This window comes from Myotis myotis, unplaced genomic scaffold, assembly GCF_014108235.1.
Source record: "Myotis myotis isolate mMyoMyo1 unplaced genomic scaffold, mMyoMyo1.p scaffold_m19_p_3, whole genome shotgun sequence".
NCBI classification, from domain to species: domain Eukaryota; kingdom Metazoa; phylum Chordata; class Mammalia; order Chiroptera; family Vespertilionidae; genus Myotis; species Myotis myotis.
Window position 1 is genome coordinate 164,226,118 of NW_023416335.1, and position 121,896 is coordinate 164,348,013.

At 48.6% G+C, this 121,896-nt stretch overlaps 3 protein-coding genes and 1 pseudogene across 16 annotated transcripts; 2 read left to right on the plus strand and 2 right to left on the minus strand.

Annotated features, from left to right (window-relative positions):
- The first annotated feature begins 5,303 nt into the window (after positions 1-5,303).
- FMNL3 (formin like 3) lies at positions 5,304-84,336 on the plus strand. 6 transcript variants are annotated; one of them, XM_036298152.1, is made up of 28 exons: positions 5,304-5,482; positions 41,732-41,815; positions 43,832-43,912; positions 44,173-44,249; positions 47,278-47,361; positions 49,726-49,878; positions 51,057-51,165; positions 51,338-51,414; positions 51,720-51,813; positions 53,139-53,213; positions 53,807-53,917; positions 54,245-54,394; positions 54,751-54,852; positions 56,964-57,243; positions 58,142-58,210; positions 58,309-58,433; positions 58,633-58,835; positions 59,543-59,777; positions 59,929-59,997; positions 60,105-60,185; positions 60,289-60,418; positions 61,025-61,185; positions 61,488-61,589; positions 61,921-62,013; positions 62,267-62,390; positions 62,515-62,631; positions 63,173-70,107; positions 83,374-84,336. In XM_036298152.1, exons 1-26 carry the CDS (start codon positions 5,429-5,431, stop codon positions 62,604-62,606), a joined length of 3,015 nt encoding a protein of 1,004 aa, XP_036154045.1. In that variant the 5' UTR covers positions 5,304-5,428; the 3' UTR covers positions 62,607-62,631; positions 63,173-70,107; positions 83,374-84,336. The 6 variants fall into 6 exon arrangements, with proteins under 6 accessions (XP_036154045.1, XP_036154042.1, XP_036154043.1 ...); XM_036298149.1 differs by lacking the exon at positions 5,304-5,482 and adding an exon at positions 5,953-6,359; XM_036298150.1 differs by lacking the exon at positions 5,304-5,482 and adding an exon at positions 5,953-6,359 and having other exon boundaries at positions 54,248-54,394.
- Positions 64,735-85,863, minus strand: PRPF40B (pre-mRNA processing factor 40 homolog B). Of its 8 annotated transcripts, none has more exons than XM_036298157.1 (25): positions 78,328-80,049; positions 77,442-77,585; positions 77,066-77,131; positions 76,380-76,407; positions 76,130-76,155; positions 75,888-75,998; positions 75,499-75,619; positions 75,394-75,418; positions 74,959-75,162; positions 74,597-74,726; positions 74,449-74,513; positions 73,768-73,932; positions 73,558-73,666; positions 73,049-73,199; positions 72,222-72,355; positions 71,501-71,615; positions 71,268-71,359; positions 66,836-66,952; positions 66,472-66,609; positions 66,169-66,264; positions 65,902-65,988; positions 65,533-65,710; positions 65,231-65,292; positions 64,976-65,119; positions 64,735-64,875 (listed from the first exon to the last, which is right to left on the minus strand). In XM_036298157.1, the coding sequence occupies exons 1-25, from the start codon at positions 78,643-78,645 to the stop codon at positions 64,783-64,785; spliced, it is 2,919 nt and encodes a 972-aa protein (XP_036154050.1). In that variant the 5' UTR covers positions 78,646-80,049; the 3' UTR covers positions 64,735-64,782. The 8 variants fall into 8 exon arrangements, with proteins under 8 accessions (XP_036154050.1, XP_036154053.1, XP_036154054.1 ...); XM_036298161.1 differs by adding an exon at positions 85,686-85,863 and having other exon boundaries at positions 64,823-65,119; positions 78,328-78,408; XM_036298163.1 differs by adding an exon at positions 83,053-83,072 and having other exon boundaries at positions 64,823-65,119; positions 78,328-78,408.
- Positions 85,864-101,256: 15,393 nt separating this feature from the next.
- Positions 101,257-121,605, plus strand: FAM186B (family with sequence similarity 186 member B). 2 transcript variants are annotated; one of them, XM_036299131.1, is made up of 8 exons: positions 101,257-101,616; positions 102,519-102,744; positions 110,143-110,325; positions 112,682-114,320; positions 114,799-114,991; positions 116,781-116,959; positions 117,696-117,881; positions 121,317-121,605. In XM_036299131.1, the coding sequence occupies exons 1-8, from the start codon at positions 101,521-101,523 to the stop codon at positions 121,459-121,461; spliced, it is 2,847 nt and encodes a 948-aa protein (XP_036155024.1). In that variant the 5' UTR covers positions 101,257-101,520; the 3' UTR covers positions 121,462-121,605. The 2 variants fall into 2 exon arrangements, with proteins under 2 accessions (XP_036155024.1, XP_036155023.1); XM_036299130.1 differs by lacking the exon at positions 121,317-121,605 and having other exon boundaries at positions 117,696-120,267.
- On the minus strand, positions 107,275-108,073 carry LOC118650792 (annotated as a pseudogene).
- Positions 121,606-121,896: the final 291 nt, after the last annotated feature.

Sequence of the window (121,896 nt, forward strand, 5' to 3'; positions counted from 1 at the left end):
GCATTTTAGCCGCAGTCTAAGGCCATCTCAGTTCCTCCTCTCACCCAGGCTCACAGCATGTGCGCTGCTTGACCCCTGGACTCCCTGAGGCCCTCACCTGTTCCATTCACAACTCTGGCCAGTCCGGTTTGTCCATGAGTCTCCCTGTGGCCTGCACCAGCTCCAGCTTCCAGCCAGCCTGGTAAGGCAGTACAGGGGTGACTTGTCCCTAGGATTCCCCTTGGCTCCATCCCACCCTAGCTATAGCTCCTTCCCAGGTGTGGCTTGTCCCTGGGGCTGCAGGCAGACTTAGCCAGGGGAATCCCTGGAGCTTGCAACTGCTCCAGTGTAGGTTCCAGGCCCGGTGTGGCTTGCCCCTGGGACTTCCCTCGGCCTGTGTCCGCTGCAGCTTCAGTTCCAACCTGCCTGCAAAGACACCTAGACCCAGAGTCTACAAAGGGGAAGCTCCTACACAAGGACCACTTGTGTTGTTTTTAAAAATATGTTTTTATTGATTTCATAGAGGAAGGGAGAGGGAGAGAGAGAGAGAAACATCAATGATGAGAGAGAATCATTGATCGGTTGCCTCCTGCATGACCCCTACTGGGGATGCATGCCCCCTACTGGGAACTGAGCCCACAACCTGGGCACGTGCCCTTGGCCGGAATTGAACCTGGGACCCTTCAGTCCACAGGCTGACACTCTACCCACTGAACCAAAACAGCTAGGGCCACAAGGCCACTTCTTCAAGACAAGGAGAGGTTGTTGTTTTGCTTAATTCGTGGAAACAAACACAGAGAGATGCCAAAATGAGGAGACAGAGGAGTATCTTCCAAAGAAAAGACCAGGACAACAATCCAGAAACGAAACTAAATGAAAAGGTAGAGAGTTCAAAACACGGGTTATAAGGTTGCTCAATGAGCTTAGGGGAAGAATAGATAAGCTCAGTGAGAAGTTCAACAAAGAGATAGGAAATATAAAGAAGAACCTATCAGCCTTGGCCAGTGTAGCTCAGTTGGCAGAGCATCATTCAGTTCATAAAAGGGTGGTGGGTTTGATTCCTGGTCAGGGTATATACCTAGCTTACAGGTGGAGTCCCTGGTTGGGGTGTGTATGAGGAACAACTGATCGATGTTTCTCTCACCTCTCTCTCAAATCAGTAAACATATCCTTGGGTGAGGATGAAGAAAAACAGCCTATCAGAACTGAAGAATACAATAACTGAACAAACAAATAAAAAATACACTAAAGGGAATCAATAACAGATCAGTTGATACAGAAGGAGTTAGCAAGCTAGAAAACAAAGAAGTGGAAATCACCCAATCAGGACAGCAAAAAGAGAAAAAGAATTTTTAAAAATGAGGATAGTTTAAGGGACCTCTGGGACAACATCTAGTGTACCAACATTTGAATCATAGAGGTCCCAGAAGGCAAAGGGAAAGAGAAAGGGTCAGAAAACCTATTTAGAGAAACAATGAATAGCCCTAGCCGGTTTTGCTCAGTGGATAGATCATTGGCCCGCTGACACAAGGGTCCCAGGTTTGATTCCAGCCAAGGGCACGTACCTTGGTTGCAGGTTCCCCAGCCCTGGTTTGGGTGCATGCAGGAGACAAACAATCTGTCACTTCTCTCTGTCTCTCCCTCTCCCTTTCACTCTCTAAAAATCAATGGAAAAATACCTTTGGGTGAAGATTAACAAAACAAAACAAACAAAATAATGACTGAACACTTTCCCAGTAAGATATCCAGGTGTAAGACGCTCAGAAAGTCTCACATAAAATGAGCCCAAAGAGGCCCACACCAAAACATGTCATCAGTAAAATGCCAAAAGTTAAGTCAACTAGGATTTTCTTTTCTTTTTTTTTAAGGATTTTCTTTTTAACTTCAAATTTGGAAACAAAAATAAATAAAATTAACAATATATCAAATGATTAACAACTGTATTAAAGAAAAATGGAAAAGAAAGAGCTCAAGTAATTTTTATCTATAGTACTTTCATTATCCTCAGTCTGAAAATAAAAGGACAAAAGAAGTGCAAAGAAAACTTAAGTTTGACTTCATAGGTTAGGTTTATTGTATTTTTAAAAATATATATATATATTTTTTAGAAATATATTTTATTGATTTTTTACAGAGAGGAAGGGAGAGAGATAGAGAGTTAGAAACATCGATGAGAGAGAAACATCGATCAGCTGCCTCCTGCACATCTCCTACTGGGGATGTGCCCGCAACCCTGGTACATGCCCTTGACCAGAATCGAACCTGGGACCCTTCAGTCTGCAGGCCAACGCTCCATCCACTGAGCCAAACCGGTTTCGGCTAAAATATATTTTTATTGATTTCAGAGAGGAAGGGAGAGGGAGAGAGAAAGAAACATCAATGATGAGAGAGAATCATTGATCAGCTGCCTCCTGCATGTCCCCTACTGGGGATTGAGCCCACACCCAGGCATGTGCCCTTGGCAGAAATCGAACCTGGGACCCTTCAGTCCGCAGGCTGACACTCTATCCACCGAGTCAAACCAGCTAGGGCAGTAGGTTTATTGTCAATAGTAATTTTGAAGGAAATTTATGTGCACTGTAGAATTGAGCAAAGGAATAAATATACTGAGCTTCTTGGGGAGCCAGGTTTCTCATGGTGAGAGAAAGGAGCTATAAATATAAAATGGTGAAAGGCAAGAAAGATACAAAATGGCTATTTTTCTCACTCTGTCCATTGACAGGACATAAGCAATGACACCTTCGTGGCAATGAGCACAGCTCGTTTCCGGATCTTGAGTTCTATTATCACTCCCCATTAACAGGGGTCCTCAGTAAAATGACTGCGTTCAGGCCTAGGGCTGGGAGAATAAGCCTAGACCATGTTGTGCCAGAAGTAAGAATGTGCTCAAAGAATGACAGGCACAGAAGCCAGCTTGAAGGAGCTCCCACTGGCCAAATCTAGGATAATCTGAACATCAAAATAAGTGATGATAGTAATGGATTATAGTCCATTGAATAAAATCAGAATCATTGATCCATTTTGACAGAAGTAAATAAATAAACAAGGGAGAAGGGAAGACCCAATGGTAAAGTGTTAATTAATAAATGCAGAAGGAATGATACCAGTATGGCTCAATTGGTTGGAGCGTCATCTGGTACACCAGAAGGTGGTGGTTCAATTACCAGTCAGGGGACATACTCAGGTTGTGGGTTTGATCTTCAGTCGGGTTATGTTTGGGATGTTTCTATCTCAAATCTCTCTCTCTCTCTCTCTCTCTCTCTCTCTCTCTCTCTCTCTCTCTCTCTCCTCCCCAACCCCCTTCATCTCGCTGAGATCTTCTTTAAAGAAAAACACACCACTATTTGACAATCATAATAATTTGATTCAGGTAGAAGCCATCAATGTACTATAAGGAACAGGATATTCACATAGCTTCAGATAATCTCCCCACAGGTTTGTCATTAATTACAAAGTAACTAAGTAAAGAAATTTGGAAGACATGTCCAGGACTTGGTTATCAAAGTTAACATCATCAATATGGGAACAAGTCACAATTGCCTGTCAACCGATAGGATCAATGAGAAGAAATAGCATCACTTCTGGGGTATTCCTGCTACCTATGCATAACCTGAATCTAATGAAGTATCAGATGAATACAAATTGAGGGACATTCTACAAAATAATTGGCTCTTTCTCTTCAAAGTGTCAAAATTGAGGAGAACAAAGAAAGGAGGATTAAGACTTATACACCAATATTCATTTATTAGTTTTGACAAATATATAATGTATGATGTAACTATTAAAGGAAGCCAGGTGAAGGATATACTGGGACTCTGTATCTTTGCATCTTTTCTGTAAATCTCGATACCAAAATAAAAAGATTAATTTTTTTTAAAGTAAAAAAAAAAAAGACTGATACAGATGAAGGAAGGCTGAAGAGACATGACCACTGAAATGCAGCAGCTGATCCTGGACCTGAAAAATCCTTACTACAGAAGACAAATAGGACAACGGGTAAAATCTGAATGAAGTCTGTGGGTTGGATAATAGTGTTTTATCAATGGTAACTTCCTGATTTTGAAACATTTGCATTGTGGTTATGTAGAGAATGTTCTCAATTTTAAGAAATACAGAAGTATTTAGAGGTTAAAAAAAAGAATCTGAGCATTTCTCTCTGCCTGTACAGTTACTATCCTGCTCCAAACCACCACCATCTTTCACCTGTATCATTTTAATAGTCTTCTAACTGGTCTCCCTGCCCATGCCTCTATTCAGTTTGTTTTCAATGCAAGAGCCATAATGATTGTTTAAAATGTAAGTTAGAGCATGTGACTTCTCTGCTTAAAATCCTCCAATGGCTACCTAACCTACTTAGAGAAAAGCCAAAGTCCTTAAAACATCTTCCAATGCCCTGCACAATCTGGCTTCTGGTTACCTTTCTGACTTCATCGGTTTCTACTCTTTTCCTTGCTCATTACACTCCAGCCACACTGGCCTCCTTGCTGTTCCTAACACACCAGGCACAGTGTACCCTCAGCCATCCCCTGTCCGGGTCATTCTTCCCCAGGTAGCCACATGGCTTACACCTTCACTTCAGATTTTTATGCAAATGTTTTCTTATTAGTGAGGCTTTCTCTGATGGTCCTATTTAAAATTTCAACCCCCTCCCACCTCTATCCCCTTTGTTTTATTGTTATTAACACTGATCACTAGCATCTGTATATTTTATTACTTATTTATTGTCCACCTCCCTCCTACCCAGAATGTAAATTCCAAGAGGGCACGATGTATGCCTTTTTTGTTCCCAATGTATCTTCACTGCCTAGAACAGTATTTGACATATAATTAGCTTTTCAGTAAGTGTTTCTTGAATAAATGAATAAAAAGTCCAGGTGTTAACTTCATGGTTTGATGTGGATCCTCAGCATGCGACTAGGACTTTGTCTTCACGTCTTAGCTTTGCTTTCCTCCGCATTGGCCTCATGCTCAGGCTTGAGGAGCGATGGGTGGTGGCCTGGTGGCCACCAGCAGCTCCAGATTTACCTGCTAACCAGCCAGCAACCCCATTGGAAAGAGAGTGCCTCTGTCTTGATGGCTCCAGTGAAAGCCTTAGAAATGAGTCATATTCTGGGTGTGGGTCAAGTGTCAATTCCTAAAACAATCTCTGAAGGTAGAGGAAGAAAATCCCGTGACTGGCCAGGCCTGAGTCATGGGGGCCCCTGGGGTCAGGGTGAAGTTCCGTTCTAATGCACTGAGCACGGGGAAGAGGTGGTTCCCTGAAAGGAAATGGAGCGCTCTCGCTGGAGGAAGAGGGACGGAGGCCCGGCTGGCAGGAAAAACAGAGGTCCATCCCGTCACCGGGAATGACCCACCGTCAGTCTTAGCCCAGAACAGCGTTCCTCTCTTGCCCCTCCAGCTTCACATCCAGCCATATCGACCTCTGCACTGTGCTGCGGTTCTCTCCGAAATGCCTTTCCACCTGTTTCTGTCGGTCAGCGTCTTCCTCATTATCCAGCGTCAGGTTCGGATATGATCTCCCTTATGAAGACTCCTGACAGATGTACTCTCTCCCCCTAGTTATTTCTACTTCTCTTGTAGTTACCTTTTCATACTTTGCCCTGTATTTTACTGATTTGTATACCTTATGAGCTCCTGGGGGGGGGGGGGAGTGTCCATTTCCAACGGTCCCAGCCGACACCCCACACGCTCCGCAACTGCAGTGATTAGATGCGCACCGGGGCCGCCAGGGCGCGCTGGGTGCCAGGCGCGAGGCCGCCGGGGGGCGGGAGGCGCGGTGATTGGCAGGAGCGGCCGTCAATCAGGCGCAGGCGGGAGCGGGGCGGGAGGCGGGGCCTGCATGAATGGGGCGCGCGGCGAGCGGGCTCCAGTCGGCGCTCGCGGGGGGAAGCCAGAGTCCCGGCAGGGAGTGGGTGGGAGGAAGCGAAGGGGGGGCGGGTGGGGGAGGAAGGGAAAGAGCGCGGGGGGCGGGGAGGGGCAGCGCCGGGTTGGTGCGCCGAGAGAGGCGAGGCGCGGTGTGAGCGAGAGTCGTGGCCCCCGTGCCGGTAGCTTCTGAGCCGCTGTCCGCTGCGCGGCCTCCGCCCTCGCTGCGGGCGGCCGCCTGCGAAACCCCGAGAAGCCCCCGGCGTCCCCGACCGGGCCGAGGAGTGAGGACGGGGAGTCGGCGCTGAGAGAAGAGCCGGACCGAGCGGCCGAGCCCAAGGCCCCCGGGAGTGGAGGTGGGGGGCTGAGGCCCCCAAGGGGGCCCCGCCGCGATGGGCAACCTGGAGAGCGCCGATGGGGGTCCGGGCGAACCGCCCTCGGTCTCGCTGCTGCCGCCGCCCGGCAAGATGCCGATGCCTGAGCCCTGTGAGCTGGAAGAGAGGTTCGCCCTGGTGCTGGTGAGAGCGGAGCCCCGTCCCTTCCCCCTCCTACCGCCCCCCAGGTCGCAGCGCCGGGGTGGGATTTGGCCGCGGTTCCCCCGCTGGCCCACCCTTTCAGCCAGGGCTTCCGACAGACCCCGTCCCCCAGCGCCTTCCTGGAAGCCTCTGAGCAGCGCCGGCCGGCTGGCCCGTCAGCCCTCGGGGACCGAGGTCTCAGCCACTGGACACTTAGGAGGGGAGTCCCCAGCCCGGGACCATCCCAGGATCCGGACTTCCTCCTCCTGCCCCCCACCCGCCTCCGGCTGCCCTCCCCACTTCCCCGACGTGGTCCCCAGGCCCCTGAATTCTCATTCCTTCGCCTCTGGCTGGTGCGGGGAAAGTCAGAAGCTCGGGCCGGGCCACTCTTCAGCCTCAGTCAGGGCTCTCCGCTTGGGGAGATTGCCTCTCGTGTTAATATGGAGGCTTTCCAGGGAGTGGGTCCCACTCCCAGCCCGGACCAGATGTTTGGGGGAGGTTACGGGGAACGGGGAGGGGACTGGCAGATCTTGAAGGAGGTGGAATAAAGAGTGATGCCATTCTACTCATTTTCAGAACGGCCTGCAGGCATCCTGCAAAGTTAGAGCGGATTTGCCTAAAAGCGCTGAACATGTGGATAAGCCATTTCACTAGTGTATTTTTCCAATTGAAACAATACACAAACCTTCCTGCCTCCCCTCCACCTCCCCCTTGCTTTTTATGTTAAGCCCTAGTAGGCTGATTTGTGTTCTTTGCCTGTTCCTTTTTAGTCTTTCTGTAAGGTTCTCAGATGATCTGTACAGATGAGTTTTTAGAGCTGACTTTGGGGTTCTCCTTTGGTATGGGAGTTGGACATTGATTCCGGTGGCTCGGTGGATAGAGAGGATTGGAGCTGGTATCACTGGGATGGAGCCAGAAATATGATGGAGCTAAAAATGAAGTTTTGGAGAAAGAAAGTGAACTAGGTGATGGAATATTTACTAACAGAGGTAAAATAAAGGACCCGGGGAAATAGTTCCCAGTTCCTCAAAGAACTCTCTAAGAGGCAGTGTTAATGCTGCTGTTACTGTTGGTATGACCTGAAGGGCTGACTTTGCCTTTGCCTATGAGAAGGGATAAGTTGTGGACTTAGCAGCCTTATTGGGTTTCATCTGCCTTGGAATGGTGAGATTAGATCTGTTGGCATCAGTGGAGCAGTCTGGAGATCCTGGTCTCTCTGATGGTGCAGAGCCTGACATCAGCCCACTGGCACCACAGCCAGATCAGAGAGCATCCATGGGGTGCCGAGGGGAAGCAGTGTTACTGGCACCTCTCTGCCCACAGCTTTGCAGAGGGCCAAAGGGACCTGGGCCATACATCCTGCGGCCCTCTGCATTTCCCCATGCCTCCTAAGGGGGTTGGGGTGAGTCAGTGATTACTAATGTGCTGTGGCCATCTCTGGGACTTGGTGCCCTTGAGAACAAGAGCTCAACTGTTGGGAAAAACAGTGGGAGGGAATCTACACGCCAGTGGGGGTGTGAAAACCCCCAGTGAGCTGACATGATGTAGCCTCTGAAATAGTAGAGAAAGAAAGAGAAAGAGGTGGACTGGGTAGGGGGCTGCCTTAGGTAGGGGCTGCCAGGCCGTTTGTTGTGAGAGCTCAGAACCAGAATCAATCATGTCCTCATTGGAGCTTGGTTGATAAATTTGTTTAGTTGGCAAGTTGATGGCTTAATATCCACAAAATGCATGTGATTACTAGCCAGAGCACCCAGAAAACCCAGGTTAATCAGGGAACTGGACCACCCACTTGCAAGCCTTCCTTGCGGTATAAAGTTTTGATTTGTTTCCTTGTGGCTTTTGTTTTGGTCTTGTTTCTGTGTGCCTGAGCTGCTGCTGATGGGGGTTGGAACAGGGCAGGCCAGGGCTAGTTAGCTGTCTTAAGAGAGAAGGGGGTTTTACATCACTTTTCCAACACAGGGAAATCGTGCTTTCTTGTGGACTTGAGTTCTCTAGGGGCTCTTAAATATCTTTTCCTCTGCTACTGAAACATGCCCTATATAACTATCCTTCAGGAACAATACTAGCTGTTGGCTCTTTGACCCTGGAATAGTTTCAGGTGTGTATTTCTTGAAGTCAGGAGAAACAGAGTGTAGTAGAAAAAAACAGGGCTCATCTTAGCAATTGTCTTAACCAGTCTGAGCCGCACCTATACATTTTATAGATTTACTTATCTGTAATTTGGAGCTAATAATACCCATACTATGGTATTGTGGAAAAAAAGATGAGCCGTATGTAAGGAGCTTGACACCTAGTAGATACTCAATATAGATTAGCTACTTTTTAAAAAACAAAACATTTTTAATATGTTTTTTAAAAATTGATTTTAGAGAGAGAGGAAGGGGGAAAGAGAGAGAGAGAGAGAGAGAGAGAGAGAGAGAGAGAGAGAGGGAGAGAAACATTGCTACATCCTGCCTGCCCTCTGCTGGGGATCAAGCCCGCAACTCTGGCATGTGCCCTGACTGGGAATCCAACTGACGGCCTCTAGGTGCATGGAATGATGCTCACCCAACTGAGCCACACCAGCCAGGGCAGCTGCTTTTCTTGCTTATGTCAGACAATCAAGACAAGAGTCAGACAAGCTGCTCCTTTTTCATCCTTTTCCCCCCAAGGTTGTCAGTTTTACTATAATTGATTTGCTTTCAGAAAAAGCCAAATAGTATTTGGGGGATTTGTTGAGGTGACATGCTGGTGTCGTGATGAAGCATCTGGATTTTCAAGTCAAAGTGGGCTCAAATACTGGCTCTCTAGTCTATAGTTAGAAAAGTGTTTGACCTCAAGCAGGTTATTTAACCTCTTTGAGTCCCAGTTTCCTCTTATAAATAGGGATAATAATAGTATTTGCCACATGAGATTGTTATGTGGATTTAATGAAACTGGAAGTCAAGTACTTAGCAAAGTCTGCATCTACTATATGCTCACTAAGTAGTAATTTTAAATATGTAGTTCTTAGCAATGACTTAGATCTGAGACCACTTGTATTCCCAAATTGGGATTTTAAGTTTAGAAATCTGATGAAGCCAGTCTCAGGATATGTCTGCTCTGTTAGATGGAGGGCTTCCCCAGTCCCAGTGTATCTATGGAAACCCCCCTGAAAAGCACCCTGGTTGAGGAAGTTGCATCATTGCTGAGTCAAGACCACAGGCTCCCAGCTTTCTGATACAGACACATGATCTGAGCCATAGCCTGCAGCTGAGGTTGGAGAGCTCGAAGTCTGAGGTCATGAGGTGATTTGTTCAGGACATTGATCCCAGGAGTCCTAACCCAGCCCAGGACTTCCCTACTGACCCCCTTCATCCCTGGGTGTAGCTGAGGCCCCTTATTGGTTCCATCTGGCTTCCACCATACCCTGTGTACTGTACAAATAGTATTGTTTTCTAGGTGCCTTGATATGAAAAAGGTTGCAAGGCTGCTGTTATGCTGTTTCTTTTGGATTCTTTCTTACCACCACCACCCCCACCCCCCCGAAGTCTGAGCAGCAGCTTCCATTCTGTTAAGTATTGAGAAGTCTAAGGATGGGTAGTTATTGGGGCTCCTCTTTATTAACACCGGGATGAGAGCTGATCTCTGGTCTGATAAAGCACCAGTCTGTGTTTTGGTACCGACTAGATTCTAGTCCACCCTTTACTACTCAGAAGCTAGCATTCTGGCCAGTACCAGCATTTCCTTAGAAAGGGGAGGTAGAGGACTGTAAGGGCATTGAAAGGATAACAGTTTTTCTCTTTGCTGACTTACTTAGGCTTGAAACAGAGTCTAAAGATTCTGACACCAGAAAAAGCCCTGAATATCCCTCAGGAGGAGGTTCTCGGCATCAGGGTGGGGTCGTGTGACAGGCTGTTCCTGCCGCGGCTCCTCCTCTCACATTTCCTTGGTGACTTGGGGTTTTGCTGTAAGTGTGGCATTGATGTGGATGCTAAGCTGGTCTGGGTGCTAGTTGTCTAAGAGGCCTTGACGGACCTTCATTGAAACAGAAAGGGACTAGGGAAAAGTTGGGACTAAATATCAAGTTCCAAATTGCCATGGTGGAAATTTTTCCTCCAGCCCTGGAGATTTTGGTGAATTAGTTCAGGCTGGAATAGAACTCGGGGGAGGGAAAGTGCCCTTGACAGCAGCAGCAGGGGAGAGACATCAGTGAGAAGACCCTAGGCCACATAGAGGAGCTTGACCTTCCCATGTGACCCTGCCTTAGACTAGGGGAGGAGTGTGTATGTATGTGTGAGGATGGTTTGGTGGAATGGATTCCCTGTCATTTGGAAATGTTTCCATTGTTCAGAAGGAGATTCAGATTAGATTTGTTTCCTATTTCTCTTAAAGTAATATTCTCTAAAAAAAAGTATGGGCAATTAGAAGAAAAGATTGAAGAAAATCATCCATATTTTTTTTTTAGTTCCTTTGCCAAATGCAGCCAAATGTTTTATTTTTTTTCTCTGCGTAAGGTTTTATATAATCTCCAGTTTGGGGTGTTTTTGTTGTTATTTTATTAGTTTTCCCAGGCTAATCATTGTAAACATTTTAAAATGCTTGTACAGTGGTCCATCAAATGAATGGACCATTGTTTACTTAAGTTTCACCCTATTGTTGGACATTTAGGTTATTTGCCATCATAAACAAGTTGTGATGAACATCTTGGTGTACAGAGACTTTTCATTATTTAGAGTTTTCCTTAGGATAGAAACCCGAAATTGGACATGCCAGGTTGTAGGATATGTTTTTAAGTACCTAAATACATATTTCTAAATGGTTTTCTAAAAAGAGAATAATGTATAAGAGTATCCTCAAAGAGAGGGAGGAGGATTCTTCTGATTATGAAAATAATACACATTTATTAAGCAAATTTGGAAGTTCAAAATATAAAAAAGTACAAAGTATATCGAAGAGTATAAAGAAGAGAATTAAGCCCTAGCTGGTTTTGCTCAGTGGATAGAGCATCAGGCTGCGGACTGAAGGGTTCTGGGTTCGATTCGGGTCAAGGGCATGTACCTAGGTTGCAGGTTTGATCCCTGGCCCTGGTCAGGGTACATGTGGGAGACAACCAACGATGTTTCTCTCTCCCCTTCCCTTCCACTCTAAAAATAAGTGGAAAAATATCCTCTGGTGAGGATTAACAATAGCAACAAAAATCACCTGTAATCTCACTATCTTCTATTAACATGTTGATGTACTTATATGTATTCTAACAAATAGGATCATACTATGCATATTGTTTTATAAGCTGACTTTTTATTTTACTGTTTTAAAAAAATATTTTTATTGATTTTAGAGAGAAGAAGGGAGAGGGAGAAAGAGATAGAACATCAATGAGAGAGAATCATTGATCAGCTGCCTCCTACACACACCCTACTGGGGATCAAGCCCACAACCCAAAAATGTTCCCTGACCAGGAATTGAATCGTGACCTCCTGGTTCATAGTTTGATGCTCAACCACTGAGCTATACCAGCCAGGCTTATTTTACTATTTTAAGCATTTTCTCATTTGTTTAAATATTCTTCAGTATCATAATTTTATGGCTGCATAGTACTCTATAATATCATATTTTATTAATGCCTTATATTTTTCTCTCTCTTTTTGCTACTGTTATTAACACTGTGATGAATATCCTGTGTATAAACATTTGTGTACATCTATGATTATTTTCTTAGGATAAATTATGAGAAGTCAAGTTATGGGTTATGAGGGTATATGCTTTTTAAAGGCTTTTGATAAATATGCCTTCTAAAAAAGTTGTACCAGTTTGCTTTTTCACTCATAATGTCAGTATCTTCCTTTCTCTATAAACTAACAATTACTAGATGATTTAATTTTTAAAAATCTTTGCCAATTTCATTAATGAGAAATGATATCTTGTTTTACTTTGCATTTCTATCAACATTTCATCATAGGTGTTTTGGCCATTGTTTGTGTCCTTTGCTCTCTATTGGGATTTTATTATATATATATATTTCTATATAATAAATGTATACATTTTTTACACTTTTCCATTATAAAATATTTCTTTCATATAACTATGTAAGATTAAAAAATAATAAAATGACCAACAGTGTATTCACTGTGTGTTCTTGAAACTGCTTCCTGTCCCTTAAAATTTATTCTCCTTGCTGGCTTATCTGGGATGAAAAAGCTCTTTTAACTCAGGATTTGTTGGGTCTCTTTCTGTAGCTAGGACAGTCCAGGTGGCAGCCACACCAGCGTTTCATAGCTCTCTCTGTGGGGAAACAACTGCTACAGCTGGTGAGAGCAGGACCTGGGGGCGGTGGAAATAGAGCTAATCTTCACTGAAGTGAAAAAAGAAGCCAAGGTGGAGAGGAAACGAGACCACAGATCCTTCCCTGCCCCTGAGGTTGCCTGGGACGGCTAGTTAGAGCCAGGGCCCTGTTCTGTGGTCAAGACCACACTATCCTCCCTGGAACTGACTGTAGTGGTCGAGCGGACCGCAGTGCTGCTTCCTGAAGTTCATGTGTTATCTGGTCGGCCAGGCTGGTCACCTCCATTCTAGGGATACATTCTACCAAGTCTGAGCTGAACTGAAGCAGTGCCAGGGAAAGGCCGGGGGTTCATTCCATTTCGGAAGTGCACTTTAGAGAAGAGGAAGGACCTTTTTCTTTGAAGATAAGATAGGGTGCTATCTCTACACAGCTTCCCCCCACCCTCGCTTCTCTCTGGATATTTTAGGGGCGTTTCTTAGAACAGCCCCAGATGGGAACTTGAGGATTTTAAGATTGTCATCCATGATGAAGAAAAGTGGATTCCAGAAAAGAGGTGAACTGGGCAGCTAGAATTCCTGAGTTCCCGTTTCTAGTCTCTCTCTTGCCTTCCTCAGCAGAGCCACATCTTGGTATTTTGTTTTCCTTTCATGGGGGAGATTGAGCCCCCAAGAAAGATGTGGAGCTATAAGGCTGCCTCTCTGTCCCTGAGATACTTGGGTTGTCTTTGCCTCCCACCCTCCATTCTGCTTCTCTTTTCAAAAATCTTTCAGAATCTGCTTTTCAGATTTTCTTATCCTTTCTGTATTCTATCACCTCACAACTTTACTAATATGCATATTCTTTTCAGTTTATAAAGTACTTTGAGTTTCTTGAAAGGTGTTCTAAGTAATGTTCAGAACTGCAAGGAGCTAACAGATTTATTTATGTGACAAATTTTGCCAGAAAGGAACAGTTTAGGCTATTGTATACCCGTGATGGTTCAATTCTTGTCCTCATCTCTTCCCCTTGTCCCCTCCCCATCTCTTTTACCACCACTTTAACTTAGCATTATCATCAGGGCTGGAGTTGGGTTGGTAGTTTTGCCTCTGGGTGCCTACAAATATTAACAGGGAAGGCATGTATGTATTCTCTTCCCCTGCTTGCTCGTTTCTATTCAGATCTAGACTAGAGAATGTCATAGCCCTCCTCCAATTGCTCATCCCTCTCTAAGTAAGCTGGTATTTGGGTACTTTATCCTGTTACCTTGTTTCAAGAACTGCCTACAGCTTAAAGTAGTTAGTTTCTGCTCAGTTTTTCCCAGCTTCCATGTAGGGAGCTGGGGAGCCAATCCCTAAATCTTCCCACGGTTTCCCATGTAACCTGAAAAAAAAAAAATCCATTCTGGGTGGAAGTAGTTAGTGTGAGACTCTTGCTGGCTCAGGATGGTTTGAAAGAAAGAGTATCAGTTTGGAGTCAGAAGACTTGGGTTCTGATCCAGCTTTATAGCCTCCCCCTTCCCCCCTCTCCCTACTGAATGATTGGGCAAAACCTAGAACTTTCCTAAGCCAATTTCATCCTTTATGAAATGGGTGATGATAATACCTACCTTACAGTGTCTAGAGGAAGCTTAAAGTAGGAAAAAACATAGTGAAGAAACTTTGTAATCTATAAAGGTTATACAAGTAAATGTTTGAGCCCTATACAGTACCCACTATAGCACCTCTGTTTCTTTAAGTTAAAGTGGTTCTCAAGTGGGGCGGGAGGGTGGGGCGGGTGGGGGGAGGTATTGTCCCAGCAGGGAGTATTGGGAAACAAGTGAGGATTTGTTTATCACATTGAAGGGAGGGGGGATATTAACCACCCTAAGGTGTTTGGGCCATCCTCACACAATAAAGAATAATCCTATAGCCCTAGCCGGTTTGGCTCAGTGGATAGAGCATTGGCCTGCAGACTGAAGGGTTTCGGGTTCGATTCTGGTCAAAGGCACATACCTGGGTTGTGGGCTCGATCCCCAGTGTGGGGCATTAAAAAAAAGAAAAAGAAAGAAGAATGATCCTATGCACAATGCTGATAAGCACCCCTGCTGAGAATCCTCTTCTACTAATCTTTACCTTCGTTGTCCTGTGTTTCTGTTAGAGATGAAGCTTCAAGAGCAGTAAAAGTGAAGGCAGAGCCATAGTTGTTGGTGTTCTAAGTTCTTTGTTTTCCCATTTCCTATTATTAGAGGCAGATCTCTGTTTTCTTTTTTTACCTCTACCTGTAGGTTTAATGCTTGATTCCCTCTATTCTGTGGGTTCTACTCTGAAACTTATCACGAAGCAGCTTGGGCCTGGCCTGGTGGTCGGCGTGGCCCAATCATTGAACATCGACCTAGGAACCAGGAGGTCATGGTTCGATTCCCAGGCAGGGCATTTGCCCAGGTTGTGGGCTCGGGCTCAGATCCCCAGTGTGGAGCATGCAGGAGGTAGCCAGTCAGTGATTCTCTCTCATTATTGATGTTTCTCTCTCTCTCTCTCCCCCTCGCCCTTCCTCTCTGAAGTCAATAAAAATATATTAAAAAGAAGAATAAGAAGAAGCATGTCTGAGCCAGTGTGGCTCAGTTAGATGGGGCGTCGTCCCATGCACTAAAGGGTCTCAGATTCAATTTCCAGTCAGGGCACATACCCAGGTTATGTGCTCCCATCCCCAGTTGGGGCAGGTGTGGAAGGCAACTGATTGACGTTTCTTTCTCAGATCAATGTTTCTCTCTCCCTCTCCCTTCCTCTCTCTCTAAAGAAAAAGAGAGAGAGAGAAGCCGCTTGGGGTATACATACTTCACTGCTGACCTTTGTCTACCCTCTGGATAGCTTGTCAAACCAGGGTAAAAGTTCTTCTAGTTTGGAAATATATTTGAGAGATCTTTCAACAGTGCTTCTGAATCTTTTGGGTAATGGACCCTTATTTATTTATTTATTTATTTACTTACTTACTTACTTACTTACTTATTTATTTTTATTTATTTTTTTTTAAAATATATTTTATTGATTTTTCACAGAGAGGAAGGGAGAGAGATAGAGAGTTAGAAACATCGATGAGAGAGAAACATCGATCAGCTGCCTCCTGCACATCTCCCACTGGGGATATGCCCGCAACCCAGGCACATGCCCCCGACCGGAATCGAACCCGGGACCCCCCAGTCCGCAGGCCGACGCTCCATCCACTGAGCCAAACTGGCTTCGGCTACTTACTTATTTATTTTTATTGATTTCAGAGAGGAAGAGAGAGATAGAAACATCAATAATGAGAGAGAATCATTGATTGGCTGCCTCCTGCACGCCCCATATTGGGGATTGAGCCCACAACCTGGACATGTGCCCTTGACCAGAATCGAACCCAGGACCCGTCAGTCTACAGGCCAACACTCTATCCACTGAGCCAAACCAGCTAGGGCTAGGGACCCTTTTAAAAATCTGATTAAACCTGTGACCCTCTAATTCTCCCGCCCCCCATGCATATGTGCGGATGTGTGTGTGTGTGTGTGTGTGTGGCGCACACACACACACACACACACACACACACTATTTGGAGGGGGAGGGGTTATAGCCCATTCTTGGATCTGCTAGGGAATCCTCCCTGGCCTTGAGTCAGAAGAATGGGAAGACAATGTTGGGTGAGGAGAAACCACTGCAGTACTTGATACAAACAGTACTCTTAATATTTTGTAAGGAGAAGAGCCCTGGTTATCAGTTCAGATAAAATGCCTCTGTTGGTGGTTCCAAAAAGAGCTTGTTGAAACTTGGCTGACTCCCATTCAGAGAGAGATAGTCTGGCCCCTGGACATTTTGATTTAAACTTTGATTAAGGAAGCTTTGTGGTAGGGTCTGCCCCTTTGAGCTAGATCCTCAGGAACAGTGGTCACCAACCGGTGGTCCGCGGACCACTGGTGGTCTGTGAGGTCCGAAAGGTTGGCGACCGCTGCTCAGGAACATCCAGGTAGGGTTGACAGGATGTACTTTTACAAGCCAGGGAAACCAGCGGTATTCTTGCAGTATGTCCCAAAGGTTAGATTATATCCTGTGTTTGGAGGTATTGCTTGCCTAAAGCTGCAATTCCCTCCTGTAAGCCTAAGGTCTCCGGGACTATCCAGACAGTTGGCTTCCCAGGGTGTGCATGAGAGGGGACTGCGAGCATCCAGTCTCTAGATGTTACTTCTATGCTTAAATCCTCTTGCTTTCTACCTTACAAAAGCAAAATGAAAAACAAAAAAACCTACCCTTTTTCTTACTGCTCAGAATATTTTATACTAAATTTTTTGAAGAAAAATTCAGATCTTTTGGGGGTCCTTACTTATCTGAATAAAAGTGTTTTTTTAGGACAATGTAAGAGCATTTTTTTCTGTGTGGAGTCTCCCATCTCATTCTTTTAGGAATGGCTTAGTTTCTTGTCTCCACCAAATGCCTGGATTTAACTTGTATATATTAAGGAAAGAGAATTAACATTTGTTGAGTATATGCTGCATGCTTTTACATTTAACTTGACAACAACTCTGTGAGACAGTTACTTCTATTTTACAGGTGATGAAATCAGTTAACCCCTCTGAGGTCTTAGCTAAATGTCACTTACTTTTAGCAAAAATTTTTGGCAAGATATTTTGTTCATGTTAAAAGGACTGCTAGAAATGCAACTTATAAAAGATGCTTAACCCTCGATTTTATATATATATATATATATATATATATATATATATATGTATTTAAAAATGCATAGAAAATCTTCTGGAAGGACACAAATAAAACTGATAACAATAGTTACCTCTAGGCTGCAAGGAGGGAACCATAATGGGATAAACAAGAGTCAAAGGGAATTTAGCTTTATCCTGTTTACATTTTTTGCAAGAAGAATGTGCTTATGTGTTCATTATATAATTAAAAGTTAAAGAAAATTTTTTTTACCTCACTATAAATCAAGGAAGTGAACATTTAAATAATATACTTTTAATACTAATTATCTGGGTGAAATTTTAAAGATTGATAATGTCTGTGGTTGTCATTATGATACATTAATGCACTACTAATGGTAGAGTAATTTGGTACAGACATTTTAGAAGGCATTTTATAGGGTTTATCAATTTCAAATATGCATACCCTTTAACTCAGCCATCTCACTTCTAGGAAACTGCCCTATAGAACTGTTTACACATGTGCATGAAGGTGCCTGGAAAGGATCCTCGGAGCTGCATTGTTTAACAGTAAAAAACTAGAAACAACTTGATTGTACATTTCCTGCCCAAATCTATTTCTCTTCCATTCATCTAGTTACTCAAGGCAAATACTGGGAGTTCTCTTTAATATTTCCTTCTCCCTTCCTCCTTTCCAATCTATCAGCAAGCCTTGCCAAGTTTTTTCCCAAAGGAAATCTCAGATTTACCCATTTTCTCTATCTCTACTGCCACCTGCCTCAGTCAAAGCCAATATCGGCTCTTCCTTGTATTACATCCAACTACTAGCCTCCGTTTCCTCTACTGCCCCTTTCTCCATCCTCTTATCCATTCTCCACAAAGCAGTCAAATTTTATTGATTTGAGAGAGAGGGGGGAAGGGAGAGAGAAAGAGAAACATCGATTTGTTGTTCCACTTATTTATGCATTCATTGGTTGCTTCTTACATGTGCCCTGACCAGGGATCAAACCTGCATCCTTGGTGTATCAGGATGACACTCCAACTAACTGAGCCACCTGGCCAGGGCAACAGCCAAGTTTAAACTATAAATCAACTAGCATTATTCCCCTGCTTAGCACTAAAAAAAAAAAAAAAAAAAAAAAAAAAAAAAAAGCAAAGTCCTGGCCTTGGCCCTTAGGGACTGCATAACTTGGCTCCTGCTGACCTCTTTAACCTTACTTGCCTTCCTGTTTACTAAGCTTCACATTAGCCTTCTTTCAGTTCAGGAAAAATTCCTTTCTGTCTCAGGTCCTTTGCACAAGATGTTTCCTCTCCTGGAATGCCCTTTCCCTGGCTCTTCAAATGGCTTGGTCCAGCTTATGTGTCAGGTCTCAGTTTTAAAAATGCCATCTCTCAGAGAGACCTTTCTCCCTTATTATTCTCTGTCTTAGTGTCCTATTCATTTTTTGGGTATTATTTTCCATTTAGAAATTATTTGCTTGATTATTTATTATCTGTCTCTTCAGACTGTTGACTCCATGAAGGTGGAGACTTTATGTATGCTTATCACTATTACAGCCAGGTAGGCACCCAATAAACAGTTGTGGCTGAGGGGAATCTTCAAGATATGTACATATTTGTATAAATATAATAATCTAAAAAAGCAATTGAAAGAAGACTATATATAATCCTATCTAATAAAAGAGAAACATGGTAATTAGCCATACCTCCGCTACCCTTCCCATTGGCTAATCAGGGTGATATGCAAATTAACTGCCAGCCAAGATGGCGGCCGGCAGCTTGAAGCGAACATGAGGCTTGCTTGCTTCAGTGACGGAGGACTCCAATGTTCCCGCCTGCCGCTGCCGGCCTCTAAGCTTGCAGTTTGAAACATTGTTATAAATATACAAGCTAAACAAAACCCCAGAAACCTGCTTTCAGCCAGCCGGGATCTCAGAGCTGGAGTTGAAACAGTGTTTCTATTATAGAACCCAAACAAACCAGATACCTGCTTTCAGCAGCCGAGGCCTAAGAGCTGGAGCCAAGCCTCAGAGCTAAAGCTGGCCCAGAATAAAAAAGAAAAAAGAAAAAAAGGAGCGGTTGGGAGCGTCAGTCACCCGCCAGCCTGAAAACAGCCCTCAGCCCCTCACCCAGACTGGCCAGGCACCCCAGTGGGAACCCCCACCCTGAAGGGTGTGTGACCAGCTGCAAACAGCCATAAGCCCCTCACCCAGGCTGGCCAGGCACCCAAGCGGGACCCCCACCCTGATCCAGGACACCCTTCAGGGCAAACCAGCCGGCCCCCACCCGTGTACCAGGCCTCTATGCTATATAGTAAAAGGGTAATATGCCTCCCAGCACCGGGATCAGCATGACAGGGGGCAGCGCCCAAACCCCCTGATCGCCCTGTGGCTCTGTGTGTGACAGGGTGCGGTGCCCCAACCCCCTGATCAGCCCTGCTCTGTGTGTGACAGGGTGCGCCCCCCCCCCCCCCACGGGCCCTGCTCTGTGTGTGATGGGGTAGAGCCATAACCTCCCCATCGGCCCTGCCCTGAGTGTGACAGTGGCGACGCCCCAACCCCCTGATCGGCTCTGCTCTGTGTGTGACAGGGGGCGGTGCCCCAACTCCCCTATAGGCCCTACTCTGTGAGTGACGGGGGGGGGGGGGCTCCTCAACCCCCTGATTGGCCCTGCTCTGTGCGTGACAGGGGGGAGCTCCCCAACCCCCAATCGACCCTGCTCTGTGCATGACAGGGTACAGAGCCCCAACACCCCTGATGGGCCCTGCTCTGTGAGTGACAGGGAGCAGCACCCCAACCCCCTGATTGGCCCTGCTCTGTGCGTGACGGGGTGGCGCCACAACCTCCCCATAGACCCTGCCTTGAGTGTGACAGGGGGCGGTGCCCCAACCCCCCAATCGGCCCTACCCTGAGCGTGACTGAGGGTGGCATCACAACCTCCCGATCCGCCCTGCTCTGTGCATGACACGGGGCAGCGCCCCAACTCCCCAATCAGCCCTGCTCTGAGCCCGACCAGGGGCTGCACCTAGGGATTGGGCCTGCCCTCTGCCACCCGGGAGCAGGCCTAAGCCAGCAGGTCATTATCTCCCGAGGGGTCCCAGACTGCGAGAGGGCACAGGCCGGGCTGAGGGACCCCCTCTCCCCCCTGAGTGCACAAATTTTTGTGCACCAGGCCTCTAGTGCTTTATAAAGCCACATGTTTGTCTGTTAATGTATAGAAAAAAGGCCTGGAGGAGTCACCACCAAGTTGTTAACTGTGATGACCTAAAGAGCGGGGTGGGTATGGTTGGGGCTGAACAGTGACTCGTTTTTTTATTCTATAAGTTTTTGAGTTGATTGATTTTTTAAAAAATGTACTCATTCCTCCTTTAAGAAAAAAGGAAGAATAAAAATAGGGGAGGAAGACTCAACTTTTATTGCAAAAAAGAAAACTCCTTTCTCTTATTCTCTGCACTGAGCCAAAAGAAGAGAAGAAAAGGGAGACAGGCCACCAGTGGGGTCAGCAACTGGCCAAGCCCTTTCCCTGCCCTGTGCTGAGCTTGGTACTAGTTTTCAGAGTAGAAAGAATCCTAAGAGCTGCTCTTCTGCCCTGAAGCTGTATTTTAAGTTCTTAAATGTAGGCATGGTCTTGGTCCCCCAGACACAGCCAGTCTGGATATTTTTAGCCTCTTTCATTTCCAGGCCAGTGAAAGCTGCACCTTCAGCCTTAGCAGAACTATAGCAGGTGAAGTCAGCGAAGAGAATACACATAAGCTCTGGGCTTCACTGCAGCTGAGCTTCCCAAATTCAGATCAGTTCAGCAGCCCTGACCCCCATGGAAGCCACATTCTCTAGATTCTTGTCTCCCAGGAATATGGATAGTTCATAATCTTAATAACTAACATTTATTGAGTGCTAATTCATGCCAGGCACCATGCAAAGCTCTTTACATACATTATCTCATTTAATCATCACAACTCTATGAAGTAGTTATTATTATCTCCATTTTATAGGTGAAGACACTGAGGTCCACAGAGGTTAAATAGCTCATTTAGGATCATACAGTTAGGTGTTGAAGTCTGGATTTGAATCTAAGCAGTCTGACTCCAAAGCTCATATCCTTAACTACAGTTTCCTCCTCTTTCCAGGGTCAGTCCTCTTTGCCCTCAGTGCTGCTTTGGAGGTGATTGTGTAGATTATGGCGGAATATAGGGGAAGTTCCAGAACAAGTCTTCCTTTGCTAAGAGGTGTGGTGGAAAGGTTTGGGTTTTGGGGTCAGCCATACTTGGATTTGAATCTCAGCTCTCCCACCAGAACATTCATGATTCAACAAGTTTTTGTTGTTTGTTTTTTGTGTTTTTTACTTTCTTTGTGCCAGTGATACCACTGGGTATACAGTGGTGAAAAAACAAATTATCACCTTTGCCTTCATGGGGAAAGACATTAAACAAATAAATATTTAGTTATAAATTATATTTCCCTGGGAGGCAAAGAACAGATTATTAGGAGAGCGCATAACCAAGGCTCCTGTCTAATTGAAGGCCAGCGACAGAGAGCCTTGGAAGTCTATGAGAAACTTTCTACTTTCATTTCATGTTCTTTCCTTTCTTGATTTATTAAGGAAATGTGTCTTAGATGCCTGCTGTATACACAGCACTTTTCTGAGTGCTTTGGAGAATACCAAAGAAATAGAAGACAATGGCCACTAAGTTGGAGAAACAGAATATTTATTTTTTTCAGAATATTTATTTTGAACTGTACTTTGGTCTACGGCCATATTACCCTGAACGTGCCCGATCTCGTCTGAACTGTACTTTGAACTAGAGAATTAAAACAAGTTGTCTATGAGGATCTTTATGTGCCTCAGTTATCTTATCCATAATATGGGAATACTATTTTTTGTTCAATCACATGTATTTTGTTGTTGTTGTTAATTCTCACCCGAGGATATTTTTTTCCATTGATTTTTTTTAGAGAGAGTGGAAGAGAGTGGGGGGAGACAGAGAGAGAAACATTGATGTGAGAGAGAGACATTGATTGGTTGCCTTCTGCACATTCTCCGACCGGGGTTGGGGATCGAGCCTGTAACCGAGGTATGTCCCTTTGACCAGAATAGAACCTGTGACCCTTCAGTCTGTGGGCTGACACTAACCGGCTGGGGCCAAATCATGTGTATTTTGAAAACCAAATGAGATCATAAGGTGATGGGTGTCACACAGCTACAGGCACAGAAGGATTGGAGAGTCAGTGAAGGGGTCAGCACAACATAGGATCCCTAGTCAGGCAATGCTCTAAGGAGGGCATTGACTTTAAGTCAAGTCTTAAAGGTGACAGGTGTGGATCAGGAGAGAGGAGGCTGTTGTAGGCCAGAGCATATGGGAGAGGATTAAAGAGGAAGAATGAACCAGCTGTATGAGGGGGCAGCCCAGAGCCCTGTCTACTAGGATAGAGTCCCATTACAAACAGAGATGAGCTTGGATCAGAACGGATGGTCAGTTCACAGAGAGTTTTGTCTGAAGAGCCCCTGATAGTTAGAAAAGGCCATGGTGGCCTTCCTGCCCACCTTTCAATGAGGAGTAGAGATTAGATGGTATGTGGTTTCTGAATATTCATGGGTTGGTTTGTTTTGTTGAACCATTGCAGTTCATGAGAAATAAATGCTTAATCCTTACAGATTAGAGAATCAGAATAATTTGCTTTAAGTAAAGCTGGATAGAGGATAATCCCACAGGTTACCTCTGAACCGCAAAAGTCCACAAATGTAGACGCTTCCATTTCTAGTTGCCAAGCTTGGGGCTAATTCTTTCCTTTGCCAAGTCTGTCTTACCTTCCTTTAGAGTAAAATGTTTTGCACTAATTAATTTGTGTGATCAACAACACCTTGTTCATGGTAGCTGTTTAGTACATCTCATTGCATAGTATTAGTGTCCAGTGTTTGTGAGCCACTTTCTACCTGCTAGTGTTTTCATGAACACTGTATTAGGGCAGAGTGTAGGGGAATGGCACCCTCTCCCAGCTAGTCATCCAGGCCACACATATGGGAGTCACTCTAGGCTTCTTCTCCTCTCCCTTCTCCATATGTACTGCCACTGCTTTAGTTGGCCCTTATCACTTGCCTAGTCTGTTGTAATAGACACTTTAGTGGTCTCTCCACTCCAATCTTGCAGACCCACCCACCCCAATCCATTGTCATAGCTCCACGGAATGACCTGGTGGGAAGCGTTTTCTAGGAAGAGAGAACAACCTATGCAAGCCCTGAACTTTGCACATTTGAGGAATTGAAGGAATGCCAGAATGGTGGACAAGGATGTTGAAAAGATGTTCGAGAAGGCAGAAGAGAAGGGAGCAGGGCCAGGTCATAGGGACCTTTGTGGCCTTGGAGCTCGGATATTAATTGCAGGGGAGTGATCTGATCTGCTTTATAGTTTTAAGAGTTCACTGTGGCCGCTGTGTGGAAAGCCCTGGAATCTGGCTCTTCTCTGGGCAGCATGTTGGCCTGAGTGAGACTGGGCTTCTCACTCAAGTCTGCCCAGCAAAGCTATCATGCCCTCTGCCCTTTCAGGTTTGACTGGTGCTCAGCCCTCAGCCCGATACCCCGACTCAGGCCAGAAAGGGCAGTGCCTCTGCTAGGCTGGCTCCAGTGTTTGGCGTGCCTCCCGGTGGCCCGAGCCTATAATTTGGTGGATTGACTGGTTACAAAAATAAAAAGTGCGACCTATAACTAAAGCTCAGTGGATTCAGTAAAGAGGGAGCTTTTAATTTGCTGAGGTCCTGGGCTGTATTTAACTGGAGGAGAAATGTGTCTCCTCCCTAGGCTCTGCTCCATTTTCTCCCTTGAGTGCCTGCTCTGGGGTGTGTTAAGTCTTGTGGGCCAGGGGGTACGCTGTGGGGGGCTTTAGAGAGATATTTGGGAAGGACATTAGGGTCCAAGACAGGTTTGAGGGGACTTCCTGGGAAGTCAGCATTGTTTGTCTTGCTTCTTTTGTAGCCCACTGGGATGGAAGTAGAGTTTTTAAATGTTTGATTGTATGATCACTCATTCATTCAACATAATTTATTGAATATTTACTCTGTATTTCAGACATAAAGGGGTACCATAGTGAACAAAAGAGACCTGTCCCATAATGTTCAGATTGTTGTTGGAGAGAACAATAAACAAATGTACAGATATGTAATAAATGTTAAGTAGCAGTGAGTGCCATGAAGAGAAAGAAGTTAAGGGGATAGAGAGTAATGAGGCAATATTTTAGATGAGATGACAAGGCAAATTTTGGGCAAATAGTGAAGGGTAGCTAGATCCTGGCTTCTGAGTGTTTCTCCGAGGAAGGGGCTCCCCATGGAAGCGCAGCCAGTCTGGTCAAGGCTCAGGTCATTGCTCATGTGGGGCCAGCTGGGTCCTAGCCCCAGGTGGGCCCAGTCAGAGCCTGTGGTTGCCTCTTCCCTGCTCCACTTGTCAGAACTGTCTGCAGGGCTGGGCAGGGTGCTGATTAACTGTAAATAGATACTTATTTTTCCAGGGCTCCTCAAGCCTGATTCTCTCAAGATTTCCTGAAGTCACTCTGTGCGTTCCTGGCTAGAGGAAGAATAAATCTGGCCTGGGAAACTGCAAGGAGCTCAGGGATTCCTTGCCTGTGACCAGGTGCTTAGCCAGGTTTTTTGCAAGAGTTTTGTGGCTTAATGAATTTGGATTGGTATCTTGGCTCTGCCATTTATTAGCACTGTGACCGTGGGCCAGTGCCTTAACTTCCTTGAGCCTTAATATCTTTATCTGTATAATCAGGATAATACTACTTAGCTTCCAGGGATTTTGTGAGGATTAAATAACATTAAAGGATCCAGGGCAGTGTCTGGAAGAGTGGGTGCTCAGTAAATTTTAAGTAGAAATATTCTAAGACCACTAACCTCTTGAAGTCAGGAATCTGGTATTAAGGGGTCCAATGAGAATATTCAAGAAATATGAGTAGTTGTTGATGGGTAGGGACTGGTTTTGTGTACCTCAGAGTTGTGAAATCATTAAAATGCACACAACACATTAGTCACCTTGTCATCCTATTCGATGATGTTGGCTTTGTCATGACCTCTCCACAGGCCTTAGGACTTCCAGGAACCTGGGTAGCCCTTGGCCTGTCCTTTAGCACATTTCATCTCTGGTACAGCCATGGGAGGATTGGACTTCTAGAGCCTTCTGCACGGGGATATTTACCAAGGCCAGCACAGCCAGCACAGGCCTGCTGAGGCTGAGTCCTGTGCTCCTGGGACTTCATTGAACTCATGGTGTGGGCCTCTGTTATGTGGGCTCATTTGCAGATTGAAGATCACACACTCTCCTCCCCTCAGTGCCAGCCTTAGAGTGAGGTCCAGACAATATTCTCAAACGGATTGATGAGAGACAGCTAACTGGGAAGAAGCATCTTTATAGGAACCTTCTGTGTCCGGAGTTTGCTTGGGCCCTTTGCTTTGGATAGACTTCTTGTTTGTGGTTGTGGCATTTTGTTTTTACTTGCCTCTCAGCAGAATCAGCATCACACAAGCGCTCATTATCCTCAGGCTCTGGCAGTCAGGGCACTTGGTGAATCCCTTGTAAAGTGCTCACGTCTGCACATTATTTCTGATGCATCTGGCATGAATTCCAGATTGATGGCCCAATAGCAGCTATTAGTTGCTCCTTTTGGGCTTGGTTAATTACTGCTGGCATCGTGAGTGACTAAGGAATTAAGAATCTTGTGCATTTATGGGGCAACAGTTCCCCCCGAGCTCCCAAAGCATTTATCTGCCATTTCCCCAGAATGTCCTCGTTAAAAGTTATGTACATAAACTCAGGATTTGAGGGGTAGTCAGCTACAGAGTGTTTGATGGCATCTGGCTTCTCAGTTGATTCCCTCCAAAAACTGTAAAGAAACTACTTTGGTACTTGTTGCCTATAAATGTCCAAGAAAATGTCAAGATGGTATCATAACATTGTAAAAGCAGTGCTAGCTGCCTCTGATGGTCTTAGAGGCAAGATGGCAGGGAGCTTAACCCCAGTCTTATTCTATGGCAGGGCAGGTGAAGATTCACATCAATTGCCTGGTAGTGTGCAGGGCCTCTGAGGCGGCGAGCTGAGAATGGTTAAGGTGTCATCTTCCTGCCTGGAGATGGAAAGGGACATGATACCAGCCCTCAGACTCACCAAGTGCAGCCAGGTGTTCATTCACTCAACAAGTATTTATTGAACACTTAGAGAATTGTGTTAAATGCCAGATAAATAAAGGTGACTAAGACAATGTCTGCCCAAGGAGTTCAGTCTAGAGGGGGAGACAAACACATTAAACATGTAATTGCAGTATACGGCTTGGGAAGTGCAATGATACAGCTATGCAGGAGCACCAGGGAACACAGGGGAGAGGTGGAGCCAGAGGAATACTGCCTGCAAGGAGGAAATCCCTACTGGCTACAGGGATAATTAGGAGTTGCACAAGTGTGGGCAAGAAAGCATTTCAGGTAGAGGGGCCAGCATGGGCAGGGGGACGGCATGATGTATTCAGAGAATCCTCATGCAGCTGCTCGGGGCTGTTGGCGTGTGAGAAGTAAGGCAGAGAGTGGAGGGAGTGGAGGCTGAAGTGATAAAGAGCGCTTTGAATACCATGTGGAGGGACCCATGCTTTCTGTAGGAGAATGGCATGGTCAGATTTTGAGTTGTGGACAGATTGGTCAGCAGCCGTGGGAGAGAATCAGAATTGGAGATGGGCGGCCAAATAGGAGGCCTGGTAGTGTGGTGACAATGATGGAACCAAAACCAGAGCTGGTTTGCATGGTGGAGATGATGGGACAGAGTCAATAAATACTTTCAAAGATTAAATTTTGAGAACTTGATGACTGATTACATTTGACATTCAGAAGGTATAGATGAGCGAAGAGGGAGGGATTAAGGATAACATCCACATTTCTAGCTTTATGATTAGTTAGATGGAGTTGCCATTGATTAAGAGAATACAGGAGAGCCCTGGCCAGTGTGGCTCAGTTGGTTGGAGCGTTGTCCCGTACACCAAAAGGTCACAGGTTTAATTCCTGGTCAGGGCACACACCCAGGTTGCTGGTTCAATCCCTGGTAGGTGTGGGTATGAAAGGCAACTGGTCGATGTTTCTCTCACACATTGATGTTTTTCTCTCTCTCCCTCTCCCTGCTTTTCTTTCTGAAATAAATAAGAAAATATCCTTGGATAAGGGAGAGAGAGAGAGAGAGAGAGAGAGAGAGAGAGAGAGAGAGAGAGAGAGAGAAATATAGGAAGGAAAGTGATGAGGCCAGTTGGAGTTATGTGAGATTGCAAAGCCTGTGAAAGTCTGGGTAAAAAGTCTATTGGGCAGTTGGATATTTAAAGCTGAAGCTCAAAGAAGTCTGAGATAGAAACACATATTTGAGAATCATCAATGTCTACTGGTCAATTAAAATTTAGGGCTGAAACCTTCTCATGCTTTTCTCTATATTCCCACAGATAGCACAGTCCTTCAAGTGACTGGGAGGGTCAACTTAGAGGACTTATGCAATGTCACAAGGAGAGAAGCAGAGTTGTTGAACAGAGGAGTTAGTTGAGGGAGCTGAAAACAGATCTGTGACAGAATCAGACCTCATGTTTGCAGATCACAGGATGTCAGGAGACAATGAGAGGGATTTGACAGCATAACATGAATGACAACTTAGCAAAACCTCCTCCAAAAGGTCAGGAATTGTCCCAGATCACTCAGTCAGGGCACCTTAGTCAGTGATTCAATTCTGTCTCTCCGAATTTTGGTCCCAACTTTTTTGTGAATTCCCTAGGTGACTGTTGGTATTGAATCTTATCTTTCAAAGGGGTGTGTGCAATTGCTGTAACCTAGAGAAACAAACATGTAAATATATTTAATCTATACTGTTTAGCTATACCTATACACTCTATTGTGTATTTTAAAGAACTGTGAAATTACATTTTGCTTATGTGCTTAGAAGCTAACTCTAGTCGGCTGCAACTCCCGGAACAGCTTCTTCCAGTTATCATTATAGAGCACTGTGCTAGGCACATGTACCGTCCTTCCAGCCATTCATCCCTTTCCTTGATTCCTATAAGAGGTGGATCTTATAATCCACATTTTATAGATGTAGAAACAGGTTCAGAGAAGTTTAATAACTTTCCCACTATCTCATGAAAAGTACCAGGATTCAAATCTAGATCATCCCTGATTCCAAAGCCCATGCTTTTATCTATAGCATTTTGAATGTTTGCATTGCCATTCAGATATGAGGGCATTGTCACCATGTGGTGTCCAAGAGGGCAGTTCCCTTGCCCCTTTGCCCTGCATGATCACCCTCTCACTCTGAGACAAAAGCCTTAAACTTCAGGTGTCTGGCCCACATACTCCGTTGAGCCGGTTCCAACCCAGTTGGGTTGAATAGGGAAGTGCTGTTTAATGATCAGCCAAGGCCAGCCAGACAAATGCAGGTGCACCTTACCAAGTTAGAAATGGAGATTTGTTTTCTTTATAAGGAGATGCCAGGACATTGTATAAAAAGCTATGTCCTGACAAAAATTATGTTGGAGGCCACATATCTGGGTTTGAATCTGAGCTCTGCCTCTTTCTCTGTGACCTTGAGCCAGTTGGTCCAAGTTTCTTAATTCTCTCCTTCGTTAAACAGGAATAATAACATTTTCCGCCAGTGGTTATTGAGAGCAATAAGCGAGATCATTTGAGAAAAGTGCCAGCAAATGTTTTTCTTCTCCTCCATGACCCTGAGTGAACATGGCACATAGGACTCCAGACGTTGTGAGAAGTAGAGAAGATTCAGGGTGTCTTTGGGTCATGAGGTGGGAATTCTCAGAAGTCTGACTCCAAAGAAGTTTTTTTGTTTTGTTTTTTGTTTTCTAGCTGGACAATCAGAGGAAATGTAAAAAAGCTAGGACACTCAAAGAAGGAGTTGGGGTGTGGGCAGATATGACCTCTGTTGTCAAGTTCTGGCCTTAAAGACAGGAGGAGACAGTGTTGGGAGGATGGCGCATGGATCAAGAGCAGCCTGGGGTCATATGATTCCTCCAAGAGAACAGGACCGCTGAGGCTGAGGATGGACCTTCATTTGAGAGCAATTGAAAAGGCAAAGAGAGACAGAGGACTTGTAGTGCCTCTCGCCAGCTGATAGGAATTGTGACAGATATGTGCCCATGCTGGGCCTCAGTTTACCCTTCCATAAAGCAGGAGTCATGCCTCTCCCACATGTAGTCTGGAAGTAGGAAGGGAGTAATTAAATTTCATGGTTTGATAATAAGCTCCTGGACTTATAATGAGACTCCTGGAACACCAGACTAGGTCCGTAGCTGATGCACTGGATGAGATGGAGTGCTCCCCCCCAGCTGGCCTCTGCTGTCTCCTGAACAACCACAGTATCTGTTAGAAAGGTGCCAGTAATCCTTGTCTAGGCACAAGTGTGTTCAAGGCAGAATGCATGCCCTCATGGAGTTTATAGTCTAGTTCGGGAAGTAATATAGAATATGAAAGGTGAATAACAATATGAGAGGGGATTGAATCTTCTATGCAATCTTGTACTTAAAGGATCCATCCAGCACAGTGCCTGACAGAGAGTAGATGTGTATAAGCTGTAGTTTCCCTTTCCTTCGTAAATATACAAGTTACCGCAAACCAAAACAAGTTTTCCAGGTGGCACAATGTGTGATACATCAAAGACACTAGTGTTGGAGCAATGATTGAATACGATTGTCAACAGGAGGAAAGGGCAGTAAACCTCTCTGAAGTTGAGAGGAAGGAGTGTGTGAAGTCTGGGTTGTTTGGGGGAGGTTTCATGAGGAAGGTTGATCGTAATGGTCCTGAAGGATGTGTACAATTTGAAAAAGTGCAGAGGAGGGATAATATAATTTATTGTCTCAGAGGAATCATTGTGTGGGGATACAAGCTCAGGCTTTGGGGTCAGACCTGGGTTCAAATCCCAGCTCCACCCCATACTGGCTATGTGACCCTGGATTAAGTTCCCTGGCCTTTCCAAGCCTTTGGTTTCTCACCTATAAAATGGGAATGATCATGGTGCCAACTTCGTAGGTTGCTGTGAGAATTAAATGATATAATAATTCCTATAGAGCTCTTCTCACAGTTCTGTCAATAAATGTCAGTATTACTGTTTTTGTTTTGATAGTAGCATCATTATTGTCCTACTCATGCCCACCTACTTACCTTAGCTCCTAAGACCCTTTGTCACCTGACTGTTCCCTGCCTGCTGTAATTTCCTCATATACGTTTTCATTCTATTATCCTGAATCACATAGAGACTCCTGAACCTTTTTATGGTGTTTTGTGCCCTTTTTATGGTGTATTTGCAAGTGCTATCTCATTACATAGAATATCACCATATTCCCTTCCTTCATTGTCTTTGCCTGCTTCCCTCCTGCTGATGTTTAAAATTAAATTCTGTAGCATTTCCAGGAAGCCTCGTCCAGTTAGATGTTGCCTCCCCAAGATTCCACAGTGCCATGTGCACCTCTGTCACAGAAGTGATGTCTACACTCAGACTCAATTTGCTTGTCTGCCTTGCCCTCTGGATATAAACTTCCTGGATGTAGAGATCCTGCCCTATTTATGTTTATATCCCCAGCTCCTAGCTTACTAGTAGTGCTTGGCATATAATTGTTTTCCAGCTAAATGTTGAGTTTAAAAAAACACAACAAAAACATATGGCCCTGGCCAGGTGGCTCGGTTGGTTGGAGCGTCATCCTGTACACCCAGTGGTTGCGGGTTCAATCCCTGGTCTGGGCATGTATGGGAGGCAGCCAGGCAATGTTTCTCACATCAGTGCTTTTTTTCTCTTTCTTCCTCCCTCTCTTTCTAGAAATCAATGAAAACATATCCTTGGGTGAGAATTAAAAGAAAAAAAAAATAGCTAGCATTATGTATAGCATTTACTACCTGGGTTCTGATTTAAATGCTTTAATATGTTAACTTATTTAATTATCATAGCAACCCTATGAAGTTGATACTATTTCTACCTCTGTTTTATAAGTAAGGAAACTGAGACTCATAGAGATTAAATAACTCTCCATAGGCCACACAACTAGTAAGTGGTGGCCAGGATTCATACCAGGGCAATGCGGCTCCTCATTCAGTGCTTTAACCACACTGAGATTTGTGGTAGGATATTTTATTGAACATCCAAGAAAAGATAAAGAGACATGAGCTGTAAATGACAACTCCATGAACACATTTTAAAGGCATTAGTCAATGTGTGAAAACACTGGTTTGGGGAAACACACATGAAAAGACACTATATGGGGGTAGATCTTACCACTCTTAACTTATGAAAGATTTGTTAGAGAAGGTGGGATTTCATCTATTTTGAATTGAAGGAGGAGCATGTCCGGCAATTGGGAGGGAGATAATTTCTCTGGGGATGTGATGTAGTAGAAAACTTAGGGACAGGAGGAAGAGGAGTATATTATAGGGGAATTCAACCTGCCCCGTCTTTATTGAACACCTACTACAGTGGTAAACAAGCTGGTGGTGATCTTGGTGCCCAGGAGCATGTAGTCTAGCAGGCTATAAGAAGATGAATTTGGGCCCTAGCTGATTTGGCTCAGTGGATAGAGCGTTGGCCTGCGACTGAAGGGTCCTGGGTTCCGTTCAGGTCAAGGGCACATGCCCGGCGCAGGTCCGGACCCGACTCCCGCAGCGGCCCGCAGGGTGCCTCCTTACATGGCGGGAGGCAGGGTGCCTCCTCATGCGATTTCAATCACGCACTGGGCCTCTAGTATATATATATATATCCTATCTAATAAAAGAGAAACATGGTAATTGGCGTACGACCGCTACCCTTCCCATTGGCTAATCAGCGAGATATGCAAATTAACTGCCAGCCAAGATGGTGGCCGGCAGCCAGGCAGCTTAAAGCGCACATGAGGCTTGCTTGCTTCAGTGACGGCGGACTCCAGCGTTCCCCGCCTGCCTTGCCGGCCTCTGAGCGGGCAGTTTGAAACATAGTTACAAATATAGAAGCTAAACAAAACCCCAGAAACCTGCTTTCAGCGAGCCGGATCTCAGAGCTGGAGTTGATACAGAGTTTCGATTATAGAACCCAATCAAGTCTGGGCCCGATGGTTTCTGCTTTCCCAGCAGCAGAGGCCTCAGAGCTGGAGCCAGAGCTAAAGCTGGCCCAGAATAAAAAAGAAAAAAAGAAAAAAAGGAGCCGTTGGGAGCTTCAGTCACCCGACAGCCTGAAAACAGCCCTCAGCCCCTCACCCAGACTGGCGAGGCACCCCAGTGGGGACCCCCTACCCTGAAGGGTGTGTGACCAGCTGCAAACAGCTATCATCCCCTCACCCAGGCTGGCCAGGCACCCCAATGGGGACCCCCACCCTGATCCAGGACACCCTTCAGGGCAAACCAGCCAGCCCCCACCCATGCACCAGGCCTCTATGCTATATAGTAAAAGGGTAATATGCCTCCCAGCACTGGGATCAGCAGAGCCGCGAGGCCTCCCGGCACCGGGATCAGTGTGACAGGGGGCAGCGCCCAAACCCCCTGATCGGCCCTGCTCTGTGTGTGACAGAGTGCGGCACCCCAACCCCCGCCCCCCCCCCCCCATGGGCCCTGCTCTGTGTGTGACGGGGTAGAGCCATAACCTCCCCATCGGCCCTGCCCTGAGTGTGAGAGTGGTGGCGCCCCAACCCCCTGATTGGCCCTGCTCTGTGGGTGATAGAGGGCGGCGCCCCACCCCCCCACCCCCCCACGGGCCCTGCTCTGTGTGTGATGGGGTAGAGCCATAACCTCCGCATAGGCCCTGCCCTGAGTGTGACAGTGGCGGCGCCCCAACCCCCTCATTGGCCCTGCTCTGTGGGTGATAGAGGGCAGCGCCCCAACCCTCTGATCCGCCCTACTCTGTGTGTGATGGGGTGGTGCCCCAGCTCCCCTATTGGCCCTACTCTGTGCGTGACAGGGGGGAGCTCCCCAACCCCCTGATGGGCCCTGCTCTGTGTGTGACTGGGGGGAGCTCCCCAACCCCCTGATGGGCCCTGCTCTGTGCGTGACAGGGTACGGAGCCCCAACCCCCCTGATGGGCCCTGCTCTGTGCGTGACAGGGGGTGGCGCCGCAACCTCCCCATCGACCCTGCCTTGAGTGTGACGGGGCGGTGCCCCAACCCCCCAATTGGCCCTACCCTGAGGGTGACTGAGGGTGGCATCACAACCTCCCGATCCCTGCTCTGTGCATGACAGGGGGCGGCGCCCCAACTCCCCAATCAGCCCTGCTCTGAGCCTGACCAGGGGCTGCACCTAGGGATTGGGCCTGCCCTCTGCCACCAGGGAGCAGGCCTAAACCAGCAGGGTGTTATCTCCCAAGGGGTCCCAGACTGCGAGAGGGCACAGGCCGGGCTGAGGGACCCCCCCGCTTCCCCCCCGAGTACACAAATTTTTGTGCACCGGGCCTCTAGTATATATATATATGGAGATAAATGTGGTTAAAGAGTAGGACAGGTGAGTGGCTTAGATTTATGGCATGACTGAAGGTCAGAGTTGAAACTCAGAATGAGAAGTCTGGGAGTTTGCTGAGGGAGAAGCAGCATTTAAAGAAAGTGATTTGGGCCCTGGCCGGTTTGGCTCAGTGGATAGAGTGTCGGCCTGCGGACTCAAGGGTCCCAGGTTCGATTCCGGTCAAGGGCACGTACCTTGGTTGCGGGCACATCCCCAGTAGGGTGTGTGCAGGAGGCAGCTGATCGATGTTTCTCTCTCATCGATGTTTCTAGCTCTCTATCCCTCTCCCTTCCTCTCTGTAAAAAATCAATAAAATGTATTTTTTAAAAAATAAAGTGATTTGGGCTATAGAACTTAAGGTAGGGTAAAGGGGAGAGAGCCCAGAAATAGAAAGCAATGATGAGAAGTAGGATAATTCCCTCAAAAAATAACTGGGGGCAGAACAAAGGACTTAGTGGTGGGAGAGATAGTAGTGGGATTAATCAGCTATTCAGTAAGCACTTGCACGTGACGCAAAGAAGGTAAGACATGACCTCTATCTTCAAGGAGTTCATGCTTTAATTGTAAATAGAGGAAACACACACATGAAAAGACACTATATGGGACACATTCAATTTGTGCTAAGGTCCATGGTATCAGTGACCAGTGATTTTCCTGTAGCTTCAGCCATCTGGAATTCCATTTTCAGGATTACCTCATAGTCCAGAATAGCTGCTGAAGTTCCCGCCATTACCTCTGCATTCCAACCAGCTGGAAAAAGAAGGGAGAAAAGAAAGGTATACTCCCTCCCTTTAATGCTACTTCTGAGAACTTGTACATACTGCTTCTGCTTGCATCCTACATGGTCACATAGCCACATGTGAATGTTAGGCAAGATGAGAAATATATTAATTCTGGGCTGCCATGTGCCCATCTGAGTATTGGAGGTTCATTAGTAAGGAAGATGAGAAGGTGTTGGGAGCTAACAAGTAGGTCTCTGCCATATTCTCCACATATGACTATGTTTTGAAGCTCAGAAGAGAGGCTGATTAGTTTAGGTTGGTAGTCACAGAGCTGTTGGATTCTGAGTCAGGTAATAGGTAGGGATTCAGAAGATTACAAGCAAATCCTATGACAAGAGTGGCTATTCCAGAAAAGAGAGTCCAGGAGAAGATAAGGCTGGTCAGAGATGCTGGTCAGAGGAGAATCTCGCCTCTGTAGCTCTTTCTCATTTTAAGATGCTAGGAACAGCAGGCCAAGGCATTTAGGTTTTCTTGTATACATGATAAGAGTCAGAGAAGATTTTAAAAAAATATATTTTTATTGATTTCATAGAGGAAGGGAGAGGGAGAGGGAGAGAGAGATAGAAACATCAATGATGAGAGAATCATTGGTTGGCTGCCTCCTGCAGGTCCCCCCACTGGGAATCAAGCCCGCAACCCGGGCATGTGCCCTGACTGGGAATCGAACTGTGACATCATGGTTCATAGGTCGATGCTCAACCACTGAGCCATGCCGGCTGGGCCGGAGAAGATTTTTGAACTGAGAAGAGACATAATTTATCTTATGTGCTGAGAAGTTTAGAAATTTCATCCAGGTGCAGGTTGGGTGGGGTAGAGGTGCTAGAAGTAGGAATGCCAGCTAGAAGGATCCCAGGGGTCAAGAGTGACTAGTACAGGCCCATTTAGTGGTGACAGTGGGAATGAAGAGAAGGTATGGATGAGAGACCCTGGGAGGGAGATGTACTGGGTCTCTGTGAGTAATGGGGAGAGAGAGGAAAATGCCCTTTGTAGGATGTAACCCCAGAAATGTGTCCTCTAAGAGGTAGTGCGCCTATTAGGGTTCCCTAGGTGGGAGGGCAGAATATCATGAAAAGGGAGGACCTTGATTTGGCTGCGGGAGAATGTGAGGCTCTGCCCAAAGTCTCCTTGGCTTTGCAAAGCCGGCTGCCCCCAGGAGAATAGTTTCCATCCTGCGTAACAAGGGAGTGTGTGGGTCTGGCTAACCACGAGGAGGGGCTGGGGAGCCAGCAGACAGATTAAGTTGCTGTGGCAGTGGCTTTTTAGCTGGGCCCTGGGGTCTCAGTTGGGAAGAGCTAACGAGAGTTCTCCTGAGATAGTGTGCTTCTTGACTAAGTAGGCCAGAAGAGGGTGTCCTCAGCCAGGGTTGGGAGGGGGCAACTACTTGCAGAAGTTACCTGATGTCAGGTGTGAGGCCGATACTGTGGCAGAGGGTAGAACTGGGAATTTTGCTGGCATTGGGACTGTCCAACTTCCTTTGCCTCCTGAGACTCCAGTGGAGGAGTCTTCTGAGGTGAAGAAGGGGCACAGTTGTATTTAGAAAAAGCCACCTTTGTGTTTGATTGATGCCGGCCTTCTAGGACCTCTCCTTCATCTAACTTCCCTGGTGTGAGTTGCAGAGCTCAGCCTGAGACATCTGGTGAATCCATCTCTTTTTCCTCCGGCTGCTCAGGGACTTGGCTCATAACTGCTCAGCAAGTCATTTCTGGTTATAGAGTCATCAGTGACCACAGAAGCACGTTCTCCAGACAGGGCTCTGAGCCTGTGAAAGCTGGCTTTTCCCTGGCAGCTTGTCCCCAGAGTGATAGCTCCAATTAAACAAAAACAGCCGATGTAAGCCACTACAAACACTTAAGTCATGGAGCACCACTTTTTTATGTCTTTTGTCATGAAGTACCCCGGCAACTCCCCTATAAGTCTAATAGGGCAGCTCAGGCCTAGAGCAAAATGTTTGTGTGGCTAGAGTTGTGTTGCACCCATGAGCTCCTATGCATAGGGTGGTATATGGAGGGAGATGAGGAGCAGAGGAGGGGGCGTTTGGGGCCTAGTGTCCAGGGATGTGACTGCTACTGTCCACCCCTTTCTATTCTTGAACTCTCCAACGTATATGGGGCTGGTTGAAGTGTCCACCCCCCTCGTCATGGGGCGTGGTACCTCTCTCCAGCCAAGTGTCATGAACTGTTCCTGTGATTTCCTTTCAGCCACAGGATATGGTTCTTCTCCCAGAATCTTTCAAAGTTGTCTCAGGCTCATTCCAGGCTGTTTGTCTCAAGTTATCTTCTCCAAACCTGAGCTCTGAAAAGAAGGATGGGAGCAAGGCCGGCGAGGAGAGCAGTCTTCAGCTTTGTCCTCTGGTTTGGCAGCAAAGCCAGGCTCGGCCTTGGTCCATGGAGGCTGCAGTGAGATCTGGCCACTGATTCACTCCACTTCCTCCCCTGCGCTGCGCCCGCCAGTCACAGAGCTGGGGAAAGTGTGGGTGTTTGGAGGGGCTGCTGTGCTTCCCATGTCTGGACCTTTTAATTTTAGCTTTTGGACTTTTGATCAAATTCTCTGATTTTTTTTTTTATTTCCTTTGAAAGTATTGTAGTTTTGGGGGGTAGTTAAGAGGAGTTGTGCTGAAACAACGAGATAAACAAACAGTGACGCAGAGTCGGCAGCAGCGTAGGCGATGAGCTGGGCCTGCCTGCCATCTGGGCGGGCTGGGTGGAGGAGGACTCCCGCCCTGCACACTGGCCAGCTGGCTTGTGTTAAAGCACTGGCTGAAAATAACTCTCATTGTCTGGGAGCTGCTACTGCAGCAGTGCTGGCTGTGGCCGCCAAGGGGGCCGAGGCAGCAGGAGCTGGTACCTCCCACCTCCTTGGGCTCTTGCCCTTTGGGAGTAGTGCCCAGCTGGCCACAGCTGTGCCTACTGCCCACCAGTAGAGACACGTGGAGGGCAGGCTGGGCTGCTCCTAAAGCTCTGTCCTTTTGGCTGCTGGGGATGGGCCTTTGTGCCCAGTGTTGCCTTGGCCTCCCAAACTATGTGCCTCCTCACCACATTTACCCCTGCCCATCTGTACAGTGGGCTGATCTGTGGATGCACGAGAAGACTTGGTGGCAGCTATAGCCCAGGGCTCAGCAGCATGTGGTACCCAGGACAGTGCCTCATGTTATCTCTGGGGAAGTTGTAGATTCATCCTCCAGTGCTCCCCACCCCTGTGGGCTGAGCATGTGGGCTAGGGCTACCACATTTGGGAGAAGTGTCCAGCCACAGGGGATTTGGTGAAAGGTGGTTCTGAGAGGGAAAATATTAAAAAACCACCAGCTCACATTCTGTATTTGCTCAAAATAAACATCCCCTGCCTGCCTTCCCTAAAGCCTCCAGAATCCCCTTTTCGGGAAAGTTTCAACCACCTCGCCCCTGCCTCTCAGAGGAGCCATGCCATTCTCGTCTCTGTTCCTAAGATTTATGATTGACTGGGACCAGTAGAAACAACCGGGAATTTTTTATGGTTCCTATTTCTGTGTTGGGTTTTCCCCAGGCCCGGCCTAAGGAGACTGACAAGTCAGGGGCGAGTCCCCAAGGACCTGCAGCTGAAGGAAACCCCAACCCCACCGGCATTTCCCTCCCCGAAATGGGAAGGAAACAAGGAGGGGCTAACTGGCTGGGGGTGCAGAGCAGGAAAGGGAAGGGAACCTCTGCCACCAGAGCTGCCTCCCTCCTGTGTGGGGGGTCGGGGGGAGGACAGAGTCATATGGGGAGTAGAAGCCTTGCTCCCACAGAACGCAGAAAGGGGTTGGCCACTACACAGGGCACTCTGCCTGGCCTCAAACTGGCAGTAAATCAGAGTAGCCTAACTGAAGAAGCATCAGATCCACCCCTTTCTGCTTCTTCCTGGTTTAGGTTTTTATTATTAGACTTCTTGCCGGTTCCTCTGCTTTAGGACTCAGCCCCAGAATTGCTTTCAGTTTGAGCTCATCTTCCCCTTTCCCTACTCCCTGGGGTCTCGCCTCCATCCCCAAGGATGGTGGTTAGAGGAAACAAGAGAGGGATCAAAGGAGAGGTAAAGGATTGCTCTGTCCTCAGTGTTGAGAAGCAGTTGCTGAAGGAGGGGCAGAGGCAGAGAGAGAGAGAGAGAGAGAGAGAGAGAGAGAGAGAGAGAGAGAGAGAGAATGAACCCAGAAGTAAGAGGGTGGGTCCTTGGGATGTCACCACATTACAGAGGCTATTCAGGAGGAAGGGTAAGGGTACTGTGTTGAGCACCCAGAGTGTTCCAGACAAATACAGACATAAAATGTTTATCCCTCATAAAACCGTGGGAAGTAGGGAGATTATCTCCGTTTTATGGATGAGCTCATGGAGGTTCAACAGCTCTGAAGAGCCGAAAGTTGCTTTGCGCTGACTCCACATCCAGTGCCCTCCTCTCTGAGACAGTGCGCCTCCTTCCTGCTCAGCAAGGGTCTTGTGAGAAGGTAGCAAGGACTTAAGCCCGGCCCCTGCCTTCCGAGAGCCCACAGTCCCTGTGGATCCGCTGAATGTCAAGGAAACAAACCTTTGACTGAAACCGGAACCTCATCAGGTTTGCTCCCTGGCTGTCCCCGGAACTCAGGAAGTTGTCCTTCCTCAGGGAAGAGTAACTTCCTCAGGACATTGGAGCCCTGCTAGACTTGCGCACGTTATCAGGTGGATGCAGAAGCCCCATTGCCCTTGTCTGGCAGGGAGAGCATTGCCCTGGCTCCCAGCCCACAGCCAGTGACCATTTTCTTGTGAGAGTGTTGGAGGCTGAGGGACTTTCCCTTACCTACTTTCTTCCCCATCACACTTCAGCTGAAGAAGCAGAGAAGGCTGGCATCAAAGCTCTAGACTGGAGGATGTGGCCTGTGGTCAGAGCTGATGATTTTTGCTTCTGCCACCTGTTTTCATACTGTGGCATTTACGTCTTCTGAGCATCTAAAGTTTAGCCAGGTCCCTGATATGCCTGTTCCGTGTTCTCAGGCTAAGTTTCCCAAAGGGGGCGACTTTGCTCTGCATTTGAAACCCCAGGGCACCGAACGTTTCCTCATCAGTTCATCTGGTAGGGAAGTACAAGGCCACAGCAGCTGGCAGTGGTGGCTGAGAGAGGAAGTTGGTGTAGACAGGATATGATGTCTGCCAGAGTGGTGCCAGGCTCCCCACTCCCTCCCCAGTGCCTTTCTTCTAAGGGAGACAATAGAAAATTATTCATGGCACGAACTTGGGATCAATGGGCAGGTGACAATGATGTGCTTAGGGCGTGCACAGAGCCAGAACCAGGCCTAAGGACAGTTTCTGCTCCGATCTCACTTGGGTTCAGCTGGCCCTGGTTAGACAGAAGACCTTGCTCCAGGCCCACCTTTGACCTTTGGGTCCTTGTTGTGGCCTCTGTCCTTGTCCTGCTATCCACAGATATGCCGAGATTGGCCCTTAGCAAAGTAGTTCTAGAGAGAACATTCAGAGTTGTATTTGCAGCCACCCCCACCCCAGCAATCCCTACAGTGTCAGCAGTGGGGGGATTCTGTTGGCCCTTCTCTCCTGGGGAGGTTCAGCAACCGTGGGGGAGAGGTGTGATGTGGTGGTATCTTCCCCCTTTTCTCTCACTTGCTCCACTTATATATTCCTAAATTCTACCATTTCTAAATGCTGACCAGAGATTCCAACCCTACTTCCTTTTCTGACCCATAGTGAACCCGTTTCCAGCCAGGATCTGGGTCCATAGCTCGAGCTGGGACGTCTTAACCATAGATTTACTATCAACTTACTCTCCACTAGGTGCCTGTCACAGTATTAGATATTATTGGGGTTTGGAGCCATATGAATAGACAGTCCTTTGGGGGTAGATGAGCACAGCTGATTTAATAGTATGTGCATAGATAAATGCATAATAGATACGTGTGATAGAAATAAATGTTTAAGGATTTCCTTTCAGTTTCCTAGGAAATGAAGGGCATACTTTCAGGATATTCCTGCTGCTTCTGGAGTAACCCAGGGCCCGTGTAACTACTCAGTGCACACAGTTCCTGTCCCCAGGGATGAGAATATCAGGGAGTGGGCAGAGGTAAACCAAGCGGTCATGCTTGGGTTACCAGGGAGTTAAAGCTGAACTCGGAGCAGTCGGCAAAGGAGAGAAAGATGAGAGGAAGGCCCTCCAGGTGGCCTGCAGTGTGCTGGGGAAGAGGCTGGATTTGTGGGAAGACAGCTATGATACTTCAGATAGGAGATCGTATTTGATTCAAGAGAATGGGGGGTGGGCAGGTGCAGTGATCTGCCTTTAGAGGCAAGGGCTGTGACCTAAAACAAAGGCAGCCAGACTGGTTAGCGGAGAGACTTGGCTGGACGGGCATACAAGCTGCGGTCAGTCATGCATGGATGCCTTGGGCTTCACTCACTCATTTATTCATTCAGCAAACAGTAGTGAACAAAATAAAATGATGCCTGGTCTCTATCGTCTATATTCTAGATTAGAGTGTCTCAACAAAGGGTCAGGACACTTGACTGTGTCTTAATTAATTGGGAGGTGTGTATGTCATAAGTAATTTGCTACTAATAATTAAAGTACTGAAGTTTTGTAAGTTATTTCCTAAAAATATTCTGAGCAGTTATCTTTGTGCTAATGTCCTTCTTGCATCCTGATGTGGGGCAAGGGGTGGAGTTGTAGCATCTACATGGGCTGTGGTGACTCGGGATTGGCCCCTGGGGGTGCATGGTGCAGGAAGGGCACCCATCTCCAGACCATGGGGGAAAAGCAGATTGAAAGTTTCTGCTTTAAACTGGTAGCTTTTGAACATCTTTAAACTGTTCCATATGAAGAAACACATTTTACAGCATGACCTATATGTGGTGTACACATAACCTGTAAAAGAAACAAAAGCTTCATTATTTATACTTCCTACTTGCAGGGAGTTAGACCTAAACTCGCAGCAGTCGGTAAAGGAGAAAATGATGAGAGGAAGGCCCTCCAGTGGCCTGCGGTGTGCTGGGGAAGAATATCCTATTCTATTTTAATCTGTTCATTTTCATTTAAAATAAAAATACTCTTGACACACTAAATTGATTCCATGACGTATGGTTTGGGAAACATTGTTCAACCAAATGGCTAAATATGAAGGGGAGGCAGAAGGTCTGTCCCGCCTCTCTGAGCCTTCCTTATTAGCATTCGAGTATCAGGGTGAACTGAGGGTCCTGGAGGGAAAGGTATGCATAGTCTAGCTTTTCTTTCCTTCGGGTGGGGGGAGCGTTCAGCCCGATTGACTTGGGTTCTCTCCTCAGAGCTCCATGAACCTGCCCCCTGACAAGGCCCGGCTCCTGCGGCAGTACGACAATGAGAAGAAGTGGGATTTGATCTGTGACCAGGTACCGGGTGTGGGACATGGCTGTGAAGGGGGGATATGTTTTAGGCAGAACAAGGTGGTAGGACCAAAGGAGTTCCTTGAGGAAGCCTGGCCTGGACTTGTCCTCAGTCCATGCTTACTTCCTTTTCCAAGAGGATAGAGGCTCCCACAAAGACCTATCTTGATTTCTCCCCAACACACAGGAGCTGAAGGAGGTTTGTGTAGGACTGGGGTGTGGGGTCGGCTGTGGAGGAGTTTGGTAGTTTCCCAGCAGAACCTGTTTCTGCCTTACCCCAGGGCGAGGGCTATGCCTGGCAGGGAATAATCCAAAGGACCCCTTCTCTCTCGCTCTGCCCTGGAAATGGCAAATAGCAGGGCTTTTCTTATTATTTGCAGGCCTCTGTAAATGAGAAGCCCCGGTCCCCTAGTTTCCTGTTCCCAAATCTCAGAATGTGAGGATTGGAAGCTCTCTCTATATGAATAGTGTTTAGAGATGGAAGAGATTATAGAGATGATTAGCTCAGAACCAAGAACTAACACCTATGGTCTGGCTCTTTACCCTGCAGACATTTGAAGCTCAGTCACGTCCGTGAACTCAGACAGGCCCGTCTGCTAGAAGCGTTGGCTTCTACTGCCTTACCTCTTGGAGGTGTGGAAGCACCTGGCATGGTGTAGCCAGTGTGTTTGCCTAGCGCTTTGCCATGGAGCCTTGCACGAACAAAGTTATTATTTCTTTTTAAGCACTGAACAAAATCAGAATAGCTAACATTTAGTGAATGCTTACATGGACCAAGCACTGTATGCACTGAAATATCTCACAGAAACCCAATGAGGAGGCATTGTTACATTTTATAGATGAAGAACCCTAATAAGTGACAGAGCAAGGGCTCAGGCAGCTGGCTCTGCTAACCGTTAGGCTCCTCTGCTGCCCCAGTCACGCTGCTTGGCCTCAGGTGGGCTTATGCCTCAGACGGCCTCGTCCAGGTCCCTCCGTCCCCAGGGAAGGCCTGTTTCCTCATGTTCTGCATTAAGAGGAGTTGGTGAGCACCCATTTGAGGTTTGGAGAACAGTAGCCCTTTGGTACTAGGTTTCTTTAATTGATCATTTCTCAGTCATTTCTGGGTCACCTAATTTCAGCTCATTCTCAAACCTTTTTTTTCATTTTGTTTTTTTAGGCCCTGGGCCCTTTACCCCCACCCCCACTCTTCAGATCTCTCAGTTGTGAAGGCTCTTACAGGACCAGAATACCTCAGGGTTCTCCCTGAGTTTCCCCTTGGGTCACATAAGGGGGCTGGGCCAAAATGGGAAGGGCATGGTCCTGTGCCCTGTGTGGAAGGAAGGAGATGGGGGGTGACCTTGCTTAAAGCGGCTTCAGTGTGGAGGTTGCTTTGGAGTGTTGGGGCCTGGGGCCTGGCAAGCAGTAGGAAGTGTGTTTGCAGCCCTGACCTTGTTAATGCTGCAGAAACAGTCCATCCCAACCTCGGGCTCAGACCCGAGAAAGTTGGATTCTACAAGGCCAGCTCCCCTGCCCCTGGCCTTCCTACCCCCATCCATCAGTTGGCCAGGCAGCGAACAACATTTCCCAATTGTGTTTGGATGCTGTTCAGAATTCTGTAACCTCCACATTTTTTCAGCAAGCAGCAGGTTCTTAAAATAATCTTTTTTAAAAAGAAGATTTTTAAAAACTTTTTTATTGAATTTATGGGATGACACTGGTTGTTAAATTTATATAGGTTTCAGGTGTACAATTCTATAATACATCATCTGTATCTTGAATTGTGTGTCCAAGTAAAATCATATTGACATAGAAAATATTGTAGGCTCTGGGAGCACTCATTGGAGTTGGGGAAGATGGCAACAGAGGAGAAGCCCCTGAGGACAGATTAGGAGGGGAATGTACGGTTTGGGGTTTGGGCGATGTTAAGAGCCAGGTGACAACTTTAGGAGGCGGGGTCCCCTCCTATCGAGCACGATGAGTGCTCTTCTTCCTCACTCTCCTCGGGACTGAGCTCTGTGCACACACGTGTTTCCCTTACAGGAACGATTCCAGGTGAAGAATCCCCCACACACTTATATCCAGAAACTCCAGAGCTTCTTGGACCCCAGCGTAACTCGGAAGGTGAAGTACAAGGCAGGGAGGGCCCATCTTGCTGCCCTCTATAGTCCTGTGGGGCTTGGGGGCAAACCCTTTGACTTGGGTCATGTGCTTCTGAGCAGTGGGAGTGCGTTTCCGGGTTCTGAGGCCAGGGCCTGGAGTGGCTGGCGAATGATAGAGGGAAGGCCTACAACTGCCCTGTATCCCTCCCTTTTTTTTCCCTACCCCTTTTACTTGTACTGTGGAGTTGCATTGATCAGTGACCGAAAATTCCACGTTTACAGAAGTTCAGGAGGAGAGTGCAGGAGTCGACCAAAGTGCTGAGGGAGCTGGAGATCTCGCTTCGTACCAATCACATTGGGTGAGTAGGGTTTGGCCACCAGAGCCTCTTTGCCTGGTCGCCCAGGATCTGGTCCTTCTGAGGAGAGTTTGCCTGTTCATCCCCTGCCAGGGGCAGAGCTGCCTCCTGAATGGCTTTGGTTCCCCGGAGCTTCAGACGGTTCCTTTCTGGCTTTTCTTCCCCTCATCTCTGCCAGCTACTGACTGGATGCTGCTGGCAAGCTTGGGGCCCTTCCTGGGGTCCTCAGCCTGTAGCTTTGAGTGGGAAACATTCCCATAGCAGCTGAGACTGGAGTCTGCCCGTGGCCTGGGACTGGGCCAAGTAAGGTCCAGAGAAGGCTGGGGATGGGGAGCACTTTGCATTGGGTAGCTGATACCTAGTTCCTGGACTATTTTGTGCCCAGAAGATTATTTGCTTGATTTTAAGACAATCTTAAAATGAGTAGAACTTTCTCGAAGTACCAGCAAAGAAGATCTAAGGCAGTGGAGGCCAGGAGTTGAATGTCTTTTTCATTAACGGACCTTAGTCTTGCCAAGCCACTGAAGGCCCCTAGGAGCTGTGTGAGTCTTTTTCTTCAGTCTCTGATGGGGAACCAGGACTTGCTGAATAGGCAGAGGGCTAATGTGTGAGGTGCAGTGAAAGATGGCTATGGTGTCAGTTTTATAAAACCATAACCAGCCAGAGTATGTCTAGTGAAAGTGAGTGAGAGGTAGGGAGGTGGGTAGAGAAAGAGAGAACACAAAGGACCATAAGAAACACCTGATAGACAACAGCAGGCAGGGCTGCAATCCTGACCAAGGGCGTGCATGAGTGTTGAGAACTTACATGAGTGAGAAATCTAGCTGGGGAGTAGGGGTTGGGGGTCACTGGACAGGTGCCAGCCTCAGGGTCCTGGGTTTCCTGAGAGAAGAGCCAAATGACATCATCTGCCTTCCCTACTGTCCGAGGCAGCTGCCTACTTGTCTACCCCAGGCTGAGCCTGACCAGGGCTCTGGTAGAGGCTCCCTGCATGTAGCCAGCTGCTGCAGCACTCACAGAGGAAATGGCACCGGAGAGAACAGGAAGGGGACAGTTCCTGGCTTCAGTAGCTGTGCTCAAGGGCCCAAGTTGGCTTTCATACTTCATCTGTGAACCAGACATTGAAAGCTAAACCGCAAGAAACATGTAATGAAGCCTCCACCTTTATTTGGTGACTCCTCAGAGAAGGAAAAACTGGCAGAGCCTCCTCAGCTGCCCTGCATGTGAGGGCAAGAGTAAAGCAGATGGCAGCCCGGAACACCACCTACCACTCTGCACTTCAAGGGCCTTCCCTCCCTTCTCCCTTCCCTCCCTCTCAGGCCCTCTGTCTTTTGTATCAAGTCTTGCTGCATGATGATGGGGGTCTGCTTTTCTCCAGAGGGTCACAGAGCAGTGTGTGACCGTCCCTTCTGCCCTCCCCTTCTACCTGGCGCCTGCCCCTCTGGCCACTGGCCAGGAAGTGGGGCCAGAGCAGCATGGTTCCCAGGCCTGGGGCCTCTTGGCAGTTGGCACACAACTTAGAGGTCTGGACCTGGTCTTTGGTTCCCAGGGAACAGCTTAGTGTCTGGCATTTTAGGAGTTCCTGTCATCTGAACTGGCTTCTCCCGGTGGAGCCATATGGAGGGCCAGGATCCTTCCGAGATTTCTGGGCAGGAAGACTGTCTGGCTGCCCAGCTGTGGGTGGATGCTCCTGGGTGGTGGGAGCCCAGGGACAGGTAGGGAGCGGAGGATCCTGCTTTGGTCTGTGGAAGCTGGGTGGGAACCCAGACCTTGGAGCAGGGAGCTGGAAAGTGGGATTCCAGAGCCTCTGCAGCTCCTCCTCTCCCCACTTTGTATTGGTTCTCAGCCTTGCCTACGTGCCCTTTAACCTCTCCTCAAAGTGTCAAGATCCCGAAAATAGCAGTGTAGACTCAGACAGGAAATGAGAAGGGGGTGGGGAGCTGGAGAGCAGACAGACAGGAAACTGGAGGCCTGTCGGCCCCGAGAGAGGAAGCTAACTTCAGGCAGCTCCGGTGTCAGTCAGCCCCAGCCGGAGCCTGCTGCCAGATCTCAGCTGGGCTTGGTGCTCCGGCCCTGCCTCTCTGTAGCTCAGAGTGGGGCTGGAAACATGGCGCTGGTTTCCAGCTGTGGGGGAGGAGTGTCCCTGCAGGCTGTTGGGCACAGCCTTTAAAGACCCCAGGACATTTCGAGGGAACAGAGCTTTCTGTCCTCTGCTCTGAATGAACCTGTAACAGTCTTCCTAGGATATGCTGTACACTTCCCTTTCAGGGCTGTCTCAGCCCCAAAGGCCTAGGGTGGAATGGTGGAACTGTCTGGTCTGCTGTTATCTTTAGGGAGCCTTGTTGTCTACCCTCGTGCCTCCCTGGATGATGGGGCCCAACTCCTCAGTCTGGCTCTGAGTGGTCACAGCCATTCTGTAGTTACTTGAGTTCCTGACTGTTTCCCTGTCCTTTTCCTGTTCTGCCAAACACAGAACTCCCACCTATCCCTCTTGGCTCACTACTTCCTAAAATGCCTTTCCTTGAATTTGGTGGAGAGCCCCTAGGCTCCATGTGCCTCCGTTCCACAGCTCCCTTTGACCCTTCTTGCTGGTCTTTTGACTGAAACTTTGGTCAAGTTGGGGACCTGCTGGTCTCTGCCAGGCACGGCTCTGCACAAGGGCTGCAGTAAATGCTCTTGATAATCCCCCAATTCTTCCAAGAAACATCACGCAAAGACAGCGTGCTCAGCTTTGTGCTAGACACCAGGGTCACAGAAAGTGAATGAGCCGGGGCCCAGGCCTTTGAGGGGCCCCCTGAAAGCTTATTTGGCTGATGTGGTATCAGAAAGCTTGTACCTTTCCCATCCCTGGCTTCCTGGCCTGGGGGAGGTCCAGGCTGGTGACATGGCCATAGGAGGGTCTGCCATGGACTTTGATTTTCAAAATATTCCCAGCCTAGTGCTAAGTTTTGGGGGATCCCAGAGGGTTTTGTTGGATCAGTGGTGCCTCTCTCTCCTTCCCCTCACCCCACTCTGTTTTCTTTATCTGTAGGTGGGTGCGGGAGTTTTTGAATGATGAAAACAAAGGCCTGGATGTGCTGGTGGATTACCTGTCCTTTGCTCAATGTTCTGTCATGTGAGTACCACCCTGGGACTGGGGCTGGCACCAGTGAGGGAGGACAGAGGACACAGTCCCATTCTGATTGAAAGAGGAAGGTGAGATTGCAGTAGTGAAGATGGGAATAGGGATCCCAGGCCAGAAGGGAGAGAGCAGCGGGTGAGGGGATGGGCAGCCAAGTGAAGAATGTCAGGTGGCTGGAGTAGAAGGTGCATTTGGGGGGCAGAAGAGAGACGTGGGAAGGAAACTCAGAATCGGAACCTAGAGGATCCAGACTCCAGGCTAGGAGCACTCCAAGGGAATGTCCTGGCTTCTGGGAGAGATTCCCTGTTGTTCATTTGATGTTGGAAAGCAAGTCTTCAAGAAGCTCCCTTGGGTCTCCAGTTGTGAGAGGGTTACTCTAAGTCACTCCAGGAGCAGTGAGCATGACTTTTGACCCAGACTGAAAATAAGACATTCAGGAGCCTTTTTCAGGCAGGTTGGGAGCTGGGAGGCAGCCAGAAGCGAATTAACACAGACGAGAAGTCAGTGGAAGGAGCGAAGTGCTCTCGGAAGACAGAGATGGGTGTGGATCTCTGTTGTTTTCCATCTGTCTGATCTCAGACAAGTGTATGTCATCTTATATCAGGGGGGATCCACCGTCCGGGGTTCTAGGCCTAGACCAGTGGTTGGCAAACTGCAGCTTGTGAGCCACATGCGGCTCTTTGGCCCCTTGACTGTGGCTCTTCCACAAAATACCACGTGCGGGCGTGGATGTATAGTGCGATTGAAACTTCGTGGCCCATGCGCAGAAGTCGGTATTTTGTGGAAGAGCCACACTCAAGGGGCCAAAGAGCTGCATGTGGCTCGTGAGCCTCAGTTTGCCAACCACTGGCCTAGACGATAATGTGTGTAAAGCACTTTGCAGTATTTGAAGCATAAGTCTACTGTGCAGCCACTTTATTGTTAATTGTTAATATTCAAGGTGGTGTGCTCTACCATAGTGACCTGAATATATGGAAAGGGGTTATGATGATCATTTATCAGAGGACTAACACATTCAAACTTACATTCGAGACTTAAGTCAGCCCTAGGGTGACCAATTGGCCTGGTTTGCCTATGACTTTCCCCAGTTTTAATCCTGAAAGTCCCACGTGCTGAGGAATTTCTCAGTCCCAGAACTCAGCCCTAGCCTCCAATTTCACATTTCTTGCTACTGTCCTTGCCCCCTGGCTGTTCTTTGTCCAGCAGGTCTTATCTCGTCTCCTTAGGGTTTCAAACTAATGCCTTTCCTAGGTTTGGCCTCTGTTGTCTTTTCTAGGTCATCTCTGTTAGAGCCAAGAGTGGCCCACTCCCTATTCCCATCCCTGCAGAAGTGCTTCATGAGCCTCCTCTCCCTTTAAAAACAACTCTTTTTATAGAATGAAATGAAAAACATTTGCTGAAGTGATTTTTTAAAAATTCAGAACTTTAAAAGTAAAAAGATATAGGTCATTTTTCCAAATAAGCCTATCTTGTTTGAAAAGCAAACAAATCCCAGCTAAACCAAAATACACTGGGGCCTCAGGACTACATGGTCCACAGCACTGCCTCTGACTCTGTATTTGAAAGAAAGACTTGGGGTGGGCGTGGGTGTGGAAGGAGCGAGGGGCTTTCAGGGAAGACAGAGAAGGGATCACACCCTGGACGAACTAAGGCCGCCAGGCCACACCCTGGACTGTGTGATTCCTTCCCCCAGGGAAGCTGAGGCCCACGCGCCTCTGTACCTGAAAAGCCTGAAAGCCTCATGTAGAACCACAGAAAGCCAGTCATTCGAATCCAGGATAGTATGGGACCGCGATCTCCTCCTGAAACAAAGGCTGTCCCTCTCTGGGTTTGCTAGGACCCCTGTTTTCTTCCATTCTGACCTGCCCTCAATCCCAGCCCAGAAACAGTGGGGCTCCCTCAGGGCACTCAGGCGCCTTTGGCCGCTGCCATTTGCCAACTAACAAGACCTGCAGTTGGCGTGTTCCTGCAGCTGGCAGGTTCTACGTGGGGAGCCCCAGCTTCTCGGAGATGTCCCATCTGAGACTGAGAGTGCAGCAAGTATCCAGCTCCCCACATCCCTTTGGGCCCATGGTGTGGTCACTCCTTGAATCGCCTGGCCACTGGGCGCAGCACTGGCCTCCGTCAGCATTCCTGTCTCCCCAGACCCCCTCCTGGTTGCTTCCTGTGCCCGCTCTGCCCTTGTCCTATGTTGTTGGCTCTCCCAACCAGGGTGGGTCTCTGTGGCCCAATTCCACTTTCTCTTCTGATGCTCTTGCTTATTGTTGCCCTAGAAGTCTACAGGGCAGGGGTGGGCTTGCCAGGGGTCTTGGCACTGAATTTCTCCTGTGTGTGCGCATATGTCCTTTCCTGCTCCAGGTTTGACTTTGAGGGTCTGGAGAGTGGTGACGATGGTGCATTTGACAAGCTCCGGTCCTGGAGCAGGTCCATCGAGGACCTGCAGCCACCCAGCGCCCTGTCAGCCCCCTTCACCAACAGCCTCGCTCGCTCTGCGCGCCAGTCTGTGCTCCGGTATGTGTGCTCTTGCTCTGCCCGCCTGCCTCCCCCAGCCCCAGTCCAGGTCCTGGGTAACAGCGGTGAGTGCTCATGCGCCTCCCTCCACTCTTGCTTCCAGGCTCAGCTCTCTTGCCTCTGCCTGCCAGTCTGTCTCTGGTCTGTCCTCTTTGTCTCCTTGATTCTGCCCAGCGATCTGTCCTGGGTAAGTACATCACCCTCAGCTATGCCCACCCCATCTGGGGTTCTTCCTCGCCCCTTCTCTGGGCGCCCTTCCATTCCTCACTCTCTCTCTGCCATTCCTCCCAGTCTCTCAGGCAGGGCTGTACTCATCCAGCTCCCTCACCTTCACCGGGTGCTCCAGCTCTGGCCCTCCTGTCTGTTTCCCTCTGGCTCTGCTCTCTGCTCCATCAGCTGCTCGGAGACCAGCTTCCACCCAGCCTGCCCCCTGCTCACCCTCCCTTCACGTCTTCCTTTAGGCCTGTTCTCTCCAACGCTCCCAGGTATTCATTTGTCTGCAGTATCTTAAGAGCTGTCCTGCCTGGAGGCAGTGTATGGACCTGATGACTTGTCCGAGCCCTGCCCACCTAGGGAGGCTTTCCTCTAGGTCCTGTGGACTGTCTCTCATGCCATACTCCTTTCTCCTGTCTCCCTTGGGCTTTGCACTCTGACAGTGCTCATCACTCCAGTCATGCATGAGCAGATACCATTTGTGCTTCCTCTTTCTTCATGAGACATCACTGGGCAGAGGCGGGGATGCAAAGTCAGATGTAGCCCCAGGTACACCTAAAGCCTTTGGGGTCTGTGCTGCCTTTTCTGGGACATAGAAGTGGGATGGGAGCCAAGTGCTCCTGCCCCAGGGAATGTGGGGAAGATACAGTGACTGGAAGGAGGAGGAGGAAAGGCTCAAATGAACATCTCCCTGGGCCCCTCGAGGACTAGGAAGGTGTACACACCTACTGTTGTATTTTGAAGGACCTCTGGGCACTAATTATACAGCAGGGTCCTGGATAGTTCCTGATGAAGGCCTGCTCCAGGGAGGGGACACGGCTGAGCGCCCTGCCCCTGCACTCTCTCTCTGGGCTGGTGGTACAAGGCCCTCTTTCCCCCTCTGCTGCTGCTGCTGGGGGACAGCCTGCCGCCTGGATGTTGGTGAGCACTCCTAGGCCTTTCGCCAACAGCCGCCTCTCCCCCAGGTACAGCACTCTTCCTGGGCGCAGGGCCCTGAAGAACTCCCGCCTGGTGAGCCAGAAGGATGATGTCCATGTCTGCATCCTTTGTCTCAGAGCCATCATGAACTATCAGGTAAGGGGGCAGCACCAGCCACAGGGCTCGGCCTCTCTGCCTCACCTCCCAAACCAGGAGAGCTAGGAGGGCGCCAGCTTTAAAAGAAGTTTGCCGGTGGGCCTACAGTCAAGTCAAGGATCTGCCTTCCCCACCGTCAAGGTCTCTTCTCCTTCTGCTTTTTCCCCCTCAGTACGGCTTCAACCTGGTCATGTCCCACCCCCATGCTGTCAACGAGATTGCGCTCAGTCTCAACAACAAGAATCCAAGGTGAGCTCCTTCCCTCCCCTTTCCTCCTCGCTCTGCACAGGACTCTGGAGTTCTGGGCTCCACCTGTCCCTGGCCGTGGGGTCCTGTAGCCTCTGCTGGAGAGAAGCAGTGTCCCTGGCTTCCCTGTGGTCTGCACAGCTTAGTGAGGGAGCAGCCTGCCTTCCGCCTTCTTTCTTGTACTCAGCCTCTCCCCTTACCGCTGAGGCTGGCTCCACTCTCTGAAAGGACTCGCCAGTTGTGCAGTTGAGTTGTGTGGTGGCCATGGTGGGGAGCTAAGGTGTTAATCTTCCTTCTTTGCCCTTCAGGACCAAAGCCCTTGTCTTGGAGCTCCTAGCAGCCGTGTGTTTGGTGCGGGGAGGTCACGAAATCATTCTTGCTGCCTTTGACAACTTCAAAGAGGTCAGTCTTCTGCCCTAGCCGGTTTGGCTCAGTGGATAGAGTGTTGGCCCACGGACTGAAGGGTCCTGGATTTGATTCCGATCAAGGGCAAGTACCTAGGTTGCAGACTTGATTCCTGGCCCTGGTCAGGGCATGTGCAGGAGGCAACCGATTGATATGTCTCTCACATCAATGTTCCTCTCTGTCTCTCCCCCTTCCTTCCACTCTCTCTAAAAATCAATGGAAAAATATCCTCAGGTGAGGATTAACACAAAAAAACACACAAACAAAAACCAAAGAGGCCAGCCTTGTGTGTGTGTGTGTGTGTGTATCTGGCAGGAGGTGGTGGGAATACGGTAGGTAAGTCGCCTTTCCTGCAGTCTTACACATCCCAATGATTCCATCATTTTAACATCCCAGTGTTTACCTAGGTAGCTTGTCAACCTCTTCCCCTCCCTGCTCTTGTTTTCAACAAAACCAGCATTTCAGTCTTATCAGATTGTGTGTCAGAGAAGTTATGAATCGGCCAGCTAAGGATGCCCTCAGAGAGCTAAGGTCTCTAATCCAGTGGTCCTAGTCTGGCCATGCATCAGAATGCCCGGAGAGCTTGTTAAGCAAACAGACTGCAGGAGGCCTGGCTATCTGTGCTTTAACAGGTTCCCCAGGTGTTCTGAGGCAGCGGACCTACTGATTGAGCCCAAGGCAGATATCTTTGCAGTGAGAGGAAAAGGCAGGCCAGGATCCTCCTGGGTTGGTGGCTGATATTGGTGAGGGGAGAGGGAGCTTCTTCTTGGAATTTCCCCAGCTCTGGGCCTGGCTCTGAAACCCCTGACTGCTTGAACATAGGATTCCTCGACATCCAGCTGCAGCTGCTGGCCCACCCCTCCCCTCTCCTCTGTGCACTGCTTCCCCAGCAGCCATTGTTCAGCCAGGAAATGGCGCTTCCTCCTCGAAGCCAGAGCTCCGTGGAGTCTCGGGACCCTCTCAGCACGGGGGCTTTCCTGCCTCCTGGCCTCTCCTGCATCCCCACTAGGAGCTCAGCCCCTGCTCAGCCAGGCCCTCCAACCTTCCTCCTGCTCCCTCCTTCCTTCAGTAACTTGGCCACAGCAGACCCGTTTCTTGTAGGCCTATGCCCAGAGGCTCCTTATTGAACTCCAGGAGGGAACCGGGGCAGATGCCAGGTCCCAGGCTTTCTTCTGTCATCCCGAATGGCTCAATGCAGAGAAACAGTTGTATTTCAGCTTGGTCTGAATCAGTCCTCTGGCCATGGCGTCCCTGGGAGCCAGGGCTCAGGGTGTGGGCTCTGCCTGGGGCAGGTCCTTTCACTGAGAAGTTCGATTGTTCAGGTGTGCAAGGAGCTGCGCCGCTTTGAGAAGCTGATGGAGTACTTCCGGAATGAGGACAGCAACATCGACTTCATGGTGAGGAGCTGGGTCTGGGCCCAGCAGGGCGGCGTGCCCCTGAGAACGGGCCAGGTGGACAGTGGATTTTGGTCTTCTGTGTAGAACCCAGAATGCTTCTCTCTACCCTGTAAATGCTTCTCGTCCACTGGCCCACCCCAGAGAGCTTTTAGAAACTGTAAGACAATGTCATTGGGGCATCCCGAGTCTGCCTTCTTCCCCCTTTTGATGCCCTTGTCATCCCTGGTTGGGACCCTCTTTGAGCTGCTTTCCCTTTCCTGGGCTCTTCCCCAGCTTCTCTGCTCTTAAGTAGGATTTTCAGCTAAGCAGGGATGCCTCAAGGAGTACCTACTGATGTGCAGAGGAAATCAGCGGTGCTTTAGTGACATCTATTTCTCATGTAATTTACTTACCTTAATACTCTGAAGGCCAAGTTTGATCTTTTTTAAGTTAAAATGCTCTTTTGCTCCCAGAAAGATGTAACTTTTTTATTCACTGCTTTTGATTATCCAGCTGACGATGCTGGTTCTAACAGCCTTCCACCCTCCCTTTCTCTTGGTCTCTCCCCATTGGTCTCTCCCCTGTCTCTTCCCATTGGGGCTGCTTCTCCCCAGGTGGCCTGCATGCAGTTTATCAACATCGTGGTGCACTCGGTGGAGGATATGAACTTCCGGGTCCACCTGCAGTATGAGTTTACTAAGCTGGGGCTGGAGGAGTTCCTGCAGGTGAGCCGGGCTGAATCCTCATAGGGTGAGGAGCTTTGGGTCAAAGGACCAGCTGAGCCATATTACAAAGGTGTTTTTTTTGTTGTTTGTTTTTTATAAAACCCTAGTCATGGATGCTCCTGGTACCTTGCCTGTCTCCTATGGCATGGGACTCAGACCCGCCCTCAGAGGGCGTCCCAGTCAGGCAGCTCCCTGGGGCGAGAATCCGGCATAGCTGCAGTAGGAATTCCCTGGGTCTTGAGCTTTAGGAAGCAGCCATGGAGGGTGGTGAGGACTAAGTCTTTCTCAGGAGACTCCCCCAACCATGATGCCCTCTGCTCTCCCTAGAAGTCAAGGCACACAGAGAGCGAGAAGCTGCAGGTGCAGATCCAGGCGTACCTGGAGAATGTGTTCGACGTGGGGGGTTTGTTGGAGGATGCCGAGACCAAGAATGTGGCCCTGGAGAAGGTGGAGGAGCTGGAGGAGCATGTGTCGCACGTAGGTGGTGGGTCCTCCTCTGCTCCAGAACCACTGTTGGGGGCAAATCCTGAGCTGACCCACCTGCCTCCAGATAGGGCACCACCGGGCCCTTTAAAGCATTCCTCAGACCACCCAGAGATTGGCACACACTGACCTCCCAGACCGGGTGTGAGGTGGTCTCTGTCTCAAGAGACTCTGCTGTGGCCATTTGTCTTGTACTGTTTCACGTGGTCGCAGACCCTGGGCCCACGGGAGCAACGTAGGGAACCTGCCAGGCCAAGCGGCCCTGGGGCCCGGGTCCTGACTGGGATCCAGGCTGTGCTGAGTGCCCAGGCTTCAGGGCCAGCCCCAAACCTGCCCTTCCTGTCCTGCAGCTCACAGAGAAGCTTCTGGACCTAGAGAACGAGAACATGATGCGGGTGGCGGAGCTGGAGAAGCAGCTGCTGCAGCGGGAGAAGGAACTTGAGAGCATCAAGGTGCCAGCAACTGGGGAGGGAGGCCCGACTGCCACTGGGTGCCAGGGCCTGAGGGCTGTTTCTCTTTCCTGAGTCATGTCAAGTCTTTGAGAGTCCAGCTCTTGATTCATGACCTTGAGGCACGCAGATGCGAGTGGGCTGATGATTTCACCCCATATTTTGGTTGGAGAGACAAGCTGAAGCCAGAGTGGGCCAGACACGCACAGAAGAAGGTGGGAGTGTGTGGGGCACCAGCCCTCCCCTATGAGCCGTCCTCCTGCACCTCCCAGCTTCCCCAGCCCTGCGTCATGAGCAGCTCAGAGTAGCCCAGTCCTCGGGGCTGTTACTAGGAGACCCAGCAGCAGGGGTTCCTCATATTTCAGTGTCTTCTCTGTCCCCTGAGCTAACTTTTTGTTAGTTATAAAATCATGCCTCAACCGATCTTTTCTTCCGAAGGAATACAGTTATACTGGCTCTGTTGAGCTCAGTATACACTGAGTGGCCAGATTATTATGACCACCTGACGTTTGTAGGCAAATTAGCTATAATTTCGCGCTGAAGTTGCTAGAGGGCCAGACCATTATAAATAGGGAAGCAGGTTGTTTACCACGACGGTAGAAGTGATTTTTTTTTCTGAAGATATGGGTAAACAATGTGATTTAACAGCCTTTGAACGTGGGATATCTATCTATCTATCTATCTATATATACTGAGTGGCCAGATTATTATGACCACCCATCAGTACTTCGTTGGGCCACCTTTTGCCTTCAAAACTACGGCGATTCTTGGCATTGACTCCATGAGATGTTGAAAGGTGATGCGAGGAATCTGACACCATGCCTGATGAATAGCACTGTCCAGTTCCGTGAGATTTGATGGTTGTGGAACCAGCTGCCTGATGGCTCTTTTAACTTCATCCCACAAATGCTCAATTGGACTGAGATCTGGTGATTGTGGGGGCCACCTAAGCAAGGTAAAGTCTCCCTCATGTTCTTGAAACCACTCCTGCACAATACGGGCACCGTAGCATGGCGCATTGTCTTGTTGGAGGAAGCCATCTCCACTGGGATACGCCATCAACATGATAGGATGAACCTGATCAGAATGATACTTAGGTATGTTGTGCTATTCAGACGTTGTTCCACACGAATGTAAGGGCCCAAATCATGCCAGGAAAACATGCCCCAAACCATAACGCTGCCCCCACCAGCTTGAAGGGTTGTACTCATGCATGTGGGGTGCATGCTTTCATGCTGTTTCTGCCAAATTCTCACTCTGCCATCTGCATGATGCAACTGGAAACGTGATTCATCGGACCACATGACTTTTTTCCAATGCTTGACTGTCCAATCCTTGTGTTCCTGTGCGAATTGGAGACATTTTATCTTGGTAACTGCAAACAGCAAAGTTGTTCAAACAGGCCTTCGGCTTCCATATCCCATACGATGCGTTGTATAGCTAATTTGCCTACAAATATCAGGTGGTCATAATCTGGCCACTTACATTCAAATATATCCCACGTTCAAAGGCTGTTAAATTGCATTGTTTACCCATATCTTCAGAAAAAAAGCACTTCTACTGTCGTGGTAAACAACCTGCTTCCCTATTTATAATGGTCTGGCCCTCTAGCAACTTCAGCGCGAAATTATAGCTAATTTGCCTACAAATGTCAGGTGGTCATAATAATCTGGTCACTCAGTGTATATCTGCTGCACCCCAGCTAGGAGGCTGAAGCACTGCATCAGGAGTATGGAGGATACAGAGAGGGCTCAGGCAGGGTCTTGTCTGTAGGGGCTCCCAATTGAGCGAGTACACGGGTCAAATGAAATGGGAGCAGTGACGCGCACAGAGAGCTGAGAGCCGCATAGCAGGCTGGCAGTGGGTCAGGAAGAGTTGCTCAGGGGCACCTTCTACCTGGGCCTGGAGGGACCATGAGACTAAGGTGGGAGCAGAAAGGAAGGACACAGCAGGACTCTGTGCTCCTCATTCCAGCTTCCCCTGGTCCCCACCCAGGTTTCTAGCAGAAGCAGAGATCCCAGCTGGGAGACCCTTGGACAGGAAGTTTCACTCCTGGGGCAGTGACTGCTGTGCCTTCAGCCCTCTCTTTTCTGAATGGTGCATCTGCCCAACAGGAGACTTATGAGAACACGAGCCACCAGGTGCACACCCTGCGGCGGCTCATTAAAGAGAAGGAGGAGGCCTTCCAGCGCCGATGCCACTTGGAGCCCAATGCCCGGGACTTAGAGTCGGTGGGCAGCGAGGCCCTGGCCCGGGTGGGCTCTGCAGAGCTGAGCATGGGCACGCCGTCCTCTGACCTGGACCTCCTGGCTCCAGCCCCGCCCCCTGAGGAGGCCCTCCCTTTGCCTCCTCCACCTGCTCCTCCCTTGCCCCCTCCACCTCCCCCTTTACCAGGTAAGGAGGACCCTGGGAGCTAGGAGTGGCAGCCTCATTGTGGGGCCAGACCCAAACCCCAGTCAGCAGAGCCTTCCTTAGGGAGAAGCTGGGGACCGGGCTGGAAGGGCGCGGCAGGTGGGAGAGGGCCAAGGGGGTGGTCTAGAATCTGAGGGAGGCTCAAGTTACTAGGGACGGGAAGTCTAAGGGTGGACATGGATCTGCTTTAAGAATCATAAAGGTGCTGCTCCTGATTCCTCTGAACACAGCCAAGGAGGGCTCTGATCAAAGCAAGAGAGTGGGCCAGAGACGACCAAGGCCTGCCCCATCAGAGTTAGGACCCCTGGCAGCCACTTGGGCCGGGAGTTCATGCAGCCTCCTTCCCTGAGTCTTTTTTTTTTTTTTTTTAATATATTTTATTGATTTTTTACAGAGAGGAAGGTAGAGGGATAGAAAGTTAGAAACATCGATGAGAGAGAAACATCGATCAGCTGCTTCCTCACACCCCCTACTGGGGATGTGCCCACAACCAAGGTACATGCCCTTGACCGGAATTGAACCTGGGACCTTTTAGTCCGCAGGCCGACGCTCTATCCACTGAGCCAAACCGGTTAGGGCTTTTTTTTTTTTTTTTTAATACTCACCTGAAAATATGTTTAGAGAGAGGGAGAGGGAAAAGGAGAGAGAGAAAGAGAAACATTGATCGGTTGCCTTCCGTATGCACCCACAACCTAGGTATGTGCCCTGTCTGGGAATTGAACCTGTAACCTTTGGTGCAAGAGACAACGCTCCAACCAACTGAGCCACCTGGCCAGGGCCACTGAGAGTCTTTAAGGCCAAGTGGGATTGGGGAGGAGGGGGCGGGCTCTGAAGAGTCTCTTGGCCCCTGGGCCACTGTACCATTCTTCTCCCCGCCCAGATAAGTGTCCCCCCGCCCCACCTCTCCCTGGTGCTGCTCCCTCTGTGGTGCTGACAGTAGGCCTGTCAGGTGAGTATTCCCAGGGCTCTGGCCAGGGCTAGTGGGACCAAGGGGCTAGTGGGACACACTCCTTGGCCCCTGCCTCACTGGTCCTCCTTTCAAATTAGCCATTCGCATCAAGAAGCCTATCAAGACCAAGTTCCGGCTGCCTGTCTTTAACTGGACAGCGCTGAAACCCAACCAGATCAGTGGCACTGTCTTCAGCGAACTTGATGATGAGAAAATCTTGGAGGTAGCAGGGCCTGGGGCCCTGAGAGGGAAGATGGGGGCTGGGGACCAGGTTGCCCTTTTAGCCAGATCTCCTGGCCTTGAGAAAGCCCTCAGACTCAGCCTTCCGTGATCCAGAGCTGAGCTGATGCCTCTGGGAGGGCTGCTCGGGCTCCTCTAGTAGTAGAGGCCACAGCATTTTCCTTCTCATCAACCTCTGCCAGGACCTGGACCTGGACAAGTTTGAAGAACTGTTCAAGACGAAAGCCCAGGGCCCTGCCCTTGACCTCATCTGCTCTAAGAACAAGACAGCACAAAAGGCCGCCAGCAAGGTGACCCTGTTGGAAGCCAATCGTGCCAAGAACCTGGCCATCACCCTACGCAAGGCTGGCCGCTCAGCTGAGGAGATCTGCAGGGCCATCCACACGTGAGGCTCCCACTGACCTGGCCCTGGTCCCCAGCCAGTTGGAAACCCAGTTCTCCACCTTGGATTCCAGGGCATTGGCAGAATTGCCTCACACCCCTTAATCATCCACTGGCTTGGCCAGAACTTACTGTATCCATGCTGTGTGCCAGGCATGGTATGAGATGCTGGGAATTCAGTCCAGACCTGTACTCAAGGAACTCTCAGTCTAGTGGGAACAGTCCAGTAATACTGGGTAATAACCACCAAGGTGATGGAGGTACAGGCAGCATTGGGAGAATGGAGAGCCGGGTAGCTGAGCTGGGTGATCAGGGAAGACTTCCCAGAGGTGGTGGTGTCTTACCTGCAACCTGAAGGAAGTATATGAAATCTAGTACAGGTCCTGGCAGGAGAAGCTTGGTGCTCTGGGTACTGAAAATTGGCTGTGGCCTTGGTGTAAGGAGGGGAGTAGGAGAGACAGGATGGAAAGGTGGGCAGAAGTCTTGCAGGTTGGGTCTCCTAAGCCATGCTCAGGTACTGAGACTTGAGCAAAGGGAGGATGTTGAAGGGTTTCTAAGCAAGACATCAATGTTTCCTAGGATGGTCCTCTGCTTCTGGCTGTGTCCTGCTCACAAACCTCACCCTCAGTCCTTCTAGGAGCTGGAGAATAAAGGGATGATGCATAATATGGGCAAATGCGAGACCTGAGGGGGTCCCTCCCTCCTACATAGGTACGACCTACAGACACTACCTGTGGACTTCGTGGAGTGCCTGATGCGCTTCCTGCCCACAGAGGCTGAAGTGAAGCTGCTGCGGCAATACGAACGGGAGCGGCAGCCCTTGGAGGAGCTGGCGGCTGAGGACCGCTTCATGCTGCTCTTCAGCAAGGTGGAGCGGCTGACCCAGCGAATGGCAGGCATGGCCTTCCTGGGCAACTTCCAGGACAACCTGCAGATGCTCACGCCGGTAGGGCCCCACCCAGATCACACTCACCTGCAGCCCCATCTCCACCAGCCACCTGCTGGTCACTTCCCTGGCCCTGCCCACCCTCCCAGCCCCTTGCCGACTTTGCCCCATGCCGGCCTGGGATTACTCAGCTCTTCATCTTGCCTTCCAGCAACTCAATGCCATCATTGCAGCCTCTGCCTCTGTCAAGTCCTCACAGAAGCTGAAGCAGATGTTGGAGGTGGGGAGAGCTTGTATATGGGGGCGCTGGTGAGGACCTGGGGCTATATAGACAAGGAAGGAGCCCTCAGGGCTTGGTCTGACCACCTCCCACTCGTCTTTGGACAGATCATACTTGCACTGGGGAACTACATGAACAGCAGCAAGCGGGGTGCTGTGTATGGCTTCAAGCTCCAAAGCCTGGATCTGGTAAGATGGTGGGGGCAACATGGGGCCGGGAAGCCTGAGGGAAGGCGGCTGTGGAGCCAGGATATTCAGTCCTCTTGCATTACCCCTCGCCCCCATCTCCCAGCTGCTGGACACCAAGTCCACTGACAGGAAGATGACATTGCTGCATTTCATCGCCTTGACGGTGAAGGAGAAATACCCAGACCTGGCCAACTTCTGGCACGAGCTGCACTTTGTGGAGAAGGCTGCAGCAGGTGAGGAGAGCCTGCCCTTGTGTTCAGCTCAGGACAATCCCAGGAAGCTATGAGGAGAGGGAACACTTGGGTCCTTTTGTTTCTGGCTCTTGTTGTCTTTCTGACACTTCAAAGCTTTCCGCTGGGGCCATGGGCAGGGGCCACCCCAGCGGCAGCCTTGCAGGCACCAGACCCGTCCATCCCTATTCACCTGGATGGCTGGGAGCTGGCAGAGGAAGGCACAGTGGCTCTTCACTCCCAGCTCCTCAGGCTGGCCCCAGAGACTGCAGACTGTTTCTCTGTGACTTGTGGGAAGAGCTTAGAAAAACCATGAAGCCCCTCAGACATCGGTAGCTGTTATTGCTGCCCCACTCACGAAATGGTGCAGGCCATTTTGAAGACTGGCAGTCTTTTTGGCTTGCCTTCCTTTACTTTGCTCTTTGGGGTTATGAGTTCCCAGCCTCTATTCATTTTTCTTGCCCTGTGAGAGCCCGGCTAGCTTGGTGTGCCCCTCCCTGTGTACCCCGGGTGGCTCAAGCCTCAGGGGCGTGAGAACCTGAGGGAGCCCATGCTGAGGGGAGGTGGGCATGTCCAGCCCTGGACTCAGCCTGGGCTCTGTGACCACAGTGTCCCTGGAGAATGTGCTGCTAGATGTGAAGGAGCTGGGCCGGGGCATGGAACTGATTCGGCGCGAGTGTAGCATGCATGACAACAGCGTCCTTCGGAGCTTCCTCAGCACCAATGAAGGCAAACTGGACAAGCTCCAGCGCGACGCCAAGACAGCGGAGGTGAGCACAGGGTGGAGGCTGGTGGCAGCAACCAGGCTTAAGGCACTGTGCCCTCTAGGTGGGCTGAGTTTTTCCTTCTTGGATCAAAGAAGCTTTACCAAGTGCTGGCGGGCTGAGCGTGGGGTAAGGGACATGGGGGAGGGCAGGCAGCTGCCTCTGGTGAGGTGCGCTCTCGGGAGCTTTGGGAGCCCGGTTCTCCTCTAGCCTACAGGGGCTGGGTGCTGCTTTCTGTGGGCCTACTGTCCCTGGTGGGAGCCGGCTTCCCTGCGCCAGGCTGACCCCACCTGCCCACCCTTCCCCAGGAGGCCTACAATGCAGTGGTGCGCTACTTCGGTGAGAGTCCCAAGACCACACCTCCTTCTGTATTCTTCCCAGTATTTGTCCGATTCATTCGTTCTTACAAGGTGAGCAGGGGAGAGGTTTCTAAGAAAAAAGGCTGAGAGAAAACCGATCGGGGGAGAGAGGGTTGGGCTTCAAGTCTGGCCTTTTCCGTCTCTTCCTCTGGGTCCTGGGAGGGAGCGATGGAAGCTGGCCACAGGCCTTAGCTGTGAACTAGTGGGCAGGGTGGGGGCCCAGGCCCTTCCTGTCATTGTTTGGGGCAGGAAGTGCCCCTCCAGAGGGTGGCCACCTGGGGCTGCTGGTCCCACTGCCACCCACTCTCCACCCTCAGAGTGAGCCCCTCCCCTTAGCCTGTGTGAGCTTCACAACTGCTCCCACCCCCACTATGGTTCTTAGGAAGCAGAACAAGAGAATGAAGCCCGCAAGAAGCAGGAGGAGGTGATGCGGGAGAAGCAGCTGGCTCAGGAAGCCAAGAAGCTGGATGCCAAGGTGGGTGGGACCAGAGCAGAGGCCTGGAGGGAGCGGGGGGAGCAGATGGAGAGGAGATGGAGAGCTGGAGCCCGCAGACCACCCAGAGGGCCTGAGCCGGCATCCCAAGGGATGGAGAGAGGGGCTTTGGGAGGGGATTCCCAGGCAAGACTGCCATACACAATCCAGGACATCTTTGGACTGCATCTTGGGCAGGAACTGTCCCTGTGGTAGGTTAGTAATGACTCCCTTCCCTTCAAATGCTTGGCTCTAGACCCCATCCCAGCGGAACAAGTGGCAACAGCAGGAGCTAATTGCTGAGTTGAGGCGGCGCCAGGCCAAGGAGCACAGGCCTGTGTACGAGGGGAAAGATGGTACCATTGAGGACATCATCACAGGTGGGGCCCTTTCCTCCCTGGGGCCCGAGCACTGCTCCCAAAACCCAGTCATATTCCTTGGGCTCTCCTCCCACCTCACGTGTGCCATGGGGCCTGACCACGGTGTCTCTCTCCTGGGCCACAGTGCTGAAGAGTGTCCCTTTCACGGCCCGTACTGCCAAGCGGGGCTCACGCTTCTTCTGTGATGCAGCCCACCATGATGAGTCAAACTGTTAACCCCCAAGGCTGGGGCCCTTGACAGGTACTGGGCACCACAGCTGCCCTCTGCATGCCCATCTCCCAAGACTTGTGCTGGGATCCACAGGCACCTCCTCCTATGCATGACCTGGCACCATCCTCTGGCTGCCTCATGGTGATGGGGACACATACTTCCCTCCCTGCATGCCCCATGCTCTGAGAAGCATGGCTTATGCCCTGCATGTGCCCTCAGGGAAGTGGTATCTCTCCCACTAATGCTGTCCTAGCTTCTACTAAGACCAAGGGATAGGGACCAGGCCACTGCCTCTGGTGGCTGAGCCCATGGCTCTGTTACTGGGCTTGGGGGTCCTTTGTCCTTTCTCTGCCCCATGGCCTCTAGTCACCCTCCATCTAGTCCTCTGAAAATACAGAGCCCCAGCCATCTCCCCGACCATCCCTTCCAGTGTCTTTAAGCTTCTCTCACCTGACTATGGCTGGCTCTTCTCTGGCCCTGCCTGTAGGCTGCTCCTGAAGGGGCTGTTCCTACAGAGGGTGGGCTTGGCCTGGCTGCCCTGCCTGTTTACAGGCTTCTGTCTCCCCCACAGGTCTCCACCAGCCCATTGTCGTTCGCCACCAAGCCAGGAGTGTGGCCCCACCCAGTGGCCCACCTCGGGCGCCAGGCCCCCACTAAGACCCTCTAAGAGGCAGAAGCACTTCAGCTCCCAGAGTCCTGCAAGTCCAACCCGCAGACCTGGAGCCCTGGAATCGGCCAAGGGCCCAGCGGAAGGCTATGCTGCTCCCGACCAGTGTCCACCCAAGCTCTCAAAGCCTGCATCTTCCCTGCCGCCACTGTGGGCACTAGGTCTTCCAGGGCCTTGCACGGCCCTGGGGCCTCCAGTACTGCACTTTGCCTCCAAGGTCTTCAACTTCATTTACTGAAGGGTCACCAAGGGTCAGCTGGAAAAAACCATTTCGAGCTTTAGCCTACAGAGGGACACCTAGGCCACTCTGTCAGTAGAGCCAGAGGGGCAAGAGGAGTGTCCAGGCTTGGGGGGCCCTGGGACCCTGCCAATCTCAGATCATCTTTTACCAGGAGCAAGGCCTTCCTAAGCCTGGGCCCCACTCAGCTGTGCCCTAGTGATAAGGGTGAGGAAAGAAGCCACACTTACTGCCCTTGGCCCTAGCCCTTTGCATTCCAGGTTCTTGCTGAGGTGGGCAAAAGGGTATTTCTCTGCCCTAGTCCCAAGACAGCTAGAGAAAGGGTATGCCAACAATATCTTCACCTCCTTCAGCTACGTTTTTGTTTTGTTTTGTTTTGTTTTTTTGAAGGGGCCAGGGACATGGTGGTCTTACCTGCTATATTCTCAGTCCCCTGCCAGTTTCTTAGCCCCTGGAAGGGAACACAGGGGTCCATTCCTTTTTGTACATGTATCATCTCCCTTCTCTCTTGTACATAAACCCTGGCCCTTCTTTCAACAAAGGCTTGAAGCACAGGCCTGACTCTGACTCCTCTTTCTGAGTGTGGAGGGCTACAGTGGCCATTTAGTTTGATCTTAGCCCTGCGGATAGAAAGGAGGCTGGGCAGAGCTGCCATCTGCTTGGAGGTGAGCACAGAAACCTGGAGAGGGGAATCAGGTTAGTGAGCTCTAAGCACACAAAGGGAGGCACTACCATTAGGCACTGACGCCCCCTGCTGGCTATGGGTGCACCTGCCCAGTCCCCAGCCCACCCCAGTAGTATATGAAGACAAAAGAGCTACTGGCCATGTTATAAATATTGTTATTTATAAAACAAAACACACATAGACAGGGTCCCAGGGCTGGAGGAAGGAGTGGTGGAGCCCCAGGGCCCCGTGCAGGCAGGAGCAGGCACTGATGCTAAAGGGTAAGGACCCCGCCCTCTGCCACCCAGGCTGTGTCCACCAGCCTGTCACTCTTCCCTGGAGGCCCCTTCTCACATTCTACCTACTGGCACCACCCACCCCACGTGGCATACACCACCAATCTTGTGGGGCTGAGGGCAAGGACTGCACTAGTTGTCCGGGAAGTAGGGGACTGTTGAACACCATGAGCAACCTTGGCAGGTGCTGGCAATGGTGTGTTGGGAGTGGGGTTACTTGAGGAAAAATGGACACAGACCAGACTATGGAAGAAGTCTGGGGCAGACGGTGAGGGTGACCTAGTAGCCACAGACCCAGGCAGAACCGCTGGTCAGTTCACTGGTGGTCATCCAGCTGCTGTAGGAGTGTCCGCCGCCGCCTTTCCAGCTCCCCCTCACTCAGCTCACTTTCTGATGTGTCCCAGCCCGTCTGGGGGAGCAAAGGCACAGCTCACCCACTGCCTCCCCGGAAGGCCGTGGAGGCCTGGACAGAGCGCTGCCTGGGCTGGGACCAGGCACCTGCCTCTCACCTTCTCCTTCTTGATTCCAAAACCTGGGGAGCGATTAGGGAGCTCTGCCAGCCGGAGCTCCCTGTCCTTGTCCTGTTCTGGTTCTTTCTCATCACTCTCCTTGCCAGCTTTCTCCTCCGGGTCTGTCACACTCTCAGGACTGTTCTGTAAGAGTCCAGAGCCGCCCCCTCAGTTCCTGTGAAGGACAGCTGGAGGCGGGTGGAAGAGATCTCACACAAGAGCAGGGCCTTGGGCCGAAGTTCCTTCTCTACGCACCGACTTGTGTCTTCTCTTTTTAGCTTTCTTTTTTGGTTTCTTGGCTCTCCGAAGGCCATGATCTGGAGATAGAAACCCCCCACTAAGTTCCTGGGAGAAGGGAGGGATCACCCTTTCCTCTGCCACAGTCCCTCTGTCTGCTCACTCTTCAGACAGGGACCTGCCAAGGAAGTCTTCAGTCAGGGACAGGAAGTTCTTCCTCTCCGACAGGTGCAGCCCTCCCAACCCGCTCCACCCGCACGGGCTGTGGCTCCCAGGGCCTCCTCAGTCTGGGCTAACTTCTCCAGCTCACAGCTGCTTACCTGATCCAAGGAGAAGGCGAGAGGATGGGGAGCCCCGTCCTCCAAGGGCAGCACCCCCACTTTCAAATGAATCAAGTGAGGAAGAGGGCTCAGAGCCAGATTCGGAGGGGTTCTGCCGCCTCCGCTTGGGGGGCCGGAGAGATGGTGGGGGCAGCTCCTCCTCTTCCGACTCGGAGCCCTGGGCAAACCAGCAGATACATGTCAGGCCGACATCCCAGAAGCCCTTAGTCTGGGAACTGGGGCAGAGAGGAGGATCCAAGGCCAAAAGAATCCTCAAATCTCCCTCCCAGGGAAATAACATCGAGGGGAGTGAGAAAAGTTATTTCCCCAAGACAGTCCAGCCTCACCCATATCCTACCCACCACTTACTGAGGGCGAGTGGGAACGCTTGCGATGGTGCTTCCTGCCCTTTCTGCCGTGCTTCCGGCCTTTCGTGTGGAGGTGCTGGCATTCAGTCTGGAAGAGGCAGGGGTAAGGAAGGCGCCACGGTTAGCCTCAGGACTATCGAGGCTACCGAAGACCTCCCCCTCCTTAATGTCCAGGAAAAGAGCCCGAGAAGGCGGGGGAGGTCTCTGGAGCTGCCCCCGGTGTTCAAGCAACTGGGACAGGTGCGGAGGACCAGAAGCTCTGCCTCACCTCCAGTACCTGCAGGAACTCCCGGAAGAGCCGGATCCGCTCCGACTCCAGGGTTATCTGCTCAAAGGCTGAGTCGCACACAAAGCGCTCACGGACCTTGAACGGGAGAGCACTGCTGATCAGACCAGCCCCGGCACGGCATGGGTGCCGCCATGAGCACAGGGCAGGGCTGGGGCGGAGGAAGGTAGGGAGCCGGAGCTGGCCCCAGCTGTATTATGAGTGGGGTGAGCCCCCACTGGTGGAGAAGCACCGCTGCCCTCAGGACTGAGGGGGTGGCGTGTGGTGGCAGGCTGCAGTCCTGACCTCTTCCCAAGCAGTGCCCAGCTCCAGAGCAGGCACGGCCTGCCTCAGCATGCTTCGAAAGGCAGCTTCCCTGCGCCGCAGCCTTCGTGCCTCCTCCTTCTCCCGCTCTCTCTCCCGTGCCTCTGCTTTCTCCAGTAGCTGAGGGCAAAAAGCACACAGTACAGGGTCACCCAGGGGGGTGGATGCCTGGGCCCCATTCAGGCATACCTTAGGAGGTGGGAAGTTGGGGTCTGGGCTCCTAACATCATCCCCTGAACTGGGGTATAGTTACACTGGGGCAGTGAGCGAGAAGGAATGAAATAATACACAGGGATGAGTTTCAGCAGAAGACTTGGCTACAGCCCCGCCCTGCCCAACCCCTCACACTATTGAAGGTCAGCTTGATGTTGCCTGCGTCCAGCGCAGCAGCCCTCTTGTCAAAGCTTATGACGTGGGCGAAGTCCTCAAAGGCTGTGTTCACTTCCACACAGAAGCCCCGGTCCTGTGGGCACAGCAGCGCATGAAGCAAGGGCACCTCCAGGGCAGGCAGAGGGGTCCAACCACAGGATGCTCAAGAAGTCCCCACCCCAGAGATCCACAGGACTAGGATGCATCCAGAAACCATGTTGCCCAAGTCTTCACCTAATGACTAAGCCCCATGCCTAGCCTTGCTGTGGTTGTCACAGGGAGCTAGAGGGTTGGCTCACATGGGGAAGGTTGACAGGAAGCAGGGTGTGTGTGTGTACCGTGCCTACTGATTAATGCCTGAGTTCCTCATAATTAGTTCTTATTCTTTCTTTTTTTGAAAGTCTATAGACCTGGTATTCCCAGGTGGTCTCCCATTCAAGCACTATCCAGGCTCAACCCTGCTTAACTTCCAATCCAATATCAGATGAGATGGGGCATGTTCATGGCGGTAGACTCACAATTAGTTCTTTGTTCCTTTGGCTTAAAGCTTGGGCCCCCTCCGGGCCCTCCTGCTGCTCAGTAAGTTCCTTGCATTCTCAGTCAACCTCTGCTGGTCCCCCTCCTGGGCTGTATTTACTGAGTGCTTACTAGTACTAGCTACCATGCTGAGTGCTTCATACACCGCTCATTTAATCCTCACCTTCCTAAATTTATGCATTGAATCCTAGTGTCTCAATTTTATGCAGAAGGAGAAACCAAGGTTTAGAGAAACCAGAGCATTTGCCCAAAGGCAAATAGCTAATAAGTATATGTTTGAATGAGAGCTCTACCCCAGGTCTTTCTAACACCAAAGCCCATACTTGTAGGCACTACACCCACATAATCACCTGACCCACAGGAGAAACAGGGGCCATCAAGTGTGCAACTCCCAAACACCTCACATTCTCAAAGCACCATAAGTCAGGCTCTGTGATTCTCATCTAAAATTCACAACACAGAGACTTAGGAAAGTTATCTCACTTGGCCCAAGACAACTTGGTTTGAAGTCTGGCTCTCCAGCTGGGGCACAGGCCCAACTTCCCTTCCTTTCCCTCCACACAGCTCTAACTTGCTGCTGATGGCAAAGGCATACTCTTCTTGCTTCTTCCAAGAGGACTTCTTCAACTCACACTCTCCAGTCCTTCTCAAAGATATCAATCTCTCTCTTAGGAAACTGAACGCTCAATCTCACCTCTTCACTGACTCCTTCCATCACACACACACCTCACTTAATCTGGAACTTCTTTCCACCCTTCCTCAGGCTTAACAACCTGCTTCTTTTCCTTTGTTTCAAAATATTTAAATGTAGCACAATGGAAAATGAAAACATTTATTGAGCCTACCATAAGCAAGACAATACAAATGTTATTAAATTCTCACATCCATGCACATAAAATTATCCCCATTTTACAGACAAGGACACTGAGGTTCAGAGCCATCATATAACTTGCAGAGGTCTCAACCAATAAACAGCCAGGAGCTACCTAACTCTTAAAGCTTGTGCTGCACCCACTCCACCCTTCATGGATACTGCTCTCCCAAAGGTTGAGGGCTCCTTCTCTGTCCTTGCTCATTTGGTCCTCAGCACCTCTGCTGTTCACTTCTTCAATGCTCCCCTCCAAGGTCCCCTCCTGTCTCTCTGACCCCTTTTACTTACTATATCTCTTGCATGCACTTATGCACCTGAGAGCAGCACTTAGTCTTTTCAATTGACACCGTCCCTAGCAATCTCATTCTCCAACTCTCTCATTTTCAGACCCACACTAGATTGGGTATTTCATAGGCACTTCAAATTCAGCAGGTCCTAAGAAAATTCATTTCTCATGAGCACCTCTCCGCTCCTCCCCCCATATCTCCCAGCTGCTCCAAGTTTGGGGCTCTCTGCATTATCCTCTGGGGTGAGGCAGCACCACAGTCTCTCCGACTGGTGAATGGCCACAGGGCCTCCTGGGCTTGTCAACCTTCTGTTGGCAGAATCCCAAAAGGGGAAGAGAAAGTGCCTAAAGCAGCTTCTTTCTCCAGAGGTGTGGAGAGACGGGACTCAGTGATAGGCCTCTGCAGACCTGTCAGTAGTACCAGAGCACTTATACTAAAAGTTAAGCATCCAATAAAATTTAGCTCTCCTGGGACTAGATTTCTACTTTATATGATTACTAGAGGCCCGATGCATGAAATTTGTGCAAGGGTAGGCCTTCCTTCCCCTGGCTGCTGGCACCGGCTTCCCTCTGGCACCCAGGACCCGGGCTTGCCTCGTAGCCCCGGCTTCACGCGGAAGGACACCTGGTCTAATTAGCATATTACACTTTTAATATTATAGATTCTATTTAATATATGGTGCTTAGTTTATTCCTTCTGGCCCCAAGGTTGTTTTTAAGAATAATTTCTCAAATGGAATTCTTATTTTCTCCAGCCCTGTTCTTCCTGCTTAATCCTTACCAATGGTGCCATCATCCCCTCTCGCCTCATTTATTCCTTACCCTTAATTCCACACACACACATCTGTCAATTTTACTTCTGGGTGACTATCCTACTATTTTAAACTTTCATTTTTTTAACAGCAGAAAAGTTTTTTTCAATAAAAATCTTATACAGAACCTCGATGTATAAAAGAGAAGCTGCTGTACATGTAAATAGAGGAAAGAGCATACCATTCCATCCTCCCTTACCCCCATGTTTGTCCCAAGGCACCTCTGAGGTAACCTAGGGAGTCTCAAAGAGCTGGAACACTACCGCTCTCTCACCTGCCACCTCCAGTGCCCTGCCTGAGCTCAATTCCCACCTAGATCCCTATAGTAGCCTCCTGACTGCTCTCCCTGCTCACCTCCCACACCTCTGACACAGCCTTGAGAATCCAGGGCTGCTCACACTTTCGTATCACATGGCTCAGACAGCGGACAGTGGTCTCGGGGGGAGTTAGGAGAAGATGACTCAAGCCCAGATTTTATTTTAATTACTTGCCACTATCACTTTTAGTATCCTGAGGCTTCAGATACTATCCTATTCCTAAGGATACAACACAGTCTGAGAGATACTACGCTACACTCACCAGGGCTTTTCCAAGGTGTCATCTGATCAGATCATTCCTTGGCTCCCCAGTACTTACAAAATAAAAATCCAAATTTTAGTAGTCAAGGAATTTACACAGAAGGCTCTACTTCCAAACTGGGACATGTGGTTCCAGAGAAACAGAGGAAGCCACAGGACAATAAGGTATGTCTTACTTAAGGTCAGTAGTTTTAAAATATTAAGTTTATCTTAATTAGAGAAGTAACACGGTATTAAAATGTAATACCTGCATGAATTTATAAGGCAAAACACATGAAATGTTGAGTGTGCAGTGGGGCATTTCTAGCTTTATTCTCAGATCTTTCTCACCTCAAGTACCAAGTTACTGCCCTTCGTAATTAGGTATGCTTTGGTAGAAAACGCCCATTTTTCAGATGAGGAAGCTGAGGCTCAGAAAGGTTAAATAGTCCGCCCACAGTCACACAACTAGTAAGTGGTTAAGCTGGACTTTTACCCCAGGTAGTCTGCCTTCAGTCATGCTCCTAACCACTATGCCTATTGCCTCCTCAAATGCATCAGAATGTCCTTCACTTCCACTAAGTATGCTTTCTCTGTTTTCTTCATCAGAAACACAAGGCTCTCATAGTCCATCACTCACTTTTCCACCTTTGATAGACATGGATATTCAGAACTATTTCTCCAGTATAAGAAAAGTAAAGTGTATGTGCGATGGTAAATGTCGACTGAACTCGCTGCCATGACAGGGAGTGACGCTAAGGATGCCATACCCCTTCTAAGAGACAGTGGCATCTCAGCTGGAGTCCACTGAATGCCTTGCAAAACCAGTCCAGTGCTACTAAACAATCCAAATTTCCAAAAGAAGCTGAAGATGTGCAACCTGTTGATCTTAAAATGTTAGCAAAAATTCCAAACTTTTCTAAAACACTGGCAGACCAGAAGGAACCTGTCTGTGGGCTTTGATTAACTATGCTTCCTGTTCCTCAAACCCTGTCCACCCCTCGCCTTTGCACCTGCAGTTCCTTATGCCCAGGACCTCCACCCTCTTCCACCTAGTTCTTAAAAGTGCATTTTAAATGCCAATTCTTCTGATTCTTATCTCTGTAATAACACTTGTCCCTCTGTATGACAGCTGTCACATCTATCTTCCTATTAGGCCATGAGCTCCTTATGGGCAGAAATGGTATCTTATTCATTTCTGTGTCCCCAGGCCACATAAGGGATCACAGTAGTTATCTACTGAACTGAGCTACAATGCTCCTGCAAAACAGGACTTATCAGGGAGTCCTGTCTGGAACGTGCCCTGTACCCAGCCTGCATCCATCACAACCCCAGGCCTCCCTCACCTTAAGGATGTCCTTAATGATCTTCTTCTCATCATGGAATCGTGCCTTCAACTCCTCCACATAGAACTTGAACAAGTCCAGAGGGGTGGAGCCTGCGGGGGGAGGGAGGGTGGGGGGCCTGGCGGTGGCAGCTTCCCAAGGCCTGAGGGTCGGGTCAGGACCCGGGAGTGGGGGTGCAGAGAGGCTGGCAGGGCAGGAAGCCAGGCCAGAGAAGGGGAGCCCAGCTGTCTTACCCGGCTGGCCCAGCATGTTGGCAAAGCGGACATCAGTACTGACCGCTGGGTACAGTTCCATCCAGGTGGACATAGAGTGCAGCTGCCCTGTCTCATGCAGCTCATCCAGGAAGGTCTGTGCAGGGAAAGGCCGGTTATAGGGGGAGTGAGACAGGGAGGAAGGTGGAGCCAAAGGAGGAAGATAGGAGATGGCAGGAGAGGCAGGGACAATCCAGATTGAAGAAATGCAGGCCAGGGAGGCAGAGATGAAGAGACACAGATGGGGAGGCAGAAAGCAATGGGAAAGGGAAGAATGTAAATACAGAGAGGGACAGACTAAAACATGGGAGTGAGCCAGGCTGGGAGGCAAAGACACAAAACTGGCCTGCAGCACCATCTTCCTATGACTTGGCTTCAACTTCGCTTTGTGTTACAGCCACTACCACCACATTTGCCACCTCCAACCTGGAGGATAAGCTGTGCCTGTCTGGCTTCCCACCAAAGGCAAACAAGCAGCCTGGCTGCCAAGCTGCCTTTAGGGTACTCTCTGCTGACAGTTTCTAGGTGGTGCATACATCTCATCTCCCTAAAGGAGCAAAGCCAAGTTGAGGGGACACAGCATAGGAAACCTATAGGCATAAAGCGGTCTTGTGGAGATAGAACAGAGCTGGGCAGACAAAATAGTGGGCCTGATATGGCCCGCGGCAGAGTTGAGCTCTGTTCCAGGGGGCGGCAAAGATACCTGGAAGGCCTCCCGGTTCTTGCGTTGCTGGCGCCGCTCCCTAAGCCGGGCCCGCTCCCGCTCCTCCTCCTCCTCCCTCTCCAAAGCTCGGATGTGCTCCTCAAAGCAGATCAGCGCATCTTCCTTGTCCATGTCTAACCACAGAAAGGAGGCTCAGCAGGTGTTACACCAGTGGGATACCTTCTCTGTCCCCCACAGCCCCACTGCTTTGAGGATGCTGCCCCCGTAGGTGCTGGGGACAGCCAGGATGGTGGGGCAATGTGAAAAGAGGGCTCTTGGGAGGGAGTTCTGGAACGGTTGTTCTTGAGGAGGAATCATTAATTGCTTAAGAAAAAAATCAGCAAGAATTCAGCTCTTGTAAATTTAGTTACCAAAGTCGTCATGTTTATGAAATCAGTTCTCTTAGGATCTAAGGCTTCACAGTTTATGGAACTGGGACTCAATCAGGCTGTGATCCAACTTCAGAAAGTGTTATTTCTGATATTGCCAACAGCAGCTTATCCTAACACGTGTGACTAGTTAATGCCCACAGTGCCATGACAATTTAAGACAATTCACATCAGCTATAACAGTCCTCATCTCCAGGTCTTCTGATTTCTATCCCAAGTTCTTCCTCCAAGGACACACATCTCTAGATCAACAGTGGACCCCGGAGGGAGAGGGTAACCTGAGCATTCTGGCATCTCCAGAGTCCAGGGACTGAGTTCTGGGGGCTCCTAGATGTCCGGGAGGACAGGAGGTACAGGTGAGGTGTGTGAAATAGGCTCTGGGGACCAGGTCAATGGTGAAAGGGGAAGGGACAGGTGGGAGTGGAGGCCCAGGCTCACTCTGAAGCTGATGGTCCTGAGCAAAGCTGGGGTTATCCATGAGGTACTGCTGGGCCTGGGACCATGTGGTTTGGAAGTTGACGCTACTCATCCCATCCAGGATGCTCTTCAGGGCCTGGATATTGCGGCGCCGGAGCTGCTTGGCCTGTTCCTGGAGAGGCAGGGCATGCCGAAGTACTTAAGTGGTCCGGGGCAGAGGAGGATTTTGGGGAAAAGAAGGTAGCTGGGGAACCCTAGGAGGGCCAGATGCAAGGTTTTCATGTCCCCACAAAGGGGAAGGAGCACCGGTTACAGATCAACCCCTCAGAGAGTCCTTCCTGTCCTCCCATGCCCCGGGCTGTAGGCCCAGAGCAGAAATGAAGGGATGTGCAAGTGCTACGTCAGCTTCAGAGTAAGGAGCTAGGACCCTGGGGCATCGGAGAAATTAATGACCCTGGTCCATAAGGAGCAAAGACATGAAGACTCTAAGATGAGACTGAGGCTGATGCAAACAGCCCAGTGACTATTACCTTCTCCTTCTTGGCCAGGAAGAAGAGGACATCATCATAAACCTCTTTTCGATCCCTCTCGGGGACCACAGCCCAGACCTCCAGCTCCCCAAAGGTCTGTTCTGCCCGCCTGTGGAGCACATGAGCTGTGGGTAGGCAGGCAGAGACCAGAGGCCCTGGGCACATGTGGTCTCAGGGTCCCCCAGCCCTGCCCCAGCCCAGGCCCCTGACCGGTAGCGGGTGGTGGAGGTCATGCGCTCATGCTGCTCCAGGAAGTGCTGCAAGGTCTGCTTGGCCTCCTTGGCCCTCAGTCGCGCCTCTTCCTTCTCCTCCTTCTCCCGCTGCGCCTTGTAGGCATTAAATGCCTGCTTTTTCTCACTCAATTTGGGCAAGGCACTGGGTGGGAATAGAGGAGTCAGCCTGAGCCACCCTGTGGTTCATGCATGGCACACTGGGAACAGGTCTCCACAGGCTTGTGAGGGGTCTATGCATGGGCACAGCAGGCTGCAGGGGCTCCAGGGTACAGGGAGGCAAGAAAAATGTCTGGGATGTGGGGAAGGGTGAGAGGTAGTGAAGGGAAGAGACGGGTTCCAGGACACTGATAATACCCGGCCCTTATGCTTTGGGGTGCTCAAGTTGCAGTCAGGGATCTGCCCTAACTTCCCCCCTTCCCCCAATTAATTCAAATCACTTCAATTCAACAAGCATTTATTGAATGTCTCATGTCAGACACCTTTCCCTCCTGGAGGTCCTCTATAGCTTCTCTTCCACTTGAACCTTCACTCATCTACCACTCTCCTGACCCTGGCTCCTTGGAGCCCAAGTATCGAGCTGGGGTTTCTCAGGGAGTCCCTGACCTAGCTGCTCTCATGAACAGGATCTGAAGGCCTGGCTCCCTCTGCCCAGGCCTACCTGTAACGGGGGTCGGTGACCACCATCTTCATGGCCTGTTCCCATGAGGCATTGGAGGGGACAGCCTGGAATGGAGCAGGTGGGTGTCACAGAGCCTGGCCCCCTCCAGCCCCCTCCAGGCCTACCCTGGCAGCCCCATCTCCCGTACCTTGTCCCTCAGCAGCTCCTTAAAGGCCTGCTTTGCCTTCTCACGGTTACTCCAACTGAGGCCAGACCTCTCTGGTTCTAGCTTTGATTCCTCTTCCTCCTGTTGTGGTGGCTGATGCTGTGCAGCAGAACTGGGGAAGCAAAGGAGACTCAGCCACCACACCCCCCAGCCCCCGTAGTTTCAGTGCCCTGGTGATCAACAGCAAGCCACCCCCTTCTTGCTCCCTAGGGCGGCCCTTTTCTGCCTTTTAGAGGTCATGCCCAGATCCCCAGATCCTTCCCAAGAGGCCTAGTAGAGGTAAAAGGTTGAACCAGGCTGGCAACCCGAGGCCAGCATCCAGAATGCTGCGGGGACAGCCTCACCTGCTGGGGCCCTCCTCTGGCTGCTGCAGGAACCCCTGCTCCAGGGGCTGGACAGCATCTGACACATCGCAATCTTCATTCCCACCTGGCTCAGGTTCTAGGAGGCTCATAGGCAGTGGGGTGGGGCCAGGAGGCGCAGGTGGGGGCTCAGGCTGTGGCTGAGGAGGCTGTGTCTGTAGTGTCTGGGGCTGCTGCTGCTGTTTCCTGCAGGCGAGCCGGAAGGGCAGAATCCAGAATGGAGCAGGGAGAAGTGGTCAAGGGCTGGCAGGACTCTATTCTGAGAGGGGCTGGGGACAGAGTGAACCACTCCACAAGGAGACTGAGCATTTGCTCTTCCTTCCACAGAGCAGAGATCATGGGGAGAGAGTCCACTCCCACCCCTCAGGTGGCCCCAAGTATGGATGGATAGGGGAGCAAGATGAGCAAGTTACTTACCCTACAGCCTCTTGTTTGACTAGAGCTGCAATGGGAAAAGATACATGGTCACAGGGTAGCAAGGGCCACCCTCCACAGGCCCCTATCCAGGCCCACCATCCTCACCCTCGAGGTCATCCAGGTCCTTCGGCCGGGTCCAGCGGGACTCCTTACTCTGGTTGTTATAGTAGTAAGGTTTGCCTGTGTCCGACTTGTACTCTTTCCAGGGACTCTGGGACAGCAGCAGCTATAAGAAGATGGGTCAGACGACATCAGTGGGCTGATGGAACTAAGGGGATGCAGTGAGTAGAGGGACCCAGGAGTTTTTAGCTACCACCTGGCCTGGCTCAACATGGGGCAAGATGGACTTCCTGAGATCCTAGGGAGGTTGGGGTTGTCAGGGATCTTGGGATCAGAGGAACTATAATGTGTATGGTTTATAGACTCAGGGGAGATCAAGCACTTGGAAGGGTCAGGGCAGCTGAAAGGAAGGGCCAGAAAGCCCAGCTCAGGACCTCCGCCTTGGACTTGAGCACGCTGGGCTTCTCCCACACGGACTGCTTGTCGTCAGCATTGTAGTAGTAGATGCGCCCATCAGGGGCTACATGCTCACTCCATAGGGCCCTCTGGGGGAGGGGGGGCACAGAATGGTGGTCAAGGCCCCTTTCCCAAAGCTTCTCCTCACCCCAAAGACTAAACCATTAGCCCCCCACTTTCAGCCTTTCTACCCAGAGATCCCTGAGCTGGAAAAACTCACCAGAGGGCCTGTCCCAGCCACAGCAGCTAGAAAAGAAGCCAAAGGAAAGATACTAAGTCCTTGCTTCAACCTGCATCTTATCCCCATTTATTCCTCCCTTACTCCATCCCCAATATATATCCCCTGGTCCCATCAACATCCCAGGCTCCCTGGCATCCCAACAGGCATGATCCAGGGTGGACTCTAGTCCCCTCTCCCCTGTACCCCCCGACCTCCGAGCCTGGGGGGAGCAGGCCCCCAGAAGACTCACAGCTGGCGGTGTCCACACCTGGAGCCGTCTGCCGAAGAAAGAGGAGGGGGAAGGGTTGGGGCCAAGCCCAGTGGCCCCCAGGACCCAGGCCATGGGGGATCGAGAAGCAGGCCAGGCCAAGATCCACGTGTCCTGCTACCTAACATGCTTGCCCCAGCCTCCCGGGTGGTGGCTCTAGGATCCCCGGGGGAATCACACAGCGACTCCTTTCTTCGTTTTCCTCACGGGAGAGTATTTTCTTGAGACCCATCCCTTCCAGAGTGGATGCCAAATTCTACATCCTACTCAGACTCTACTACACTGAGCAACAGCACAAGAAGGCACAGCGAGATCCTCAAGTGCTGTTGTTTTCTCCAGAGACTAAAAAGACATGAAGAGGGACTGTATTTAAGCGTCCACAGTGCTAGCTCTGTGAGGTCAAGCAGTGTCTGGTATGAGTGTGTTCCTTAAGGGAGAGGGACACAATGGCGAATAACAACAGAGAATGTATATGCCTTTGGGGAAGAGTGAGAAACAAGAAGAGCTAAGTACATGGCTGGAGAGGACTCAAGTGTGGGGAATGCTGACAGGGACCAGGATGGATCCGATGAGAAGAGAGAAAGAATGGAGGCCATATCCCTGAACTCCCAATCAGACCCCCACAGTGCTGAAATACAGAGCTGCTTCCTGCTGGCCTCAGTGCTTACCGCTGCGGTGACAGGCACTGCAGGCATCAGCATTCCTGGCATCATGGGAGGTACCATTCCTGGTATCTATGGATATAAAGACAAAAACCAGCTACTGAGGTGGGGGCAGGCACAGGCTTGGCAGGGACCTAAGAGATTCTGTTGTGTTCATGATCTCCACACGGGCACCTCCTCGGGCAATCCCCTGAGGGATTATGGGCTTCTAGCCTAGCCTGAGAGTTTTTTCCAGTCATTCAGCAGACAAACCCACATTGGCCTGTCCCAAAGCTCCCTACCTCCCCTCCCCAGTTCCTGAAGTCCAGATCCCCAACTCTCATCTCCATCCCCAGATAAACTGACAGGTTTTCTGAGGTCCTGGTGCAGAGGAGAGGATTACCTGTGTGAGTGGTGGTGGTGACCCCATTGGTGGTAGCATTGGGGGCATGATGCCAGGTGGCATGGGGGGGATGGCTGGTGGTCTCTGACTCATGGGCGGTAGCCCCATCGGAGGGAAGGGCGGAGGGATTCCTGGAGGGGGCATCTGGAAATGAGGAAAAGAAGAGATGCCTTGGTTCTGGCAGAAAACATCCACTTATCTCTCACCTGAACCTTCCACCCTGGCTCTGAGGCAATTCCAAAGTTTAGCTTGCTAAGCACAAAGTATGAAACTGCCACCCCCCTCACCACTGAGAAAGACTGGTAACTGGGGGGTCCTCTGGGTCTAACAGGCAAGCACACAGCTTCTTGAGAGGTAAGGAAGGGAGAAGGAAAAGAAAGTACAACCACCACCAGACTGCAGCTGGAAGGCTCCATTTCTTTAGCAACTCTCCTCAAAGAGGCTTCTCAGATGCAGGGCCAAAAGGCATGTGTCCAGGTACCCAAATCCCTAGTGCCCTGCCTCCCACCCCTTTTTCTCCAATTCAGTGACCATCAGTTGCTACTCCAGCCTGACTTATGTGGCATATTTTTAAAAGACAGATAAGGGGAAGTGAGAGAGACAGTCAGCCCACCCTGCCCTCACACTACCGGGGTCTTTTCACTTCCACCTCTACGCTAGCCCCAGTATGTCCCCAGGACAAAAAGACAGAGAGGAACTGTCAACTTTATGAACGGAGAGCTGAACAGCAGCATCTCCCACCCCAATAACCTAACAAAACCATCCCTCTTCCAAGGTTAGCAGAAAAGAGTTTTTTTACATGAAAACCGTGCAGCAGTGCTAGGGACTGGGGAATTAAAGGGTGCAGGCTGGAAAAGCCAAGCCCAGGGAAAGGCATAAAACTTACGAAGGGTGGTGGCATCATGGGGGGCCCCGGTGGGAAGGGGGCAGGCGCTGCTGGGGGCCGGGGACCAGAATCGGGAACCGACTGTTGAGGGAGAGAAAAGTCATAGGACCCAGGATAGGCAAAGAGATGGGCGTTTGCAAAAGGGAAACAGAGGGGTGAGGATAAAAAAGGAGCATAAACTTCAGAGAAAGAGTCTCCAAGACCAACTTCCTGCCCACTCCCAGCTCTGAGCCCTGGATAGGTCTGCTCTCTCTTCCACCAGCCCAGAGCCAGCTGGCTGAGTCCCTTCAATGTCATCTTTAATTTAGAAATTTCCATTTTGCTAAAGCCACAGAAAGGTTGGAGGCTGTACTACAGGCAGACTGGCTCTGCCCAAGGCATTTCATCCACTCTCCTGTCTGCAGGCAAAGCTGTGCCTCCCTCAGACCAGTTAAACTGTGGCCTCTCATTCATAAAATATCCAGGAAGGAAGTGGCCTCTTTTCCTGTTTCCCCACCTGAATTCAGCCAGGTACAGAGCCCTCTAAACACAAATAATAAAGAGTCCTTCATAAGTACTAGTCTCCCTAACTCTCCTCTACTACCAGACCCCTCCCCTGTCTGGCCTCATCTTTAGTCACTCATTCTTTGATATCTTCCACTCCCAATCACCTCCTTCATCTCTTTAGCTGTACTCCTCCTCCCCTGACTTATATGGCATATTTTTAAAATACAGATAAGGAGTATGAAAGAGACAGCCCACCCTGCCCTCACACTACCGGGGTCTTTTCACTTCCACCTCTACGCTAGCCCCAGTATGATCCCCTACAGATCCTGAACTCCTCGCCTCTGGGTGAGGCTCTGAATAGCCTAGGTTTCCCCATCCTACACCTAATGGTTGGCCATGTCCCATCCTTTAGTTCTCAGCTTAAATATCACTTACTCTAAGAAGTCTTCCTGACTCTATTTAAAGCAGATCCTCCCAATTTATTCTCTTCTGGTCTCCTTTTTTGTTTCCTTTTAATAGAGGGTAATAACCTTCCACAAGGGCAGGGATCATGTCTGACTTGTTGAAAGTTGGATTCCTGGAACCTGCAAGAGTATCTGGCACATAATGGGCACTCAATAAATACTGGATAGATGAATGACATGACAAGTGAGTGAAAAATTCTCTCTATATAGAACCTTCCAATTCTAAATATTCATCCTACAGATAAAGCCCCATATGGCCAAAATGATGTCTACACAAGATTTCCATTTCAGCATTATTTGTAAAAACAAAAGATTAGAATCAGCCTAAATATCCACCAATACGGAACTACGAAATTACAAACATAAAATAGAATACTATGCAGGCATAAAAAATGAAGAAGCTCATTGTCTTGATATGAAACAACCTCTACGATATATTAACAAATGGGGGGAGAAGCAAAGCGTTGCAAAGTTTTATCACTTGTATAAAAATCGGAAACAAAAGATGACAAATTGGTGGGAGAGGGACTGAGGTGGAAAGGAGATTTATCACTATATGCCCTTTTGTAACTTTTAAATATGCAATCATATGACTATGTCACCCATTCAAAAAAACTTTTGAGTAAACTGAGGTGTGGAAATGCAGCCAAAAGGCCCTGCCATTCCTCCTCTTTGCTTGAAAGGAGGGGGGGTATAGGGAAGAGACCCAGGGAAAGGTGATCCAACGGCCACCTTGCTGCAGCCCAATTAATTATTCCTTTGTTGAGAAATCTCAGCTCTTTTTTTTTTTTTTTTTTTTTTTAAAGGAAGGCACCAGAGTCCTGCATAGTGCTCACTGTCCCTTTGGCCTCTGGACTATCCTTTTCTTTTCATTTACTTATTTTTAATGTAGCTTTCTCGTTTTTAAAAAAGATTTAATAGCATGGTTTTTTAAAATTGATTTCAGAGAGGAAGGGGAGAGAGAGATAGAAACAACAATGATGAGAGAGAATCATTGATCAGCTGCCTCCCGCATGCCCCATACTGGGTATCAAGCCCATAACCCGGGCATGTTCTCTAACTGGGAATCAAACCATGATCCGGTTCATAGGTCAATGTTCAACCACTGAGCCACGCAGGCCGGGACTCTTCTTTGCTTCCAAGGCAGATCAAGCCATCTGCCTAAGAAATCTCAGCTTTTACAAATACTTTCTAATCTCTACCTTTACCAATATCTGTGCCTCCTCTCTTCCTGCCCCTCTTGTCCTAAGGAGAGAAGGGGGTAAGCCAAACTACTCCAACTTGAATCACCTTTTCTCAGTGTTCAACTCCTCTAGTCCAGTATCATACCTGCTCTTGCCCCAATACTTTCCTTAGCATGGGAAGTCAGAAACTAATCATATGGGAAGAAACCCAATTATTTGTGCCACACTTTCCCACCTCAAGCTGCCTTAGGATCCACTCTACCTTCCCAAATGCTGTGTAACTTTGTGGGTTCTACCAGGCTCCAGTGGTTTGTTGCCCATGTCAGAGACTGGTGCCCCAGTTGTCCAAGATTAGAAATGTGTCACTCTCCACACCTCCCTCTTCCTTCTCAATACATTGCTGAGTCCTATTAATTTTACCTCCTAAAGATTTCTGGAATCCATCTACTCCTCTCCATTTCCTCCTCCATGCCTACCAACCCTTTCATTGGGTCTCTCACTCTAATCTGCAGCCATAATGAGCTCATCAAAATGCACCTCAGGCCCTAACTGGTTTGGCTCAGTGGATAGAGCGTCGGCCTGCGGACTGAAAGGTCCCAGGTTCAATTCCGGCCAAGGGCATGTACCTTGGTTGTGGGCACATCCCCAGTAGGAGGTGTGCAGGAAGCAGCTGATCAATGTTTCTCTTTCATCGATGTTTCTAACTCTATCCCTCTCCCTTCCTCTCTGTAAAAATTCAATAAAATATATTAAAAAAAAAAAATGCACCTCAGGCCCTACCAGTTTGGCTCGTGGATAGAGCATTGGCCTGAGGGACTAAAGGGCACGGGTTTGATTCCGGTCAAGGGCACATGCCCGGGTTTTGGCCACGATCCCCAGTGGGGGGCGTGCAGGAGGCAGCCGATCAATGATTCTCTATCTTTGTTTCGATCTCTCTCTCCCTCTCCAAAATCAATAAAAAATATATATTTTTTAAAATGCTCCTCAGACCATGTTACTTCCCTGCTTAAAACTCTTCAATGGCTTCCCACTGTTCTTAGTGTAAAGACCAAAACTTCTGCCTCGGACCTGGGAGGCTATAATAGATTTGCTCCCAACTGCTTTGCCAGACTCACCCATGCTGAGCTCCTGGGTCTGTGCTCCAGCCACACTCACCTACTCTCAATTCTCCACCTTAGGCACCCACCTTTGCATGAGGTAATCTTCCCACCAACCCCACACATCTCGACTACATATCCTTCACATCTATCAGCCATCATTTCCTTAAAAAAGTCTTCCTCCAACCCAGCAGACCAGTCAGTACCCTCCTTTACATGCTTGTACACCATATACCTTTCCCATCAGCAATTATCCACTGGAATTTTACAGTTATTTGTACAATTCTGATTTACTATGTGGCATTAACAAAAAACAAATGCCTGCCAATTAAATCATGCTACTCCATTGATCTTAAGATGCATCTTGCCTTCAGAAATGTTAGATTGTGAGTCTTGGAATCAATGAAATATCTGCTTGCTGCCTCACTAGGCTAAAAACTCTAAGGGGCAGACTTTATCTGCTTTTGCTCATCCCAATATCCTATCCCCATTGAATTTTCCTCACTACCTGCTATTGACACACAGTAGGTGCTAACAAATATTGCCTTAATGACTGAATGGTCTTGACAAGTCCCACAAAACAAAGTCGTCGGTAAGGCCTAGTAGTTATTCAGGGAACACAGGATGTCAGAGATGGAGAGGGGACTCTGGTAACCACCCAAAGTAGCCCTCTTTTTTCAGATGAGAAAACTAGGGGAATAATAATTCCTACAGCTGGTTAGGGACAGAGCCAGGACTAGATCGAATCTGCCTTCCAGCCCTACTCCCTTAAAAGCACAGTCCTTGCCACAGGAAGCAGGTCTGTTTTTTCACTCCAGCATTTCCCCTGAAACCCATGTAGTTATTAAATCAGCAAGGATCCAACATTTTCTTGCTTGACAATCAGTGGTGGGTCTCTATTACTCACCCTACAGAATCTCTAATTTAACATTCAAAGTCTTTCAACAAGGCCCATGCCATAACTCTTCTTGGCTCCTCCTGACTCAATGGCTTCCCTCCTCTCCTTTACACACAAATTACTCCATGTGTTTCTTTTATTCCACTTTGTCTCTCACCTTGTTCAAGATGATCCAATATTCACCTCCTTCGGGTTACCTTTATGACTATTCTTCACACATACACACACTCCTATCTACTTGTGTCTCCTCAGGATAAATGCTGCACTACTTTGCACCAAGCAACATGCTACTCTGTAGATGTTTGTTGGGTGTTTCTTCACGCCACACTTTCCCACCTCAAGCTGCCTTAGGATCCTGGGACTGCCTGTTGCCCTACTTGGATGGGGTTTTCCCTACATTCAGAGATTGAGTTTTCTCTTTTTAAGCCTCCTCTGAGTGTCTAGGCAGGGCCCTGCAGACAAAGTGCTGTGATAAAACGCAGACTCATCCTTAACCTTATTAGATTTTTTGCATACTGGAATATTCTAAAAATAGGCATGCGTGTGTGTGTGTGTGTGTGTGTGTACGCCCACACCCACACAATGTGCCCAGGTACCTTTATATAAATTCTCTGGGTAAAGGTTGACTGTGATGAGAGGCAGCTTGGCAGAGATCTGTGTGGCTGTGGAAAGGGAACTGGAGTCAAATTATTGGCTTAGAAAAACCTAAATAATGAAAAACTAAGCGTATATGACCATCTTTAACTTGGAATGGAGATCCCTGGCAAGGATCCAGACACTGGGCTGTTTCTGGATAGAGCAATAGCATGACCATAAATTTCTATGGAACTTCCAAAGCCCTCCCTGTGCTAAGCTCCCCTGTGCGATGTCTATACTTTCTTTCCTAAACACCCCTTCTCCTATCTCTTTTGCTGCAGTGCCTGTACAACTTTGGATCTTATTACACTTCCGGGTGAGAATCTGAAGTAATTCATGTGAGAAAGAGGTACAGAAAAAGGGGCTGAAAGAGAAGCAGATCCTGTGTCTTCCTTGGAACAAAAACACATTTGTGGGCCGGGGAGAGATGCAAGACAACTGATCATCTGATCATAATGTGTTCATTGGACCAGTGGAAAGACCCCCCTGCCCCAGATGCAATCAATTCTTCTCATTCTCCACATCTAAGGGACATCTCAGAATTGAAGATTCAAGAAGAACAAAAGGAAAAAAGGACAAGAGCAGAGAAAGAGAAAGAATGGAAAGAGGAAATGATTGCCCTGACTGGTTTTCTCAGTGGTTAGAGTGTTGGAGGGTTTGAAGGTTCCATTCCCCATTTGGGCCAAGTTACCAGCTCAGTCCCCAGCAGGGGCATGAGAAAGAGCCGGAAGCATCATGTACCTGGCATGCAGGCTCGGTGCGGACCTTGGTCAGGGTACAGGTGCTGGTTGGGGTGCATTCGGAAGACAACCAATTGATGTGATCAATGTTTCTTTCTCTCTCCCTTCTATTCCCTCTAAAAAAACCACTGGAAAAATATTCTCAGGTGAGGATTTAAAAAAAAAGGGGGGGGGGGGAATGGTAGCAGCTAATAGCTAATATTTATTGAGTGCTTGTTATGAGCCAAATACCATGACAAACATTTAATCCTCACAACCATCTTAGAGGTTCTTATCCCCATTTTATAAAGAAACTGAGGTTCAAAGAGATTAAATGGCAGAGGCAGGTGACCCCAAAGTCTGTGCTTTCAAATACTTCAAAACACTTCCTTTTAGCAAGAATGATGGTGCCACAGGCATTTCTTTCATTCAGATTCACTGGTGTGTTCTTTATGTTCACTTCTTTTCTTTCTTTTAATTGAATTTACTGCGGTGACATTGGTTAGTAAAATCATAGAGGTTTCAGGTATCGTCCTGTCTTCTTCCCCAGTCCTCACACAATCCTGAAACCCTCACGCACAGCTAGATGGTCCCACGGCTGCCCGGGTCTGCCCCGCTCCTCGCAGAGGTGTGTGCGGTAAATGAAGTCTGAACGGCTCCTCCCTCGGAAAGAGGCCGTCTTCGCCCGGGAGAAGAGCATCACAGGCCGGGACCGGCCGACCGTCTGCACGCGGTCCGGCCACAGGCTGCCCTTCGCCAACCGCCCGGCAGCATGACCTCCTCTCCCTGTTCCCGAGCACCCTCGGCCCGCTCTCCCGAACCCGCAGCGCGCCTCCTGCCCGCGAAGATGCTGCTCTACCCGCATCTATCTTCCACGGCTGCCGTCTAGCCTGCCATCTTATCTCCCTCTGAGGAAGATGCTACTCCTGGCCTCCCTCTTTCTGGGTGAGGTCTCCGCCGCCGCCTCCTCTACTTGGGAGAGGCCTCCATCGCTCCGACAGGGTGCGGCCGGGCTGTCCGCGGGCCGGGCTGTCCGCTCGCGGGCTGCGGGCCCCATCCCCCACCCCCCCCCCACCCCCGGGGACTCTCGGCAGCCCCGGCGAAAGGCCTGCCTCCATCTTCATCCTTTTGTCTCCCCGCGTCTTAGAACCCATTCTCCCGAAACCTCTCCTCAGGAGCCACTCCACTGTGCGGCTGGAAGCGATGCGGGCTGCCATTCCGAACCATTTCCCTTTTTCCCATCGACAGGAAATCTGAGGCCCACAGAAAAGTAGTGACTTGCCCAAGGTCACACGAGTTGTTGCAGGGAGTCGAGGGCAGCGCCAGGGCGGGGACCCCGGGGCTCTGCTCCCCTGTTCCGTGGGCACCCCGCCCGGGCGGGGCCGGGCCTCGCTGCTCAGGAGACGGGCCCTCCTCACCGCAGGAGGCGGCCAGGGCGCGAGCGGGTCTCGGAAGGGAACTCGCACCGAGTCTGGGGAGGGGCATGTCGCACGCCAATATCCCAGGAAAACGGGGGCTCCCGGCTCCCCCCTTGTCCCGCAGTTCCCACACCTCCTGCTCCCCATCTTCTTTCTGACCATTCTCCGCAAACCCACCCTCCCCTCCGCCCTTGTCCCCTCACCCAATCCCGCAATGCCCATTCCCCTCACAGCCCCCTCCCGCCATCCTCCATCATGGCCTTTCCCACCCCTTCTCCCCAAGTCCCCGACCCCCTTCCTCCTCCCGGGCTCCTCGCCCTCATCCCTCACGTCCCTGGCCCTCCCTCGGGGTCCCGCGTACCCCCGGCGGCCTCCCCGCCCCCCTGGCCCCGGGCCGGGGCGCGGGGGGCGCAGTGGAACCGCCCGGGCCCCTCCACCCCCGCACGAGAACGTTACCATGCCGGGGCCTCGGAGCAGCTGAGCCGGCTGCGCCCACCCGCTAGTAAAAGCCTCTCTGATTGGCCAGACCTCAGCCGGGAAGGCGGGACCAGGAGGGGGTCGCACCCCTTGGTGGCCGGGGCCCCGGGCGCTCCCGTCGACCAGCCGGGCCCTGCACCGGCCCGGAGCGCGCGGCTCGGCCCCGCCCCCCGGCGCGGAGAGGCCGGCCCCGCCCCGCCGGGTCCAGCGCCGCCCACTGGAGGCGGCCGCACCTGCTCGGCGCTCCGACTGACCGCCCCTGGGCGGACGCCCGACCGCACCAGGCGGCCGCCACGCCTCGGCCCGCCGCTTCCCGGCCTTCGCGGCTCGGCTGGCGCGTCCGCCACACAAGGCGCTCGGGGCGGCGGGGTCCCATGCGCTCGCTCCCAGGTCCAGGGCCTGAACCTAAGTATTTATTCCGAATATAGGTGTATCTTTCCACTTCACAAAGCGTGTTTCCATCCCATGCGTAGTTATTTTTAATACGTTTTAATTCATTAATTCACCCAACAACTACTTATTGAGCACCTGATAGGTGTGAGGCACAGTTCCCGGCACTGAGCAAACAAATTGAAAAACAGAACAAAACAGATCCTCCACCCCCCAAACTCCCTGCGGTCATGGGGCAGACACGTGCTTCTCACGTGATCCCGAAGTTACTTTTGAGATTTGCAGCAGGGACCCAATCCTTTATGGGTATTAAAGATGTGCGATAAATGCGGTGGTGTTAAGATAAGGGAATTGTAACCCATAGCTATTTAATGGACATGCCGAAGGTGTCAGGGCTGCAGGCATACCTGTGCAGAAAGGCAAACTCCTTCCCTCCAGAGCCCGGGTACAGGTGCTTCCTTTTTCCTTTGTCCATCAACACGTGGCTGAGCCTGTCCTCTCTGTCTGGCACTGTGCTAGGTGCTGCAGAGGCAAAGAACTCAGCTGGGTCCCTGCTTGCAAGGAGGCCAGAGCCCAGCAGGGGAGAAGTAGGAAAACAACCAACAGGAAGTAGGTGTCCTGAATTAAAGGTGAGGGATGGGAGGACAGGAAGAGGGATTCATTCTGGGGGCCATTGTAGAGAGAAACGTCGCTGTGGTTTTCATCCCAACACCTAGATGGCCTCACATGAGGGAGCAGTCCTGTGGTTTTCAAACTGTATTATTGAGACCTCTAGGCATAGCAGAAGGTTCAGAGGTTCCACAAACTTTTATTATCATTTTATTTTTATAAAGCTTTTCTTTTCTTCTACGAAGTATTTCTTAGAATACATAGACACCTATTTTAGAGAGTCAAATAATTGTATAAGGTTTGTTAAAAGCAGAGCCCTCTCTCCATTTTCAGGTATTTAAACTTCCTTTTTGGCTGGGTCCTTCCTCACAGGGTCAGTTCAAGGGGATATGCCCATCCAAAGACCACTTACCCCCCTTTATGCCATATCCCGAACACCTGGGGCCCTGGAATTGCCTGCCCAGCTCGCTTTGTGGGCTTGTACCAGCTTCTTCCTTGGATCTCCTCTCCCCAGCCAGGTCTTGCTGATGGTGTGGGCATCTCTAGGCCTAAAGGGTAGTCAAAGACAGCTCTTTACAGCAAGAGATGTGAGAACAAGCGAGGGTGTCCACAGGATCCTGTTTAAGGCTCTCTCAGTGCAGAACAGAGGCAAAATCAGAAGGGAAGGAGGGTCAGGCAAGAGCCAGGGGCTGGGGCTGCTATTTTCTAGTATAGAACTCTAAGGATTCCAAAAATTCTAATTTAGAACCTGGCCTTGCAAGCCCTTATGAAGGTACTAGAGGCCTAGTGCACGAATTCGTGAACGGGTGGGGTCCCTCGGAGTGGCCTTCGGGGATTGGGCGGAAACCGGCAGTCCAACGCCGCCTGCCGCTCCTGCTCATCCCGGCCCCACTGCACCTGCCGGGGGCTCGCATCCAGTCAGTCCTGATTGGGAGAGGCTCACACTGCAGCCTCGGCACTCACCAGCCATGAGCCCTGCATCTGGCGCCCCTCCTGAGGGGAATGAGGGGTGGCCGGATGTGATCAGCCCTCTGGGCAGGCGGTGGGATGCTCTTGCTGGCCCAGGATCCTGATCTGTCCTGCTGACATTTGCACTGGTTGTCGTGAGCCACCTGGTGGCGCTTTTATGTAGTTTCTTCCTTGTGGAGCATCTAGGGAGGGGAAGCGAAGCGGATGCAGTGGCAGTGCGTGAGGCCGACTTCCAGGAGGCTGGCAGCGCCAGTCCATTGGTGCCTGGCCCGTTCTCTGGAGATTGGACCAGCAGGACTACTGAGGGAGTGAGTGGCTGCTGCCGGGCTGATGGGCCACTGGGATGGGTTGGTCGCCTGAGTGGCACTCCTGCTGTGGGAGTGCACTGACGACCAGGGGGCAGCTACTGCGGTGAGCGTCTGCCCTCTGGTGGTCAGTGCATGTCATAGCAACTGGTTGACCAGTCATTGGGTTGCTTGGGCTTTTATGTATATAGATAGATTTGTTAGCTTAATTTATAACATTAAAATATTTAGGCCCTGACTGGTTTGACTCAGTGGATAGAGCATCGGCCTGCGGGCTCAAGGGTCCCAGGTTTGATTCCAGTCAAGGGCATGTACCTTGGTTGTGGGCACATCCCCAGTGGGGAGTGTGCAGGAGGCAGCTGATCAATGTTTCTCTGTCATTGATGTTTCTAGCTCTCTATTCCTCTCCCTTCCTCTTTGTAAAAAAATCAATAAAATATATTTAAAAATATATTTAGTATGTGAGTCTCCATTGTAGTTTTGCCCTAGCCCCCACAAGCAATAGGGGCAGATTTGAGGATTTCCCCCTCTTACTCCCGCCCCACTCTTATACCGCATTCCCATCTCCCTTCTGCCAAATTTAACTTGATAATTTTTGCTAGTTCAATTTTTAGTTCTTACAACACTGTGACTATATATTCCATTCAGAACTGAGCCATGTAGAAGACTTTGGTTACTCTTCCTTTCCTGCACAATTTTTCATTTTTCCTGGAATGAATAATTATCTTGTTTTTTAAAATTTGTTTAGTTGTCTATGTATTTATCAAAACCTGCCTTAAAATCTTCTCCAAACTGTCTAAATCTTTTCTCAGAATATCTAGATACAACAGATATTCTATCAACTTCACCTTCTTGAAGACATCTCTGCTGGAGCCTCTGACTTGTTCCACTCTGAGGGTTTATCCTCTATCCTTGCTGAACATCTGGCAACCTGGCATCTCCACTCATCCTCCGGGGTATTTTCTTTGCCTCTCTCCTTTGTTGGATCTTTGTTTTGCCATATTCAATGTCTTTTTTTTTTTTCTTGATTTATTCCCTCTTTGGGGAAGAGACTATCTTCCAGAAGCTTCCTGAGACAGAGGGTGATGCATTGTTTGGAAACTTTGCATGTTTGACATGGCCATTGTTCTACTCAGACACTGGATTGATTGTTTAGCTAGGAATTGACTTTCTTGAGACTTGTGAAGGCATTGGGGCATTACCTTCTAGTTTTCATCATTGCTTTTGAGATGAAAGCCTTTAAATCCTTATCCTTTGTGACTTTCTCCCCCTCTCTGAACATCTTCGTGTCGCCAGTGTTCTGAAATGGCACTGATATGTTTTGGTGAGAGGCTGTTTGTTGTGCTGGACACTCAGTGCCCCTCACTTCTGGGAAATAATATTGAACCATCCCATTGGTGATATCTTCCCTTCCATTTTCTCTGTTGTTTCTTTTTCTTTTCTTTTTTCAAATATATTTTTATTCGTTTTTATTTCTATTGATTTCAGAGAGAGGAAGGAAAAGGGAATGAAAGATAGAAACATCAATGATGATGTTTCTGGGGATCGAGCCTGAAACACAGGCATGTGCCCTTCACCAGAATTGAACCCGGGACCTTTCAGTCCGCAGACCGATGCTCTATCCACTGAGCCAAACTGGCTAGGGCTGTTGTTTCTTTTTTGAAACTCCTATAATTCAGAGGATGGTTCTGCTAGACTGGTTCTTCTAGTTTTTCATTTTTCTCTCCTACTTTCCATCTTTTTACTTTGTTTTCTTGAATATTTTCTCAATTTTATCTTTCCATCTCAATTTTATCTACTGAGAAATATTCTGAGTATTACTATTTTAAAGATGTTCATTACTCTCACCTGTTTTTATTCTCTGAATATTCATATATAGCATCTCATTTGTTTCAGAGTTGCATTAGCTTAGCTTATCTCTGAAGCTATTATAATTTTATTTAAGTTTTCTTCTTTCTGCATAATCTCTGTTTTCTCTAAACTTCTTTTTCTGTTGTTTTGGTCTCTTTCATGTTAGATTGTTTTCTTGAAGGTTTTATAATCCTTGGTTGTCTGTTCACATATAAGGATGGGTTACCAGAAAGCCTATTGGAAGCGTTTGTACCCTGCAGGTTCCAGTACATGATGGGCCTCGTTGGCCACAGCTTCACTGCAGGGAACCTCTGTTGTCAGCATCTTAAGGACTTCCTTCTTCGGGTGGTAAGCCATCTGGCACAATCAATTCTGTTTTACCATATGGTTACCCCACTGCTGCCTTAGGATCCATCTTTCTCTAGTCCAAGTCAATAACCACTCATCCACATGCTATCCAGCTTCTTAAAATATTTGGCTCTTTTCTCCTCTTCTGTTTCCCTGTCCTTAAAAAATCCCTTTGCTCTAGTTTTAGTGTATTATTAGTGGAGCAAAATTAGATACATGTGTTCAATCTACCATTTTTACCCAGAAATTTTAAATATAGTTTAACTTGTTTTTTTAAGGTTTTAAATAACCCAATTATGTTTCTGGATAGAGTTTTAGTCTTACAGAAGTCAGTGGGTCTTGCAGATAAAGAAACTGTCCAGCCCAGCCGGCGTGGCTCAGTGGTTGAGCACCCACCTATGAACGAAGAGGTCACAGTTTGATTCCCGTTCAGGGCACATGCCCGGGTTATGGGTTCCATCCCCAGTGTGGGGCGTGCAGGAGGCAGCCCATCAATGATTCTTTCTCATCATTGATGTTTCTCTCTCTCTTTACCTCTCTCTTCCTCTCTGAAGTCAATAAAAATATGTTTAATAATAATAAAAAAAAAAGAGTAAGAAAGAAACTGTCGTGCTGACCGGTTTGGCTCAGTGGATGGAGCATCGGCCTGCGGACTCAAGGGTCCCGGGTTCGATTCCGGTCAAGGGCATGTACCTTGGTTGCAGGCACATCCCCAGTGGGGAGTGTCCAGGAGGCAGCTGATCGATGTTTCTCTCTCATCAATGTTTCTATCTCTCTATTCCTCTCCCTTCCTCTCTGTGGAAAATCAATAAAATATATATATTTAAAAAAAAGAAACTGTCCACATCACTGGTTAAACGGTAAGGCTGAGACTTAGGGATAAGAGAAAAAAAAGAAACAATTCACAAGCAAAACCAGTCTGTGAAGTGTCCAAGTCCCCCATGACTGAAAGGCAGATCACCCCAGAGGATGCAACCGGGCATATGTGCTTACCAGGAATTGAACCATGACCTCCTGGTGCATGGATCCATACGCAACCACTGAGCAACACCAGCCGGGCAACATTGAATAATTTTATAACAGAGATATCATGAAGTTGAACTTATATAAATGAATTCTAATAAGATATTGCTTTTACCTCTTTTAGATTAAAAAAAGGTTCTACAAAAGGCTTTTCTTAGAAAGGGGGTTGGCTAAGTTTCTTAGTTTTTTGGCTGCGTTTTTTATTTATTTTTATTTTCTTTTGGCTGCTTTTTTTTTTTCTTAACTGTTGTGTTTTTTTTTTTAATATGTTTTATTGATTTTTTACAGAGGAAGGGAGAGGGATAGAGAGTTAGAAACATCGATCAGCTGCTCTTGCACAACCCCTACTGGGGATGTGCCCACAACCAAGGTACATGGCCTTGACCAGAATCCAACCTGGGACCCTGCAGTCCGCAGGCCGACGCTCTATTCACTGAGCCGAACCAAGGTCTTGGCTGCGTTTTTTATTTTTTAAATATATGTTTTATTGATTTTTTACAGAGAGGAAGGGAGAGAGATAAAGAGTTAGAAGCATCGATGAGAGAGAAACATCAATCAGCTGCCTCCTGCACATCCCCCACTGGGGATGTGCCCGTAACCAAGGTACATGCCCTTGACCGGAATCGAATCTGGGACCCTTCAGTCCGCAGGCCGACGCTCTATCTACTGAGCCAAACCGATTTCGGCTTGGCTGCGTTTTTTTAAAAAACATTTACAAACATCTCTCCTGGGCTAGTGATCACCTAATTAGGGCCCTTGAACTGTGGTGAAGGTATTATTAGCCACAGAGCTGCATGGGAAAGGAGCTTGGAAGAGGGAGCATCCCAGCCCCAAGGAAAAAGAAATGAAAGTAGAGAAGATTTTCAACCGCTGGTGTGGCTCAGGAACCAAGAGGTCACCGGTTCAATTCCTGGTCAGGGCATATGCCCGGGTCATAGGCTCGATCCCCAGTGGGGGCCATGCAGGAGGCAGCCAATCGATGACTTCCTCTCCATCAATGTTTCTATCTCTCTATCCCTCTCCCTTCCTCTCTCTCTATAAATCAATAAAAATATGTTTAAAAAAAGAAAGAAAGTAGAGAAGACTTTCCACCAAAAAGAGGAAAAGAGGAAGGGCTATTTCCTTATATCCTCCAGTACCCTCCTAATTAACTTCCAGCCCCTTGCACTATCTTATCTGCCCACAATCCCATCACAGTCTTAGGCATTATAAAACATTACATTTTTATTTTATTTTTTAAACATTATTACATTTTTAAAAATCAGCTTTATTGAGGTATAATTTACATATAATAAAATTCACCAATTTTAAGTGTATAGTGCATTTTCACAAATGTGTACAGTCATGTAACCACCACCATAATCATGACATAAACATTTCCTTCACTCAGAAACTTCCTTTTGTTTTGTGGTCAGTGTTTTTCTCCTCTTCTGGCTCCTGGCATTTACTGGTCTGCTTCCTGTCATAATTTTGCCTTTCCAGGATTTCAGATAAGTGGAATCATAGTTTGTAGTAGTTTGTGTCTGGCTTCTTTCACTGAGTACAGTGCTTTTGAGATTGTCCATGACGTTGCATGTGTGGAAGAAAAGGGGCCACATGCTAACCTGACTAACTCAGAGAAGGCCTGTGTGGCAGCCTTGCAAACTCATAGACCTAAAGTAACCACAAAGGTCCTAGCTGGTTTGGCTCAGTGGATAGAAGGGTCCCAGGTTTGATTCCGGCCAAGGGCACATGCCTGGGTTGCAGGCTCGATCCCCAGCAGGAGGCGTGCAGGAAGCAGCCGATCAATGATTTTCTCTCAGCATTGATGTTTCTCTCTCTCCCTCTCCATTCCTCTCTGAAATCAATAAAGAAATATATATATTTTTTTAATGAAAAAAAGAATTATAACCTTTAAAATTTTTAAAAATAAAAAATACAGTAACCACAAAAGATGGTCTGAAATTAAAACCTTTTAATTCAAAAGCAGTTTATAGTGGGTAGTCATGTCCTAGGCCAGTATCTTCCATGACAAAGATCAATTTTCGATCTTCACTGAGCCTATTGTCTTTTTGCATCTAAGATAACATATCTGTAGAATGTCAGCATAATTTGTAACTTCCCTTTTTTCAGACACCTCAGGGCACAACCAATGCGCCAGGGCGGAGCCCACAGATTCCCTCACTGTCATTGTTATCTTGTTAATTGTTCACTGTTAACTATCCTGTACCCACCTATGTAAAAGAAGTATGTGTCTATCATTTTACTTTTTATCTAATCCCAGAGGTCCCCCCCTTTATGCTTTCTCCCACCTCCCTAATTTATCACCAATGGATTTCATGTAACCTACTTATGTCTCCTCCTTTGATTGTAATGTATAAAACAAGGTGAAAAATTGCCATTTTTCGAAGCATTAATTATCCCAATAAGTTGAGAGTCTGCCTCAAAACAAGAAAAGTTCTACTGGGAACTTTCAGAGACCCTATTTTCCACTTCTTCGTACGGTTTGAAGTGCTGCTCAGAAAGTGCGTGTGCCATTGATCGGAACAAGTGCTAGTCTGAAGGAGCAAGGTCTGGTGAATATGGTGGTGGGTAATACTTCCCAGGCAAGATCTTTTAACGTGTCTTTAACTGGTTTTGAAGTGTGTGACGGTGTGTCATTATGAAGCAAAATTACTTTGCCGTGTCTTCTGGCCCATTACGATTAAATCATGGTTCAAATTGATTATTTGTTGTCGGTAGCGATCAGTATTAATGGTTTCACCTGGTTTTAGAAGCTCATAATACACCACACCTTCCTGATCCCACCAAACACAGAGCATTGTCTTCTTTCCAAAGGAATTTGGCCTTGCAATCAATGTTGATGGTTGACCTGGATCAGGGGTGGGCAACCTTTTTGTGAGTGCGTGCCAAAACCAGCAAAATCTCTGACTCAAAATTCTTCTGCATACCAACCCTAATTTTTTGAGAACATGTTACGCCTACTTGATATCTCTTAAGATGTACGTATGTGAAGTACCTTGAAGAAATAAAATTCATTCGAGCGACAAAAACACAGTATATGATGATGAAAAATACATTTATTTTTTAATGTATACATGTACACTGATAGTCCGACAGAAAACTTTATGACTCTGTTTGATATTATCAGTGGGACTTTTGCTGCTGCATCACTGATGACAGAGATTATACATCAGGTTTGTATTCCGTCAGGCTACTCCTGTTACGAGACTTAACAAAATTCATCACTGAGAACAAAGATTCACAAGCGTATGTGGATGAAATCATGGAGAATAATGCTGTTGCAAAGTTTTTTAAACAGAAAAAATTTTCTGGAATGGCATTCCAAGTTCTCAATAGTTCGTTTTCGACACTTCTCTCTGGTACTCCTGTCTCTAATCGCTTTTTTCCAATGTTTTCCAAGTCAACTCTAAGGTCAATAAATTTCTGCTTCCAAATAAAAAAGTCGATGTTAAGAAAAAAATTGTAAATGGAAGATTATAAGAGAGGGTTTCACTTGCCAGCAAAAGTTACTGGGGTGCCATGTTTGGCAAGCGTGCCAGGGGTTGCCCACCCCTGACCTGGATCAACCCATGATTTTGTGTGTTTGGGATTCTCCAAATAAATCCACTTTTCATTGCCAGTCACAATTCAATGCAAAAAAAGACTTTCCTTCATGCCGTTGGAGCAACATTTTACTGATTACTTTTCGGTTTTCCATTTGTCTTTTGTTCAGTTGATGTGGCACCCATTTTCCTTCCTTTAAAAACTTTTCCAGTGCTTGTAAATGATCAGAAATGGTTTGCTGAGCAACGTTTAATCTTTCTGCAAGTTGTTTTTTAGTTTGATGCACATCTTCATCCAGTAATGCTTGTAATTGTTGGTCTTCAAACTTTTTCGGTTGACCTGGACGTTGTTTTTCACATAGAAATCGTCACTTTTAAAGCATCTTAAACCAGCGTTCACAAGTATCTTGAGATGGAGCATGTTCACCATAAGCCTCCCAAAGTATACGATAGCTTTCAGCAGCACTTTTCTTCAAAATAATGAATTAAAACTTCCCGCAAATGCTCTTTTTTTGGCATGAAATTTGACATTTTTAAGAGTAAAAATATCTATGATGTTTACACCTTCAGAAAATTTGACATATGTAGTTTTGAAGCTTGTCAATGCAACAAAATAGCATACATATCAACTTGCATATATATCAACATATGTGTAACTCCATTTATTGAAAAAAAATCTGCATTATTCACTGGTACACCTAGTATATGTGCTACAAGCCTGCTCCATATCTATCTATGTCACCACCTGATTGATTCCCTCATTGTTTTTGCCCAGGAAAGGACCTGAACTTTCTCTGTTTCTATGTGTACGTACACCTTGTTTACTGCAGGCCCTTCCTTGGTTTCCCATGACTCCTGCTCTGTATCCAAAAACATTTTTTTTTTTCCAGCATGGTTGGTTTCTGTTATCAGGGTTGCTCAAACTGCCATGTCTGCCCCTGCCCATGTTCCACCTGCCTTTTGTTTCCCACTGGACCCCTGCCTTATCTGCCTATGTTTCAAACTAATTTCTCTCACTATTGTTCCATATGTATTTGGAAATAATATATGTCTTGCTGTTGTTGGATGTTCTATAAATGTTATTAACATAAAAATATTCAAACCTGTAAAAAATGTTTGTGAGTTTGAGCCAAACTGTTGACAATTGTCAGGAAGCAGAACCTCAACCAATTGAGAATAATGCTCTGGAGAATGGCGGGTTACATCTGTATTTATACACTAGAGGCCCAGTGCACGAATTCATGCATGGTTGGGGCCTCTTGGCCTGGCCAGTGATCAGGTCAATGGGGACTGGCTGGCTGGGGAGGGACCGAGGGAGGGCTCCAGGGCATGTCTGGCCCGTCTCACCCAGTCCCTATCAGCTGGACCCCAGCAGCAAGCTAACCTACCAGTCCTAGCGTCTGCCCCCTGGTGGTAGCGCACGTCATAGCAACTGGTCGAATGGTCGCCTGATCGGTTGGACACTAGCATATTAAGCTTTCATATATATAGATTGCAATAAAAGGAAGGGACTTAGGTGGGTTACATGAAATCCACTGGTGATAGACTAGAGAGGTGGGAGAAAGCAAAGCCGGGAAACCCCTGGGATTGGATAAAATACTTAGGTGGGTGCAGAACAATTAACATGATAACAATGAAGGAATTTATGGTATCTGTCCTGGCGCCCAGGCACATTAATTAGGTTGTGCCCCAAGGGGTCCAGAAAAAGGGAAGTTACAAGTTACCCAGACATTTCAAGGGTATGTTATCATAGATGCAAAAAGACAGATAGGCTCAGTTAAAGGTAAAGGTTGACCTTGTCAGTAAAGATACAGGCCTAGGATGTAACTACCCACCACAACTGCTTTTAGTTAAAGTTTAATTTCAGACCATCCTTTGTGGTTACTTTAGGTCTCTGAGTTTGCGAGACCCACGCAGGCCTCCCCTGAGCTTGTCAGGCCAGCACGTGGCCCCTTTCGTCCACAGAGTAAATGGAATTGTGTTGGCTGACCTCTATATCCTTACTTACTTTTCCTACTTCTACCCAATTCCTATAAGAGAAGTATTGATATCTCTACAATTGTGGATTTATCCATTTCTCTTTTCACTTCCTTTTTCTTTTAATCCTCACCCTAGGATGTTCTTTCATTGATTTTTTTTTTTTTTAAAGAATTTTTGTGAGTTTATTTGAGCCAAACTGTCGACATATGCCGGGAAGCAGAACCTCAATGAATTGAGATAATGCTCCAGAGAATGGCAGGTACATTTGTATTTATACATTGCAATCAAAGGAAGGACATAGGTGGGTTACATGAAATTCATTGGTGATAGATTAAGGAGGTGGGATAAAGCAAAGTAGGGGAAACCTCTGGGATTGGATAAAAAGTAAAATGAGGGACACTTACTTAGGTGGGTGCAGGAACAATTAACATGATAATAAAGGAATTTGTGGTATCTGTCCTGGCGTCCAGCACATTTGGTTGTGCCCCACAGGGGCTTTCATTGACTTTTAGAGAGTGGAATAGAGAGGGAAAGACAGAGAGAAATATTGATGTGAGAGAAACACATTGATTGGTTGCCTCCTGCAAGTGCCCTAATCAGGGCCCAGGCTGGGGAGGAGGCTGCAACCGAGGTACATGCCCTTGACCGGAATCGACCCTGGGACCCTTCGGTCTACAGGCTGACCCTCTATCCACTGAGCCAAACTGGCTAGGGCCACTTCTGTAAGTTTTTGTTTTTGTTTTGCTGCCTGTATTTTGAAGCTATGCTATTAGGGGCATACACATATAGGGTTATGTCCCCTTTATTAATCGACACCTTTATTGATATGGAAAGCCCCTCCCTTTTAATCTTTGCTAATATTTCTTGTTCAAAAATCTGTTATTAATATAGCCACTCCAACATTCTTTTGATTAGTATTAGCATGGTTTATCTCTTTCCATCGTTTTTCTTTGTGGAAGAAAAGAGGCCTGACTGCATGGTGACTTTGCAAACTCAGAGACCTAAAGTAACCACAAGGATGGTCTGAAATAAAAACTTTTTTTTTTATATTTTATTGATTTTTTACAGAGAGGAAGGGAGAGAGATAGAGAGTTAGAAACACTGATGAGAGAGAAACATCGATCAGCTGCCTCCTGCACATCTCCTATTGGGGATGTGCCCGCAACCCAGGTACATGCCCTTGACCGGAATCGAACCTGGGACCTTTCAGTCTGCAGGCCGACGCTCTGTCCACTGAGCCAAACCGGTTTCAGCAATAAGAACTTTTTAACTAAAAGCAGTTTATGGCAGGTAGTCATGGCCTAGGCTAGACTTTCTCTGACAAAAGTACATCTTTAACTTACCTAAGTCTGTCTTATGTCTTTTGTATCTATGATAACATATCTTTGAAATGTCAGGGTAACTCCCTTTTTTTCCCCAGACCCCTTAGGGCACAACCAACATACCACACCAGAAACCATAAATCTTCTTGGTTTGTTATCATGTTAACTGTTAACTATATGTAGGTAAGAGATGTATGTGTCTATCATTTTACTTTTCACCCAATCCCAGAGATTTTCCCGCTTTGCTGTCTCCTCCCTCCCTCTAACCTATCAACAATGAATTTCATGTAACCTACTCGTGTCTTCTCTTTTAATTGTAATGTGTACAATAAGGTACAAACCTGCCATTCTCTGGAGCATTATCTCAATGAGTTGAGATTTTGCTTCTGGGCAATTATCAAATTGCTTGGCTCAAATAAACTCACAAAAATTCTCTATAGGTTTGAATGTTTTTTACATTGATATCTTTTTTAATATATTTTTATTAATTTCAGAGAGGAAGGGAGAGGGAGAGAGAGATAGAAACGTCAATGATGAGAGAGAATCATTGATCGGCTGTCTCCTGCACACCCTCTGCTGGGGATAGAGCCCACAACCAGGGCATGTGCCCTGACCAGAAATCTAACCATGACCTCCTGGTTCATAGGTTGACACTCAACTGCTGAGCCACATCGGCGGGGCCATGGGTATCTTTTTATTTAAAGTGCGTTTCTTATAGACAGCAGCTAGTTGAGTCTTGGGTTTTAATTGAATCTTACAATATTTATTTTTTAATTGGATGTTTAGGTCATTTATATGTAATTTAATTATCAGTATGTTGGGTTTAAAAGGAAGAAGAAAAGAAGGGAGTCGGAAAGGGGCGGGGGGGGGGGGGGGAAGAAAGGACCCTGGATTGGGAGTTGGGAAACCAGGTTGAAGTCCTGACTGTCCCTCCCAGCTCTGTAACTTTAGGTAAATCTCCTTACTCCTCTGAGCTATAGTTGCCTAGCACATGTTTGTAAGATGAATAAGTTATTTATAAATTACAACATGCTCTGAAATTGTAAGGATTAAAGGATTATCCAGTGACAGACTTATAGACAGGTACCATAAACCAAGGTATGAGTAGCTCAGAGACAGATCTCATTTGTTTCTACATTTCCAGCACCTAGCCCTGTGCCTGGCACATAGAATGATACCAGTAAGTGTTGTTGAGTGAATGAGTCAATGAAAGAAGTAACTTTGGGGAGGTGGGGAGGAGCTGGGAGAAGGGGGAGAAGGGGAGGAAATGGGAGATACCTGTAATACTACCAACTATAAAAATGTATATTAAAAAATAAATAACAAAGAAGTAACTGTTTTTCTCTCTCTCCCTTTCCCTTCCTCTCTGAAAACAATCCTATATGATAAAGATGTAATATGCAAATGGTCGTTACATAACGACTGACTGCTTAACGATCTGATCACGGATCAGCAGGAGGGTGGGGCAGGGAGCTACAAGTGGGCAGTGGAGAGCTACAGGAGGGGACAGGGCAGTAAGCTATGGGGGCAGACAGGGGGGCGGGGGTAGCTACAGGAGGGCGGCAGTGAGCTACTGGCTACAAGCGGATGGCAGAGAGCTACAGGAGGGGGCAGGGCAGCAAGCTACGAGGGAGGGGCAGGGGGAACTACAGGAAGGCGGCAATGAGCTACTGGCACACAGATTGATGCACAGGCCTACTATTCCTCCTTCCTATATAATAAAAGGGTAATATGCAAATTGACCCTAATGGCAGACCGGGAACAACTGGTCACTATGATGTGCACTATCAGGGGGCAGATGCTCAACGCAGGAGCTGCCCCCTGGTGGTCAGTGCGCTTCCACAGGGGGAGCACTACTCAGCCAAAAGCCGGCTCATGGCTGGCCAGCACAGCGGCGGTGGCAGGAGCCTCTCTCTCCTCTGCAGCAGCTCTAAGGATGTCTGTCTAATGGCTTAGGAGAACTCCTGTACTGCCAGAGGGATGTCTGACTGCCAGCTTAGACCTGATCCCTCAGGGAGCTGGCCTAAGCTGGCAGGTGGACATCCCCCGAGGGGTCCTGGACTGTGAGAGGGTGCAGGCTGGGCTGAGGGAGACCCCCCATCCAGTGCATGAATTTTTGTGCACCGGGTCTCTAGTAAAAATATATTTTTAAAAACAGGAAAAGAAAAAAAGAAAAAGAAAAAGAAGTAACTGAGTAAGTGAATGAATGATAGTGTGTGAAAGACAGGTGATTGTTGAATGACAAGTTATTAAGTGGCTATGGCATTGCTAAGAACACTGCTAAGAACTGAATTTACTTTAATGACTTATTTCTTAAATGGGAATACTTTTCAGTAGCATGAAAGAATAATTTGCATGTATATGTACTTATATATTCATTCATTCAACATGTGTATATTAAGTGCCTACTATGTGCCAGGCACAGTTCTAGGTCCTGGGCATACTACAATGTCCATTTTAACCATTTGTTGTTGTTTTATTTGTTTTTTATTTTTTATCTTTTTTAAAAAATTGTTGTTTTTAAATGACATATCAATTTTTAAATTTATTTTAGAGAAAGATAAGGGAGAGGGAGAGAAACGGAACCAAAACCACAACTTGGGCATATGCCTTGGCCAGGAATCGAACAGGTGACCTTTTGGTGTATGGGACAATGCTCACCCAACTGAGCCACTCCAGCCAGAGCTTAACCATTTGTTTTAAAAAGGCCTCTTGCAATAATGATCACCTTCAGTAAGTGAAAGTGCTAATTAAGCCCTGATCCCTGGTGCAAATATAAACATTCCCATTAGTTATTTTGTTTGTTTGTTTTACTGCAAGAAAAATGATTTTAAATATAATAATGTTACATGCAATAAACATTAATATTTCAAGAAAAACAATCTTAACCCATTAGTTACTGATTGGCTGTAATTTTTTAAAAGTTCTCTTTGGGAAAATAACTTTTTCTAATTGCTTTTTCCTATTTTTAGCCATTAGTTTGGGAGCAAAACATTTAATGATTTTTTTTTTTAAAGCAACAGGTGGCCTGGCCAGTGTGGGCCAGTGGTTCAGCATCGATCTATGAACCAGGAGGTCATGGTTCGATTCCTGGTCAGGGCATATGCCCAGGTTGCAGGCTTGATCCCCAGTGTGGGGCGTGCAGCCAATCAATGATTCTTTCTCATCATTGATGTTTCTATCTCTCACTCTCCTTTCCTCTCTGAAATCAATAAAAATATATAAAGCAATAGGTGAAGTTAATAGATATTAGGTAAAGCTAGAAGATAGATGACAGGGAGTCATTCTTCCAATCAAACTGATGATGTCACTGGAGAAAAGAAGGTCAGTTGGAACCTGCTGTCCGGCAGTTACCAGAAGCTGTTGCTAGGCATAGGATACTCAGGAGCTGCCCCAGAGCAGCCAACATCACGTGTCCAGGCTTGGGTACTGGCGACACAGGACGCCTTGGTTACTGCCGAAGTGGCCCAAAATGGAGAAGGACAAGTCCCCACAGTTGGTGACTCCTGCATCAGTGAAAGCCATCATCTCGAGGATTGAGGCCGCCCAGCTAAGTCGGGCTCAAGAGGTAACTGCGGAGATGAGGGAGGACTCCTTCCACTGCGGTCTGATGTGGCAGTTGGGGACTGATCTCAGATTTGACAAGATTCCAGGTCTGGGCCTCGGGGATCCTGGGACCCTTGACAATCTGGCTTTGCAGACAGATAAATGCAGAGTATCCACCTCCTAGACTTGGCCTGTGCAGGTCAGACCTGAATCAAACCATCCCCTTGAGGCGGGGCAGGGCCCAGGAAGAGAATAGCCAGTGGAAACCCCAGGATGGCCCCGAGATGCAGAGGGTGGGTCCTAACAAGGCAAGAAGATGGGCCCAGGATTCATGATTGGGTCTGTTCTTGGCGACCTGTCAGAATCCCCCATGCTGAGTCCTGGAAGCTCATAGTGAAAATGGCCAAAGGCTGGAATCACCCTTCTCATGAGCCTCTAGTGCATTTTTTATGGGAGCCTCTGATTCTGAGTTTCTTGGGGCCTAGCATTTCCACTCTGTTACCTCTTGTGAGGAGAGATGTCCAGGCATCCCCAGCAAATTCTGAAATTCTGAAGAAATGTTTGCTGTGGATTTTTAGTATTCTCTCCCTAACCTGGTCTTAATAATCAAAATTACAGTAGTAAGAGATACTTATTTTATGTGCCAGACACTGTCCTAAGGGCTTTACAAATTCATTTACTATTTACAAAAACCCTGTGACATAGGTACTATAATGATCTCCACTTTACAAAAACCAAAACAAAAAAACCCACAACACACACACGCACGCACACGCACACACACACACACACACACACACACACACACACAACCCAGAGTCCCCAAGAGGTTAAATGACTTGCCTAAGAGCATGCTGCTAGAACATGGCATCTGGCTCCAGAGTTCACAACTCTAAACACTACAATCTTCTGTCTTCCATATAGGATATCTCTTCCCAGCTCGCCGAAATCTTGGACAATGTCAATTGTGTCATCAACCGCTTCCAGGAAGAATTGGGATATGATTTAAAAGAAAAAGCAAAATCTCGCAAGATGCAGCAAAAGGGCAAGAAAAGATTCATCTTGTTGGAGAAAATTGCCTCCTTCTCCAAAGATGCGAAGACTAAAGAGAAGCACTTATATGAAATTCTCCACTGGCTGGGTGACTGGGGTGAGTTTGCAGGCCGGTGTCTGCCAGCTGGCTCAGGCTCTTGCTTTTGCCACCGTTGGTCCACATTCTCTGGGAGGGGAGTGCAGGGTGATGGTGCAGAGGGAGCTAAAGATGTCTCATGGCGCCTTTCCAGCGAAACATTCTCCTACTCATGTCACAACACATCACCTTCATTCCCCAAAGTGGCAAACATGTAATTGGCACAAATGTAACATTAGCTGCCATATGTGATGAAGCCTACGTAACAGGTCCATTATGTTATCTCATTTTTTAGCAAGATGGAAACTAAATTCTTACTCATCCTAGCTATTTTATTTAAAAATTTTCCACCTTCATTGAGATTTAATTGACAAGTAACATTGTGTAAATTTAAAGTGTACAGTGATATACGTACATATTGTGAAATGACAATAAAGTTACTTAACACATTCATCATCACACATAGTTTCCCTTTTTTTATGTGGCGAGAACATTTAAGGTCTACTTTATTTTTTTAAAAATATATTTTTATTTCAGAGCAGAAGGGAGAGGGAGAGAGATGGAAACATCAATGATGAGAGAGAATCATTGACCAGCTGCCTCCTGCAGCTGCCCCCCCCCGCCCCCCCGCCGCCCCCTGGAGATTGTGCCCACAAACAGGCACATACCCTGACTGGAAATTGAACTGTGACATCCTAGTTCAGTGATGGCGAACCTTTTGAGCTCGGTGTGTCAGCATTTTGAAAAACCCTAATTTAATTCTGGTGCCGTGTCACATATAGAAATTTTTTGATATTTGCAACCATAGTAAAACAAAGATTTATATTTTTGATATTTATTTTATACTAGAGGCCCGGTGCACAAAAATTTGTGCACTCTGGGGGGAGGCGGGCCCCTCAGCCCGGCCTGTGCCCTCTCGCAGTCTGGGAACCCTCAGGAGATAACGACCTGCTGGCTTAGGCCTGGTCCCGGGTGGCAGAGGGCAGGCCCAATCCCTAGGTGCAGCCCTGGTCGGGCTCAGAGCAGGGCCGATTGGGGAGTTGGGGCGCCTTCCCCTGTCATGCGCAGAGCAGGGCAGATTGGGAGGTTGCAATGCCACCCTCAGTCACGCTCAGGGTAGGGCCGATTTGGGGGGTTGGGGCACTGCCCCCTGTCACACTCAAGGCAGGGTCGATGGGGAGGTTGCGGCGCCACCCCCTGTCACCCACAGAGCAGGGCCGATCAGGGGGTTAGGGCACCGCCACTGTCACACTCAGGGCAGGGCCAATGGGGAGGTTATGGCTCTACCCTGTCACACACAGAGCAGGGCCCATTGTGGGGAGGGGGGGTTGGGGCACCGCACCCTGTCACACACAGAGCTGCAGGGCGATCAGGGGGTTGGGGAGCTCCCCCGTATCAGGCACAGAGCAGGGCTGATCAGGAGGTTGGGCGCCTTCCCCTGTCACGAACAGAGCAGGGTGGATAGGGAGGTTGTGGCCCCGCCCTCTATCACACACAGAGCCGCAGGGTGATCAGGGGGTTTGGGTGCTGCCCCCTGTCACGCTGATCCTAGTGCCGGGAGGCCTCTCGGCTCCGCTGATCCCGGTACTGGGAGGCATATTACCCTTTTACTATATAGGATAGAGGCCTGGTGCATGGGTGGGGCTGGCTGGTTTGCCCTGAAGGGTGTCCTGGATCAGGGTGGGGGTCCCCACTGGGGTGCCTGGCCAGCCTGGATGAGGGGATGATGGCTGTTTGCAGCTGGTCACACACACCCTTCAGGGTGGGGGTCCCCACTGGGGTGCCTGGCCAGTCTGGGTGAGGGGCTGAGGGCTGTTTTCAGGCTGGGACTGAAGCTCCCAACTGCTCCCTTTTTTCTTTTTTTTTTATTCTGGGACAGCTTTAGCTCTGGCTCCAGCTCTGAGGCCTCTGCTGCTGAAAGAAGGTGTCTGGTTTGTTTGGGTTCTATAATCGAAACAATGTATAACTCCAGCTCTGAGATCCCGGGCTTGCTGAAAGCAGGTTTCTGGGGTTTTGTTTAGCTTCTATATTTGTTACAATGTTTCTTAAACTGCAAGCTCAGAGGCTGGCAAGGCAGGCGGGGAATGTTGGAGTCCTCCGTCACTGAAGCAAGCAAGCCTCATGTTAGTTTCAAGCTGCCTGGCTGCCGGCCGCCATCTTGGCTGGCAGTTAATTTCCATATCTCGCTGATTAGCCAGTGGGAAGGGTAGCGGTCGTACGCTATTACCATGTTTCTCTTTTATTAGATAGGATATTTAAATGCCATTTAACAAAGAAAAATCAACCAAAAAATGAATTCATGTCACATGTCATAGGTTCGCCATCACTGTCCTAGTTCATAGGTCAATACTCAACCATTAAGCTACACTGGCTGGGCTAAGATCTACTTTCTTGGCAAATTTCAAGTATACAATACAGTATTGTTAACTATAGTCACCATGCTGTACATTAGATCACCAGAACTTACTTATCTTATGATTGAAAGTTTGTACCCCTTTGACCAACATCTTCCCATTCATACCAACTTCCCAGTCCCTGGTAACCACCAATTTACTCTATTTCTACGAGTTCAACTTTTTTAGATTCCACACATAGTGAGACCATACAGCAGTGCCTTTCTCTGTCTGACTTATTTTACTTAGCCTAATACCCTCAAGGTCCAGCCACGTTGTGGCAAATGGCGGGATTTCCTTATCCTATACTAGAGGCCCGGCGCATGACATTCATGCGCTGGTACGGACCCCTAGGCCTGGCCTGTGATCAGGGCCATCTTCCCCGGCTGCCTGCAGCCAGCCCTGCCCCCTGCTGCCACCCACCCCCGGTTCCCAGTTGGCCATCAGGCAATCAGAGCCTGCCGGCTGCAGGGAGGGACGTAGAGGTGGTCAGTGCACCTCATAGTGCCTAGTTGAGCCCTTGTTCTGGTCATTTCCGCTGTTAGGGTCAATTTACATATTACCCTTTTATTGTATAGGATAATAAAACCCAAATATGCAAATTGACTAAACTGCCGAAAATCATTGATCGGCTGCCTCCTGCACATCCCACACTGGGGATCAAGCCGGCAACCTGGGCATGTGCCTTGACTGGAAATTGAACCATGACCTCCTGGTTCATAGGTCAATGTTCAACCATGGAGCCATGCCAGCCGGGCTCCTTTGCCCATTTTTAAATTGGATCATTTTTTTGTTATTGAGTTGTATGAGTTCCTTATATATTTGGGGTATTAACCCCTTATCAGACATATGGTTTGCAAATATTTTCTTCCATCCTGTAGGTTGCCTTTTTATTTTGTTGATCATTTCTTTTACTGTAGAAACTTTTTAGTTTGATGTAGTCCCACTTGTTTATTTTTGTTTCTGTTACCTTTGCTTTTGGTGTCATATCCAAAATATCATTGCCAATACTAATATCAAGAAGCTTTTCTCCTGTTTTCCTCTAGGAGTTTTATGGTTTCAGGTTTTATATTTAAAATATATTTTATTGATTTTTTACAGAGAGGAAGGGAGAAGGATAGAGAGTTAGAAACATCAATGAGAGAGAAACATTGATCAGCTGCCTCCTGCACACCCCCTACTGGGGATGTGCCTGCAACCAAGGTACATGCCTTTGACCGGAATCGAACCTGGGACCTTTCAGTCCCCAGGCTGACACTCTATCCACTGAGCCAAACCGGTTACGGCAATATTTCAATCTCTAATCCATTAAAGTTAATTTTTTTAAAATATATTTTATTGATTTTTTACAGAGAGGAAGGGAGAGAGATAGACAGTTAGAAACATCGATGAGAGAGAAACATTGATCAGCTGCCTCCTGCACATCCCCTACCAGGGATGTGTCCGCAACCCAGGTACATGCCCTTGACCGGAATCGAACCTGGGACCTTTCAGTCCGCAGGCCGACGCTCTATCCACTGAGCCAAACCGGTTCCGGCTAAAGTTAATTTTTTAATAGCTGGTTTTGCTTTATTCTGCAGTTCACATATGACAGCCCCAAACCCAACACTTAGATTTTTTTCTTCTGAATTTGTTGTTTTTTTCAGATGTATGTCAATAGAGACCATATTCTTCCAGTAGCATATGCAGTCCGATCCTCATGCAGGGGGGACATGCAGGCCCTCAAAGACACTGGCTCTGCAGCACTGGAACCTGGGTCCTCCCCTGGGACTGCACCCATGTCTGTCTTTGTGGGTCACCAGCCTGGTCCCATTACCCTGAGGCGTCCTTAGGCCGGGAATGCCAAACAGGTTCCATGAATGTGCCAACTCTGAACAAACACTGTGCCTGGAGCTCAGCGGTGAAGGTAGTGAGGCAGGAGGCAGTGTCTGGGTTCCATTACAAAGAACGTGGTACTTGACTGGCAATGTCTACCATGGCAACACCCACCTGACATGTCCGGAATAGGAATATTGGGGAACAGGCTGCATGCCAGCCACTAGCTCAGCTCAGAACGGGGCAAGGCGTTCATTCCATCCTTGCCTTGGGCGGTTATTCTCCCTGACCAGCTGGGCTGAGGAGGCAGTCTGAAGGCCACAGGCGAATGGCCTCCCTAGGCCCTGGATGGAACTGCATAAGCCCCAGCTAGAGGGAACGTGGAAGGGCAGCACATGCAGGGCCCCGTGAGGGTCTGCACTTGCAGCTCCTTCTCCTCTGAGGGCAGTTTCCTCCAGGCAGAGACAGCTGGTGGACTGTCAACACGAGTTAGATGCAACTTGGGTGTAAAAACACTTCCACTTAACCTCTGAATAAACTCTCAATAATTTCCAGTCCGAACTAAAAAGCTTCGTCGTCAATGTGCTACAGAGAAACTAAAATAGAGTAAAAGGATAGTCTTACTTTAATCAAGTTCCAGAATGAGGGCACACAGCTTTGAAAAGCACTGTCTCAGCAGAAGACGCAGCGTGTGTGTAGAGTGTTTCTAGAAAATACCACAGGCACCACACATAACCCCGACCTGGCCTGCTGTTCCCCTCGGTGCACCCATACTCTGGGTGGGAAGGCTACTTCGTCCAGCTGCCTTTGGGAATGTCGTCGTGCTCTGTGAGTGTACCCAGGTGTCTGTTGAAGTCCTCCACTCTGCTTGTGGGTTTTGGAGGCTTTCTTCAGGATCCTTTCCATTTGCCGCTTTCCTGCATCTTCTCGAAGGCTGCCTGGGCTGGGGTCCGCTGGTCCAGGCCGTGCCGCTTCTCCTCCTCGTTCTTCTTGCTCGTTCCCATGGCTTCCAGGAGTTTCGCTTTGTCTTTGTCCTTTTTCTTCTTCCGCTTGGTCACTCAAAGCTCTGCGACGCCTTTCAGCTTCAAGGGCCCCTTTTGGACCTGCTCGTAGGCCGCCATGGCGCCCGCCCACAGTTCGGTAGTAAACTCTAAAGTTAATTTTTGTGAGTGGTATGATAGGGGTCCAATTTCATTCTTTTGTATGTGAATGTCTAGGTTTACCAATACCACTTATTAATGAGACTGTCCTCTACCAGTGTGTATTCTTGGCTCCCTTGTCAAATGTTAGTTGATCGTATATGCATGGGTTTATGAGCTCTTAGTTCTTATTCCATTGGTCTGTGTGTCTGTCTTTATGCCAATAACACACTGTTTTGATTACTATAACTTTGTAATATAGTTTGAAATCAGGTAGTGTGATGTTTTGTTTTTCCTTTTAAGAATATTTTTATTGATTTTTAGAGAGAGAGGAAGGGAGAGGGAGAGAGAAACATCAATGTGAGAGTGTAACATCGATCAACTGTTTCCTGTATGTCCCTCACTGGGGATCAAGCCTACAACCCGGGCATGTGTCCTGACTGGGATCAAACTGGCAACCCTCCGGTGCATGGGATGACATCCATCCAACTGAGCCACACTACCCATGTGGCTCAGTTTTCTTTCTCATGATAGCTTTGGCTACTTGGGGGCTTTTGTGGTTCTATATAAATTTTAGAATTGTTTTTTCTACTTCTACAAAAAATGACATTCATATTGCATTGAATCTACAGATGGTTTGGAGTAGTGTGGACATTTTAATAATATTAATTTTTCCAATTCATGAACATGGGGTATCTTTCCATTTATATATGTCTTATAGTTTTCAGTGTAAAGATCCTTCACCTTCTTGGTTAAATTTATTCCTAAGTATTTGGTTTTTTTTGTTTTTTTTTAAATATATTTTATTGATTTTTTACAGAGAGAAAGGGAGAGAGATAGAGAGTCAGAAACATCGATGAGAGAGAAACATTGACCAGCCGCCTCCTGCACATCCCCCACCGGGGATGTGCCCGCAACACAGGTACATGCCCTTGACCGGAATCGAACCTGGGACCTTTCAGTCCGCAGGCCGACGCTCTATCCACTGAGCCAAACCGGTTTCGGCTAAGTATTTGTTTTTGATGGTACTGTAAGTGGGATTGTTTTCTTTATTTCTTTTCAGATAGTTCATTGTTAGTATATAGAAATGCAACTGATCTTTGTTGATTGTGTATTTTGCAACTGTATTGAAATTTTTTTGAGATTTAAAAAAAATAAGATTTATTTTTTAGAGCAGTTTTAGGTTCATAGCAAAATTGAAGGGAAGGTACAGAGATTTCCAAAATACCTCTTGCTCTTCCTCACTCCCCATTATCAACATTCCTCACCAGAGCAGTAAATATTTTACAGTAGATGAAGCTACAGTGTTATATCATTGTCAACTAAAGTCCATAGTTTACTTTATGGTTTTCTCTTGGTGTACATTTTTGGGGTTTGGACAAAAAGTGACTTGCATCCACCATTAGAGTATCATATAGAATAGTTTAACTTCCCTAAAATCCTCTGTGCTCCCCCTATTTATTGAGACTATTTTTAAAAAATACATTTTTATTGATTTCAGAGAGGAAGGGAGGGAGGGAGGGCGAGAGGGAGAGGGAAAGGAAGAGGGGGAGGGGGAAGGGGGAGAGAGAGAAAGAGAGAGAGAGAGAGAGAGGAGAGAAAATCATTGCTCGGCTGCCTCCTCAATGCCCCACACTGGGATCAAGCCCACAACTAGGCATGTGTTCTTCTGCTGCCCCCAAGAACTAAGCAGGGCTGTTGACTCCAGTTAATTCACTTAATTGTCCAGATCCTGGACTAGACAATACAGGGATAGAGCAATAACAAGGCAGACACATCCCTGGCCTTATAATACACCAATGCTGTTTAATGTCTATTGCATATTTTCTACATGGCAGACCTCACATTGATCATTTCACATGTATTGTCTTATTTAATCTCCACCCAGTCTTTTTACAAGCAAGGATACTGAGGCTCAGGGGACTAAGTGACACGCCAAACATCACATAGCTAGTAAAAGGTGAAACCAACTTGACCTCAAAGCTGCTGTTGTCACCCCTGTGCAATAGGGCTGCTTGGGGCTCCCTAGAAGACAGATTATTCTCAGCCTAAATCTTCCACTTCCTCTCCAGGTGACAATCTGACCTATGAGATCAGTAACAGGCAGAGTGAGAAGGAAGAGGAAGGCCTGGACGAATGGATTGAGGTGATGGAAAAATTGTTACCTCTCTCCCTCATCAGCACCCAAGGAGGCATCGAATCTCTCATTTCCCTTTGCTCCACTCTCATTGAAGGACAAAAGAAAAGGGCACAAAGTAGGTTCCAAGAGGAGAGGGGCTGGTTGGGGTGGATGCCATCTCAGGAAAGAAGTCCCACACCAGGGTCCATGGGTGTGTTTTTATTTTTTTCAGATAAAACAAAAGCTTTATCTGAGATGGATGGGCAGCGGTGAGAGGTTGGGATATGAAACCCAAGCTGAGCGCTAAGCAGTTCTGAGTTCAGGGCTGAGGAAGGAGTGACGTGGAGCTATCACCTATTGGTGCTCCTTGGAGCTGTGGCCTCATGCAAGTTCTGAGGAACAAGGCTAGAAGGCCAGAAAGGCTGGAGTTTGTAGCTAGAGCCTGAGGTACATCCTTTTCTTACTGCAAACCCAGCCTTCAAGACAAAAGTCTGGTGAGACTCAGCCAGAGGTCCCAGAACCTTCTCAACGGTGGCTGTTCCAGAAGTAGTCACTCAACAACAAGGTTCAACCTTGAAATTATACTCCTACCAGCACTAGAAGGGGCCTGAGATTATCTAACTCCTACATTCTGTAGACGAGAACACGGAAGCTCAAAGAAGAGAAGGGACCACAAAGAAAGCTTGTGGCAAAACCCGGCCCCACACTTTGGTTTTCTGGTTTCTTAATCTTACTCAAAAGTATGGGCTTCACAGTCCGATAGGCCTGATGTTGAATCCCAGGTGCCAATTTCTGGCTGTGTGACTTTGGGCAAGTTACTTCAACTTTCTGAACCTCACTTTCCTCATATACAAAACAAGGAGGACACTGCCCACTTGTGGGTTCCTCTTAGTACAGACATCTGGCGCTACACTTAGACGTGCTCAGGGCTTAATAAACAACAGCTAACATTAGCATTTACCATTGACTCTCAAGGCCAGGTTGCTTATCAAGCAAGGTCCATGGTTGGGGGAGGAAGGAAGCAGGGAAAGGTAGATGAGGAGACAATCTCTCCTACAATCTTTACCATATTCTTTCTCCAAATATAGTTATTTGTATACTTGACTTATTTTCTTGCCAGATTATAAACCCCTAGAGGGCAAAGACTGTGTCTTATTCAGTTCTTTTCAGGGATTAGTTATTGAGTACTTACTTGGTACCTGGTACTATGCTTGGCACTAACCATGCTTTAAGTTAAATAATATGAATTACATGTTATGATTATTCCCATTTTTTAGAAATGGAAGCACTGAGAAGTTAGGAAACTTACATAAAGCAAGTGGTAAGGAGGGGATTCAAGACCAAGTTATCTGATTCCAGAATCCAAGCTCTGAACCAATAGGACTTATGACCTCTCTGACAGTATTAGCTTGATGCTAGCTTGATTTCAATGTCATTTAATTTTCATATTTCCTTTAGCCTTTATCTAAAATTAGACAATTTGTTTTTATGCCAATGATATTCATTGAATCGGCAAATGAATGGATGCTGTAAGATAATCACTCCAGCAGCCCTAAACATGGTAGATCCAAGGGGATACAACAATGACCATCACCCAGCCCTGAGAAGCTGACATCTATGAATGGGTTTAAACACAGGGTACACAATCTGTGTTTATGTATATTTTCCTGGGGAGAAGGTCTTGTGCTTTTATCAAAGGAGTTTGTAACCCCCCAGTGGAAAAAGACACTAGTCATTAAAACAAACAAACAAACATGTGAACAGTTATAGGACCATGTGATAAATTTTCTACAAACACAGTTCAGTGATAACAAGAAAGGGAAATAAAGCTTTCCAGGTGATCTGGAGTCTAAGAACCAGGTAGGCTTCTAGAGCTTGGATAGTTGGCAAACTAGGTATTGAGGCTGGAAGTAACATGATTAGAAAAATAGCTCTGGCCAGTTTGGCTCAGTAGATAGAGCATCAGCCCATGGGTTGAAGGGTCCCCGGGCTCGATTCCGGTCAAGCGCAGGTATCTTGGTTGAAGACTCAACCTGGTTGTGGTGCATGCGGGAGGTAACCAATAGATGTGCCTCTCTCACATAGATGTTCTCTCTCTCACCCTACCACTCTCTCTAAAAATCAATGGGAAAGTATCCTTGGGTGAGGATTAAAAAAAGAAAGAAAGAAGGAAAAATAACTACTCCAGTGAAATATGGAGGACCAGGAGTACTTTGAATTGACTTGAACTGGATTGAATAGTTCCAGGCCCCTCTGGGTCTTGCAAGTGCTATGGAGTAGGCAGGCCCTGACAGGTAAGCCTTTGGCAAGTTCTGAGCCCAGCAGAGATCTCTCCTAAAAATATCTCCCTTGGCCTCACACATAACCCCAGCTCCTTTCTTGCCAAAGCTCTAGGAGGGTTAGATGGGAATTTGGCCAGGCAGCATATGGAGAAGCAATGTAATCCTTGGGACCCATGGGAGCTTTTTGCCTTTGTTCTCTACTTCTTCTAGTGTCCAAACATACATTCTGGCAAGGCTGGCAGAAACAAAACCTACAAAAATCGACATCCTGCCCTCAGCCACTGAGCCCAGAACAGATGCTCCAGGACAAGAATACTACCTGTGTGAAGGTTTCTGAGGTGAGGTCCATGCTGCAGGAGCTCCTGGACTCCACCATGTTCAACCAGGGAGAAGTCAGGGCCATCAGGTACATGTCTGCTGTGATGGAGAACCTCAACAGGGCCTTGATCCTCCAGGACAATGAGAACAGGAGCCTGGAGACCAAATACAAGCAACTGAAAATAGAGATGACCAAAGAACTCAGCAGCCAGAGGCTGGACTTCCAGAACTCCCTCCAAACCCTTGAGAATAAGAGGGATGCCCTATTAAGGCAGGTAGAAACTCTAGGGGGAAAGTACCATGACCTTCTCCTGATAAATCATGACTTAGAGTTTCAGCTGAAGAAGGCTCAGTCTGCTAGAGGTCAAGCTGACACTCTGGGCCCACTTGGGAAAGAGGCTCTCCCAAAGAAAGAATCAGCTATGGAGGAAACCCAACAGGAACCCAGGAAGGAGGAGCCGTTATTTTCGACGCTTTCCCCAAGCCCCATGGCCAGTGCTGGGGAAAGTGGTGCTAGGTCTTTAACACGTCAGCCACTTTCCCTCATGACTGTGCCTTCGAGGATTGCAGATGCATACAGCGGCAGGGATGCTGAGAGTCTTCAGCTGGTGTTTCCATCCTCAGTGGATCACAAGAAATGGGAAATAATGTTGGCAGAGAGCCCAGGCCACAAAGTCAAAGACCAGAAGGACTTCTTCCAGGAAGCAGCCCAGGAGAAAGAAGGACTCCAAATTAAGTCCCATGTTAGGGAGCAGCTGTCTCCAGAGAGCTCTAGGATGGTGGCCTTGGAGAGCAAGGGGGAGCACTGGGAAGAGGAACTCAGCTGGGAGAGGCGGAGGCAGCAGTGGCTGGAGCAGGAGGAGCTATGGCTGCAGCGGCAGCAGAAGTGGGCCCTGCTGGAGCAGGAGCACGAGGAGAAGCTGCGGCAGTGGGCGGTGCAGGAAGCAGCAAAGGAGCAGCAGGAGAGATTGGTCCAGCCGGAAAAGGGGGAAGGGGGCCCTCGGAGAGAGCTGGAGCAGCCAGGCAAGGATGAGGAGATGATCTTCGTGACCACCAATCGATGGAGGGACTTGGAGAAGGCATCACCGCCCCCTCCCCCAAGCCGAACCCAATCTGCTGGCCAAGGTAGGAGGCCACACTTGCCCAGGTCCCCTAATACCTGGAAGTCTGCCCCAGGATATCAGAGGGTTAAGAGTTCACCCGAGTTAACCCTGAAATCATGGACCCATCGGGTCCCCACAAAGATCAAGAAATCAGCCTCTGTTCCTGGCACAAGGACATCCGTCCAAAAGGCGACCCAGACCCCTTTGCATACATCCTCCGAGACTCTACACAAGAAGGAATACCACATGGGTGTGGAGGCCCAGAGGAAAAACCTGCAGATCCTGAGTGACAATGCTAAGCAGGGGCTGCCCAACCACCTGTGCAGCGAGGCCCTGAAGCTCACCACTACCACCATGGAACTGACCAAACTCAGGCTGCAGAGCCTGTGCCATAAATACATCATCTACAGATGCTTCCAGAGCCTCCGGTAGGTTCTCCCTGGCACCTACCCAGCATCCACCCACACCCACTGTGGTGTGTGGGCACAACTAAAACTCAAGGGGTAAGGAGGAACATGGGTTAGGGGGGAAACCCCAGACCTGGAAAAAGTCCCCCTGAAGCCTTGAGCAACCCAGAAGGAGTGGGAGGTAGGGTATTTACACACCATTCTCCCTGTAGTGGGCTTTCTCTAAGCCCACTTCCTTATTTCTTTCTCTCCTCCTACCCCACACCACTATCCATAACACACTTGATATGCTCCCTCATTTGCTTTACTTTCTTCTTATTTCCAGCCCAGCCCAAGGCTCCTCACCTGACAACGCCTCCCACTTCTCTACTCGCTGCCTTCCCAACTTCTGCTTCTCTTCTTGCTCCCAGGAATTACAAATGTGGAGTCATCTCCGATTAACAGATTTGGGGGGGAAAGTAGGCCCCTTAACCCACTAATGACTTCCCTTTCTCTGCAGACAAGAAGTGATCAGCCACATACAAGCCATGCGGGAAACCGGGGCTACCTACAAGGCCCAGAGTCTCTACGTCTTCCTGGAGAATATCGACCACCTGCAGGACCTGCGCCTGAAGGCCTGGACGGACAAGCAGAAGGACCTGGAGAAGAAGCGCCGAGAGTGCCTGAGCAGCATGGCAACCATGTTCCCCAAGGTGGGTCTCCTGCCTGGTGACCTTCTCTGGGGTCGGCACAGACAGTAGGGATGGGGCCAGGAAATGAGCCAGTAGGAATGTGAGGGTGACTGGAGGCAAGAAGGGCAGATGATAAATACGAGAACAGGTCAAAGCCTCTGAACCAGGAAGAGGCGAAGGCAGGAGGTGGCCTGAGTGTAAGGAAGGGCACATTCCAATCTCCATATATGGGGAGGGCAACAGAGTGGGACTTTCAAAGAGAACTATAGAAGAAAGACTCTTCTGGAGGTGGGTGAGGTAGCTGGACCCCGAAGTTCCAACTCTGCACCGAGTTTCTCCCTCCCTGTGGGTCTCTCTGCCCTGGTCCTATGAGTTCGCCAGACCTGGTCACCACTGTCTTTCCCATCGTGCTGGAGACTTGCTTTGCTTCTCTCTAGGAACAGCTCTGTTGCTTTCTAGGTCTCCCTTTCCTGCAGTAACTCCTCCAGTCACTTCCTGACCAAGGGTGCCTGGCAGGTGAAATCACTGAGTCCCTGGTTGTCTGAAAACATCTTTACTTAGTATCTGCCCTCATTCTTTAAAAAGAAAAAATACATTTTTATTGATTTCAAAGAGGGAGAGAGAGAGAGAGAGAGAGAGAGAGAGAGAGAGAGAGAGAGAGAGAGAAACATCAATGATGAGAGAGAATCATTGATCGGCTGCCTCCTGCATGCCCCACACTGGGGCTGGAGCCCACAACCTGGGCATATGCCCTGACTGGGAATGGAACCATGACCTTCTGGTTCATAGGTCAATGCTCAACTATTGAGCCATGCCAGCCAGGCTCTACCCTCATTCTGAATCAACAGTTTGCCTTAATATGGAAGTCTAGGTTAGAATTCATTTTCCCTCATGATTTTGAAAACACTGCTCATTGCCTTCTAGGTTTTGGTGTTGCTATTGAGAGTCTAAAGTCATTTTGAGTCCCAATCCATTGGGTTTGACCCATCTTTACTCTCTGAAGGCTGGCTTGAGCTTCTTTTACTCCTTCCCTCTTACTGGGGCAGCTGACATGGTCCCCAAAGGGCTAGACCAGGGCTTGGAGGGATTGAAGAATCCCATAGCAGTGACTCAAAACCTGCTGGGACCTCCCCTAGGGTTGGGCCAGGAGGTAAGCCCCTGAGTCCAGAAAGCAGTGGTCTCAGTGTGGTGGAGGCACTGTGCTGAGGGACTCTGTGTAAGTACCAGCAGCAGGCAGCTGGAAGACCTTTGGCCATGGAGGTTATTATCTCCCAACTCAGTTTCCTAGCATCTTATACTAGTCCCAATCATGTCCTGTAAGTGTCTTAACTTACTAAATTGGTTTTAAAGTCGAGAGGAAAGGGACCATATGACTTCTTTTGGTGATTGTGAGGAATCCCCCAGCTCCTTGCCCAGTGCCTGGGTGGGGGCTGGATGAAAAGTTCCCCGGAGCATCCAGGCACAGCCTGGTCCCATGTCACTAACCCTGCAAGTGCCTCAGGAGTTCCAGCTGCTCTGGCTTCGTGTGTGTGTGTGTGTGTGTGTGTGTGTGTGTGTGTGCATGTTTTCTCACTGTTTTACCCATTGTTCAGATTCTCCACAGCAAAGGAAATAATAGGAACTAATCTAGCAAATAAGAATTCAAGTAATTTCTAGGAAAGTTGATACACTGGGGTTCCAGGGGCTTCTATTTAGAGGCATTCCCTGGGTCTCATCCCTCTCTGCTCAGCCCTGATTTAGGCAATGCCACTCCTGTCTTAGAGAGGGAATGAATTCCTGTCTCCTGATGCCTCTTTGCTGGTTTCTCTAGCTCAAGCTGGAGTGGAACATTCATCTGCACACCCCTGAGGTCACCTCCCCAAATTCAAGGAAAAGCAAGCCGCCCCCCTCCTTACTCCGGCGTGTCCACTCTAGCAGCCCCTTCTGCAAGCAGCCACCAGAGCATCTTTCATCCAAGAACCAGAAATGTATGCCTCTGCAGATGGCCCGGTAGGTGCAGGGAAACCAAGGGCACAGCCAGCTGGATGGGTGGGGAGGCAGGGAGCAGGAGTGGCCAGACTGGGGAGGCTGGCAAAGCTCACCCCATGAATTTCAAGGCACCTGTCTTCTCAGCTGCCCTGCTCAGCTCAGGCCTTTGGCTCAAATGGTGGGGGATGGGGGAGTGTGGGGGGTGGGAGGGGAGTGTGGGTTTCAGGGACCAGCCTAACCAAATATGTTTCAAACTATGCAACAGAAAGATTCCAAGGACCCACAGCTGAGAACTTACAACCATTTCTACCCATTGGCCCAGCACCTGACATTGGTTCATCCAATATAAACAAGCCTGATCATTCCCACCTGTAACCTCCCCCCCCCCCCCCGCCCCTCTCCCCCATCCCCTGAGCTCAAAAAGAGATGCTGTGAGTCTCTGGGCAGCCAACAAGACCCACATCTACACCTACCTTAGTATGGCCAGTTCAGGGCTTCAGCTCTAGGACATGTGCCTGCAGGGGGGGGGCGGGGGGGGCGGGGGGACGGGGACCTCTTTCAGCCACTCCTCAGCCAAAGAAGCCCCAGGGAACTGAGACTTAGAGTTAAGGGGAAGAGAGGTAATGAGGAGGGAAGTGACAACTATTTGGGAAGGGAAGAAGTGTCTTGAGCCTGTGGCCCTGGAGAGCTGTTGCTTCTCAATCTTTCTCTCTGTATGCCTAACTCTTTGTCTCTTTTTTACACTTTCCAACCCCAGCCCACGGAGGAACCAGATGGAGACTGTTTGGAAGACTGATGTGGCCTCCTCCAGTCACCCAATAGAAAAGAAGACCCCTGTCAACCTGTCCTGGAACCAGATAGGGGGGTGCCCAGATGTCCCCCGGCTATTGGCATTGGATGTGCATTCCTCCTACCACAAAAGCTTGATGACCCTCAAGGCCTGGTACGGGGCAAGGCTGGGTGGTTAATCTGGATTCAGGAAGATCTGAACATCAAGGGTGGGGGCAAGAGTACACACTGTCTCTATCCATTGACCCAAGATATCTCTTTCCAAACATTAACAATGACCTAGTTTATCATGCCACATCAAACAGAGCCATGCTTGCCTGCCTCATGAGCCATCAGCTTGGGTCCCCACGCCAATACCAATCTAGTTTTCTCAAGGGACTCTCCATGGAGTCTCAGACGATCACTACAGAAGTCTTTCCTTCTACTTGTTTCCTGGGCTGCCCATGAATTGCTCAAGAGCCGTATCTCACCCTAGGACTGGGGGTTGTTTTCAGAGAGTGAGATGCAGAATGGATGGATGAGGGAGACCAAGAATCACATGATAAACCTGAGATTTGGACCTGGGCCTGTCTTTGGCATTGTCATTTCCTTAAGGCCTTCAAGGACTGTCCCTGGGAAGAGCAGCTGAGAGGAGGGAGGCAGGATTTAGCAGGCCAACAATCAGCTTTTCTGGTTAGGAAGATTGTACTCTCCTTTGCCTCTCTTGGCTTGAAGATGTCACTACTGAAGACCTAAAGATCTTTAAGCAGCCTTTCTCACTTTTTTGTAATTGATTGATTGATTTTTAGAGAGAGAGGAAGGAAGGGGGGGGAGAGAGAGAGAGAAAGAGAGAGAGAGAGACATCAATTTATTCTTCCACTTATTTATGCATTCATTGGTTGAATCTTGTATGTGCCCTGACAGGGAATTGAACCCACAACCTTGGCAAATAGGGATGGCATTCTAACCAACTGAGCTACCTGGCCAGGGCTCAAGTAGCCTTTCTAGATGACCAACTCCTCCTCTCCCCCCCGCAAATTAAATAAATAAATAAATAAATAAATAAATAAATAAAATACATGGCCAATCCCAGCTGCTTCCTGTGGCCCTGGCCCTGCCCCAATTAAAGATCTCTGACAGGGCCCTGGCCAGGTGTCTCAGTTGATTGGAGCATCATCCTGACACCAGAAAAGGCTGTGGGTTTAATCCCTGTGCAGGGCGTATACAGGAGGCAACCAATCAATGTTTCTCTCTCTCCTCTCTCCCTTTCTCTCTCTCTAAAAATGAATAAACATATCCTCGGGTGAGGATTAAAAAAGCAAACAAAGAACAAAAGATCTCTGACAGGGATAGGGCACTGATGTCTGCCGGTCTAGACATAACCAGACTAAGAGCTGTAACATGCTGATGCTGCTGCCATCTTCCAGACAGGGACTTAGGTAAGACAGGGTAGCATGGCAGCATCAAAGAAGGCTGAGCCTTGGCTAGGCTTCCACTCGGAAGTGGGCCTGAGAGTCCCAACTGGACATTAGCATTATAACCCACCTAGTACATAGATACAACTTCTGGAGAGTTTCCAAGGTGTGTGTGTGTGTGTGTGTGTGTGTGTGTGTGTGTGTGTGTGTGTGTGTGTGTGGTGTGTGTGATTGTTATTGTGAGTTTATTTGGATGTAGCACACACAATTGAGAACAACCAAAACAGCACTGTGGCAGAATGAAGTAATCCAGAAGTCAAATGAGGCCCCACCCCCCTGAGATTTGGCTAAACTTGCCCAAGGCGGCCCCATGGTGGGGTCTCTCCTGAGTCTCTTCTCTTCTCCCTCTACATCCCTGCCACTGTCTGGGCTCTACTTGGCATCTGTTTGAATCGGAGGCTCCCAACCCCTTTGTTGTTCTCACACACATAAATGCAAGGTGCCACACAAAAAAATGTATACACACTTTAACAGCTGATAGCTCAATTTTGAAAATGAAATGTATTTTAATAAACACTGCCTTTATCATTACTCAAAGTGTGTGTATATATTTTTGGCACATCCTATTTGTGCACATAAATATCAAGGGTGCATACTCTATTTGACCCCAAGCATTTAATGATGTTGGTAACTTTTGGAAAATTTTAGGGAGTCATGTGGAAAGGGATTCACAGCGAACAACACCAAACAGCAGCCTCTCTTCTCCCTCTCTCTCTCTGGTATAATATGCAGAATTCAAAAACTCCTTCCTGTCTCATGCAAAGCTGTTCCCGCCCACACCCAGGCCTCCCCTGGGATCTCAGTTTCAGGCTTAAGCACTTATCAAAATATTGTTCCCAGCAAAGACAGCTTTCCCTTTCTAGGGGAATTTAGGTGAATACAATTTTCTTCCCCCCTTTCCAACTCTATACAAGTTTATTCACTTTCTCTCACTACCAGGTGTACAGGCAAAGCCCTGCTTCTTTGGTCTTCTTTATCCACATCCCAGGTTGGCACCACCTACCTGAGTGTCAGGCTGGTCCTCAATCTTTCAGTGTGGGGGCTCCCTGCATTGCCTTGGGATCCTGTTATTGTGCTATGAGGATCTGCCACTCTTCAACAGAAGTTCTATGCTGCTGCCCAGGCTACTGCTGCCTGTGTGTGTGTGTGGGGGGGAGGGGGGGGAGTGAGGAAGGGAGTGGAGGGAGTGGTCATGCTGCTTTCTTTGTGAGTACTCTGTGTGCCCCTCTGGGGACACACACTGCTTCCACTCCCCAAAGTGCACCTTCTCTTTGGCCATGTGCTCCTGGCCCACCATGGCTCCTCAAGTCTGCCTGCTGTGGTTCCAGGTCATTCACGTCTTGGTGGTCCTGCTGACCTCACCAGCTTCCCTGGCTGTGCTGTCCGGTTCACAGCCCTGTCTAGTTTCATAACTAGGACCACTGACCTCATGCTGACTGCTCCATTTTCCTAATCTGCCTGGCATTGACAGCCTGCCTCATTTCAGGCCTGCTGAGGTGTCCTCTCAGCCTGTGGGGAAGGGCTCTTCATCTTCCCGCTGTGATTTGGGACACTAGGAAGACCATGTCCCTCAAAAAACACTAGACCCCTCCTTCAAGATCACTTCCTGCTTTGCCTCACAAGCATCTCCCCTGGGCTCTCTCTGACAGGTAAGACGGCAACATGTCTGTATATACCACACGCTGTCTGCAGATGGAGAAGAATCCTAGCCTTCACTCTGACTGCCTTTCCTTGCTCGGGCCTATTCCTGCACAGCTGAAGTTCATAGTGGTTCACATGTGTGCACTGAGATGCAGCAAGTGCAAACTCACACAGATATCCAACAGATAGAGGGCTGCAGATAGAGGGCTGATCACTTGGTTTCTGGGAAGGACATTAGATGGCGATGGAGATGGATAGGAAGAAGCAGGGAAGTGTAAGGGGAGGGAAAGGGGAAGTATTCCGTGATGTGAGACAAGAGGCAGACTCACAAGAAGAAAAGCAGAGCCCCTGGGATGTGGCAGAAATGTGTGTTAGGCAGTTCCATGTGCAGGCCACATCTAGGCCCAGCCCTGCACCGGTCTCCCAGAGAAGACCTGGGAAGCTCTTGGGCCTATCTGCTGCTCCCTGACCTGTAACTGTATTAACTCTTTCAGTGTCTCGGCAACCCACAGAAAGGAACACCTGGAGCTCTCAAATGAGTCTGCTGAACTTGTTCATAAAAAGTCAAGCGAGTCCCTCCCTGGAACCCTGAAAAGCCAGAAGGATCGAGACAATCACAGTCCCCACTCCATCCCGTAGCCAGTGATTCTCAAACTTTAGGGTGACTACAATCACATGGCAACTTGTCACGAATTCAGGTTCCCAGCTGGTGTTTTTCCAACAAACACCAGGGCTGTTGCTAAGGAGTCCTAGAACTTTGAGAAATTCTACTTTCCTCCTCCACTCCCCAAACTGTATATTTTAATAAAATAGTGGTATGTTTATTTTTAAATTTTTCTGTCTCATTGCTGAAACCTACATCTTCCCCACTAATTTTTGGAACCAGGTCCATGACCACCGGGCCACTGACCTGGACACCAAACAGAGAAGATTCCCCAAGTGTTGTCTCTGTCTTTTGGAGCCAGGAGGCTGAGATGGCCATGATTAGTGCCTGGCACGCAGTAGGGGTGAGGAACTCTTAAATTAATCAAAGACATGGACAAATAAATAACTGAAATACGGATGATTAGCACG

What these genes read in the sequence shown, in the direction of transcription:
- PRPF40B (XM_036298155.1), bottom strand. Translation starts at nt 78,645, where the DNA reads ATGGAAATTTCTAAATTAAAGATGACATTGAAGGGACTCAGCCAGCTG. An exon ending in TCAAGCTGACCTTCAATAGT is followed by an intron (nt 66,610 to 66,835) that starts GTGAGGGGTTGG and finishes TTTTGCCCTCAG; the next exon opens with CTACTGGAGAAAGCAGAGGC. An exon ending in TCGCCTTCTCCTTGGATCAG is followed by an intron (nt 65,293 to 65,532) that starts GTAAGCAGCTGT and finishes TTCTATCTCCAG; the next exon opens with ATCATGGCCTTCGGAGAGCC.
- FMNL3 (XM_036298149.1), top strand. Translation starts at nt 6,234, where the DNA reads ATGGGCAACCTGGAGAGCGCCGATGGGGGTCCGGGCGAACCGCCCTCG. An exon ending in ACCCCAGCGTAACTCGGAAG is followed by an intron (nt 43,913 to 44,172) that starts GTGAAGTACAAG and finishes CCACGTTTACAG; the next exon opens with AAGTTCAGGAGGAGAGTGCA. An exon ending in CCTTTGACAACTTCAAAGAG is followed by an intron (nt 51,814 to 53,138) that starts GTCAGTCTTCTG and finishes TCGATTGTTCAG; the next exon opens with GTGTGCAAGGAGCTGCGCCG.
- FAM186B (XM_036299131.1), top strand. Translation starts at nt 101,521, where the DNA reads ATGGAGAAGGACAAGTCCCCACAGTTGGTGACTCCTGCATCAGTGAAA. An exon ending in ACAAAAGAAAAGGGCACAAA is followed by an intron (nt 110,326 to 112,681) that starts GTAGGTTCCAAG and finishes TACTTCTTCTAG; the next exon opens with TGTCCAAACATACATTCTGG. An exon ending in TGGCAACCATGTTCCCCAAG is followed by an intron (nt 114,992 to 116,780) that starts GTGGGTCTCCTG and finishes TGGTTTCTCTAG; the next exon opens with CTCAAGCTGGAGTGGAACAT.